The sequence below is a fragment of the Amphibalanus amphitrite genome, unplaced genomic scaffold (assembly GCF_019059575.1).
Source record: "Amphibalanus amphitrite isolate SeventyFive unplaced genomic scaffold, NRLGWU_Aamphi_draft 000839F_arrow, whole genome shotgun sequence".
Taxonomy (NCBI): domain Eukaryota; kingdom Metazoa; phylum Arthropoda; class Thecostraca; order Balanomorpha; family Balanidae; genus Amphibalanus; species Amphibalanus amphitrite.
Genome location: NW_024882333.1, coordinates 47,359 through 191,537, shown reverse-complemented (window position 1 = coordinate 191,537; position 144,179 = coordinate 47,359). Strand labels below are relative to the sequence as shown.

General features: G+C 49.2%; 3 protein-coding genes across 10 annotated transcripts; all 3 read left to right on the top strand.

Moving 5' to 3' along the window:
• Positions 1–11,372: 11,372 nt before the first annotated feature.
• Positions 11,373–25,974, top strand: LOC122366919. Of its 2 annotated transcripts, none has more exons than XM_043339584.1 (3): positions 11,373–11,753; positions 23,907–24,738; positions 25,387–25,974. In XM_043339584.1, the coding sequence occupies exons 2-3, from the start codon at positions 23,908–23,910 to the stop codon at positions 25,696–25,698; spliced, it is 1,143 nt and encodes a 380-aa protein (XP_043195519.1). In that variant the 5' UTR covers positions 11,373–11,753; position 23,907; the 3' UTR covers positions 25,699–25,974. The 2 variants fall into 2 exon arrangements, with proteins under 2 accessions (XP_043195519.1, XP_043195520.1); XM_043339585.1 differs by having other exon boundaries at positions 11,569–11,753; positions 21,988–24,738.
• LOC122366914 lies at positions 21,989–23,131 on the top strand. The gene has a single exon (XM_043339572.1). The coding sequence runs from the start codon at positions 21,989–21,991 to the stop codon at positions 23,129–23,131; it is 1,143 nt and encodes a 380-aa protein (XP_043195507.1).
• Positions 25,975–43,332: 17,358 nt separating the features above from the next.
• LOC122366917 (histone-lysine N-methyltransferase PRDM9-like) lies at positions 43,333–134,120 on the top strand. 7 transcript variants are annotated; one of them, XM_043339580.1, is made up of 11 exons: positions 43,333–43,354; positions 45,391–45,576; positions 45,934–46,082; positions 46,200–46,273; positions 46,496–46,579; positions 46,795–46,871; positions 47,876–47,969; positions 48,130–48,236; positions 48,490–48,632; positions 48,803–48,936; positions 116,568–118,398. In XM_043339580.1, the coding sequence occupies exons 2-11, from the start codon at positions 45,409–45,411 to the stop codon at positions 117,278–117,280; spliced, it is 1,743 nt and encodes a 580-aa protein (XP_043195515.1). In that variant the 5' UTR covers positions 43,333–43,354; positions 45,391–45,408; the 3' UTR covers positions 117,281–118,398. The 7 variants fall into 7 exon arrangements, with proteins under 7 accessions (XP_043195515.1, XP_043195518.1, XP_043195514.1 ...); XM_043339583.1 differs by lacking the exons at positions 43,333–43,354; positions 116,568–118,398 and adding exons at positions 43,453–43,624; positions 72,346–74,010; XM_043339579.1 differs by lacking the exon at positions 43,333–43,354 and adding an exon at positions 43,484–43,545 and having other exon boundaries at positions 116,568–118,406.
• Positions 134,121–144,179: the final 10,059 nt, after the last annotated feature.

Sequence of the window (144,179 nt, the reverse complement as noted above, 5' to 3'; positions counted from 1 at the left end):
CGTCACTGCAGGGCACGTCTGAGGAGTGGACAGAACGGTCCGCTCAGACACTGACAGGACACAGGGCACTGAGAGAGCGGACACTAACCGGGCACATATCGGACACAGGACACTGAGAGAACGGACACAGGTCGGGCACAAATCGGACATAGGACACCGACCGAGCACAAATCGGACACAAACCGAACACTGAACGAGCGGACACAGGCCGGACACAAATAGGACACAGATCGGACACAGGACACTGGCCAGACGTAGTGCGCTGAGAGAGCAGACAACGGCCGGACAGCGACCAAGCATGGACCGGACACTGACCGGACACAGGCCGGGCACAGATCGGACACACACCGGACCCAGAGCGGACACAGGCCGGACACATATCGGAAACGAACCGGATATACATAGGCGGAACAGGGGTCAAACCTATCTGATGTCGAACGAACTCGGACCACTCGGCACTCACTGATCGGATACCAAACGGACATAGCCAAATACCGACCTAACGAACACTGACAGAACATCGACCGAACACCGACCGAACATTGACCGCATAATGACTAAGCACTGATCGAAAACTGATCGAACGTTAACCGAAAACTGACCAAATACTGGCCGAAAGCTGACCGAACAATAAACGAACAATGACCGAGCACTGACAGAACACTGACCAAACGCTGATTAAAAACTGACCAAACACCGACCGAACGCTGACCAGACACACTCCGAACACTGACCGAACAGAGACCGAACACTGACCGAAAACTGACCGAACACCGTCTATCGACCCATACTGACCGAACACCGATCCCACATTGACCGAACGCTGACCGGACACTGACCGTAAACTGGCCGAATATTAATCGGATATCGAGCTAAACAATGAACAGTACGTGCTCAATCATTGTCTACATCGCTGACAGTAGCTACAGACGTCGCTATAGACGTCTACATCGCTATAGACGTCGCTGACCCGGAGGACAGATGCCAGTAACGATCTTCATAACAATCTGCATTATGTCCTGACTCACCCCTGGCGCCTGTTCCACCCTATCCAATTGTAAATCGCCGGGTCGTGTGTTTCCGCGGTGGAGCGGCGGCTAACAGCGAACCACAGGGGCCTCTGTCACTCGCGCCGGGCAGTGAGTGCAGCGGCTGGTGGGCGGCGGACGGCCGAGCACGGCGGCACAGCATCCCGCAGGCGTCAGGCGGCTGCTGCTGGGAGACTGTCAACACGCACCAGACGGTAGCACCATGGGACGGCCGCACTGGGACGCGACGCGAGGATAGCACTGCATGGGACGGCTGGGATCCGGCAGTTCCCTTCGCTCTGCACACTACAGTCTACATTTTACAGGATACATACGTGAGAGACGCGAAGCTAGTTGGGTGGAAAGCAAAAAATTGAGATTTATCTATAAAGGTTTTACAGAAATGGTCAATATCAAAATGTAGGCAAACACTATACGAGACCACTTTGAATTGATGTAGCATCATTAGCATGATGTACTTGGATTGCGTGATTCCGCAGCCCTTGCGATGCATCCCCGTGATGTCACGGTCTGCGTGCACCGCGGACTCTCCGGACTCTCCGGACTCTCGGACTCCCGGACCTGGCGGGCTTCCCCGGACACGGTACATTAACATCGCAGCGAGCTTCCACGTGACTTCCGGGCGTGTCTCAGCGGGCTGCCTCAGCTGAGTCAACCTATCTCCCCTTGAAGCGAAACTATTAGAGTCATGACAGAAAGACGGGGGGCGAGTACACCGCAACGAGTCATTCCCGAGCAAAGCTGCAGGCAAACGGGCCAAACGAAGTTGTGATGAACATTGAACACATGAAGACCCGCAGGAGCTCATGCTACGAGGCGCACTTTTTCATTCACTGTATAATTGCTTTTCTGTCAGTCATTGGCTGTATATAGTTGTTTTGTTTGTGAGCATTGCTCAGTACTCCGCTCTTAATCCGGATTGCATGAATCTTCCATTTTGCGAACCTCTGTTTGCTATTTGCACTGTTCCAGCTGACACATTCTTTATAGAAATTTATAGAAATTTGTCAAATTCGGTAGAAACTAGAAACATAGCAGTGCACCAAAATAATGACCCAAAATGCTGCTTTTCATCGTCAATTGACACACTCGGCTCTCCGCTACTCAAGCGTGTCTCCTACCGATCGCTCGGGTAGATAGAACGTCACACAATTCCCACCACTCTGGTCTTCTTCCTTAGTTGACAGCACGATTTGAGGCTAACAGCGCCAGGCATGTCTATGATGACACTGAGATATATGCATATGAAGGCAAAGCTAGATCGCGCCGAGTCATGTTCTCTTAGTTCCGAGCTGCGTTTCAGCGCCCATACAGTTTTTGGTTTCCAGGAAACGCCGGGAGAATCGGTTTGCCCGCCAGATGAACCATGCCGGCGGATTTGGAGGACAGTGTCGTAGTGATGTGATGAGTGCATTCTGGACCGTTTTAGGCGGATAAACGGACGTCAGTACCGCTGAGTGATATGCTGAGCCTAGCTTTGAGCCGGCGAGGTAGGGTGGATGGCCCTGGCGATGCTGCGAAGTGGGAATATGATGCTGGGTCTGATGAGAGTATACCGTGTTATTGTTCTCGTAACTCAGCGTAATACACGTGGTTTATTGCAGTTTTGAAACGCATTATTTTTGAAGGGGTAAGTGATAATGAAGTCATAACTTCGAAATAGATTCGGATAATACGTAGGTATTGGATATTAGCGTTTTTCGTAACGGTCTAAATTTAAGTTAGTTCTCACTTTTTAAGAAATAAAGTGTTATTAACACATCAAACAAGAAGGTATCTAAGTAATTTTTATAAAATTATTTCACATTACCTTATCCAAATTTATTTGCATGATAAAATTCGGGTATTGACACCTCCAGCCGAGAGAGCAGCCGCTCCCCGAAGCGCGTCGCAGCCAGTCACAGGTAGCGGTGGCCGTTTGAGCGGCCGCTCTGTCCTGCTGCATCCATTGGCTCTTGATCAGTCGGACATCAACTCCCAGTTTCTTCTTTACGCCGGCCAGATCCTGAACAGCGCAGAGCACTGCTATATACCCGCTGGACGTTCATTCTCTCACTCCCGCCCTTCTTATTCTTAAACCAAATTGGTCCGAAATCTCGTTCTCCTCCAGGTGTTCCCTGGGTTCACTGTCGACCACTTCTTGCCTTGTATATATGTTACGGCCCGTTTGAAAACCCGGTCCGTATTAATACTGCCCGGCCCGTATTAATACTGACCGGAGGTCTGGCCCGTATTAATACGGCCCCCGGTCAGCATTAATGCGGACTGCCTCGCGGTCGGCATTAATACGGGCCGAGCAGTATTAATACAGGCCACTTTTTTCCTCGCGGCCATATCAAGACTTGGGCCATATCAAAACTAGCCAACTACAGTCCTATTTCTGTTACGGACTAACTACAGTCCTGTAATTAGTCCTATTTCATGTCTTGGCAAATGCTCCGTAGGCCTGCAGTGACCCAAGGTCACCCCCTGAGGTGACCTTGGGTGAGGTGTTAGACCTGCTCATATTCTCCTAGAGCCCGCGCCCCGTAGGGGGGGCCGAAACGCCCGCCCCCTGTCCTTTTCGGTCGATATCTCCTAAACGGCTGGAGATATCGCCACCAAACTTTCAGGACCCCTCCGGGCATCAATTTTACACATTGTGACTAAAATTTTTTCCAGAGGCTATGATAGGTTGGCCACAAATGACGTCAGAATGACGTCATATTCTGTCATTTTTGACCGAAAAAAGACCTTCGCGAGAAGACCTGTCACGCCTACAACTTTGAAGATACAGAAAAATGATCAAGACATAAAAGGTGTAGAATTGACAGGGCTACAGGACTGCTATCTCGGATTTTTGAAATTTTTGAGTTTTGACCCCCAAAAATCAAAAAAGCATTTTTTGGATATATTAGCCAAAAAAATCCAAAATAAATTTGAGTTTCGAAAAAACCGGAATACATGTGATAGTACCTACCGTCTTCTATCTACATAGCAAATTTCAGATCGATACCTCGTTTTTTGGCCAAGTTATAGCGAAAAAACTGTTCAAAAATGATGACGTCAAATTTTCAAACTCAATTTTTGGCAATTCTAGACCACGTAGGGCAGAACAAAGACCACCATCGGACTCCCCGTGACGAGCTGCATCGAATCGATACCCATTTTATGCAAAAATATCAACTTTGAAATTTGACCTAATATGACCTGACCTTGACCTGACCTTCACCAAAACGTGACCTAGGCTGGCTCCAAAGGCTGCCTGACCCACATAATCGCATTTGTCATGTAAAATGGACCATAAAACATGCATCACACGACACTTCATAATGTGACCCCCGGTGACCTGACCTCGCTGTGACCTGACCTGGTATCAGTGACCTCAGATAGCAAATTATGTGTTTGAAGAACAATGTACCATCGATGGTTTTCAATAAATTACCAATTTACTCGATTTCACAACACATTTCTTGAAATGCCTGTGAACGGTGAAAATCTGACCTTTGACCTGACCTGTGACGTCATCGGTTTGACCTAGGTCAATGAAATTTGGTCACAAGGTAGTTCCCGGGTGGGGCTATCGAACGCCGTTTGAATTTTGAAAATCGGCCGGTAACTTTCCGAGATCTTAGGGGGGGGGGCCGAAACGGCCCCCCCCCCCCCTACGGGTGGTAGGGTCCGCCGGTAGCCCTACGGGGCGCGGGCTAGGCAACATCTAGATGAATACCGCTAGTTGTCTTTACGGAATCATGAAATGTCTTCGTTTGTTTTCTCTACATGATATTTTGAACTGTTTTGATCATGTATATTAACATCTATTTTATCGAGCACGCTTTGTTCTTCGCGAGCATTAGTTACAACTGCTTGTCCTATTCGCAGCCTTTCGATCTTGATTCGCTAGTCTCGGGGTACTAGTTCCGGAATTGTATGGAATGGTTGTGGATTCGAGGCGTGACTGGCGAATGTTCACATAGGGCGTTCAACTTTTATCAGTAAGCCACTAGAGATGTCAATCGGATACCAACTTTTTGGTATACCGATACCAAACCGATACCAACTTGGTATTTGGTATTTCAATCGTAATGTGTTTGGTATTTTGTTGGTATCATAAACCCTCACTAATGTATAAGAGGCTAAGAAATCGGTAAAAAGTTGGTATTTCCCTCATTTTACCAAGTTGGTTAGGTTTCGGTATTTTCCCGTAGTTTTGGTTAGTATTTGGTTTGGTATCGGTATTCCGATTTTCCGTAATTGACATCACTATAAGCCACCATCAATATGGGCATGCATTCATAGCTAATGTAATTGATTTTGAAGCAAACTGATATTTTTCACTAAAAGGTGGGCAGCATTAATACTGCCCACCTAAATCGGCCGCATTAATACCGACCGGCAAGGCGGCCCGCATTAATGCTGACCGGCCCGCATTAATACGGGCCGGACCTTCGGTCAGTATTAATACGGGCCGGGCAGCATTAATACAGGCCGGGTTTTAAAACGGGCCGTAACATATACAGGCTTGCGATGTTTCCCTTTTTGAAAACGTCTCAAGTGTCCACACCAGCCCAATGTAGCGTCGTTGGCGGATGGTGTTATGAATCCTTGGCGGCGCTTTTTATCTTTTAGAAGGATCTTTAAAGTTCCTGTCGGCTGCCACAAGATATTTCGCCTCGGATCATAAAAGTAGTATCTTGGCCATGACCTGACGCCTTTTTGTGCATGGCTGCATTATTGAAAGTGAGTGAAACTACTGAAACTACTATCAAACAAAACATTATCGCACTAACTTCAAACAGTTGACTTCAAACAGTTTTGGCTCGATATTACAATTCTAAGACATTTTAGAGTGAAAATGAAAGCGTCTGCTTTTTCGAAAATTCCAGCACTTCGCCTCGAAGTATGCATGCAGCGTCTTGGTATTACCTAGGTAAGTACGTATTCTTTGTATGGTTGCCTTTTTGAAGTTAGAGTAAAACTATCTTTTGTAGCAGCGAATGTTATAGCGTCACAGGGGAAGGGCTTTCAATTAGTGGAATAGTGTTCTCGATATTATCATTCCTAGGCATTTTAGAAGAAAAATAAGAGCTTCTGTTCTATCTGAGGATTGCTATCGGTTATTGTGAGGCTTCGGTTTTCTTTAATTGATGTACTTTTTAATGTACCTTTACTTTTAAGAGGATGGGTGATAATGAAATGATGCCTAGCCGAAAGAGATGTAAATCTCCGAAAGAGATGTCCACATAAGTACAAGGCATTAGCCACTTTTATCACATCATTTATTCAAAACGAATCAACGACTCAACAAACAGTTAGAAAAACCGTTTTTATAAACCATTTAGCATACATTTCTTTTAAAAATGACACTGGCCGTCTAAATAAGGTTTCATTCTTATTTTATCATAAACTTTGCAAGTCATCATGGCCAAATTCCAAGATTCTTGATTGCACCGCATGGCACCATAGTCCCATGGTCATTGCTGCATCTGGTCATTGCTCTGAACATGCAGGTTGCAGCCGTCCCTGATACTGACATTACTCATAGCTCGTTTGCATTTGGAAAGTGTTGTCCCTTTATTGTTTGTCTATTTAACCCGGCACCGCCTGGGCTATTTCCGTACCCACATCAGCCTGGGGGGGGGGGGGGTCGGATCCGACCCCCCCCCCTGTTATCTCGAGAACCAATGGTCGTATCGAGCCCCGCGAGGCGGCGTTCGAAAGGTCTCTACGAGACCTTCCCAAAGCACTCTTAAGATTTTAAGATTGAGGTCAACTTTCGGGTCAAGGTCAGGTCAAAGGTCAAATTCAGGGGTTTTGCATGATTAGGCTTACGGACCGCGGAATCGATAGCTGCTGCTCGAAACTCACCACAAATGACCTCAAAGACCTAGTGAAGGTACCATGAGCGTATAGGGGTCATACTAAGTACGGGTCAAGGTCAGGTCAGGTCACGAAAGGTCACGGTTTTCACTTTCTGCTACATGGGCGTGCGACACATGTTTTATGGCTTATTTTTCACGCCAAATCCGATGGTAATGGTTATATGTGACCCCAAGTCACTGTGCTGGTCATAAGTGTGCATTGAAAGCATAAAAAATCGTTTATACTAAACGAGGGCTGAGAAAAAAGGTCAATTTTTAAACTTTTTATTTTTGACATAAAAATGCACTTTTCTAGACGAGCTTTGTCCCAGGAATCTAGTGGTGCCATTTGTTTTCACATGCGATGTTCAGAAGTGCCTCTAATTCGCGAAAATGCTTATGACGTCACCATGCCCTATGCATGTTGGAGCTATTTTTTACAATTTGGGGGTCAAAAATCAAGATAGAAAGTTGAAATTTGGGACATCTAATGTTCTAATAGAGCTCTATAACATATATTCCGGTTTTTTGGAAATTCTCAAAATTTTGGATTTTATTAGCTGTTTTCCAAAAAATATAGTTTTTTGAATTTTTAGGGGTGAAAAACGCATTTTATGGAAAATCCGAGATAGCCATTTTAAAGAACTCGTTGAGCTGCGTCTTTTCATGTGCTTAATTTGCAATTTGCTTAAAACCTCGATTTTTGGCGATTTTTTAAACTTTTACCATTTTTTGACTGAAAACGCCATGTAGTTACATCACTAAAATCGATATATCTCAGAAATTTTTGAACATTTTTTCTTAAAAATTGCACAGGAGACGTCAAATTGATGGGGGAGAAGGTATGCGAAGTTTCAAGTTGATAGCGCAAGCGGTTCATGAGTTATTCAAGAAAAACGGAGGGGGGGGGGTCGGATCCGACCCCCCCCAGGCGGTCGCGGGTTAAATGCGACAAATGGCATGCAGTATCCAGTTACCTCGCTCAATGTGCAAGGTCAAGTGGCGCGGGGAAAAACCGATTTCTGGCGCCCCTTGGCCTTCGTATACACCAACATATTCAAGGTCTCCAAGTATTTGTCTCGTCAAGGTCTTGGAAATCCAAAGGCACATTCCAATAAGCGATGAGAATTCATGGGAAGCATTCTCAGATTTCATGGCATGGCGATGGCTGTAATTATTCAACCAGCTTTACATGAGATCGATGGCAAGGAATTTTCATATTGAAGATATAAAAGACGACAAAATTAGTTGAAAACTGCATAGAGATGATTTTCAGTTATTTAGTTCCGACCTCTTTGAGTTGCCTTTTGCGCACACAACACTCACACGCAGCACAGCACACGCCACGTGCCTATCCATCCCACCCCAATGACTGGGTAAAGGGCAGACTAGAGGTTGGATGTGCAGGAATGGCCGAGCCCGAACTAGCAGAGCGCCAGCGGTGCTTAAAGAGAGTGTGCGTGCGGTACCTTGGAGCCAACAGCGATCCGACGCAGAATGGTGTAACAGGAAAAGAATGGAACAAACCGGCCCAGTTATCTATGTCATCGGTGTAAAGTTAGGTAAGAAGAGACCACCCTTAGCGACACCACTCCAGTTTGGAATAGATGTGCAGCTAAAATCACTTTTGAATCAATGATGAAGTAATGAGTGAAAGGTGTTCACAATGATAGTTGAAGAAAAGTAGGAAAATCAATGGTTGAGTTATACCACAATGTCATATGCATGGCATATTTCACGTTTGAATGAAATATACATTGTTAAAAGCTTAATTTCCGTGATGGTGTTCGATTTATATTGATGAACCATGAATGTAATGTAAATTCTGTAGTCAATGACCACTTTAGCGCAACCCTCCCACATAGGTATGCAGCATACGCGAGTACCTATTCCCTGCAGTATGATCCAGACCGACCGATCAAATCAAAAGGAGGGGCCAGGGATGGCGGCACCAGCTACAGGACAGGTCGACACCACTGACCACTCCCATCGCTGATCACGGAAAAAAACGGGATCTAGGAGAATCACTCAGGGGCTCAGGGCAATATGTAACTGCAAAAGGAAGAGTTCATGAAGGCCCAGGATGAGTTAGCATGACATTGGGAGTGCGTATCTGTGCAAGTGCGTGGTCGCGAGCGCGACAGAGAGATGGAGATGAGCTATGCCGGTGTTTGACCACACGGGACAATAGAGGGAGGGCTTGGTGTGTGACTTTGACCTATCCCAACTCACAGGGGAGGCATACCAGGAAGGGGGTGAGAGGGCCGCCAGGACAGATCAAAGTACCGTTATCGGGGGCGTGACTGGGTGGTCACTTTCTCTGTCCGTTCGCCGGCAGCTGAATTAAGGGGTGTGGCTCGGCGGTCACCTGGGATGGGATTATCGCACCAATCAGCTGCGGTCGTCACGGAGGGCCGGGCGGACGACCAGCTGATCTGTCACCTGTCCTCTCCCACCCAACTGATGTGTCCTCCACTCAACTGACTTGTCCTCCAACCAGCCGACCTGTCCTCTACTCTCCCTAGCCCAGCTGACCTGTCCTCTACTCTCCCCAGCCCAGTCCAACTGATCTGTCATCCACTCAACTAACCTGTCCTCCGACCAGCTGACCTGTCATCCGCCCTCCATCTAACCGACCGTCTCTCCGTCCCAGTGGCCGTCCGCTACCCGTCCCCCACTTTCCGCCAAACTGATGTGTCCTCCGTCCAACTGGAATGTCCTCCATCCTCCGCCGCGTCCAACTGACCTGTCCTCTACTGCCCGCCCAACTGACCTGTCCTTTACTGTCCAAACTAAACTGTTCAGTGTCCATCCATCCCACTGACCTGTCCTCCGACCAACTGACCTGTTCTCCGCCCAACTGACTTGTCCTCCATCTTACTTACCTGACCTGTCCATCTAACTAACCTGTTTACTCTACATCAAATTGACCTGATCCTCCTCCCACCTGACCTTTGGTCCTCCTTACTGGCCCGTACTCTACTCTCCTCCCAACTGACCTATCCTCCGTCCAACTGACCCATCCATTCTGACCTGTCCTCCTCCCAACCGACCTGTCCTCCACCCAACTGACCTCCTCCGTTAAACTAACCCATCCACCTGACCTGTCCTCCAACCCACTGACTTGTCCTCCTCCCAACTGACTTGTCCTCCACCTGCAACTGACTTGTCCTCCACCCAAACGGCCATCCCTCTGTCCCGCTGACCGTCTACTTTCTCTTGCCAAACTGCTTTCCAATCCTCCTTCTTCTTCCAGTGTGGCTTAGTGTATGTCATGGCCGGTCACAAAAGGTCAAAGAGTTTTTGTTTTCATTTTGTCTGGACTAGACCCAATTAAGCTTCATCATAATTTTTCGGAAAGCAGGCTCAGACGGGTTTCAGTGAACGTTTCTAGGGTAATGGTTTCGTCATCCTTAATTATTAACGATATTTGATAATGTAAACTAAAATAGATTCTGGAAATAGTACAGTAGATAGGTATACCAATCATGTTTAGGTATTATTGAAAACGCTATATTTCATCGCGTTATATTTCATTACGAAATTGTCAAGCGTGTCGAGTGTCCAGCATAACTGATCTCGATGAAGCTGTAAATTGGCCTAAAAATGTCGTTCTTCCCAATCCCATAAGTTGATTCCGTTTGCTCACAGATTCAATGGCACAAGTTTTTTTTCATCCAGACTGCGACTAATAGTGACGACAATGTCTACCCATAGCTGTTTTTTATATTTAGTGTGACATTTCTCTCGTTATTGTAGTAGGAACTGGGAAGGTCACAAAAAAATCTGGCCTTAGGCCATAGCGACATATCACAACCAGCTGAAGTCGGTGCCCAATTCATGCGCAGCGCTCTTTTCGATTCAATTAATCGCAACGGCTCGTCAACAAAAACCGCTTCCTATAATAGGAATATAGGACTCGGCCTGCTAACTACAAACGATTCACGTGGTGGTATGTGCCAACGCGCCGGTCTCAGTATGGTTTGGTTGGTCTTATTTTAGGGAATATGGGCTGTCTTGATGGACATTATTTTAGACTGCTTATTTAGCATAAACTCACGCACCTGGGAGACTCGTTCCGCTTAGTGACCCACTGACAATAAATCAGATCAACCGAGAAATAGAAGCACGGAACGGCTTACCACCTACCACAGCTGCGTTCAGCAATTTAATCTTGAATGCGCCTATTGAGAGAGGCGGGCATCGCTATCACTTCCGCCACCTTTCGTCATCAATTTGCCATGCTGCTCTCCTCAACCTGTTCTGGCGCTTCTGAACGGCAATTGGCAACCTCTTTCCATCCTTCATCACCCGTAGGCATGTCCCGTCTCCGAGGTCTCCCTGCAGCCTTTACCGGCGGCACTGTGACCTAGCCAGTGACCCACCCCACGGCAGTGACCAGAGACCACCCTGACCTTTCCCTGCCGCACTTTGACCCAGTGTCATACACGGCGTTTGTGGCCTTGGCATTGACCCTCCCGACGCATGGTGGTAATCTATCCAGGACCCCTCCCCCAACGGTGGTGACCCGGCCAGTCAGTGACCCCGGCAGTCGAGCCGTGACCCGCCCGGCGGCGTTGACCCGGGCGGAGACGGATACCTCCTGTCCACTCGACGCCGCCAGTCGCGGCGAATCCCCTCCCCCCCCCCGCCCCTGGCCGGTGACCGGTACGCGTGCAGTGTGCTCCAGATGAGCCGGGCCGCCGGCCGCGCCGCGGGTCCCTGAAGGTCAGCAGCCGGCGGCGGGCCGAGCGGCGACGCCTCCTATAAGGGCGCCGGCCGCCGGGCCAGCAGCACACTCGGCAGTGGTTGTGGTCCGCGATCGGACCTCCGTGATCTCCTCCGTCACTTCACTCAGAATCAGGTGAGTCCCGCACCGGAATCCAGTGCTGGCAGTGTTCCAGGCAGAGTACCTACTCGGTCAGAGGTCACCAACTGCCGCCCGATCGTGCATGAGTGTCTGCTGAATCCAGCGAGTGTGTTCAACACGTGTTAAAAACTCTATAACACTCGTAACTTTTCTAAAGGTACCTCCTCAATTATTCCATAAAAATGTCATGAATTTTTTGTACAAAACGCGTGAATCGCTTTACTTAAAAATCGTTTTCAACCTTTCCCATTTTCATTTACCCCTCTGAAATACGCTTACGAACATTTAAATATCAATATTTTCCGTCTCCGAATATCTTCTTTGATAAGCAAGAACATATTTCAGCTAATATTATTTCGATGTATTGTACCGTGTACCGTTTTTAATTTACTTAACTGCGAAAAGGTTAAAAAAAACTATTTGAGCTTTGCAGACATTTGATGCAGAGCTGTTGTATTTATATCAGTCATTATCATAAAGCTCGCATAAATGCTATTTCAAAATGCAATAAATCTTATGGAAGTAGTGAAAAAGCGATTCATCCTATTCAGTTAGGGCATACCTATACTCGTATGGTCTACTCCGTCTAACTATAACTGCTTTGCAATGCATCCAATGCGCTGCATATTAGAATTGTCCTTGATTCACATTCAACAGGATAGAAAGGGAAAGCAATTTGAAAGTGAAACACATTCAAATGATGCACTAATGCAACACAAATTTGAAATGCGCAATGCAGTGCTCCCCATAAAGCTCCTTTAGCAAGTAAGGTAGGATATCCACTCTCATAATTTTGCGTATTTGCTCTATGTGAACTAAGATTCGGATAATGAAACTTTATTTTATTTTCATAACTATTCCAAAATACAGTACTTGCCCTCGAAAAGTATCGCAATAAAAAGCCATCAATCGAAGTGATACACTTTTGCAAAACGTACTGAAAATTATAATCCTTTCAAGATATTTATATAGTAACTGAATGAATTTCAAATCATTGCCGTTGCAGCTCAGTCTTCTTCCGCTTCAGCTTACATACATAATTCTAGTGTCTCAACAAAGTAATTGAATACCCCCTCCCCTTCGAGATGAGGTTCGCATTGCACACCGACCTTGGTAGGACCTGTGTGCAATATGCAGAGTGGCGATCCAAATCGTGCAACTCATGAGGCCTGCAACTGGTTTGCAATTCCAATACATCTGGGCAGGCGGTCCTCTGGCCGACAGCTCCTGTCGTCTAGACCCCCTCTGGTCCGTGGTGGGCCCCACGAGACCCCGCCGAGCCAAACCCGTCCACGATCTGACGCCACTCTGAGCCGGCTAGGCGGCGAGCGAACAACGTATAATGTTTTGCAGAAGTAGGCGGAAGAGAAAGTAAAAGTGGATTTTGCCTTACACGTATAGATACGCCCGTAACATTACTGCGTGGGAAGAACAGCTCCGCGAACACCACAGCTGCCATCGTCAGCTCTGTTTTTGTCAGAGTTGGGCAATGAAATATTGGTGTTGCAACTTATAGCATTAAAAATTTGAAAACGTGCATCACAAGCAGTTATGGTCTGCATTTACTCAAGAGACATATAAACTGTCACTGTTGAGCAATATAATGGCGTCATGCTTTGAGAACAGTGCCATCGCACAATATCTTCACATAGCGCTACCGTTAAATGGCAAGGGGTCCCCCGCCATAATTTCACGCTCCCAGCCATTAAACACCGTCAAATTGTCCCGTTTTCTGGTGTGAATCCGCCCGTATCTTCTCAACGAAGTCATACGTTCCGAGCGCTGGTCGTGAGCCATACACCATAACGTGCGCAGAGGAGCTGTGATGCAGGGCTTGTCGGTGGCAATTAACCTTTTCGTAACGGTCTCTCGGCCAATTACCCTGTCGTACTGACTTAAAAGTCACCGTCCAGCACAAGAAGAAGATCTATTCTGCTCTCCTCTACACCTTCCAGCCAACTAAACTCACAATCCCCCTCCTGGCACATCCACAGCTCGCAGACACACATCTCACATCATCACCAACCAATCGCGCTGTCATACGTCATATATCTCACATCATAACCAGCCAATCATGCTCCCATACGTCATGCCCGGCCCAGCTACTTGCAGGGTGTAACTCGGCCCTGCCGGCATCAGATGCCGGCGGCTATGACCAATGCTGGGTCACCGGTTCACAGCTCGACGCTGAAGCTGACTCACACTTATACGGCTCACATTCATCCTTGCGTCACGCTACATCACCCCCTGGTTCTGAAGAACCACATTACTCTACATGTTACATGTCATTCAATCAACGCATCAACTACATCCTCTGGCACACCATCGCCATATCTTTCCGGCTCTCTTCGAACACGCGTACCACGCCGCAGCGTCGCAGGCACGAACGTTTCACTCTCGTCTGCGGACACATCGGACCCGGTCGGTGGATCGGGGTCCGGGGACTGAGCGACGCTGGGCGGCCGCGTGTCCGACTCCGTCACATCACTCGGAGCTGGCGACACACACACGCCATCACACTCGCTGTCATCAGACCACTCCACCGTTGGCGCTCGCAGAGCCCCTGGCCTCGGACATTCAGGGACGGTCAACCGATGTCGGAGGTTTCGCACATGTCGTGGGACATTATCGACTTCGATTGTCTGGGCCGAAACGACGCCTGTCACAATACCCTCGTCTGACTTTACAAAACATCGGTCGCCCCGCCGCCGAACCCACACCTTGTCCCCTACCTGGTATACACCGGGTTTCTTCAGCGGCAGGGCGTCACCAGGCTCGTCTGAGGTTCTGCGGGGCGTCACGTCAACGTCTCGGCCAGGGTGTCGAAGCACCCCGTTGATTGGAGCTGTGGCCGGGTCACTGCCATCCTTCGGTGTCACGTTGTATCGATGGACTGCTTCAGCAACGGAGCAGGACTGCCGGGCCACCATCACTTTGATGGTACGATGATGGCGCTCGACGATGCCGTTCCCGCCGGGCTCGTAGGCAGCGCGGAACCGGATGGATACGTCCCAGCGAGCCGCGAACGCTAACATGACCCGGCCACGGAACTCTGTCGCATTGTCCGTGAGTATTTCCGCCGGGGCTCCACGCTCTAGAAACACGTTCTCCAGCTCACTCACAATCTCCAGAGCTCCTGCCCGGCGAAGCCGTCGCCATATGGCGTACCTCGACGGCCCGCAGTCCACCAGCGTCAGGTATGGGTGGCCGTGCACGTGGGTGACATCCATGGCCAGGCGATCCCACGTGCGTTCTGTTCCGAGTGACCCACCGGGCCAGCGCTCCGGCGCCGGGTCAATCGAGGCACACGTCTGGCATCGTCTGACCACGTCTCGCACAGCTGGTTTTGACACCCGCCTCACCCCCAGCTCACGTCGGGCGTACCACAACGTTCTCCTAACTCCTTGGTGACCGATGTTTTCGTGGATGGTGCGGATGTCACTCGCTGAGGCACTTGTGATGGCAGCGACAGCCACCGGTTGTGCTTTGGACGAATCAGTGGTTGGCTGGTCGGCAGTCTGCAGCCAGGCGTTGGGCACCCGCGTCACCTCATCAGCACGGTTGACCGCTGACGCGACCAGCTCGATAGTGACCTCCAGTTCGTACTCGATGACGAGCTGACGGAAAACAGCCACGCGCCGTCGGATAAGCATTTCGGACTGCGCCTTGGTTCGCAGCCTTGCCTTACCCGACAGCGCGTCACTCAGCCAGCGGTGCACCGTCACCGAGTCTGTCCGGAGCGTCAGGCGACGGAAGCCCCATGCTACCGCCAGGTTGACACCGTTGAGAGCGGCATCCAGTTCTGAGATATTGATGTGCACGTCCCTCTCCGATTCGGCACGCAGCCAGGACGCGTCCTCGATGATGGCGCCCGTGTCAGGGTCAGTGAGCACGACACCGCGGGCGATGGAGCTGGCGTCGGTCCACACCACGACGCTCGTCCCTGTCACACACCACTGGCCGCGTGCCGGGTCACATGCTCGAAACCGCCGTGACACCTCATCCACCTCACGTTGTAGTTCCTCGCTGACGATCGGAGTGTCCCAGTCCGGGCTGAGGCGGTTGGCAGTCCGCTTCATCCATGCAGCGGCCGGCCGCAGCCAGCCTGCGACCGGCACATGAGATGTCAGCTGGCCGGCCCACGCGAAGACAGATCGCCGCGTTAGCACGGGTGGAGCCTGCGTTGGTGACTCCCCGTCCCTACTCCACTGGAGTGCCGGCCCGTCGCTCTCGGCGACACGAAGGCCCAGCATACGTGCACCGGTCGCGACCCGCTCCGGCGGCTTGCATGTGAGCCCGAATCGAGCGAAGTGCTCGGCAACCTCATCAGCCGAGACCACCGCTTCGTTGACCAGCAGATCATCGGCGTAAGGCAGCACTGCCTCTGCCAACCCGGGGCTCTGTGCGAGCACCTTCCTGACCACAGCCTTCATGATCAGAGGCGCGATACTGAGCCCAAAGCCGACCCTGGTCAGGCAGTACCGCCGCCCTTGCACGATGACTGTCTGGTACGGCCACAGGGCCGGGTCCACACGAAGCTGAAGAAAAGCTTTCTTCAGATCCAGGACAGCGACCCGGCGTCCGTGACGTCGCCACCTTCGCAGCTCTTCCACGCAGACGTCAGCGTCGGCTGTGTGACGTGTCAGGTGTTGATTGAGTTCCCGATAATCTAACACCGGCCGCACCTTGTCCTTCGCTGCCTGAGTAACCGCCATCAACGGGATCAATCCCTGTGCGGGACCGTACATCGTCTCATCGTATTCGCGCAGCCAGCCCTCACTAATCCACAGCGCCAGCTCTGCATCGAATTTTTCACGCGCACAACTCGGCACACCGTACTGAGCTATCGAGTTTCCAAGCGGGGGCGGAGCCACGCCACCGGCCCATTTCCAACGGACTGTCCACACATCATCGAACACAGCCGTGAAGTCAGTCTCGTCAATCCTTAGCTTTAGCTCCGGCTCCGTGTCGACCGCTCGACACACCTCCCGCTCCGGCGGGACCTCACGCTGCACCACAGCAGCCGTGTCGACCGCACGACACACCTCCCGCTCCGGCGGGGCCTCACGCTGCACCACAGTAGCCGTGTCGACCGCTCGACACACCTCCCGCTCCGGCGGGACCTCACGCTGCACCACAGCAGCCGTGTCAACCGCTCGACACACCTCCCGCTCCGGCGGGGCCTCACGCTGCACCACAGCAGCCGTGTCGACCGCTCGACACACCTCCCGCTCCGGCGGGGCCTCACGCTGCACCACAGCAGCCGTGTCGACGCTCGCAACTGGGTTGTCGCTCCCGAAGCGAACGGATCCTCCACTTACACTCACGCCCTGCAGGGCGTCAATGCCGGTCATGCCCAGCAACACGTCTACGCCGAGCAACCGGGCCGGTACGACGACCGCCCGCACACTCACTGTCGCCCCGCGCACTCCAAGGCTGACCACAGCCCGCCCACAGCACAGCACCGGGCTGTCGTTGACAGCGACCAAGCTGGCGTCACTCCGCTCCCAGCAGGACACCATGCCCTTCCACACCACTGTCTCGCTGCACCCTGTGTCGACGAGTGCTCGGCACTTGCGCCCATTTACATTGATGTCGATGATGGGGGCTCTTGGGTCACTGCGGCAGCTGGCGACGGCGGAGCCCGTGGCGCTGATGTAGCGCCGTCGCCGTGCCCGTTTGGGCAGAGCCGGGCGATGTGGCCTACCTGGTTACAGGTCCAACACCGCAGTGGTGGACGGCGACCCGTCCCTCTGGCTCCCCGCTGCTGCTGTACATATGATGACGGCGGCTGGACGACAGCCACCGATGCAGTCGCTCTCTCCCTGGCCGCCATCGCCAACGTTGACCTAGCGACGGCGACGGCTCGCTCCAAGGAGAGAGTTTCATCTCCAGCACTGTTACGTACTGTTAGCCGCACCTCCGGCGGCAGACCTTGCAGGAAGTGCGTCGTCATCACTTCGTTGGACACTGAACCTATGAGGGATATCAGCCGCTTGACTGATCCCAGGTAGGCATCCACAGACTCGCCCGGTTGTAGACGTCGGTGATACAGCTCATACATAGCCGCGTCGGGTCCCAATGCAAATGCACGATGCAGTTTTTGGCGGACGATTGCAGCATCCCGCTGCTCGGTGGAGGAGAGGGTGGCCCACACCTCGTACGCCTGGTCCCTCAGGCGTGTGGGTATGACAGCGGCCAGTGACACACGACGCAGGGCACACAGCTGTGTCGCCTGCTCCAGCCATCTGACGACGTCACCGCTGCCGTCGAACTCCGGTATTGCCCGCAGATCGAATGCAGGCGCAGGAAACTCTGGTTCCATGGTATTGGTACCAGCTACCGGTGCACCACTGCCCTCTTCTACGTCATAATCACAACACTTAGTCGAGAAGGCCGAAATAGCTTGTCGTACTGACTTAAAAGTCACCGTCCAGCACAAGAAGAAGATCTATTCTGCTCTCCTCTACACCTTCCAGCCAACTAAACTCACAATCCCCCTCCTGGCACATCCACAGCTCGCAGACACACATCTCACATCATCACCAACCAATCGCGCTGTCATACGTCATATATCTCACATCATAACCAGCCAATCATGCTCCCATACGTCATGCCCGGCCCAGCTACTTGCAGGGTGTAACTCGGCCCTGCCGGCATCAGATGCCGGCGGCTATGACCAATGCTGGGTCACCGGTTCACAGCTCGACGCTGAAGCTGACTCACACTTATACGGCTCACATTCATCCTTGCGTCACGCTACATACCCTCAGAGCGGTGATCCAAATGTTTTGCCAAGCGCGAGATTGTCACTGCGGTTGCATAAATGCAGCTGTAAACCGTTTATTTTACCTCTGGCTTCACAAAATTTAAAAGGTCGCAAAATGACCTTCATGCTCGATACCAATTATGCCGTCCAATTTGACGCTCATGAGAAAGTTTTTGCTAACAAAAGCCTCAGTGACGCTGTTATTGCAGATTATTGTGAGGATATAAAAATGTTTGCAAAATTATTTCAATCGATATTAGAGAAGTTTGATTCCATTTTCTTTAAAGGAATACATTCAATAAATTTACTGGAACACTAATGCACCCAAACTTCCCCAAAAGTGCGACGATTGAGTAATTGAGTTTGACACCGCCGGTGGTTCATCTAATGACCTATTTCACATTTCCCGTATAACGACACCCGCCATTAAGCGCCACTGACCTGCGATTGGCATCTGAACTCATTAATTCGGGTGTGATTGCCCCAGACGGCGATAGCGATCGGTGTTTCTTCACGCGGTCACACCGGGCCGGGCCGCAGGTGGCGTCATCTAAACTATCTCAAACTCCGCGGAACAATGCCCTCACAAAGCACGCACCACTGCCGCGGGTGATGGCGGGCAGTCATGACAGCTATGGCTTGGTTCACGCAGTCATTGTAAACGGCGGCTACCAACCGGGCGGCCAACAGCTGGTCTTTTCTAAATTCGTGCGCAAAAAGGCCGTAAACTGTCCAGTTGGCAAACTGTGTTGCAGTGGGCTCGGGGGGAGGGCGGCGGCTCCCTGAGTTCATGGGCCACTCTGCGGAGCAGGCAGCCGTTCTCGGGACCGCCGCGGGCCGCGCCCTGCCGCGCTCCGGCCGATTTCGCGGACCTGTCTGCAACTGGAGCCTCTCCTCCCTCCCCTCCCCTCCCTCCGCGGAGCTGAGCGGCCGAGACGGTTGCCTCACTGGCGGTCACGTGACCGGTCAGCGGCCGCCGGGTCGCGTGCTCCGGAGGGGACAGGCCGGGCGGGGCGGGCTGACCATCAGCCGGTCTTCGGTCGTGTTACAACACATCTGCCATGGGGCGCGGTCGGCCTCGGCGTCATTTCGGACGCTCCGAGACGCGCCCGGCGGCCCCTCCCCTCTCTCCGGAGATCGCTCGGACGTCCCCCTCCCTCAGAGGGGGGCGGGGTGTCCCGGTGCTCCCCTCCTTGTGCCCCGATTTGGTCTGGCGGCCGGCCGAACCAGGCGCGGCTGGTGGGGAGCCGACGGCCGGAGAGTTACTCTCCTGTGAGTCATTGCAGTCGCCTCCGAGAGCATACTTGAACACCTGTTGACGCCGGTAGGAAACAAACCGGACGGATTACCTCACGGCTCGGTGGCATTTGGCTGATGTCTAAACAATGCTGGCTAAATTTATGTTTACAACATTCATGCCATAGCAGCGTATTACAGACATTTCAGGATTGCGTTTGCTCCGTCGCATCCGTCAAATAGTATTTCAGTACGTGTGAGCTTGTAGGCACATCAGTAAAAGTTGAGCCGCTTTCGGGAGAAACTGAAGCGACAAGCCTTTGGTGACAATTCCCATTGTCGGTGCGTTCATTGCGCCACCGACCGGTATGAGTCGTTCCGGCGGATTCCGCCGCATTCCACCGTCGGCCGTTCGACCATGCGTCACGGCCTGGCGCCGGGGCTGCCGCGATCGCCCGTCATATCGCCCGCAATCGCCCGTAATCGCCCCGATCGCCGCCAGACTGCCTTTCTGTGCCGATCTGCGGTAACCTCACGGCAGTGCAGAGGCGTGGGACGAGTGACCCCTGCCCCAAGGTCGGCCTCGGGGAGGTCTTTCCCTGCGGAGGGGAGACAGCCGGCCGGGCGGAGCCGCCGCCGCCGCCGCCCACATCTGTCCCCCCTCATCTCTCTGAGGGGGGATGACATCAGCCGGGCAGCTCCGGCAGCCCACACACCTGCTGTTAACGCGGTGCCGGCGCGGGGGCGCACTGACGAGCACCAAAGATTCCGTAAACAGGTTAAATGATTCAATCAAAATACATGCAAACATAACCTGTATACGGAAACTTGTCAATCAGAGATGCTCTAAAGCTCTTTTGATGCGACGTGCTTTGTCTTTTATTGGTTCACATCAAACCAGTTTGAGATGCGGGGAGTCCTGTTCTCGCTGCTCCCTGTTCCCTGAATGGTCACGGCTCGGCGGCTGACAGGTCTGGTCTCTGTTCCGGTGGTGCTGGGGCCGGTACTGCCTGGCGCCGGCCAGTCACGCGCCGGCCAGCCCCGTCATCAGCCGGCGGGGTAGTCCGGGAAGGAAGCGGAATGGGCGGTCGCCGCCCTCTCACGGCGCTCCTCCCTGCCGCGGCGGGGGCGGCGGCGGGGGCGGGGGCGGCGGTACGTGTCGTCGCTGAGTGATGAGCCAGATCGTGCCGACAAAGTGCCCCGATCTCCTTCAGAGCACCGTACAAGTCCGGCCAGGAGATCGCCCCGGTATGCTAATACCGTGCCCCCAGCCGACCTTGATACCCCAGCATTGGCGAATCCTTTTAGTGGAGCCATGCATAAGGCACGCGAGATAAGAGCTCCGATAGGTTTGGAGCCGAGGTCAGACGTCAACTGCCCCCTGCAACCTGAGACATTCTCCGAGCACTCAGAGATGGAGCTGCTCGCAACTGTGGGCTGGACTGCACGACCCTGTGAATCAAACCAGCAATGTGACCACACCTCTGACGGCCGTCCCCATCCCATGCCTGGCTGCCTAAATCGGTGACTGTGTGTGCCGTGCAGTAGCTGGAGTGTAACAGGTGCCCCGGTACCGTCGCACCCCTCTGGTGCTGCAGCACCGGCTGACAGGACAGGGGAGCCTCCCGACCTCGGCCGGCTGAGGGCACCTCCTGTCGACCTCCGTTCGCTCGCACTTTCATCGGCCGGCGGCGGCGGACTGCCCAGCCACCAGGGCGGGGTGGGCGCCGCCCTGCGGTGCCTGCCGGTCGCGCCCGATTGCGAGATGACCAACTGGAGCGGCCGCCGTACCCCCGGGCTGGAATACATTATCACCAGACGGGGAGTGATGTTCGTGCCGCGGTTGGGAGAGGATCAGACTGACAGCAATTATATCTGGATTTGAAATAGCAAAGCAATCTGAAATAATCATCATCACCAAACGAACCGACTGTAATTTATTTTGTAACACGAAAATATTGAAACACGAATGCCTCGCTTCAATTACGATGTAACGATTACACTTAACTGGCCGGTAGTTGCCCATAAGAGTTGCCTCGTTGCCAACTCATTTACGGCTGACGCCGTGGCGCGCCGCCCCAGTCAGTCCCGTAGTGTGTCGCGCGCTGTGTCCTGGGCCAGAGCACGAGCGGGGTGAGAGCACAGCGTTGGACTCGTCCGCTCGTCATCTGGCCCAGTCCAACGCCGCTGCCGCCGCTCACCCCGCTCTGGCTCTGGTTTCAGGATGGTGCGCAGCGCCCTGCTCGTGCTGCTGGCTGTGGCGGCCGCCTCGGCCCAGTATGATCTGCCCGGCGGCTACCTGCCGCCCCAGTGTCCGCCGGCGCCGGCTCCCGTCACTAAGACCGAGGTCCAGTACGTGACGCGCACCACGGTCAAGCCCGTGGTGCGCCCCGAAGTCCGCTACACCACCAAACAGGTGGTCTCGTCGCGGGTGGTGCCCTCTGAGATCGTGTCGACGGTCGTCACCCAGCAGCCCACCTACGTGTACCGCACTGCCGTCGTCACCAAAACCGAGCTGCGCTACAGCACGAGCGTCGTCCAGATCCCCGGACAGAAGCGCGTCGTTCAGAACACCCTCACCAAGCCGGTGAACAAGGAGGTGGTGACTGACGTCTACCGGACCGTGTACACGACCCTGGTGCAGCCGACCACCCTGGTCAAGACCAGCATCGTCACCAAGGTGAACGTGGAGAGCAAGTACGTGCCCAAGTACATGCAGGCGGTGACGACGGTGGTGGTGCCCGGACCGACCGTGTACCTCACCAAGACGAAGCAGGTGGTGCGCACCAGCGTGGACTCGCGCCAGCAGCCGGCCGTCTACCGCACCAAGTACGTGACGGCCTACACCAGCGTGTACCGCACCGTGCCCGTGCCGGGACCCACCGAGACCTACCTCCGCACCGTCTACCAGACAAAGCCGGTGGTGCGCACCGAGGTGCGCTACAGCACCCAGGTGCTCACCAAGACGGTGCAGCAGCGCGTGCCGGTCGAGGTGACGGTGACGAGCACTCAGTACACCACCCAGGTGGTGCCGCGGGTGATCTACAGTACCAAGTACGTGCCGCAGTACTACACCAAGACGCAGATTGTGGACGTGCCTCGTGTGGTGACCGTCACCAACATTCGCACAATCAGCAGCCGCGTGCCGGCCTACCCTGTTTACCGGACCAAGTACAGCACGGGCGTCCAGTACAGCACGGTGCCGGGCCAGGTGCGCCAGCAGGTTCAGTACAAAACCGTCACCGACTACACCACCATCTACAGCACGGCCACCCGCGTGGTGCCCCAGTACACCACCAAGACGGAGACCGTGAAGAAGCCGTGCGGCTACAGCTACCCCGAGCCCAGCAACCCTCTCCGCTTCTAGACGGCGATCCGGACGGCCAGTCGGCGGGCTGGCAGCAGAGGGGCCGACTGGTCGCTGAAGGACGCAGTCGTCCCCAGCGGCCGGCCGGAGCGGAGGGATATTTATTGGCGTACCAGTCTGAAATTTCCAGCCAACGCGATGCAGCGCTAACAGCAAACATCGGACCCCTGCTGGGGCGGCGACAGGCATCAACAACACGAGTGGATCCGGTTCTCATTATCGAGAAAATGCTTCATTTGATATGACAAACGCTCCAAATTTGTTATGCGTTTGTACTGTACATGAGTGAAATATATGGTCTGTCAAATATCTCCGTTGTTTTGCGTCACTTTCAGACTTTCATCCACTACACAATACACACCTAGGCAACTACAAAACTTTACAAGGTGAGTTACAATTCGTTTCTGTAATGTTACGAGCCTGTTGCGCTTAATAACTTCTTGGTTTGTATCTGGGAAACCCTTAGTTATCCTGAGTGTTCACTCTGTGTTTTTAATAACCTGATCTTCCCAGCCGACTCATTCCCTTTGATCAAGCAGGTCATGACTGTTTACCTTTCATCACTTTCCGACCGTTCCAGTCAAATATTCCAGTCAACTTGCCCTTCTAACCCTCTGTCCTGACCAGACCAGCCCTTCTGTCCTGACCAGACCAGCCCTTCTGTCCTGACCAGACCTGCCCTTCTAGCCTGACTTGTCTGTTCGAGTCGGTCGGTTCGCTGCCGTCCGCTGATGTCGCAGCTGTTGGCTGACGTCCTCCCCCGCCGGTGTTCCAGGATGACGCCCCTGCTGGTGCTCGCTCTCCTCTCGGTCGCCGCTGCCGCGCCGGACGGCTACAACTACGAGGCCCCCAAGTGCAAGATCGAGTACCCCACAACTGTGGTCGAGAAGCAGTACAAGACCAACTTGAAGACTGAGTACAGCACGCGCGTGGTGCCCGAGTACAAGACCAAGTACGTGACGCGTACCAAGGTGGTGCCGTCGTACGTGTACCGCACCGTGCTGCGTACAGAGTACGTTCCCAAGACGGTAGTGCAAAGCGCCACCAGCACCTACGTGCGCGACCAGGTCGTGACGAGCCAGGTGCAGCTGCCCGACCAGTACATCACCAACAACGTGTACAAGACGATCACGCGGTACGTGACGCGCACCCAGGTGCGCCAGGTGGTGAAGACCGCCTACCAGCCGACCACTATCTACCGCGAGGCGGTCAGCACGGCCTACGTGCGCTCCACGGTCGAGGTGCCGCGGTACGTCACCACCACCATCACGCAGCGCGTGCCGGGCCCGGCCAGCACCGCCTACCGGACCGACTACGTCACCAGCACGTACGTCAGCACCGTGGTGCTGCCGGCAGAGACCGTCTACGTGACCAAGACGCAGACCAAGGTGAACGAGATCGTCAAGACCCAGTACCTGCCGGCGGTGACGGTGACGGCCACCAAGACTGACGTGGTCTACCAGACCAAGGTGGTGACGGACGTGCGCCTCAGTTCCCGCTACACCACCGTGGCCGTGCCCGTCTACTACACCAACACCCGCGTCCAGCCGCTGGTGAAGACCAACTATGTCACCAGCAACAACGTCCAGTACACCACTGTCACACAGGTGAGCCGACTGAGGTCATGGGGTCGCGGAGGGTCACGGCTGTTCACTGGGGTCACGGCTGTTCACTGGGGTCACGGCTGTTCACTGGGGTCACGGGGAGCGTCATCGTCAAGTCACGGGGCTGTGCCGGTTGGCTTTCGGTTCGATGCGCCTGATGGCGCTCCTAAACTGGCCAGCTGTGTCTCTGACATCACCAAGGAGAGGCCTATAACGTAAACGGGAAGTTGTTTGGAATATTTCTGGGTTGGGGTGTCACTGCGGCGGTGTGTGGGCTGGCAGGGTGGGTGTAGGAGCTCAACAAAGGCCACCTCCCCTGATATGATCGACACGTAATGAAATCCGCCTCAGCGAAAAGGGAGAACCGTCATTGTGAAAACTAGCAGCGCGGTTAGCAGAGGAAGGGGACATCTGATAATCAGTCAGAGCCGTTTGTTTACTGTGAAAGCATAACAAAGCAGCATTGTGGTGACGGATGCACTAGGGAGTTAGATTCGTGTCACCTTTTTCCATGGCGACTGCCCCCTGTCACATTGCCACACACTTCCTGTGTGTATTTCGGCCTCGCTCTCTGACCATAGCTCAACTGAGAGCGATGTGCGCTGTGTTTCATGTGCCCCTGCCGTCGACTGACCACCGCCCCTTCCACAGGCCCAGACCAAGTACGAGCAGAGCACGCGCTACGTGCCGAAGACCCAGTACGAGGAGGCCACTCAGGTAGTGACGGTCAAGGACGCGCCCCGCACCGAGTACCGTACCGTGCCCGTGTACGTGACGAGCACCGTGCAGCTGCCGGATACCTACACCACCGTCTACCGGACCAAGACCGTGCAGCGGCCCGTGCAGAAGGTGGTCAGCGTCACCCGGCCAGAGTACCGCGAGACCACCGTCACCCAGACCGTGGAGGGCAAGTGCGGCTACAGCTACCCGGAGCCAACCGTTCAGCTCCAGTACGGCAAATGAGCGGCCGGCCGGCCGGCGCGGCGCGGCGGCGGCTCAATAACTTATTGACGGGGCCGGAGGACAGAGGGCGGAGGGCGCGGCAGAACAGTGTGAGGAGCGTCTCAGAGGACGGCTCGTGATGAGGACGGGTCCTCACGGAGCCGGGTCTCGGCCACAAACTCCAGTTGAGCGCAGTTATTCTTTACGGGCCACGCTTCGGTTTCTAAATTATCACAAACCGATGAAACAGCAGCGTGGAAATTGATTGATGAAACTGAAATACAATCTGACTGTGTACCTGTTGTGTTTTTACTTCTGAAATACCTTGACACATGAGAGAACTCACGAAGCGATGCGAATGATAGGTATCAGTGGAACGGTAAATCACTATCACCAACATTAAACGCATCCGCCACATTAATGGCATTCCAGGGAAGGGATGTTTCTAATTTATATGCCTTATATACCTAGGCTCAAATTTACCACCAAACTCATGTTCAATAACAACTGCATGTCCATCCGCGTCCGGTTGCTGATGAGAAGTATGAACCTAATACATAATGCATTGCATGGTCATTGGTCATTCTTTTAGCTAACGCACGTGGGCACCCAGAGACTTGGGAGGAAAAAGGGGCTGTTCAGTCATTTTTTCGTTAAGCACTTTGAATTAGGTGGGATGAGTGAAGGACAGAGATCAAAATAAACTTAGGTTCCTATTAGTGCGGACGATTGGTATTTATGTAAATGAATATAAAGCCTTTTCCAACGCAGGTACACAGTATGTTCCGTTGAAGCTAATGAACAGGGTCTTACCAGGACATTTTTCAGAGTTTGTTAAATCGTTAGAGCATTCGGTGTTTTGCACACCTTAGCCAGAAATCATATACCTACCGTTACGCTGAAATCGTTCATTCGGGAGTTTCAATCGGAACGAACGATCTGAACGATTGAATGTTCTAAGCCAATTTTCGTTCTGGGCGATTTGATACGGTCGATAACAATACGACATTAGGCAAAGATATTCAAATACATGTCGAAAGTTTAAACGATATGAACGATGTCTGATCTCACTGTGTGGAGGAGGTCTACTAAAAACTTGTCAATAGGTAGCTGTAGGCCATAGGTACCATTTCCCCCATTTTTTCTCAATAGCATGTGTAATTAAACATGTGTAATACCGCTACTACATTATACCTAACTATATAAAGGATAGATTTAGGTTGTAGGCGCAGTTGTAGGTACGATATCTCTCAGGCCCATAGACACCGGACTGATAGTGGGTCTGATCTCATGAAAGCCAATCAATTGGCTATGATAAGCTTAGGATTTCCATTTAACCCGGGCGGGCCCGGGGGTAATCCCAACCACTGCAGCCCGGGAGGGGGGCGTTCCCCCCTGTCTATCTCCGTAAATAAGGGAGCTACGGAAACAAACGCGATATCAAACGAAAGTTCCTTACGAAACGATTCTAAAGCATCTAAAATTTTTGACCTCAGGTCAATTTTCAAGGTCAGAGGTCAAGGTCAAAGGCACAAACCGGCATATGTGTAGTGATCTCAAAGTAAGCGTTCTTAAGGACGACAGGATGCATACAACCGGCAAAATTGGGTGTCAAACGAAACAAGAGAAGCTGAGAATTCCAAACATGTGCTTAAAATCAAAGATCAAGGTCAAGGTCATCCTCAAAATTGACCTCGAACTTATCACGTTTTCGTACATCTTGCGTGCTAACTTCCAAGATGTTTTGAAATGTGTTGAGGCTTATCAGGTCCCTATTTGTGGTTCATCTTACGATATAAGGCTGCTCAAAGATCAAGGTCACAGAAGAGTATCCTTGCTAGAGGCTATTTCACTGAGTCAAGTTAGTAATAATAAATAAGACAATTTTGCCATCCGGAGGCTTTAAATGAAGGATTAGAGGTAAATTAGTGCGAGATTCGTGATCAGCGGGTACGAATCCATCATAAACGAACTTTCATGTGTCAAGGTCAACCAAAGGTCATTCGAGGTCACGTGAGGTCAACATAAAACTTGACCTTTTCCAAACAAAATATATATCATTCGACGCGGCTTGACAAGGCAAATGCGATGGTACCACTGCCGTAGCTCTAGGGTCATTTTTGTCGAAGTTATTTGCGAAAAACTAAAACCACATTTCGGGGTCGTTGACCTGACCTCTGACCTCAGTTAACCAAAAATGTTTTTTCACTAGGTCAAACGCTACACAACCATGCTCGTAATTTGTCTTTATCTCTAAAACTCTATATTTAGCTGCTAATTGAAGTTCGCGTCTGTGACGCCGAAGTTTGCCGTGCAGGGGTCTAGACAAATCGACGCTGTGACGTCACCAAGGGGGCTAGGTCCAAATTTTTTACTTCAGAAGATTTCAAATTGATGGGGAAAAAAGGTACTGAATGTTTCGCTTTCCTATCCCTCAGCGTTCGGGAGCTATCGCAAATACTCGCCAGGTGGGGGGGGGGGAGCAAAAAACACCCCTCCCCCGGGCCCGCGAGGGTTAACCCTCGCCCATGTAGGGGGGGGGGGTTGGTGCAACCCCCCCCCCTGAGGTTTTTCGGAAATAGTGCAAAAACGGCGGCGCGCAGCGCCGCCAAATTTTGGGTACCTTATGGGGGAAACCTTGCGCATCTTTTGATAAAAAAAATTTGACCGGGTCATGTCAGGTCACGGAGTTATGACGTCACAAAGGGAACAGCCTCCGGCCGGATTTTCACAAACTGAGTGCCAACGCCCGAGGTTTCCTGCCGGTGGTACGGACATCGGTTGATGGATCGTGATGAAACTTCCCATGCATGTTGGGGCAAGTATTGGCTATCATATGGTATAAGAAACTTGACCAGGTCAGGTCAGGTCACGGAGCTATGACGTCACAAGAGGAACAGCGTCCGGTACTATTTTTGAAAAGCGCCCGAACCACTATTTTGCTAATTCTTGTCACCTCAATGGGAATATGCAGCAATATTAGCTGCTATAGGGAGCAAATGGACCTCCCAAATCCAAAAATACAATCAGATTTCAAAAATTTAAATTTTGATTTTTCGAATTTCTGCCGCCGACTGTGACCTTGCCGACTTCCGGCGCTCCCAACGCGCCATTTTTAGAGCTAGGGAAACGAAATACATACCAAACGATAGAGAATTGATCGAGAACACGATAGTGAAGGTTTCAAGTCGATATCTCCCACCGTTTTGCCGCAATCGCCGCGGAAAGTTGAAAAAAGTCTATTTTTCCGAAAATTTGACCTTTGACCGGTCAAAAGTAGGTCAAATGTTGACCTAGGACCAAAAAATATACCACCAATCGCGAGATCTCGGCGAGAGCAATCCGTTGGTCTTTTCCGCTAAGCTCTACGACGCTCCGTTTTCAAACGCCAAGGGGGGGGGTCGCACCCCCCCCCCCCCTGCATGGGCGAAGGTGGCAGATCGCCGTTTACGGGCGAGGGTTAAGGGACTGGCCCGTGGTCTGGAAGCTCCATAGGACTCGTTTAGGTCTTAGAAAGGCGACAAAGGCGACAAATTGTTGCCAGACTTAAGCGACGTCCTGCCACTTCAAGGAATATTTATAAGAATATATATTATATCTATATTTATAAGGAATATAGGTATTATAAGGAACAAAGAAGCAATTAAAGTCGATGTTTAAAAGAATATACTGGTATAAAAGTATTAGGTCGCATTTAGTTAGGCGTGCGATAGGGCAAGAAGCTGGACTGGCCTTGCGCTGCTTGCGCCGCTACATAACAAAACCACCAAGGGGGTTTTCCACCACCAGCCTGACCGAATATTGCCTTGGGTGTGACTCAATGGCACCACCGAACATTTTTGGGGTGATTGCTGTTCCGCCTGAGTGCAGCCATGCCGCCACCTTACTAACCGACATCAGATTTGTATGTGAGACTGGAGGGTAATGGCGGCAGTATGAAGTATCCCGCGATACCAGGTCAATAACACTGCCGCTGACCGGTCAGCCATTCGTGTCGAGTGGTAGGATACTGCAGCATGTGATTTATTGAACGGAGTCATTGGGGTATGTAGGTAAAGGAGATACTCCATGCATCGTACGGTAAGGCTGGTGCAGGGTCGTTCACTATTCCATGGCTCCCAGCACCGACTGAAAGGCACTGCACCGGAGAGTTGGGGTTCGCGACATATCTTGGCCAAGCTGTAAAGCGTCTTAAGTCGTAAGTGCAGTTATTAAGCTATATGCTTCTAAATCTAATGGCTGGCTCAATGGTGATACTTTCCTTGCTGCTTCCTGAATATCAGACGTGCCGGACTATCGTTTGGGGTTTATAAGAAGACAGCATGAAAGGACGTTGCGTACGATTTCGTACATAAGCTTGATTATAATTTCAAGCCTTATGGGATTTAGTACCAAAGGAAGACGAATAAATGTCATATCGGCATTGATGATGAAACATAGAGCAGATAAAATAAGTGTCATGCCGTCTATCCCTCCCCCCTTCCCTCCACCCGGCCAATGAATCCCGTCCCCGCCATCACGTCTATACATCCAGACCTGTTCGTCCGTTCTTCCGTTACTTCCGTTTCGTGCATCTGTTTTCCCATGAGGCAAGACATGACTCTCCAGCACGTACACATTTTTTTTTGCTGTCTGTGTGCTTACAAAGGTAAAATCCAGTCTGTTCGAATGGTGAATGGTACTGAAACGCAGCACCTAGAACATGGGCCTAAGGCAGTGCCGAAGATGCAGGCGTTCAGAGACACACTTCCACCGATGTGACATAGTTACTCCCATAGACACGACACGCAACCCACTGTCGATGCACCGGTGTGATCCTGACCTTCATTGTGCGCCACTGATGTGATGAAGATGATGCTGAGCCCAGCCATGTCGACTAAAACGTGTGTACGGTTATAACATACCCTGGGAAAGAATTCGGTTTACTATGAGACATCCGGTTTGTGGCGTTCCTGACCTTAAATACGCGTCAATAGTCATCTCGGAAAATACGGGATTAAGATGACGATTAAGAGCGAGCACAGGCATGTGCATGGGGATGGAATTAAGACGAGAGCGGTTCAGGCCTGTTTCTGGACAATCGCTCAATCAGTGGTGTGTGCGGTGTTCTGCCTGCGAGCCGGCACCAGTTTTACATAAAAAAAAATATATAAACGGACCCAGTCCTCATTTATTCAGATCGACGCACCCTCTGCGTGTTAGTGCTGACAAGACGGAAGAGGATAAGGTCGCGTCTGATAAAAGGTCATTATTCTCTGATAACACGTTAAATGAGGTATTTGACTTAATCAAAACTGTTTCGCTTTTTCGCAGTGTTTTAAAGTGTTTTCAACCTTTGTCTGTAAAGTAAAAAAAAATGCAAGACGAATTTCTTCTTTGACCTAAATACGCCATGCTATTCAGATCCTGCCCCTCTATTTAACTTAACAGGGTAATCTTGACATCCAGACGCTTGTATACCTAAGTAAGCGGAACTGTTTTAACGAGGCTCAACCAATAAACATGCGCCTATAGAAGGGACAGCATATAGGTAGATTAAACCAGCAGTGAAATGGGCCCTGTCCACGCCCTTCATCGCTGAAAGCTGAATTCAGAGGTCAAATTATAATACTGTCTTACTTAGCCTGACACTTCAATAAACCTTTTTAATTTATATCCGTCCCAATCTAGGTTAGCAGGTATGTACTACTAATCTTCATTAACGAATTTATTGTCCAGTATTTTTGTCGTTTAACCCGCGCCGTGCTGGAGGGGGGGGGGGGGGGGCGTTTTTACGCCCCCCACCCCCACCTCAGGTTTTCCGAAAATATCTCAAAACGGCGGCGCGTATTTAGTACATCTGTTCATTCATCATTTCCGTACATGTAAAAACTTCAGACCCGGGCCGTTCAAGGTCAGGTCACCAGGCCACGTCAAGTGACCTTACCTCAGAAAAAAATTCAAAGGCTCGCTATAGCTACACCGACTGAATGATTACTTTGAAACTTTCAGCGATTAATATGAGTACCTAACAGTATGTATAAAAATTATATCTCGGATTTTTGACATATGTGACCTAAGATCAGGTCAATTTCGCGAACTCTCCATACACTGTAAAAAGTTTAGCACCCATGTCAAAAACCAGCTCCCTGTACCGGCTTATTTTGAGCAGGCTAAATGGCTGCTTAACCCTCGCATGTGTAGGGGGGGGGGGTCGGATGGACCCCCCCATGGTTTTTCGCGAATAACTCGCGTAAAAAGCGGCCGATCGCGACGAAACTTTCAGTACCCTCGCATTGATCAATTTTACACCTACCCTGAAAATTTCATGACCCTGACCCAAATGACCTTTGACCTGTGACCTCTTTACCGAGACCATGTTTGGCCGGAATCGCGATTTCGCGTATGTCGGCTCGCACTAGCCGCGTGTTTGCAAGCTTTTCGTGGTTTCAAACGTTCAAACATGTGATTTGATGTTACTCCCGTGTGTGTCAAGGTCACCTGAAGGTCAGGTCAGGTCATTGACCTTTGGTGACCTCGGGTGACCTCGGGTCACTTTTTCGAGTTTTACATGTTTCTAGGCTAGTTTTTGGAGCTGAATTCGAATTTAGCAACCATTTGAACATTTACGAAGTAGTTTTGGTGACTTCGTAACATGTTACGAAGCTGTCAGAGGCGGTTGACACGTACTACGAATACCCGTCACGACGCCTACTGGTTGACCTGACCTGACCTGACCCGACCTGGTCTAAATGCTTCAAGACATCATCTGTGATCAAAACTAACACGATATTCGTGATCAGCACCCCGAAAAACCCCTTAGCAGCCACACTTTACGACTTTCTAACAGGTCCCGATTTTCCCGACTTTGGGTCATTGACCTGACCTGGAAGGTCAACCAATGACCTAGGACCTTAAAATTGGGTATCATCGGCTTCCTCTCGTCACGGGCAACACGCTCGTTTTTTCCGCGAAGCTCTAGCTAGATCAGGGGCCAAACGGCAAGGGGGGGTCCAACCGACCCCCCCCCCTACACATTAGAAGCTGGAAAACGCCGCACACATGCGAGGGTTAACCCGCGAGTTGCTGGGGGGGGGGGCGTTAAACGCCCCCACTTTTTTCGCCGGGCCATAGCATAAAAACGGCGCGCCGCAGGCGCGCCAAATTTTTGGTACCTGTAGGGAATTGATTGAAGTTTATTGTGACAAAGTTTCAAAACAATCGGTCCGAAAAATTTTGAGATATCGAGGTTTTAGTGACGTCATGAATTCTGAGTTTTCGACCAAAAACGGCATATGTTAAAAAAATCATACAAAATCACAGAACAGACATACAGACATGCAGTAAACGCCATTATACTGCCAATACCATGAACAATCAAATGGCTATCTTCGATTATTGATTATCGTTCCGCATTTTCCAAAATCTTGAACTGAATCTTGGCAATTTCTCGTGACTACTTCACGGCCATGATGCATGCATTTTTGAAAGTAAACTTTTTGAGCCAAACACGTACACATATGATAAAATGAATGTCACCATCGTGTTCTACGCCCCAAATTACCCATAAAACATGTGTCACGGGCTGCGAATATCAGTTTTGATTTTCGGGGATATGTGCCTGCCCGGTTGACCTGACCTTGACCCTGACCTATGCTTGACTGACCCCTACATGGAGCTGACACTCTTGTAGGCCTTATATGATGGATTGTGCACCGTTTTGACAGAGTTTATGACGAGAGGCGCCCATTGCGAAGTCCTGAACTCCATGCTACTGAAAGCCCGATTTCAGGTGTTGGACCTGACCTTGACCCGACCTGTGACCTCAAAATTTAACTTTAAAGTACTCACCTGAAACGTCTCGTCGCGTTCTTTCGTTTGCCGCCTCGTGCGTTTCGCTGCGCCTATTGGTTCTCGAGTTATCGGCTGGGGGCGTTTAACGCCCCCCCCCCCCCCAGCAAACGGTGAGTGGCGACCCCAGCAACTGCCGGGTTAAGTTTAGCACCCATTTCGAAAAGCAGCTCCCTGTACCGGCTTATTTTAAGCACCCTAAATGGTTGCACCCATATAGGGTGCTTGAAATAAGCCATTACAGGGAGCTTCTTTTGGACACGGGTGCTACATTTAGCCATTTAGCCTGCTTAAAATAAGCCGGTACACGTAGTTGGTTTTTGACATCGGTGCTAAGCCGATGTCACAGTGGAAGTCAATGGGAAATAAATTGAAATGCGCCTCTTTTGGACGAATATCGTTCAAGAGTCTCTCAAACATCGGTTCATACGTAAACATGACACACTGAACAAGAAAAATGCACCTGTGACGCCTCTGTATGCCCCTGAGGTCATCTCAGGTCATCAGCGGTCACCAGCAGTTTTTTGGCTATAACTTTTGATAGAGATGTGCTAGAGCGGTGCAAACACGTCAGATGTGTTCAGCTCGACGACACGGATCGACTGATATGCAACATGACCCTTTCCGGTCGACCTGAGGTCAAATTTTCAAAATGACCTTTCAAGGTAAACAAGTAATTTATTCGACGCGTCTCGACGAGAGGAACACCATGCTGCCAAAAGTAATAACGTGGCTCTCTTCAGTCAAAAGTTATTGCCGAAAAACATTTTCGTGAAAACGTCTATTTTTACAGTTTTTGGCATCTTGAGGCTAAACCGTTGACCTGAGGTCAAATCTGAGAACATTACCCAGAAATAATAAACCAAATTATTACAAATGCATTCAAATATATTCAAAAAGACACACACTGTGTGTCAAAAGACTGTGTGTCTTTTTGAATATATTTGAATGCATTTGTAATAATTTGGTTTATTATTTACATCATCATCCAACCTGTCATGGATACTCAACATTACCCAGAAAGGTCCGTAAAAGGGCTATCGAATGCGCTTTTCCCCGGCGCTGTAGCTCAATTGGTTCCCAAGTTAGCCGTTGGCAGTTTTCAAAATTATTGAAACGGACTAAATTTGACCTTTGATGGCCCCTGGTGACCTGACCTTAACAATAACCGAGATGTTTTTTCCTTACTTTTGATGTTCTTTCGATTGCCGCTTACCGCGTGTCGCTACGTAGACCAGGAGCCGAGTTAGACAGGGGACGTGAAAACGCCCCCCCCCCCAGCACTCGGTGTCAAGTTCAGGCCGCCAGCACGGCGCGGGTTAATCATATAATCAAAATTCTCCGTAATGATGTAGGTATACGTTGTTGTATTCCGTCTGAGTTTGCTTTGTAGTCTCTCATAATTGGTTGCTCTTATTCTGATGACAATGCAATACAGAAATACATTTATTCAGTTTCAGTATTATCCATTTTCCAGCATACCTATATAACACAAGCACATGACGTTTTTCATTCAAATTACATTATCAATCATGCCCTGAATAGAAATAGGTACAAGGTAGGTAGGTATGTACAATAGGGTGAATAGGTCAAAAACGCCCCCATTAAGCGCGAAACCTTCTGACACTCAACCCAACACAGATTACTCAAACCTTTGGGCACCATCATGTAGCTCATTCTTTTTACTACGCTTTGAGACCAAGAAAAGACACCTGCGTGTGGTATTTAACCCCCCAAAAAGGTTTTCGCATACCCTTACAAAAGGGCGTTTTGCCCCACACCCTGGGTAATACGCCCACACCCATGTGCAAAGCGCCCCCACCCCATCCAGCAACAGAAAATGATGAACATGGCAGAACTTGACGTCATTCTGACGTCATTTGTGGTCAACCTATCATAGCCTTTGGAATAAAATTTTGTTGCAATGTGTAAAATGGATGCCCGGAGGAGTCCTGAAAGTTTGGTGACGATATCTGCAGTCGTTTAGGATATATCAGCAAAAAAGGACGGGGAGAGGCCTTTTCGGCACCCACCTACAGGGCGCTACCATGCACTCTCACCACCGTGCAAAACGCCCCCCTTTCAGAAAACTGGGGGCGTCTTGCCCCATGCATCGAGTAGGCGTCTTTCCCCATCCACTCCATTTCCGGTCAACAAAATATTGACAAAAAACGCGCCACTAACGCCGTAGCATAATAAATTCAACAGAATGGCAATAAAACGCAGTTTTTAGTGATGTGCACAATAGCAAATTTTGTGATATAAAGAGGGCATCAAAATCTTAGGAATCTTCTGTAAAAACAACAAAAACAACACCCAAAACCAACATCAGCACCTACCCACGCTGCTCCTCAAGACGCAGAACCGGAAATAGAGACCTATGTAAGCAAGCAGCTGACTGTTCTGAAAGACAGGATAAAACACCTATCCGTCGATAAGAAATACGATTTTTTTATGGGAGGCGTTTAACCCAGGGGTGCGTTTTCCCCACAGTTACCCTACCTACCTTATCTAAAAAAAGAAAATCATCGTCTAATCTATTCATCGTCTGGAATTAAAGGGACCCTCCCACCTTCAAAAAAGTTTATGAATTGGCATGAAAGTGATGTCGCTCGGTTCAGAAAGAGCGAAAACGAATATCTACCAAATTTCACCGAAAAATATTCACCGGTTTTCAAGATATTAGACTTTTACTTTTGTTTATTTTTTGGGATCTCCGCTGTTTCTAGCGACTTTATTTTAGACGTGCGGCGTTTGCGGCAGATGTTGCGCGCAAATAGCATATACCACCGCGTGCTACAAAACGTTTTAGTCAAACATTTAAAAATCGTTAGATATTTGCGCTGACGTCACACATTCAGAGGGGTATTCCTAAGCATTAGCCCCTCTGAATCAAAATGCTGCAATTTTGAAATTCAATATTTCCGATTTAAGGCATTTCTCGATGCTGTGAGTGCCGAAACCGGTAATTGTGAGCCAGGGACCCCATTTTGGCTATCTCAACTCAAATCTAATGTTAAGGTGGGAGGGTCCCTTTAAGGTGCGAATTGCGATGGCAACTTTAATAAAACACTCTGCACAGTAAAATGGCTATTCGACCTCAGGTGATATTCAAGTGGTCCCAGTGGCGGCGGAAGGTATTCTAGGATAGGGGTGCAAACGATATTGAAGCGCCCCTTCCCGCTGGGCGCCCCTTACCATGCCGATTGCCGATGGCCGTCCCTGCACTGGAAAATCAGTTTCGCCCCTATACAGGCGCCCATAGAAGTTTGCAGAGTGCTATTCCTGGTCATAATCATCTCCCCAGTAAGGGCGTATTTTGCGTTTTTTTTTTTTTGTGCTATAAAAACCCCTAGTGCTATAGCACTAGGGGTGTAACCGCCCATACGGACAGTGCAATTTTACAGGCCCCAATCTCGGACCTCCCTTAACATTCATATGTTGTAAACGGCAAACCGCCCCCGATAAATGTTACACAAACTAATTTCCTCTCGCATATCGGCCATCAGGCGCCCCTTTTTGTCGCATGGAGCCTACAACGCTATAAGCCCTCATATGTTCGTGTTGGCGTTCGGAGGCTATCGCCTTCAAAGACGTCTCCATAAATGTTTCTTTTTCGTCCCACACACAGGCGCCCCTCTTTCGCATGCAGGCGCCCCTCTTCCGCATGGCGCGCTTCTCGAGTAGCTGCGCCCTCCTAGCCTTTATCGCCTGGCAAGATTATATTCGACAGGGTCGGCAGCATCTGCCTTTGTTTCAGATAAGGATGCCCTCCACTCTTCAGCATATCAAAAGATACTTTTCCCACGTCATTGCCACCCTCTTCGTGTCACAAGTGCCTTTATCAGTTGCGGTGTCGCCTCGCACTGCTCAGCTTTATGGCTGCCGCACCTCTTAACTTCCTGCCTCCTCTACAGATTTTCGAGGCGCCCCTTTCCATAGCTTTAGGGTGCAGCTGCCCCCCTTGCCCCCCTGCTTCCGCCGCCACTCTGTGGTCCTGATAGGCGGCTGGTAATATTTCATCAGTTGTATGAACCAACAACATCAGATGAATTTTCTTTCGATAAAAAGTGGATAAATCGTATGTAAAACAATCTAGATAGAATGACGTCAATTGGTGATGACTTTTGACCTTGAAGCGTCTTACCCTCAACATTCTCGCCGGGGAGATTGTCACTTTAAAGGCGTTTTTATGGGTGGGACTAAATGCTTACTTCGAAATCTAAGCTACGTTGCGGCATTGGCGGTTATGTGCGGCGTGTATGCCGCATGATTAGTAAGCGGCGACCACTAAATTAAAGACTCAAACGCTCCGACCGGTTCTCAATGAATAACACTGCATACCAAAAATGCCAACCGCTCTCGTCATAAGATATTTAGCTTTGAATAACTAGGCTATCTACATCATCATTTTGAACCAAATTAATACTTTCAACTTAACTCACTCATTCCTTCCTTTGTTGTCTCCAAACAGTCTTTCGATTGTCTGGAAATCGTATGCTAAATCCCGTACCTGTATGCGACTGGTGCATATAAAGGCCGATAAAAGAATTTGAATAGGCTCTGGCATGCGATTTCCTGGCTACCCAAAAAAGTCTGTTTCAGTCTTGCTATCAAAACATGACCTCGCCCGCACAGGGGGGGGGGGGTTGATGCACCCCCTAAGGGTTTTCGCGAATAACTCGCTTAAAAAGCGGCTGATCGCGACGAAACTTTCAGTACCCTCGTATTGATCAATTTAACACCCATCCTGAAAATTTCATGACCCTGACCCAAATGACCTTTGACCTGTGACCTACTTTTCGAGACCATGTTTGGCCGGAACCGCGATTCAGCGTATGTCGGCTCGCATTAGCAGCGCGTTTGCAGTCTTTTCGTGGTTTCAAGCGTTCAAACATGTGATATGATGTTGCCCCCATGCATTAGGGTGGGTGTCAAGGTCACCTGAAGGTCAGGTCAGGTCATTGACCTTTGGTGACCTCGGTTCACTTTTTCGAGTTTGACATGTTTCTAGGTCAGTTTTTTCGAGCTGAATTCGAATTAAGCAACCACATGAACGTTTACAAAGTAGTTTTGGTGCCTTCGTAACATGTTACGAGGCTGTAGAGGCGGTTGACACCTACTACAAATACCTGGCAGGACCTCTACTGGTTGACCTGACCTGACCTTACCCGACCTGGCCTAAATGAATGAAGACATCATCTGTGATCAAAACTAGCATGATATTCGTGATCACAGATCAGCACCCCGAAAAAAACCCATAGCAGCCACACTACGACGTTCTAACAGGTCCCAATTTTCCCGCCTTTTGGGTCATTGACCTGACCTGGAAGGTCAACCGATGACCTAGGACCTTAAAATTGGGTATCATCGGCTTTCTCTCGTCACGGGCAACACGCTCGTTTTTTCCGCGAACCTCTAGCTTGATCAGGAGCGAAACGGCAAGGGGTTATACCTTATACGTTCCCGGCTGAGTATTAATTTGGTTCAAAACAATGATGTAGATAAGTTAGGCCGGGGGGATCCAGGGCGTCGCAAGTCCATCTACGACACGTCGCAAGTTACGACACATATGCCGTCGCAAGTTGTGTCGTAGCGGAAAAGGAGGGATGTTGAGGAAAGAGGGGTTTGTCGGAGGATACGACAGAACGTAGCTGCGACGAGGCTTAAATACCCGCTTTACTCGAGAATTTAAAAGGCTACACGATCAGCTGATCCCGTAGTAAACGTCAGTAAGGTCGAAAACTCTATCACGCATAAAGGAACATTCGCCTTTCTGGTTTGCGAGCTTATGAGACAGCAAGGTCAAGCATGTTCTCTGATTCTGAAGCTTTGTATTAACTGGGTGACTTGTGGTTGCTAACGCTCACGTGATTTGCCATAAAATTTGGGATCGATCACAGGAGATTCGTGGCTATAGGGCATCGAGAATCGATGCTTTAGAAGAAATGAGTTCCGAGAGTTTGAGGTCAGAGAGAGGTAAGAAATTTGTAGATGGAGGTCACAATTGGAGGTTACAGAGGTCATCTGGGACACGTCAGGTCACAGAGGTCAACTTGGGGTCATCACAGAGCTCAATTGGAGACCACGGAGGTAATCTGAGACACGTCAGGTCACAGAGGGCAACTTGGGGGCATGTCAGGTCACAGAGGTCAACCTAGGGTCATCACAGAGCTCAATTGGAGGTCACGGAGGTCATCTGGGACACATCAAGTCACAGAGGTCAACTTGGGGTCATCACAGAGCTCAATTGAAGGTCATTGGGGCCATCTGGGACACGTCAGGTCACAGAGGTCAGCTTGGTGCCATCAGAGAGGTCACTTAGAGGTCACATAGGTCATATGGGACACGTCAGGTCACAGAGGTCAACTAAAGGTCATCAGAGAGCTCAATTGGAGGTCATCTGGGACACGTCAGGTCACAGAGGTCAGCTGGGAGTCATTAGAGAGCTCAATTGGAGGTCAAGGAGGTCATCTGGGACACGTCAGGTAACAGAGGTCAACTTGGGGTCATCACAGAGCTCTATTGGAGGTCATGAGGGTCATCTGGCACACGTCAGGTCACAGAGGTTAGCTTGGGGTCATCATAGAGGTCGCTTAGAGGTTACAGAGGTCATATGGGACACGCCAGGTCACAGAGGTCAAGTTGGGGTCATCACAGAGCTCAAATGGAGGTCATCTGGGACACGTCAGGTCACAGAGGTCAGCTTGGAGTCATCAGAGAGCTCAATTGGAGGTCACGGAGGTCATCTGAGACACGTCAGGCCACAAAGGTCATGTTGGGGTCATCACATAGCTCTATTGGAGGTCATGGGGGTCATCTGGGACACGTCAGGTCACAGAGGTCAGCTTGGAGTCATCAGAGAACTCAAAAGGATGTCACGGAGGTCATCTGGGACAGGTCAGGTCAAAAAGGTCAACTTGGGGTCATCACAGAGCTCATTGGAGGTCATCGGGGTCAGCTGGGACACGTCGTTTTTGGAATTGGGAGAATATTTTGGGGGCTGCCCCTTGCAACGTCCAAGACCGCCTTTCTGGATTCGCCAGTAGTTGCTGGAATGGTGTTAGGCTACTTCATATCCCCGAATACCCCAATAAATGTGAATATAACATATTATGCACCATTTTCAACACTCTCGCTGGCACGGATTGAGGCCTCATAGACGACCCGTCAGTTCAAGCTCTATAACTCGCGTTAGCGTCAACGGATTGCAACCAAATTTTCAGGATCTAAAGTTTAAACAATTTTACACCTACCATGTAAATTTCGTGACCATGACCCGAATGACCTGTGACCTGTGACCTCTTCCTCAAGGCAAGGTCAACTTGCGACACAACTTACGACTGCTATTTCAAATTCGTAAGTTGTGTCGCAAATCAGGCTATTTGCGATAGACTTTACTACTTAAGTAACGCTACTCATCGATTGATCCCTTCAAAAACGACTTACTACACAACTTGCGACACGTCGCAGCTGCGACGAGGCTTACGACGCTCTGGATCCCCCCAGCCTTAGTTATTTAACTCTAAATATCCTATGACGAGAGCGATGGACATTTTTGGTATGCAGTGTTATCCATTGAAAACAGGTCAAAGCTATTGAGCTTTTAATTTAGTGGTCGCCGCTTACTAATCATGCGGCATACGCGCCGCACATAGCCGCCAATGCCGCAACGCAGCTTAGATTTCGAAGTAAGCATTTACCCCGCGTTCGATGTCTCCCGGACGCATGGGCGGCGCCACCGGGGGGGACGGGGGGGACAGGTCCCCCGCTATCGAAAGTTAGGGGGGTACAGTACCCCCCTATCGGCGAGGCCCGTTCAATAGTTGATCATAACGCATTGTAGAGTTATCTGTCGCATTTAATGCATCGTTGGTTAATCAAGGCAGGTTCTGAATAAAAATTGCTGTTGGGATGTATTGCAGGGGGTCCTGGTCATCTGCAAAAGGTGTGGAGCTGTGATGCCTGTAGTTATAAGGTGATCGGTAGCGGGGATCGTGCCCCCCCCTTTTTGGGGCGCCAGGCACAGGGTTATTACCTCCCCACCCCACTGCCAGACCCCATTGCCGACAAAACCAAGTCTACTGAAATTCAATAGATTTCCGTTACTCTATGGATATTGTCCATTCCTAATATGTAAGTCAAATTCAAGCATGGCAGTTCTACCACAGGAACCATTTGAAATCTATGCCATTTAACCCCAGCACTTGGGGTCCGGGGAGAAGTGTTCGGATAGATTACAGGCAGGACCAAAAAGCACGCAGTAGCCCAAGACCTTATAATTGGGTAGCATCGGCTCCCTCTCGTCAAGGGGTTCGATAGCACTCTTTTTTTCTTCAAAACTAAGTTCGGTGGGCGGCCGAACGGCTGGGGGTCTAATCGAGCCCCCCCCCTCCCCTTCTTACGTCAGCGGCTGTGAAAATGCCATTACCAGCTGTTGAAACATGGCAGTTGCTTTTGCATGAGTGCACGAAAGGGTTTTAGGTACGTGATACGTGAAAGTTTCTACATGAAAATTGAGATACCTACACCAGCTTATCAAATTGTGCTCACTGTGGTGCGCTCGGTTTTACCTTGACTAGTCTTTGAATTCTGGGGTGAAACAGACCAGCCAAGAGACCTGTTCCATAAGGAGAGCCACTAATGCTAAAGAGATGAGGGATGAGGTTTCCAGAGACCTTCATTGCCTCCCAAAGGGGGTGCCCCGCCATTTGCCAATCCCTGCTGTAGTTGTTACGATTGGAGGGTGAATATGAGAACGATGCAGGTCGTGCCAGCTCGATCATGACGAACACAATGGTGCCGACATCACAGCTCTACTGCCATTTTTGACGAAGTTAATCAACAAGGACCGGAATCCAACCTGGGGCATTTCACCTGCAGAGGTCGTCGGACCTGAGACCCTTTCACTCATTTTTTTTCAACGGTGCATGCGCTCGTTTTTTCCGCGAAGCTCTTGGTAAGAAAATCCATCAGGAAGTGTGATCAAATAACGGCTGGTGACCTTCCATGACCTAGCATGACCTTTTGAGTGACCACCGATGACATGACCACTGACGGCTAGCCATTAGCTGCACCCTGCCCGTTGCATATGGATCAGGTGGTGATGTCATGATTCTGAAATTATATAGCAGTTTTGGCGCACTTGTCAGAGCAGAAGACATTCCCACTTTTCCTCCATGACTATTTGATGGTGAAGCCATAAAGCTGACCAGACGTAAGATCGAAAATTTGAAAGTACGAAACGTAAGAATAGTTGGCACTGCTACTCATACCTAAGCAATTCGCAGCTTGTAGGAAACCAGCTTTGAGTTGGCAAGACTGCAAATTTTGATTTAGACTTTAGAGGCAAGGATGCTTGAAAAGGTGATCGATCTTAGGTTTCCTAGGATAAGTTTGGAAACGGGATGCACCATTCGATGTGTTTTGGGCTTTGCCAAGTTTCGCGGCGTTACGTGCCTCGTTTTTTTTTTTTTTTGCATACACGATCAGTATCTACTTTTGGGATTTTCGGTCAGGCAAGGTCCCCGTCCCCCCCTATCGAAAACCCGTGGCGCCGCCCCTGCCCGGACGGCAAAGATTCTATGCCGTCCGGGCCCGAAATGGCGTTCGATGTCGCACGGACGGCAAAGATTCTACGTGACGTCACGTAGAATCTTCGTCGTCCGCGCAGAATCTTTTGAGCGTACTACGGTGGGCAGAGGGGCAATGATGGCGCGTATTTCAAAAGCGGCGCAGCAGCTGTTTGCAGAAGTTGTTGACATTTATGCGCGGTCTCTATGGAAACGTAAACTTGGGCCTTTTTCGAAACTGACGCACATTGTGTAAGTGGCGCACAAAATGGCCGGTCTCGTCGTCCGCCTGTGTGCTTTATCGAACGCAAAATAGAATATTCTGCGTAGAATGTTCTTCGTCCGAGGAGACATCGAACGCGGCCTTAGTCTCACCCGTTGATATTGGGTGGATACAATAACAGACAGTCATAGATACTAAAGATTCCTATATGGCCTTGGCCTTGAGGATCCAGCGTGCCTAGGGGTTGTTGTTATTTTGTAATTTTCAGAGAAGTCCACATTGAGGTAGATGTACATCAGTTTACACAATACAAAACCTTTAGGTATGTGTTACTCTAAAAAGAAAGATGTCTGCATTTGTGATTTCAAAACTGCAATGAAGAGCCATTAAATCAAAATATTTGACCAACCCTTGTTTGGTAGGTGTTGCATTATGGGTAGCTGTCACATCAATCTAGGAATGCTGGTAAATGTTCAGAAAAAGTCTGATTCACTTTTAAAACATAAATTTTGCATGTTCTTTCATAGGTAATTTCACATTCTGAATCTGAATATGATGCTTACATGTGCCGCAAATAAAAGAAAAGATAATCGAACCTGAGGGCTGTTCGGCTGCGCAGCCAAAATGAAATATGCTGCAGCACGCATGCGCAGTGAGGACTTCATCGCTCGTTAGTCCCGCCCACACCACTGCGTCACCGCTTGTGTTACGTCACCTATGCCTAGCACATTTCCTCTTTTTGCTCCCTCTAACTTGCAGAAATTCCCTTGCTGCCCAGTCTAGTTTATATGTCTGCCATATAAGCAAAATCCTATAGTCATATTTATAGATATATACAATATATCTGGAACCCCAGACTTCAGGTCCTGTGCTTGGCTGTGTGCTGCTGTTTCAAGGAGGCATCACACTAGGCTGCTAAGCATACCTATTTTGATGGAAGCTGTTGTTCAGTCATTCAGCCACTGCTGATGGGCAGTATGGTACAAGCTTTGTGATTAAGTGGTTTGTGCAGATTCTGCATGGGACAGTGCAATATACCCTGGGACAGTGCAGCCTGCAGGGAGTCACTGCCTGCCAGGCAGTGAGTGGTACTATGCTAAACTGAGCTGTGCCATGGTGCATTGTTGTCCAAGAGAATGATGTACATGGCAACATATTGGAGAGTAGTTGGTCCAATAATTGGTTGGTTATCGGTATTGGAGTGGCAACCAAGCTGGTGCAGCTTATTGACTCAATTGCCGTAATATGTAGTCTGGCTTCACTGTAAGAAAACCTGTGGGTCCTCTTAGTATGGGGTGTGCGAACCTGGGCATGTAACCCATTTTGTGGATGAGTGTTCATAGTTAGTCTCACTTGTGGCTGTGCATTTAACAATCACTGCCACAATGTCACTGTTGTGCTGCTGCCATTGTGCACTTTACAGTTCTGCAGTACAGTGTCTAAGAGTCTAGACATGTAGGGCTGGCATCTGGCCAGTGTGAATTTCCAACCTCTGGTTCAATTCAATTGGGCAAATTGGTCTTGTTATTAGAGTGCAAACATGGAGACCTCAAAAACTTGAATATTGTGGTTTGTAATATGGCCACCTGTATTAGCATGTTATCAAATTTCTATTCGATTTGGTTGGCTTTTATTTTCAGATGGCTGGTGTAGGGAAAATCCCAGCCACACTAGGGGATCCAACATAAAAGTGCTCATATTGGTCTGCGTCTTATCAGTTAAAATAAGGTCTTGAGTTTGTCATTGTACTTACTTAAAACAGTAGCATTCAAAACTAAGAGTACCCACAATTAGTTGTGTTGTGACAATATTTACTTGGTGCCTACATTCATGTTGACAAACCGTATCATTGATATTGATGAGAGATGTATTTGGGTCACCAATACCAAATGGAATTACTCAATTTTTGTTGATGACAGACAACTTAAGAAGTTTGCGATTTCTTGCTACCTACACACTCACCTTATCGTGATTCGGTATATGTAAAATCGACGTGAACTTACAAAGGACCATGTACCCTATCTCACTAGTGTATTGTATTGTATTGTATTGAACAATCATGAGTCTGAACGACCGCCGTTTACGCAGGCTGCGTCAACACCACCGATGGAACCAAAGTGGTCTCGGGAGGGCTCTGCTGACAGCGACGAAGAATGGGGTTTGAGGCGATCCCAGAGAGGGAGGGACTCCACTCCCATAGACAGTCACGGATCCGAGGGCGTCCTTGAGCCGGTTGTTAAAGAGGAGATAAAGATTGAAGTCCCTTCACCAGGGGTAAGTGTACAAACACATGGTGCTCATTTCTCATTGGTGTTTACTGTTTATATTGTTATTGCCAGGCTGATTGAAGGGAAATGCAAACGTAAAATGTGTTCAAATTTTAATGTCTGTGATGGAATGACGTATGTTACGATAAATCCTTGACGTATGAATGTATCCTTGCCATGAATGAGGAATGACGTATGTTATGTATCCTTGCCAGCCGGTGGCGCCGTCTATCTATTCACTATGTTTTTGTTCATTGACTCAAACTACACACCTTATTTGCCTATTTTTTCTGTATTGATTAATAAACCGCCGGCGGAAACCGGAAGAGAGATCAAATGTTGATGGTTTCTTTATTTGGTCTAGATTGAGCGGCCGTCGTCTCCCTGGGTGTCGGACGACGACCCTTTGTCGGACAAAGCTCTGCAGTCTCTGGCGAGGGAGCAGAAGCTGCGGAGTCGGTCGCCGTCACCGTCTGAAGACTTCATCGGGTTCACGGAGTTGGACCGGGACAAGTAAGGATGTGGCTAAGTGCTGTTGTTAAAAATCGAAATTCGAGTAGTTATTGGACATCGTAAACACAATATCCCGTCGATGAATTCTAAAATTGTTGTGTTGTTGTTTTCTTTCAGTGCCTGGTTCATCTCCAATGTAAAAAAGAATCTGTTACCGGACTGTTCGCCGGACAATCAAGACTCTACAGAAGGCAAGTTAACAGAAGTTTGAAATATGCAAGGGGTTGTACAATTTTATCTTGGAACCTTACTTTTGTACACCGTGAAGTGAAAATGTTAGTTTGTACTCATGCTATTGGATCGGGACTTACAAAGTGATTTTAGTGTTCTGACAGCAGGCGTTCTTTTGAATGCAATCCTCACCTAAATGCACCCCAGCCCGGTCATACATGACCTGTTACTGTTTTTTTCAGTGTTCGCTGAAGGGATGTTCATCAAGAGTCAACGTCTCGTCATAAACTACCGGGACGTGGATGGTCTCGATGATGGTAACATATGTGAGTGTCTCCCTCCTTTTTGTCCACTAGCTTTTGCTAATCAAACAACAAATGTACGTGATAGGAACTCATAAGATTACAGACAACTAAAACCCACCACAGATATGCTGTTTTCGTCTAACAGAAACGTAAGTTATAAAAGTGATCAAAAACCTTTCTCTATTGTCCCTCCATCAATTCGTCAAAAAGTAAGACTTTGCCCTTCTTTCCGACAGTTTGTGACGTGTGCTGCCGTGATTGGGACGGTGAATGTCGTGTCCATGGGCCGCTGAAGGTCATACCCGATACCAAGGTAAGGGATGCGTCGGTTTGGTATGCTCCACACATGTATATACGTACCTTTAGTCCGCCTTTTTTATTACACCGGTGGATGCTTACTACATTTCGATATTTATTGCGACTGATTAGGTGGTATGCCTACGAGCGAGCGAGCGCAGCGAGCGAGCGAGTTCATACTGAATTAAGGGAAAATCCTGAGCATGAGCGGCCGGCCGGCCGGCCGGCCGGCCGTGGAGACGCTCTTCATAAGCTAATATCTTAGGAACGGGACATCCGATTGACAAGCGGTCTTCTTTACTGAATGTCACCTGGACGTAAAAGTTCTGTGGTGTGATGGCCATTGGCCACCATGCGTTCTTGCCAACCACCGCACGTGGCGCGTGGTAAAGTTGGACATTTTTTAAGAACCCCAAAATTGCAACCTCAATAACGGCACAACGGTCGGGCCGATTGAATTGAAACTCGGTACACAGTTAGGTCTCCATCAGATAATTCATCTGCATGTGTTAAGGTTGGGGTGCTACAGCACGTGCGCACGTGCAGGGGGCGCTCCCAGATCTCGAGAACGGCTGGGCCGATTGCGCTCAAATTTGGTACACGGTTGGTGACCAGTTAGTTGGGTGCCGTGCAAAAGTCAGTTTGGACCCCGCTTGCACGTGCGCACGTGCAGAATGCCGCTTCCAGATCTCAGGAACGGCTGGGCCGATTGCGTTCAAATTTGGCACACCGCTAGCGACCGGTTAGAAGGGTGCTTTGCACAAGCCCGTTGGAAGTACCCTCTCGCCCTTGCGCACGTGCAGGGCTCACTATCTCGCTCGCTCGTTCTTCGCCCAATGGCGAAGAACGACTGGTCTAAGGAAAGACTTTTACTGGTCTAAGGAAAGACTACGCTCGCTTCGCTCGCTCCTTAACAAAACATTCCCGTCTGATTTAGGAATAGGTCTACGGTCAACTCAATTCGTGCATATTGTATCATCCTTGGTCGACATTGCGCCCCTTACATGCTGAATATTCCAGGCACGACCCGGTATCGGAGATGCCGAAAGGGACCTCAAGACGCTGCCGCCTTCTCTCAGCTCTGGTCAGTCGAGCAACCCGGCATCTGGCACTGGTAAGTTGACAAGGCGACAAACGGCGGTACGTAACAACCGCTGCTGGACATTTGCTGCTAACATTTGGTGTTGTGCTCGTATTGTGTAATTTCCTGTCCCATGTATCAGAATTCAGTACATCCATTTAGGTGAGGTAGACATGGATTTATTTGATTCCAGGAGTATTTGCGGAGGATGAGCTGCCGGTGCGCCAAAGACTCGGTCCTTACGATGGCATCTTGACCACGGAGCAGGGTCAGGCCCGAACCACTGGGTACAGCTGGCAGGTCAGTTTTGTCATTTATCTGTCGCATCTTCTTTGCCCTTATTGCAATTATATTTTGGTGGTTCATAGTTTGTATGATAATATAGATTTAGTCCCATTGCCCCTTTAATCACCATGGAGTTATTAATACGACGAAAGACTTAAAATATTGCAACAATGTTAGAGAAACATAAAAAGTTGACGATGTTCCCATAACAAACGCGTTATTTTCATTTCATTTCAAGAATTGATGAGTATTTTGTGTCGTACTTCAGATCAAGAAGGGTCAACGCGTGCATCACTCTGTGAATGCCGAGGACCCGAGCTGCAGCAACTGGCTCAGAAGGGTCAACTGTGCCCGCTCGGAGGAAGAACAAAACCTGGTGGCCTTCCAGTACCGGGGTCAGATATACTTCAGGTGCGTCTTAGAATCCACGGATCTGTCCCACCAGACTGCGTTCCGTATTTTGTGTGTGTGGTTTGCCTTGTGCTATCATGGACGCTGCTGAGCTATTAATGACCAATTATCTATTAACTGGAGATATACCATACATTCATCAATTCTGACACATTTATCGACCTATGCAGGACGTCAAAGCCCGTTCAGAGGGGCTCAGAGCTGCTGGTTTACTACGGAGACGACGCGGCCCGGGAGCTGACCGTCCACTCGGAGACGTCTGGGGAGTCTGTGACTTCCTCTCCGGCCGGACCGTCATCCTCAGGTCAGTGCACTGTTGGTAGTTCTGAGGGCTGTGGGGTCTATCGAAGGGACGCTGGTGATGACAATATACAGGGTGTCCGAAAATTATTTGCCCATCCATCAATTCCCTGCCATAATTAACCCGGCAGTTGCTGGGGTATTTCGCCACCCACCGTTTGCTGGGGGGGGGGCGTTAAACGCCCCCAGCCGATAACTCGAGAACCAATAGGCGCAGCGAAACGCACGAGGCGGCAAACGAAAGAACGCGACGAGACGCTTCAGATGAGCACTTTAAAGTTGAATTTTGAGGTCACAGGTCGGGTCAAGGTCAGGAGTTCAAACACCTGAAATCGGGCTTTCAGTAGCATGGACTTCAGGACTTCGCAATGGGCGCCTCTCGTCATAAACTCTGTCAAAACGGTGCACAATCCATCATATTAGGCCTACAAGAGTGTCAGATCCATGTAGGGGTCAGTCAAGCATAGGTCAGGGTCAAGGTCAGGTCAACCGGGCAGGCACATATCCCCGAAAATCAAAACTGATATTCGCAGCCTATGACACATGTTTTATGGGTAATTTGGGGCGTAGAACACGATGGTGGCATTCATTTTATCATATGTGTACGTATTTGGCTAAAAAAGTTCAATTTAAGAAATACATGTATCATGGTCGTGAAGTAGTCACGAGAAATTGCCAAGATTCAGTTCAAGATTTTGGAAAATGCGGAACGATAATCAATAATCGAAGATAGCCATTTGATTGTTCATGGTATTGGCAGTCTAATGGCGTTTACGGCATGTCTGTATGTCTATTCTGTGATTTTATATGATTTTTTGAACATATACCGTTTTTGGTCGAAAAATCAGAAATCATGACGTCATTAAAACCTCGACATCTCAAAAATTTTCCGACCGATTTTTTTGAAACTTTGTCACAATAAACTTTAATCAATTCCCTACAGGTACCCAAAAGCGCGCCGTTTTTATGCTATGGCCCGGCGAAAAAAGTGGGGGCGTTTAACGCCCCCCCCCCCAGCAACTCGCGGGTTAACCCTCGCCCGTATTGGTGTTTTTCCAGCCGCGAACGTATAAGGGGGGGGGGGGTCCGTTGGACCCCCCTTGCCGTTTCGCCCCTGATCGAGCTAGAGCTTCGCGGAAAAAAGGAGCGTGTTGCCCGTGACGAGAAGAAGCCGATGATACCCAATTTTAAGGTCCTAGGTCATTGGTTGACCTTGCAGGTCAGGTCAATGACCCCAAAGGCGGGAAAATCGGGACCTGTTAGAACGTCGTAAAGTGTGGCTGCTATGGGGTTTTTCGGGGTGCTGATCACGAATATCATGTTAGTTTTGATCACAGATGATGTCTTCATGTATTTATGCCAGGTCGGGTCAGGTCAGGTCAGGTCAACCAGTAAGGGTATTCGTAGTAGGTGGCAACCGCCTCTGACAGCTTCGTAACATGTTACGAAGGCACCAAAACTACTTCGTAAATGTTCATATGGTTTCTAAATTCGAATTCAGCTCCAAAAACTGGCCTAGAAACATGTAAAACTCGAAAAAGTGAACCGAGGTCATCAAAGGTCAATGACCTGACCTGACCTTCAGTTGACCTTGACACCCACCCTAATGCACGGGGGCAACATCATATCACATGTTTGAACGCTTGAAACCACGAAAAGACTGCAAACGCGCGGCTAATGCGAGCCGACATACGCCGAATCGCGATTCCAGCCAAACATGGTCTCGAAAAGTAGGTCACAGGTCAAAGGTCATTTGGGTCAGGGTCATGAAATTTTCAGGGTAGGTGTGAAATTGATGAACGCGAGGGTACTGAAAGTTTCGTCGCGATCGGCCGCTTTTTACGCGAGTTATTCGCGAAAAACCATGGGGGGGGGGTCCGTTCGACCCCCCCCCCCCCTATACGGGCGAGGGTTAATAAACAAATAGCCCCAGAGTCATGGTCTGTTTACCGATTTATCCCCTACCCTGTCCCACCCATTCCCTCATCCGCTTGGGCATTCCATAGATCAAGATGTCCAGAATATCCGTGCTGATGTTCAGCCATACCTTTCACAGGTTCCTCCATCCCGGCCCCGGGCAGAAATATATTTTCCTGCCCGGGGCCGGAATGATTCAATAAATCTCACAGAGTTTTTTTTTTTAGCCCAGGGTATATTGAGTGAAGGGTAGGACGAATTTTGGTAGGAATTTCTAGGATAACTACTAGAAAACCTACTATATGTGGTCGGGACTAGCAAAAGTTGGCCTCATTTCAGTTGGCCGCATCTCAGTGGCCCACTTGGGCATATCAGTGACCAATTTAGACCCAGCAGGGGGCTTTGAAGACCTATTAGGGCATTAGCGTCGCCACGGGGGGGCAAGCGGGGCAGCTTGCCCCCCCCCCCCCCCAACCTCGGACCGGGCACCCCCTGAGATCGATACAGATCCGATGAGATTTTGGAGTCGGGGAAAAATGGGGGTACCTTTCTGAGAATGCCTGTGAGGTCAGACTCTGTTGCAGCGTGCAGTTCAAACCAAAGTCAGAGTCGCAGTCGCCAAAATCTTCAAGACTCCGACTCCAGACTCGGAAATGTCAATGCCATGATTCATGCCATGTTCCTAGTTGGTTACGGAGCGAGCGAAGCGAGCGTAGTCTTTCCTTAGATTAACGGAAATTTCTGAGTATGAGCGGCCGGCCGGCCGGCCGGCCGTAGTCACGGTTTTGCGAGGCCTATATCTCAGCAACCACTTGACCGATTTACACGCGGTAATTTTTGTAGGGTAGCTTCATTCCTTCTACCAAGTATTGGACTATTCCCGATGCATGTGGGTGACCCCTTATGCACGTGCCACGTGCAAAACGAAGAGGTGTCACTTTTGTAATTGTTGCAATATCTCGGTAACTACTGGGCCGATTGCGCTGAAAGTTGGCATGTAGGTAGGCACCCACTAGGCAATTCATATCCATGTGCCAGAGTTGGGGTGCTGCTGCACGTGCGCACGTGCAGGGGTCGATTCCAGATCTCGAGAACGGCTGAACCGATTGCGCTCAAATTTGGTACACGGTTACGGAGCAGTTAGTAGGGTGCCGTGCACAAGTCAGTTGGGATCCATTTTACACGTGCGCACGTGCAGGGTGCCGCTTCCAGATCTCGAGAACGGCTGGGCCGATTGTGCTCAAATTTGGCCCATCGCTAGAGACCGGCTAGTAGGGTGCCGTGCACAAGTCAGTTGGAGATACCCCCTCGCAATTTCGCACGTGCAAGGTCCACCCTCTCGCTCGCTCTGTTAGTCGCCCCAAAAGGCGTTATACTGGTTCTTTATCAGTGGCGGCGGAAGGTATTCTAGGATAGGAGTGCAAACGATATTGAAGCGCCCCTTCCCGCTGGGCGCCCCTTACCATTGCCGGGCGCCCCAGGAGAATGAATGTTACACATCAACTCAACACCAATATGCCTCCCAGTGAAATGAATTATGAATGTCGCCTTTCGAGTTTCGACGCCGGTAGGCGCCCCAGACACCAGTGGATTCCTACTGCCGCCTTAAAACACCGATAGGCACCTCAGTGAAGCGAATGCCGGCCTATACCACCGATCAGCGCCCCGGATGAATAAATACCACCCGTCAACGCCGATAGGCGCCTCAGTGAAATTAATGCCGCCCCCATCTCCGATAGGCGCCCCAGGTGATACATGTCGCCCATCAACACTAACGGGCGCCCCATTGAAATGAATACCGCCCTTCAACACTGGCAGACGCCCCAGTGGAATGAATGCAGCCCCACAATGCCGATGGCCGTCCCTGCACTGGAAAATCAGTTTCGCCCCTATACAGGCGCCCATAGAAGTTTGCAGAGTGCTATTCCTGGTCATAATCATCTCCCCAGTAAAAAAAAACGCAAAATACGCCCTAGCACTAGGGGTGTAACCGCCCATACGGACAGTGCAATTTTACAGGCCCCAATCTCGGACCTCCCTTAACATTCATATGTTGTAAACGGCAAACCGCCCCCAATAAATGTTACACAAACTAATTTCCTCTCGCATATCGGCCATCAGGCGCCCCTTTTTGTCGCATGGAGCCTGCAACGCTATAAGCTCTCATATGTTCGTGTTGGCGTTCGGAGGCTATCGCCTTCAAAGACGTCTCCACAAATGTTTCTTTTTCGTCCCACACACAGGCGCCCCTCTTTCGCATGCAGGCGCCCCTCTTCCGCATGGCGCGCTTCTCGAGTGGCTGCGCCCTCCTAGCCTTTATCGCCTGGCAAGATTATATTCGACAGGGTCGGCAGCATCTGCCTTTGTTTCAGATATGCCCTCCACTCTTCAGCATATCAAAAGATACTTTTCCCACGTCATTGCCACCCTCTTCGTGTCACAAGTGCCTTTATCAGTTGCGGTGTCGCACTGCTCAGCTTTATGGCTGCCGCACCTCTTAACTTCCTGCCTTCTCTACAGATTTTCGAGGCGCCCCTTTCCATAGCTTTAGGGTGCAGCTGCCCCCCTTGCCCCCCTGCTTCCGCCGCCACTGTTCTTTATTACATTTTGTAGCTGATTTTAATAAATTTTGGAGTGCTGACACCTAATTTTCGTTCAAAGCGTGACACGAAATCTTCGGGGCCTTTCTCAACTCTCGTCAAATGTCTGCGACAGGCACAAGTACCGTTCAAGTGCCGCAGGGCTCATGAGCCTGCTTTTCACACAGGCTCCTAAGGAGCTCCACTGAGCTCTAAGAAGCTTTCGGAGGGCCCAAACCGGCCTCTGAGAGTCCCACTGGTGTCCATGTTCTCTAGAGGGCCCATACAGGGATCTTTGAGGACATTATACATACGTAGACCTCTGAAGGGCCACACGAATCTCTGAGGATGCCTTCGAAAATTTCTGAAAACCTCAACTGGCAAAAGTTCAGCCGAGCTTTTGAGGCGACAGACTTTACTAACCCCAACCCGGCATCTGAGGGGTCACAACTCACGTGTCCCTCTGAGAGCCGCAACACATGTTTCTTATGTCCCTACCAAAGTAGGGTCCTTAAGGATTCGACACAGACCCCGACGGTTCACACTGTTATTCGAGGGCTCCAGGCTCACCCTGGGCCTAGTCTCTTAGCGCCCGCCGCCCACACTGGCTTCTGAAAGCTCGTGTGCCCTAAAGGGCTTTCCGGGCCCACCTAAGGCTCGGAAAGCCCTAAAGCACCACATACACGTAAATATTTGGGGTGACCCACGCCGATCTCCGGGATCCTAAGCAGGCTTCTGAGAGTCCACACTGACCCTGAGTGGCCTGAAATGGCCTGGAAGTCGCAATCCTATCTCCAAGGGATCCCTTGCCGCCATGCCGTGCGTAACTTTTGGTTCCGTTAAATATTTTTGGTCGCGTTTGCAGCGCTTCCCTTGACTCGAAAAACCAGAAACGTTTTGTTCACACTCGAGTGAACAAAACACTTCTTCTCACTGCAGCAAGGATGAATGATGTACTTCCGATTCACACTTCCGACATTCTCTCTCAGTCTCCGCCGAATGCCCAATTCTTAGCTACAATCGGCGGCTGGGATAAGCCCTATGCATTTCACGTAAAACCTCGCCATGCATGCGTGAATGGAGGTTTTAGCGAGGTGATCCGATTCAAATGGAGCGTTTTTCACCTTCTCTTGGGTAATGATGATGAGCGACGAGAGTCTGCACAGGGGCCCTCTGCAGTACGTCGGCAATCGCAGCCACTGTAATTCTAACGGTCGTTTTTGTCCAGAAATTTCAAAATTTTGATTTTTTTTTGTAAAAAAATACATGCTATAGATAGAAGGAAAACTTTGTCACCATCGGATTCCTCGCACCATTGCGCGTCGAATGATATGTAAAACGAGTGAGTAACGGCTGGGGAAAGGCAAGATTTAACACAAAACTTGATTTTGCCCCCCCAACCGAAAATGTCTGGCGACGCCTATGTATTAGGGGCTGGTGATGGCTCATCAGGGGCCAGCGTTAGTCCATCGGGGCACGGCATATGCCCATCAGAGGTAATTACGGACCCACGCTGAACACTGATTGCCCTTCAACGGCCCCTAATGGATCTACATTGACCCATGTTCCATGATGTGTCATGTATGCCCCTATGATAGGCCTACTCAGACCCCGGATGGACGTTCCCGGCCTCTGATGACCCTATACTGAATCCTGGTGGGGCTCTTAGAGTCTCCAATAACCTTTCGTCAACCCATTATTACCAGACGCTGGCATTAGGGGCCCCACATTAGCCGCAGGGCAGTCCGTGTCATGACAGTGTTATGTTTTGGTTCGTTTCGAGTGAAAGAGCACACAATCAATGAAAAACGCGATTTATTTACTGCGATCCGTTCAGGCCGAAAGAGTGTCCAAAAAGATAACAAGTATGGCGAGCGCCGCGCCTAGTCGCCCGCGCCAGTCTCGCCGCTCGGCGCGCACCGTCAGCTGGCCGCGGCAGAGGCGCTCACAGGCACGGAGCCGGGGCGGCCAGCGGTGGCGGCGGCAGGGGCGCGCGCAGGCGCGGCCAGCAGCCGTGCGGGGGCTGGACCATAATACAACACCTCCCCCCCAAGACGATCACATCGTCTTCACTCCAAGGCGCCACAGCGGACCCTCCGGGGTCCGGGCGCACAAGGCCACCGCAGCGCAGTGCAGACGGCGGCGCCTGCGCTCTCTTCCGCGGCGTACCGGGCGCTTCTTGCAGCGGACGCGCCCGCCGTCGCACGGGGAGGTCCGCGGCAGGCGTCGCTCCGGTGTCGGTGGCGGCCACGGGTCGCGGTCAGCGGCGGCTCTGGTCACCCCTAGACTCGGGTCCACGAGCGGCGGCAGACGCGCGTCGCACTCCGTATCCCGCTCAGCGAGCATAGCTGCGACGGCAGCTGCGTGAAGCGGGTCCTCAGCGTCCTCCCACACCTCGTCATCGACGGTCGGACCGAGCAGGTCATCCACCACCTCGACCGAGTGGAGGGTGGTGTCACCGAGGTTCGTGTCACCGCGCCGGTCGGACTTGTCACCGGCGGACACGCATCCCTGCGGCGTACGGAGGAGCGCGGCGGCGTGAGCCGCTACCATTTGTTCGGGCGGGTCTCCGTCCCCACTCCGTACTGGCAGGCCTCCCGCCAGCGGCGGCGAGGCTCCGTATGCGTCAGCCAGCTCGGTAGGCTGCGCCGCATGACTACAGCCGGCTTGGCCGGTGCCCGCCGGCGGCGGCGACTCGGCGGTGCTGGCGGCTGGGCCTCCATCCGTGCTTCGAGTTGGCATGCCTCCCGCCGGCGGCGGCGAGGCTCCGTAGACGTCAGTAGTCTTACTCAGCTCGGCGGGCTGTGCCGCACAACAGTCGGCTTGGCTGGTGTCCCCCGGCAGCGGCGACACGGCGTAGCCGGCGGCTGTACCTCCGTCCCTGGTCCGCGTGGGTAGGCCTCCCGCCGGCGGCGGCGAGGCTCCGTAGGCGGCAGCCGGCCTGGTAGACTGCGCTGCGGTGCACCCAATCTGGCCAGTGTTCGCCGGCGGCGGTGACACGGCGGGGCCGGCAGCTGCACCTCGGCCCGTGCTCAGCGTTTGTAGGCCTCCCGCCGGCGGCGGCGAGGCTCCGTAAGCTACAGCCGCTGCATCCGGGCCTGCAGGCTGCACCGCAGTGGCCCCGGGTTGGCCCGTGTCCGCCGGCTGCGGCAACACGGCGTCACCAGCGGCTTCGTTTCCATGGCTGGTCCGCGTGGGAAGGCTTCCCGTCGGCGACGGCGAAGCTCCGTGGGCGCCAGCCGGCTCGGTGGGCTGCGCCGCGGTACATTCAGCTCGGTCCGTGTCCGCCTGCGGCGGTGACACGCCGGGGGCTGCCTCCATAGTCTGTGCTGGCCAGCCTCCCGCCGGCGGCGGGCAGGCTCCACGCGCGCCAGCCGGCTCGGTGGGCTGCGCCGCGGTACGGCCGGCTCCTCGGCCCGTGTCTGCCGGCGGCACCGACGCGGCGGCGCCGGTGGCAACCGATTGGCCTCCCGCCGGCGGCGGCGAGGCTCCGTACACTCCGTCCGTGCTGCACGTTGGAATGCCTCCCGCCGGCGGCGGCGAGGCTCCGTAGGCGCCCGTAGCTCCGTCCGGCTCTGTGGGCTGCTCCGCAGCACATCCGATTCGGCCCGTGTCCGCCGGCGGCGGTAACACGGCGTTGTCCGGGGCTTCATTGCTGTCCGTTGTCTGCGTTGGCCAGCCCCCCGCCGGCGGCGGCGAGGCTCCGTGGACGTCAGCAGCGTCACTCAGCTCCGTGGGCTGCAGCGCAGTGTGCCCGGCTGGGCCCGTGTCCGCCGGCGGCGGTGACACGGCGGTGCCGGCGGCTACCGCTACTAGCGCCACCCCCGGAGAGTCGCGTACTGTTGTCACTGCAGATGGCACCACCGCTGTGGTGCTGGCCCTCTGGTGGCACACCACCTCAAAATGTCCTGGTTCGCCACACGCACGACAGATGGCGCCAGCGGCGCGACACGTGTCTCCGCCGGCGTGCTGGCGACGACCACAGGTAGGGCAACGCTCAAGAAACTGACGATTGGTGGCGGCGGCGGCATGGGCGACACTCGGCCGACTGCGGTCCCTCTTGTAGGCCGACAGGTGGGCCACGAAATGTCCCTTGGTGCCGCAGAGGTCTTGGCACGTGACATGGGCACTCCACGTTTCCCCCACTGTCACGGCGTGTCTGAGCGTCGACTCAGAGTCCTCCAGACTGCTCACCGCTCCTGTCTCACTGTCGCGCACACTGCACTCGACACGGGCTTTGCACGTCGAGGCCGACTTCAGGTGCGGGGCCGGGGTCGCCGACGCCGGCAGGCAGACAGTCCGGCGGGCGGCGGCAGCTGGTCCAACGGATCCATCAGCGCCTCGCTCAGCCCCCGACTCTGACACTCCGGCCGTCGTGCCCGTTCCGGTCCCCGCGGAGGGCTCTCTGTACAGCAGCCTCTCCAAACGCTCCAGGCGCTTGTCGGCCTCGGCGGCTCTCTCCGCCTGCCTCTCCAGCAGCGCCGTCAGTTCCTGAATCAAAATTTTCTTCATCGCGCTGTAAGCTGCTCAGTCACGTAATTACAAAACCGTCCGCGCCATGTTATGTTTTGGTTCGTTTCGAGTGAAAGAGCACACAATCAATGAAAAACGCGATTTATTTACTGCGATCCGTTCAGGCCGAAAGAGTGTCCAAAAAGATAACAAGTATGGCGAGCGCCGCGCCTAGTCGCCCGCGCCAGTCTCGCCGCTCGGCGCGCACCGTCAGCTGGCCGCGGCAGAGGCGCTCACAGGCACGGAGCCGGGGCGGCCAGCGGTGGCGGCGGCAGGGGCGCGCGCAGGCGCGGCCAGCAGCCGTGCGGGGGCTGGACCATAATACAACAGACAGCATGTCTTTTCGGCCGATATTACATCGGTAATATTAATTAAAAATCATGATTTTATGGTGCCATATAGCTAACAGTCATAAGAAATATATTTCAACTCGAAAACAGCTCGAAACAGCATATAATCTTAAAGAAACCCCTCCGAAATCCAAAAGCCTATTTGGATCCATAGAGAATAGCTGCGGTCCCCCGCAATTTCGTCACGAGCACCGGGCCAATCAGCGTCGAGTACTGCCGAGCGCTGGTGGATTTTGCGCTAACGTGTAAGTACTGCTCGCGGAACAAGAATTCGTCGACAATCCTCCACAAACGTCTGTCACCACTTTTCGTAATGCTAAACAGCCGGAGCGTACCCCCCTGGCTAAGTATCATAAAGCAAAATGATGCTGCTAAAATCAAACCATTTTTATGGGGCTGTGTTGGACGTGATTGCGTTTTCATGAATGTGAGGTCTGCTGCCAAAATGCTGCCATTTTTTTGCCATGGTTTCTTTCAGGATGTGTTCTCTCAACTTTTTTTTTTAAAACACTGGCATTATATCAACTCACCTCTGAGCTTATTTGGTTGAGGAATTCCGATAAATCCAAAACCATATCAACTCACCACCCCCCAGAGGGTGAGTTGATATAAACTTTAGCTTAAAAAGGGGCTAAATATATACTTTTTTAATCATTTTTGCTGATTGCCTTCCCAAGGCATGCAAATGTGCCATGAAACTGGCCATGAAACTTGCTGAGAAAGGCATGCATGTGGTGCAGTGCCTTCTTAACACATAACTTTTTTTCAAAGTCCTTTTTTTCTTCTGATTTTGAAACTAAGGAAAAGCCCCCACCCTACAGCAAAGACGGTGGATATTCATGGAACAACATGCACTGGGAAAGAAACTACCATCAATTTACTGTTGATCCCAGGTAGTTTTGGGTTTCACCACAGATAACAGTAGTACTACTGTTATCTGTGGTTTCACCTATAACAACGCTTTTTTTATAATCTTAACCCGCGCCCCGTAGGGCTACCGGCGGACCCTACCACCCGTAGGGGGGGGGGGCCGTTTCGGCCCCCCCCTAAGATCTCGGAAAGTTACCGGCCGATTTTCAAAATTCAAACGGCGTTCGATAGCCCCACCCGGGAACTACCTTGTGACCAAATTTCATTGACCTAGGTCAAACCGATGACGTCACAGGTCAGGTCAAAGGTCAGATTTTCACCGTTCACAGGCAGTTCAAGAAATGTGCTGTGAAAGCGAGTAAATCGGTAATTTATTGAAAACCATCGATGGTACATTGTTCGTCAAACACATACTTTGCTATCTGAGGTCACTGATACCAGGTCAGGTCACAGCGAGGTCAGGTCACCGGGGGTCACAATATGAATGTGTCGTGTGATACATGTTTTATGGTCCATTTTACATGACAAATGCGATTATGTGGGTTAGGCAGCCTTTGGGGCCAGCCTAGGTCACGTTTTTGTGAAGGTCAGGTCAAGGTCAGGTCAAATTAGGTCAAATTTCAAAGTTGATATTTTTGCATAAAATGGGTATCGATTCGATGCAGCTCGTCACGGGGAGTCTAATGGTGGTCTTCGTTTTGCTCTACGAGTTCTAAAATTGCCAAAAATTGAGTTTGAAAATTTGACGTCATCATTTTTGAACAGTTTTTTCGCTATAACTTGGCCAAAAAACGAGGTATCGATCTGAAATTTGGTATGTAGATAGAAGACGGTAGGCACTATCACATATAATCCGGTTTTTTCGAAAATCAAAAAACTTTTTGGATTTTTTGGCGAATATATCCAAAAAAATGCTTTTTTGATTTTTGGGGGTCAAAACTCAAAAATTTCAAAATTCGAGATAGCAGTTTTGTAGCCCTGTCAATTCTACACCTTTTATATCTTGATCATTTTTCTGTATCTTCAAAGCTGTAGTCCTGACAGGTCTTCTCGCGAAGGTCTTTTTTCGGTCAAAAATGACAGAACATGACGTCACTCTGACGTCATTTGTGGCCAACCTATCATAGCCTCTGGAAAAATTTTTGGTCACAATGTGTAAAATTGATGCCCGGAGGGGTCCTGAAAGTTTGGTGGCGATATCTCCAGCCGTTTAGGAGATATCGACCGAAAAGGACAGGGGGGGGCCGTTTCGGCCCCCCCCCCCTACGGGGCGCGGGTTAAGAAAAGTGACAGGTGGTGAGTTGATATGCCATCAAGTGGTGAGTTGATATGCATTATAAGGGCTGATACCAGGCTGGTATGCATGCAAATTAGCATGAAATATGGGTCTGCAGGTAAGACAAAGTCAATTAGACCAACACTTCTCCTTTTCTCTCCCCACATCACCCCATCAGCCCCCAAAAGCTTTAGTTTTTCTGAATGCTTGAGACGAGGCCTGTTAGTATCACTGATGTTAGTTGTCGGACTTTCGTCCCCGTCTTGAGTTGAGATGTTAGTTTCACAACGTTTCAGCCAGTAACTTCTCCGGCCGTAGTCATATCTGCCTCGATAGTGGAGTGGTTAGAACCGTGGACCATCACCGGGGAAACACGAGTTCGATTCCCGCTGACTACTGGAGCTTTCGACCGGTATGACGCGTACGGCGCAACGCCACCAACATCCAGGTCCTTCTGAGGGTCAAAGAACACCTGACGACGGCCAGGGAGTAACTGGCTGAAAGGTTGTGAAACTAACATCTCAACTCAAGACGGGACGAAGGTCCGACAACTAACATCAGTGACCCCAGAGTTTTTTTTTCTGTGGACATACCTAACATGCAAAAGGCACAGCACAACTCCCTGCCAAGTCTCAAGATGGCTCCCTACAAGCTACAAAGGAACAATATAGAACACCTATATACATATAGATTAAAAAAAATGTTTTAATCATCCGTAGTTTCGAAAATGACAGAACTGTCGTTTCTGTATGGCTAACAGCGCGGGAATTCTGATCTCGTGAAACTGATTAGTTTTCCTGCTTGGCAGTTTTTTTTTAATTTTCGAACTACTCCGCCACCCATTATTAGGTGACCAGAGTGCCCCCACCCTCAGCCCAGCGACTCACAGCACCTTACGTTAACACCAGACAAAAATAAAAAAGGATAAGTCGCGGCACTCCCAGCTAGGAAAATTGAAAAAAAAGAACAAAGTAAGCAAAAGAAGTGCGGGAACCGGTTAATAAATAAAGAGAGCCAAAGTAGTCATTGCTGAAAGCAGCGGATGACTGTTCTACTACATCTAAGAAAGAAGTCATTCATACATGCATACATAGTTGGTTAGTAGAGTGCATTCAGACTTTCACTCCTAGAAGAAAAAGCAGCAAATGGCAGTCCAGTGGGGAAACATTTCTGGTCAATTCGAGCGCAGGTCAACAGCCAGACTTTCTAGGGCCCACCAGCTAAGCAGGGCTTGTTGCTGATGGACCCCTTCAAGTCCGGCGTTTCATTTGAGTGGGGATGTATCTCCTGTGTCAATAATCACAAAGGTAGGTTACATTATCAACACATCATTGTCAGCCTAGCCCAATAATAAATGCACCAATATGTCCATTTATTATTGGGCCACTTGTCGAGATGCTAAGCACTTTGTATGAAAACACCTACTAGGTAAGCGTGTGTATTACGTTATTTAGGTATGCATTACTATTTATTATCATGTTCTTGTTATTTTTCTTGTTGTAAGATTTAACCCGCGCACCGACGGGGGGGCGGATATCCGCCCCCCTGAGGTTTTTCGCGAATAGCGGGAAAACCGCGGCGCGTAGCGCCGCGAAATTTGGTATGACTATTCCCTCATCAATTTTACTCATGGTGTGCAAGTTTGAACCTCCTACCTTCCAAGGTCAGGTCACCAGGTCACTTTGAATGACCCAACCTCAAGTCACTTTTTTGCAACTTTGTCACCGTGCCAGAGCTACAGTAGATGTCGGAGGCCTTTGAAAGTCGCAGGATGTTATTAGGTCATTAGTAGCTACAATTTGTATATCTCGGAATTTTGATATCGGTGACCTAAGGTCAGGTCAATTTCGCGACCTCCCCATTATAAGTCAATGGGGGAAAAATCAACTCCCTGTTTTTACCACTAAAACAGGTCGGAATGGCCCCATATACCATACATGACTTCATAAACGATCAACCTTCACTACCTTGAGGTCTGTTTTGCTGTTGGGCAGCTGTGAGGTCATGTGACGTCATCAAAGGTCACCAAAGGTTTTTGGCCAATAACTCCGTACAGGAACAAGATACAGACGCGTGGATGGTCTCATTGTGTTCAGCTCGTCAAGACGCATCGGAATGATATACATGATGACCTCGAGGTCACGTGACCTGAGGTCAACATTTGACCTTGACCTTTCGAGGCTAACATATATATCATTCGATGCGGATTGACGAGAGGATTACGATGATGCCCTTAGTTTGTTCCTATCTTGACTAATTCGAAAGTTATTCGAGAAAAACTCTCTCCATATCTAGCGCCGCCATTTTGACTTTTCGACCCCTGTGACGTCATCTTTGACCTGACCTGAAAATGACCTTAGTAAAAATTGTAGATCTTGACCGTGCGTATCCGATGCCGTTTACCGCTTGTCGCTATCTTGCTTCGTTCTCGAGATTTCAGGGGGGCGGTCATCCGCCCCCCCTGCGAAGTTGGCGCAGACCCCCGTCGGTGCGCGGGTTAACATATTTTCATATTTATTTGTAGGTATATTTACGAGGATACTTAGTACCCAGGATTACTTAACTAATACTTTTGCTAATACTTCACTTAAACTTTTGATAACTACTTTTGCTTAGTACTCACTAAGTAAGATATTCTTTACATATTTTTTGAAAGTGTTTTTTGATTGAGGTACTTCTTCTAATAGAAGATCTTTAGCTATTAAGTCATTCCAGAGTTTGGGTCCGATGCAAGGAAATGAGTAGAGCCTGTAATTTTTTGTTGAAAAAAAAAACATGTTGAAAATGATGGATATTTCTTGTCTGATGGATAGGGTCAGTTGAAAGATGAAGTAATCGTCTTACAGAGACTTGTAATTCCTGCATTATGTACTTATGCATGATAAGCATTATTTGAAGTTTGGCTACGTCTTTAATTTTAAGAATACTATATTTTTTAAATATTGGGGTAGCACTTCGTGGTGGGAAAATACCTTCAATTAGTCTCATGAACCTTTTTTGCAGAATCACCAGCCTTTGAAGATGGTTTTCATAGTTGGAACCCCAAATGAAACAGCAGTAGTTGATGTAAGGAAATATCAAAGAATAATATAATTGAATGAGTTGCTGTTTTGGGATAAAGCGTCTAGCTCTTGCAATCATTCCAATGTTTCTGCTGATAATTTTACATATGCTACTGATATGAGATGCGAATTTAAGGTCAGAGTCAATAAGGATTCCTAAATATTTCACTGTTTTCATTTCAACTACTGCTGTGGTTCTATGTAAATGTTTAACTTTTCAGCAGTTCTCCGTTTTGAATATACTTGGAGAAATGTTTTTGATGGGTTCACTGTGAGGTAATTTGCTTCTAGCCATTCAGATATTTTTGACAGGGCTGCATTTGTTATTTCTTGAAGTGTTTCTCTGTTTTTATGTTTGAAAAATATTGCAGTATCATCTGCATACAACATAATTTGCCCTTCAATTGGAAGATTTGCAATGTCATTTAAGTATAGAATGAAGAGGAGTGGTCCAAGAATTGACCCCTGCGGCACTCCTATTTTTATTTCTCGTTCAGTTGACTTGACCCCTTCTATCTGTACCACTTGAAATCTGTTTGTTAAGTATGATTTGATTGTTTTTAGAATATTTCCTTGAAAACCCATTTTGTTTAACTTGTCAAGTAGTATTTGGTGTTCTACAGTGTCAAATGATTTTGAAAGGTCAAGAAAGACACCTGCTATAATGTTATTAGTTTCCAGTGCTTCAGTTATGTAGTCTTGAATGAGCATGACTGGCATGTAGGTAGAGTTATTTTTCCTGAATCCAAATTGATTGAGAGAATGTGTCTGCTTGTTGCAAAGTCTGTCAGTTGGTAGTGGATAACCTTCTCTAATATTTTTGAAATTATTGGCAAAATGCTTATTGGTCTGTAGTTAGATAAGCTATTATGATCTCCACTTTTGAATATTGGCTTCACAGATGCTATTTTTAAGGGATCTGGGAAGGTTCCTGTTGAGAGGCATAGGTTGAAGAAATAAGTAAGCTTTGAAAGGATAGGTTTGTAAGAATGTTTCAAGTTGCCAACCGAGAATGAGTGACAAAATGAAATGGAACAAACAATATAAAGAAATTGGTGTTTTAACCCTCGCCCGTATTCGTGTTTTGCCAGCGTCTAACGTATAGGGGGGGGGGGGGTCCGTTGGAATCCCATCGTCGTTTGGCCCCTGATGGAGCTAGAGCTTCGCGTAAAAAACGAGCGTGTTGCGCGAGACGCGAGGAAGCCGATGATAACCAACTTTAAGGTCCTAGGTCATTGGTTAACCTTCCAGGTCATGTCAATTACCCAGAAGTCGGGAAAATAGGGGGTTATTTGAAGTTCGTAAAGCGAGGTTGTTATAATTATTTTTGGTGGGTTGCTGATCACAAATGTCATGCTAGTTTTGATCACAGATGTCTTCGTACATTTAGGCCAGGTCAGGTCAGGTCAACCAGTAGCCAGTAGGTGTCCTGTCGTCTATCTATAGGGAGTGTCAAGTGTCAACTACCACTGACGGTGTCGTAACATGTTAAGAAGGCACTAAAACTACTTCGTAAATGATCAAATGCATGCTAAATTCGAAATCGGCCCGAAAAACTACCCTAGAAACAAGTAAAACTCCAAAAAGTGAGCCGAGGTCACCAAAGGTCAGTGACCTGACCTGACCTTCAGGTGACCTTGACAGTTGACACCCACAATACTGCATGGGACCAGCATCATTTCACATGTTTGGACGTTACAGTCACAAAAAGACTTGGAAATGCGCGGATAATGTGAGCCGACATACGCCAAATCGCGATTCCGGCCAAGCATGGTCTCGAGAATCAGGTCACAAGTCAAAAGCCATTTGGGTCAGGGTCATGAAATTTTTAGAACATGTGTAAAATTGATAAACTCGAGAGGTACTGAAAGTTTCGTCGCGATCGGCCGCTTTTTGCACGAGTTATGTGCGAAAAGCCGACGTGGTCCGTTCAACCGCCTATAGGTAAGTGCGAGGGTTAATTTTGGCTTCTGATGCCGAATTTTGTTTTATGTCGCTTATTTCACCTGATAGAATACAGTCCAAATTAGATTTGCTTCACTTCACTTCTTTAATATTTTGTTGACTACCAGTCAACAAAAGCTCAGAAGTATATGTATTCTTTCATTTCAATCCATTATCTCTGTCAGAGGCATATCAACCTTGACCCGCAACTGACAATGTGTTTTAATTACAAGAAAATACACTTGTAATTCCAAAATATATTGCCAGTTTTGATACCGTTGGCTTGAGGACACGTGACTAGCCAAGTTCAGAATGTTCTAAATAAAACTAAGTATCATAAAGCAAAAAATGATGCTGCTAAAGTCAAACCATTTTGATTGGGCCCATGATTGCGTTTTCATGAATGTGAGGTCTGCTGCCAAACTACTACCATTTTTCTGATGGTTTCTTTCAGGATGTGTTCTCTCATCCTTTTTTTTAAACACTGGCATTTTATCAACTCACCCCTGAGCTTCTTTAGCCGATAAATTTTGATAAATCCAAAACCATATCAACTCACCACCCCCCAGGGGGTGAGTTGATATGAGCTTTGGCGTTTTAAAAAAGGGGCTTAATATATACATTTTTTATTCATTTTTGCTGATTGCCTCCCCGAGGCATGTGCCAGAATTCCGTAAATGAATGTGGTTTTTAAAGAAATCTAGAAAAGCCTCAAAATCCATATCAACTCACCCCGGTTTACGGTATATGAACAATCAATTTTCAGCAAAAGCCTTCATTCTTCACCTCAAAATAAAATGCGAAACAATGCTACAGTAAAGACCATTCACCCAATAAGTATAGGCAGACTGCTCTCCTAACAAGGGCTTAAGATAAACGAATATGATCGCCAAATAGTCGCCGAGTCGCCGCCGACATGTCGCTGCGTGCGCCAACTTGTTGCCAAAGTATCGCCGACTATTCGCCTCATATTCGTCATTCATTCGCGATGCTCGACGAATCATGGATCAGCTTCGACCCGCGCACGATTGTGACACTGCCGAATTTTGGCCACGACCCTGTCGCCGAATCATGTCGTGTAGGAAATCGGCGAACAGTTCACCGACAGAGACGAACAGTTCACAGACAGAGGCCCGATTTGCAGAAAACGGGTACGGAAAATGGAAAACGAGCTACGAACTTTTTTGCAGAATCTGCGAGATTGCGTGATATGAGACATTTGTTGGAGCACTTGGTGGCGCACCGTATGAATCCAAGTGACGTAATTAATAATTGTTTCTTTAATCTTAATGTGTTTTTGATGTTTTATTAACAAAACAAGCTATTTATGGATAAAATAATTTTAATATAGAAAATCGCAAATTTAGGCATTTGTTACGAAACCATCCATTAGTTGTTATTAACCCTCGCCCGCACATGGGGGGGGGGGGGTGGTTGCCACCCTCCAGGCAGTTTTATCAAATATCACTGATACACCTCGAAGGAGGTCTACAGCGGGCATCCGGAAAGAGCTGGGCTGGACCTCACTATAGACAGACGTCGGGCCCACAAAGTGCAACTCTATCACACAAGATAGCGTTAGATGATCGTGTTCCGGACTTTATAAAAGACATCATACCCAAAACGAGAAACCTAGAGATAGAGAGAAATCTGCGATGCACACAGTCCACTCAACGCACCATCCCAGCAGTCCGCTCAGCTTCCTACGCGAGATCTATCATCCCAGCAACAACAAGAATCTGGAACGAACTACCCAACGACTTACGAGCCGAACACGGCCAAAAAATATTCAAAAAGAGCCTGTATGCATATGCCGGTATAAACATGTCACCTAGCTCCTACCCTAGCACAGGTTCCAAAATTGGAAACCGGCTTCACACCCGACTTAGGCTTAATTCATCAGATCTTAATGGCCACAGATTCAAACTGGGGAAAAGTGATTCAGCCAAGTGCAGATGTGGTGCTGCTACAGAAAACAACGAGCATTTCCTCCTTATCTGTCCACTCTTTCGCACTGAACGAGAAGTGTGGTAACCACGTGTGTCGCCGGCCGGCACGGGAGTTCCCGGCGCAGACCGATTCGCGCGCCGACTTGTGACGTCGCTACCCCGCCCCGGCGCTGGGGGGCGGCCCAGGACGTGTCTGTTCGTGAACTTTGTCCCATCACGATGCGACCGCGTGCCTGCGGCCTGCGCTGCCGCAGTGCGTCGGCCAGTGACCAATCCGCGCTCCGATCGGCAGCCACGTGGTGTCCGAGTGCTTCTGCGCATGTCTGGGCCCGGCCCGCTGCGTCGGGCCGCGCGCTCCCAGGGACTTCTGGCCCAAGGCCGTATAAGAGAGGTAGAATCATCCCGCGATTTCCAATGGACCGGTCGCTAAGCATTAGCGTGACGTCACTGGTGGAGACCGGGCGGCGCCCGGCTCCAAGCTGTACGTCTGGTACATTTGGCACCGTATAGTTGTTATTACTGAACGTAATGACAACTAATGACTCTTAATAACTTTTTTACTCAACTAAAGCTGATTTCCTTGCCGGTACATTGCCGACCCGAGCCCCAGGGTTGACAATCATGGGATATGGGTCGGATGGGCGACCTCGCGACGGGAGAAGGAACAATTGCAATTGTTGTGCCCGCACCGCCGATTGCATTCTCTATCTGCATCGGGGGGGGGGGAGCAGGGGGCACGTGCCCCCATCGGATCAGGGGGCCTCTCGGGCCCGAGGGGCCTTGCGACGCCAATTGGCGGCTGAGGGTCTACGCTGGCATCTTTCGACTCAGAAGGGCCCCACAGGGCTCTGAAGAACACCTTATGTGCTCCGAAGAGCCACACTTCTATCCATAAGAGCCCCACACCGGCTTTTTAGTGTCCCTTGTCGGACTTTGAGGGCCCCTTGCCGGCTTCTCAGGGCCTATTGGCGACCTCTGAGGGCTACTTGCCGGCCTCTGAGGGCCCTTACCGGCCTATCAGGGACCAGCAGCTCTAAGGGTTCCACAAACGCCTGCGATGACCCCCTAAACCAATGGTTGAAGGCCCCCACAACGGCGCCTGCGAGGGCCCTCACCGGCGGCTGTGAAGGCCTCACACCGGTGCCTAGCTGAGGGCCCCACACTGCCACCTCTGAGTGCGACCGGCACCCTTGAATGAGGTCCCGAAACCAGTGCTTCTTATCGGCGGCTCTGGGGGCTCAACGCCGGAGCCTCTGACGGCCTCAGACGGGACCTGCGCATCGGACGGCCACTCACCGGTGACTTTTGAAGGCCCCACACCGACGACTCTGAGGGCCCCACTGGCGTTTGAATGTATCTTGCTGGTCTCTAAGGACTCCACAGGGCTCCCGAAGGCACCGCAGACCTCTTGAGAGCCCCTGTCAGCCTGTAAAGGGTTCGAGCCAGCAGCTCTAAGGGTCCCGCACCCGACTGTGACAACCCCACACTGCAGTGTCTCTGAGGGCCAACAACGGCAACTGTGAGGACCCTCACCGGCGCCTCTAAGGGCCCACAGTGGCAACTCTGGGGACCCCGCACCAATGCATCTGAGAGCCTCACACCGGTACCTGTGAGGGCCCACACCAGTGCCTCCAAAGGCTTCATAACCGGCGGCCCTGAGGGCTCTACACAGGTGATTTTGAGGGGCCTACCGAAGGCATCACACAATCCCTTAGTCTCGCTGAGCTTCTATCCCAATCCCATACCGGCTTCTATCCCAATTCCGGCTCAACTAATTAGCAGTCCCCCCCCCCCCCCATGGGTCAGCAGCGCCGCGCCGGTGCCGGGGGCCAGCGCCATCGGGGCGGCAGTCGGCCACGCGCACTCAATGGTTACTGGTTAGCGCTTAGCACCGACGGCTAGCGCACGTCCGGTGTGTTATCGGCCGTGAGCCGCTCCAAAACGGCTGCAGTAACTAGTCGATATAGGTAGTAAGCAGATGCAGAGATGCAGGTGGATTGATGACCGGCAAGCTTTTGTGTTTTACGAGAGTGAAGGGTCGAAGTCGGCTGCTAAGTGGTGAGCGGATTTTATCAGATGCCGGTTCACCATGACCTTTGTCCGGGTCCTGGTACCCTGACGCACTCTTGGAGAGCCGAATCACAGCAAAAATCCACCCACGACTGTATCTATACGGCTTACGCTTTTCTGAAAACGTCTGCGTTTGGCGTTCTACGGGCCCGGCCGGCCGGCCGGCCGCACCGGCCCCGATTGGCGGTCCTCCAGTGACGTCACCGGTAGTGTTAAGCTGATTGGCGAATAATACATGGGAAGAACCGGGACGACATCCCCCTGTTCTGGCCGAGCTCTTGGCCCGAGCAGGCGCGTCACGTCTGGCTCCGCGATTTGGCCCGTTCTGTCCGGGATTTATAACCTAGATTAGGCAGGGCATATTTGGCAAACTTGGATTTCATTCTCGTCTCTTCGTCGCTCCATTGTCTGATTCGCTGTTTTGGTTTTTGACTTCGTTTTGGTAATTTAAATCAGGGCTGCGGAGTCGATGGATTTTCGGCGACTCCGACTCCGACTCCGACTCCGGCTTTCAAAAACCAGCTCCGACTCCGACTCCGACTCCGGGCAGAATTGTCGACTCCGACCGACTCCAACTCCCGACTCCGACTCCGCAGACCTAGCAGGGCTGCGGAGTCGACAGATTTTCGGTGACTCCGACTCCGACTCCGGCTCGGGTTTCTAAAATCGACTCCGACTCCGACTCCGACTCCGGTCACAACTGTCGACTCCGACCGACTCCGACTCCGACTCCGACTCCGACTCCGCAGCCCTGATTTAAATATAACAACCCGCTCCTTAAATTAATTCTTTTACTTGGGGCCGTTTGGATCGAACTGATTGAATTTTTGGAACACGCACCAGGTTGATATTCTCCATTTCTGATTAACGTAAAAATCCAGTCACTGATATGTGGTGAACTGCCCCACAGCACCACAGAAGAATTGTTCGAAAGGTTAACTGAAATTCTCAGTGAGAACTTTCAAAACATTTCTCGGAAAATAGAAAATAGAAACACTGCTCAATGGACCTTCGCGAATTACGAGGGTTACCCTTCATGACACCGCCATGGCCGTCCAGAGCTATATACTCAAAACGCGGAGATTTGCCTGCTAGAACTAGGAGCAGCACTTCCATTTCGGAATACAGAGCAATGGCGCGAGTAGGGGCGGGGACAGGCGCTCCGGCCAAGGCAGGGTCGACTTTGCAATGTAAATAGTGTCATTTTGATTAAGATCTGTAGTGATTAGTAGTGTTCGATTAGAAGTGTCATTGTCTGCTTACTACGTGTTTCGAGCGGCGTCTCGTCTTAAGCGCCATAGCGCTTCTACGCCAATCGTGATGTTTCGACAAGTGCGAATATGGATGCTCAAATAAGTCATCTCATCTCTCACCAGTTCGCACCAGTTCTCACCATTTCGTATGGGAGGGCGGTAGATGTTCAGAATGTCTAGTGGTTTTTCTGCGGGGGTGCGCACTCCGCAGACTTCTGTTGAGTCGTCTGCTGGGGTTGTCCTGCGTTCAGTGATCGGGGTGAACTGTAGTCCCGCTCTCAGATACAGGGCGACGTCTCCACCTTTGACGCCGGCCGCAGTCATTCCTCTGCAGCGCCTGGTGATGATTGGGGACTGGAACCCGGCGACCCTCATCGGCGCCTTGCCGAACTGGCATTCTTGGACGTCCATCTTGTTCGTGTGGAGCCAGCTCTGGAGCTCCGCCAGCTTCGTCCTGAGCCCCTCAGCGCTCCAACACATGATGTGTAGGCGGCTGCGCGCATCACGATTGCGATGGTTTCGTCTGTTCTTCTGGCTCCGCCGAGTGGCGCGGGCGCCCGCTCCTCGGACTGCACCCCCTCCTCCGGCGCCAGGGAGGGGGGGGGGGGCGCCGTGTTTGCGCTACTCATTTGGCGGGCCGGGGTGCGCAGCTGAGCGCAGCCCGGTCCGCTATGAGGATGTGCGCCTCCCCGGAACGATACATAGTTGAGTTGATAGTTGCGAGACGACGACGTGGGGGCGGCCGCTCCCAGGTGCCCTTCGGAGAGGGCACTGCTTGGAACCCGTTTGGTTCCGGATCCGCTTGTCCCACGGGTCAGGCAGGCCACCAGCTCCCCCCCCCCCCACCACCACCACTTCAAGGCGGGTTCCACCAGAGGGCATGTGCTCAGCTCGACGATACGGATCGACTGATATGCAACATGACCTTTTCCGGCTATGCCATGACCTTGACCTGAGGTCAAATTTGCAACATGACCTTTCAAGGTCAATGTATAGAATATTCGACGCGTCTTGACGAGAGGAACACGATGCTGGCAAAATGATATCGTGGCTCTCTTGAGTCAAAAGTTATCACCGATCAACATATTTCGTGAAAATTGCTACATGTGAGTTTTTGTCTGAGTAAAATGCTCTTACATGTCTGAGTAAAATGCTCTTACATGTCTGAGTAAAATGCTCTTACATGTCTGAGTAAAATGCTTAGAGTTTTTACCCTCTGGAGGCTAAACCGTTGACATGAGGTCAAATCTGAGAACAATACTCAGAGAGGTCTGTAAAAGGGCTATCGAATGCGCTTTTCCGCGGCGCTGTAGCTCTTATTGGTTTCCGAGTTAGCCGTTGGCAGTTTCCAAAATTATTGAAATTGACTAAATTTGATCTTTGATGACCTCTGGCGACCTGACCTTTGACCTGACCTAAAAATGACCGAAGTGTTTCCGTCATTATTTTTAACGCTCTTTCGATTGCCGCTTACCGCGTGTCGCTACTTGGCCCAGGAACCGAGTTAGAGACGGGGGGGGGGGGTGTTCAGACACCCCCTGGCCCGGCGGAGAAGTCCCGGAGCACTACTGGCCCGGCGCGGGTTAATAACTCATACAATTGTACAATTAGTCTGTAAATGTGTTTCGCAGGTATCGGAGGTGCACTTCACTGTCCCCACTGCCACTTGAGATGTTTGGGACAACAACGTCTGGACAGACACGTGAAGAGATGTGTCGATCACGTCGGCAGGAACGACAGATTCAAGTGCGAGTGGTGTCAGTACTCGACCAACAAAGTCACCGATATGAAACGCCACCGTAGGACTCACACGGGAGAGCGGCCGTACTGCTGCTCCATCTGCCAGGCTCGGTTTGCTCAACGGTCAACCCTCACCACACACATGTTGACCCACACGGGGGAGCGGCCGTACGGCTGCTCACTCTGCCAAGCCCGATTCGCTGTTCGGGCAAGCCTCACTAAACACATACAGGGTGTCCCATAAGTTCGTTCTCACCTAAATTTTACGTTTTTAGGCTCTCTTGCATAAAGGCACGCTGAAATTGGTTCGTTACTGAGCTTACGTGGTTGCCATGGCTGGTAGAAATATGCTCCACAGTAACTAATTTCTGTAGACAAAGTAGTTTTTGCTAGAGAGCCCGTTTCCTACACAGACGGCTAACGCCGCAACATAGAGGTCTCCAATACGGGTACGTCTCGGTATTTAGTCAGCGCGTGACCATTCGCGACAATTGAGGGTGATTGAGGCCTACCAATCTGTAGACAATGTCCATCGCTAACTGGACGCACAGTCAGCAAGTGACACCGATGATTTGTCGGGAGTCAATCATTGTAAGTTTATCCTCTTTTTTTTGCCAGCTCTCAGGAGTGAGCCATGTGGCCAAAACTGTGTGGCGCCAAAGTGGCCATCAAAAAGGTCAAAGGGTTAGAAAGTTGGTAAGCAGACTTTTCAGGATGGATTACCAGCTGTCTAAGAGTGTTCTCTCGGGGTACATAACTCAAGGTGACTTAAGCTTTGCTTACCGGAGGGCTCAAAACAGTCAAAAACGTCTTAAAATGGCCAAACATGAGTTTCGTTACGCCTGAGGCTAAAAAACCAAAGGGCTGAGGACATCAACCAGGTCATCTGGACTAACTAGTCCACGTTCGAGATGAAACACCCGTCCAAACCCGAAAACAACCACATAAGGGCGAAGGAGGAGGCCTCCGTTTCGTCCTATGCGAAAGGCCAAGGTCACGGTATTGTGGGGTTATAGGCATCCAGACGCTGACCAGGTTACGATTGGTGTCCCAGAAACAGCTTTGTGAAGCATAATGCTTTTCCAAGAACATCTAGGAGGAGTTTCAACCCTCAAGCTGAACTCGAACCGCGAGTATGAATACATCTATAGAGGAGAAAATGGCATCCGAGAGGTCGTAGGCCCATCTTCAGGCAAGACAGTGCATTAGTGCACAGGCCAAGCAAAGCTTAAAAGCGGTGCAAGGAGACTGTGACAGGCGTTTGTGGCAAGACCACATGCCAGGCACCTCATCGGATCAAAATTTTATAAAAATTTGTTGGTTATGTAGAATATTAGGCTCGTCGAAGCGTAGCGCTGTTCCAGCTTCGAGGAGCTCACGGCGCATGTCAAGTCAGTCTGGGTTAACTTTAAGCCTGCTATGCAGCCAAACATGCCGGTTGGCATGCCGCAGCATGTGTTCATGTGTTTGCCTATTAAATGGGGAGCACATTGAGGGGTCACAAATATATCAAAACGCAATGTACTCTGTTTCACATGCAAATATAATGTGAGAACGAACTTATGGGACACCCTGTACGCAACCACACTGGGGAGCGGCCTTATGGCTGTTCCATCTGCATGGCACGGTTCGCTGAGCGGGGAAAACTCACCAGACACATGCGGACCCACACTGGGGAATGGCCTTATGGCTGCTCCATCTGCACGGCACGGTTCTCTCAACGGGCAAACCTCACCAGACACATGCGGACCCACACTGGGGAGCGGCCTTACGGCTGCTCCCTCTGCACGGCACGGTTTGCTGAACGGGCAAAACTCATCAGACACATGCGTACCCACACGGGGGAGCGGCCATACTGCTGCTCCATCTGCACGGCAAGTTTCGCTCGACATGGAAACCTCACTATGCACATGCGGACCCACACTGGGGAGCGGCCCTATGGCTGCTCCCTCTGCCAGGCACGGTTCACTCAACGTGCACACTTCACCAAACACCTGCGTAGCCACACGGGGGAGCGGCCGTACGGCTGCTCACACTGCCAAGCCCGATTCGCTTTTCGGGCAAGCCTCACTATGCACCTACGCACCCACACTGGGCAGCGGCCATACGGCTGTTCCATCTGCCAGGCTCGGTTTGCTCAACGGTCAACCCTCACCACACACATGTTGACCCACACGGGGGAGCGCCCGTACGGCTGCTCACACTGCCAAGCCCGATTCGCTGTTCGTGCAAGCCTCACTAAACACATACGCACCCACACTGGGGAGCGGCCTTATGGCTGTTCCATCTGCCAGGCACGGTTCACTCAACGTGCACACTTCACCAAACACCTGCGTAGCCATAAGGGGCAGCGGCGCAGCAATTCTCAATAACAGATCATCTTTAACCCGCGCACCGACGGGGGTCTGCGCCAACTTAGTACCGACGGGGGGGGGGGGCGGATGACCGCCCCCCCCCTGAGATCTCGAGAACGAAGCAAGATAGCGACAAGCGGTAAACGGCATCGGATACGCACGGTCAAGATCTACAATTTTTACTAAGGTCATTTTCAGGTCAGGTCAAAGATGACGTCACAGGGGTCGAAAAAGTCAAAATGGCGGCGCTAAATATGGAGAGAGTTTTTCTCGAATAACTTTCGAATTAGTCAAGATAGGAACAAACTAAGGGCATCATCGTGATCCTCTCGTCCATCCGCATCGAATGATATATATGTTGACCTCGAAAGGTCAAGGTCAAAGGTTGACCTCAGGTCACGTGACCTCGAGGTCATCATGTATATCATTCGATGCGTCTTGACGAGCTGAACACAATGAGACCATCCACGCGTCTGTATCTTGTTCCTGTACGGAGTTATTGGCCAAAAACCTTTGGTGACCTTTGATGACGTCACATGACCTCACAGCTGCCCAACAGCAAAACAGACCTCAAGGTAGTGAAGGTTGATCGTATATGAAGTCATGTATGGTATATGGGGCCATTCCGACCCGTTTTAGTGGTAAAAACAGGGAGTTGATTTTTCCCCCATTGACTTATAATGGGGAGGTCGCGAAATTGACCTGACCTTAGGTCACCGATATCAAAATTCCGAGATATACAAATTGTAGCTACTAATGACCTAATAACATCCTGCGACTTTCAAAGGCCTCCGACATCTACTGTAGCTCTGGCACGGTGACAAAGTTGCAAAAAAGTGACTTGAGGTTGGGTCATTCAAAGTGACCTGGTGACCTGACCTTGAAAGGTAGGAGGTTCAAACTTGCACACCATGTGTAAAATTGATAAGGGAATAGTCATACCAAATTTCGCGGCGCTACGCGCCGCGGTTTTCCCGCTATTCGCGAAAAACCTCAGGGGGGGGGGGGCGGATATCCGCCCCCCCCGTCGGTGCGCGGGTTAACTATTAAAGTGACCATCCCACCTTAACATTAGTTTTGAGTTGAGATAGCGAAATTGGTGGCCATGGCCTGAAAATACCGGTTTGGGCACTCAAAACATCGAAAAATGCTTTAATTCGGAGATATGGAATTTCAAACTTGCAGTTTTCGGATTCTAAGGGGCTAATGCATTTCTATGCCCCCTTAGAATTTGTGACGTCAGCGGAGATCTAACGATTTTTAAATCTTTTGCTAAAACGTTTGGCAGCACGTGGTGGTATATGCTGCTTCGCGCAACAAATGCCGCACTCTTAACCCGCGCGGGGCTGGGGTCTCCAGCCGAACGCGCGGGGCTGGGGGGGGGGTAAATTTTACCCCCCAGTTATCTCCCGAACTAATGGTCCGATTTGGAAAATTCAAACGCCAATCGAAAGCTCTCATCACGAACTACTAAAAATATGTACTTAATTTAAAGTTTGAGGTCAAGGTCAAGGTCAGGTCAAGGGTACAAATTGCAAGTTTCTACAGTATCGGCCTTGCACCGTAGTTGCCGAAGAATGGAGTCATGGACTGAGACTGATCGCCCAAAACGTGTTCTTAGGCTACCAAGACAATATTCGTTGCATACAATATCATTCAGAGGTCAAGGTCAAGGTCAGGTCAGGTCAGGTCACCAAAAAACAAAATATAGAAAAGGGCATGTGCGACACATGTTTTATGGGTCATTTTACTCATAGAATTCAATAGGCACACTAAATAAGTGATATGGACCACCTCTGGATGAATTTAAGGTCGAGGTCAGGTCAAGGTCAGGTCAAGTGAGGTCAAATTTTGAAGTTGGTTGTTAAGGCCTAAAAAGGTGTCTATCTGATGCAGTCTTTCACGGCGAATCGAATGGTGCTATTTTTGTTTCCGTACGAGGTCTAGAACTTCCAAAAAAGTCATTTTTTTAACAAATTTGTGTGTCGTGACGTCATAAAATTTTGAATAACTCTCACATTTTTGAACCGATTCTTCTAAAATTTGGTATGTAGGTGCACATAGACCACTTCTCTGACATATATTCCGGTTTTTTCGATAGACTCAAAATTTTGGATTTTATAATGATTTTCCCAAAAAAGTCAGTTTTTTGAAAAAATTTAGGCCAAAATCCAAAATTTTCAAAAAACCGAGATAGCCATTTTATAGACAAAGTAAAATTACGTATAACCTTTTTTGTTTGTTACGTCTTGATTCCTTTAAAAATGAAGATGTTAGCGGCGTTTGAACTTTTGCCGTTTTTGAGGCGAAAATGACGAACATGACGTCACTAAAACGTCAATTTCTCAAAAATTTTCCGACGGATTTCGCTCAAAATTTCAGGGAACGTGTCAAATTGATGTAAGAAAAGGTACTGAAAGTTTGGCGGCGCTGCGCGCCGCCGTTTTTGAGATATCGCAAAAATTCTCGAGGGGGGGGGGGTAAATTTACCCCCTCCCCCAGCCCCGCGCGGGTTAAATAAAGTCGCTAGGAACAGCGGAGATCCCAAAAAGTAAACAAAAGTTAAAAGTCTAATATCTTGAAAACCGGTGAATATTTTTTGATGAAATTTGATAGATAATCGTTTTTGCTCTTTCTGAACCGAGCGACATCACTTTCATGCCAATTCATTAACTTTTTTGAAGGTGGGAGGGTCCCTTTAAACATGTCTGCTCTTAGAGGCGGGGATGGCTCCACCCTTTCGCTTTATCTTGGTGCGTTTTAAGCAGCAGTGGCGAATTAATGGGCTCGCCATTACACATGCACAGCTGTTGATTTGCACGGCGTTATAAATAGGGGAGACCCGTGAGGTATTGGGCCCTGGGAGGTATGGGCCATCGCAGTTTTGAAGAAGTGCTGCGTGTTTTTTGCACATTTGACCGCGTAAGCTGGTAGCAGCTATTTCGTTATATACAACCCACGTGATTTCCAAAATCTTCCTCGGTCTTCTTTGGCAATGAGCGGTGATAATGGTCATTTCACGATGGAACCGTGCAAATTATATTAGCGGGAAGTTGCGCCCTAGTCACCTCCCACCTCCGCCAGCGCCAGGTCGTGCCTCAACACGGAACAGGCCGTGCCACCTAGGTGCGCCGGGGAGAACTACAGGTCGCATAGTGCCACCAGTTGTCGCGCACACACGACAGGCGCAGATAAATAGATTTTAGATCGTGGGTGATATATTGTAACAGCGTTGATTTCTACCATGCATGTATTTTAGCAACTCACAGCGTGGGTGCAGGCACTGGAACCACAACGGCTACCACAACTGCACGTAAGTATGTCCGACATACGACTTATGTTTGGACTCAAGGCAACGCTGCCCAAGCGGCCTTTTCCGTTAGGACGCCGAGCGACGGAGTGCGCGCAGCATTTTTTGTTTTTGTTTTTGTTTACCGGTTGAAACCCGCGGAGAGTAGAGTGATAGCTTTAGCGGCGGCTACCGCCACCATGGGTCGACCAAGAAGGAACACCGGTGAGTTGCCAGCTATCCGGCCCGTTAGTTACGCGCGGGCCCTTCGCACGAGGCAATCATGGCGCGCCCCTCTAACCGGCGGTCTAATTTTCGTCAGCCAATTAGTCTGCCAATCAGAATCAGAATCGGTTTATTCGAAAAAGTCCGCCAAGTTGCTTGAATACTGGCAGTTGGCACTTTTGTTCTGTTACTACCCTTCGCCCCATACTAATGTGGCCGCCCGTCTCAGATACTCAGTTGGCCCTCCGGGCGGTCACATACACCAGCTTGTAGCTTGGCCCTGAACTATGCCCTGCCCACTGGCATGTCATGCCACGCCAGCGCCACCTTCACAATCTTGCTCGGTTACATGCACCAGTGTCATCGGTTCGCACTAAACAATGCATGCGTTTTGCCCTTTTCGAATAAAATACGGCACATACAGAAAATTCGTGATAAATTTGAACCAGGCTCGTTTTATTATGTCAGACCATCGCTAACATAAAGTTTAAAGTGACCATCCCACCTTAACATAAGTTTAGAGTTGAGATAGCCAAAATGGGGTCCCTGGCTTGCACTTACCGATTTGAGCACTCACAAGATCGAGAAATGCCTCAAATCGGAAATATCTTATTTCAAAAATGCAGCACTTGGACTCAGAGGGGCTAATGCTTTAGAAATTAGAATGCCCCCTCTGAATGTGTGACGTCAGCGCAGATCTAACGATTTAAAATCTTTTACTAAAACGTTTGGTAGCACGCGGTGGTATATCCTGCTTTGCGCGCAACAGGTGCCGCACTTTCAAATCAAGTCGCTAGGAACAGCGGAGATCCCAAAAAGTAAACAAAAGTAAAAGTCTTGACATCATGATATCTTGAAAACCGGTGAATGTTTTTCGATGAAATTTGGTATATACATATTCGTTCTTGCTTTCGCAGAATCGAGACACATCACTTCTATGCCAATTCATTAACCTTTTTGAAGGTGGGAGGGTCCCTTTAAAGCATGCAACTTAAGAATGGATAGACAATTTGAAGCTTTCTTGCAAGATTATGAGCTGAGATGCTACGCGCATTCTGGTGTCCTAGCCGGAAGGTTCGGGCCACCCACCCCCGGTGATCCTAAATCAATAAAATGATGCTTTCATTAAATGTCCTCTTTAATTGATTTTATTATTGTCGCGCAAGGTCGAAAATTTAACTACAAATTGCATTCAAGCTGAAAAATATTATTTGCCTTCTTTCATGGAACATGCTTGAGTTTACCACCAGTATAGCGCCTTTTGGGGCGACTGACGGAGCGAGCGAGGAGTTGAGTCTTGCACGTGCGAAATTTCGAGGGGGTACCTCCAACTGACTTGTGCACGGCACCCTACTGACCGGTTTCTAGCGATGTGCCAAATTTGAGCACAATCGGCCCAGCCGTTCTCGAGATCTGGGAGCGGCACCCTGCACGTGCGCACGTGCAAAATGGGTCCCAACTGACTTGTGCACGGCAGCCTACTAACTGGTCTCTAACCGTGTACCAAATTTGAGCGCCATCGGTCCAGCCGTTCTCGAGATCTGGAAACGACCCCTGCACGTGCGCACGTGCAGCAGCACCCCAACTCTGGCACATGGATATGCAGTGCCTAGTGGGTGCCTACCTACATGCCAACTTTCAGCGCAATCGGTCAAGTAGTTACCGAGATACCGTGATGTGCTGAGCGCCGACCAGCTCAATGAGTATTTTGCCGGTGTCGGCGCTCGTGTGGCAGCTGAGGCCGCGCGGGCCGCGCAGGGGACCGAGACCCCCGCTGCCGGCCCGCGGCCTCCCAGGGTATGTGCGAGCGCCTTCGCCCCTCAATGCATAACGCTGCCAGACCTGATTCTGACCATCAGCCGGCTGAGTGCGTCGAGGGCTGTTGGGGTTGATGGCATTCCGATCGCTGCGATCAGAAGCTGTCTCCCTGCAGTCGGTCCGCCCATCTTTCACCTAATCAACTCATCCATATCCACCCTTACCTTCTCTGACGCATGGAAAGTTGCCATCGTCACACCAATCCACAAATCCGGTGACCCCAACCAGCCTGGCAACTACCGCCCCATATCCATCCTCCCATCTCTCTCCAAAATCCTTGAAAAGGTTGTGTGCTCTCAGCTCACCTCCTACCTCATCACTAACCACATCCTCTCCCCATCCCAGTATGCCTACCGCCCATCCCACTCCACTGAAGATGCCATACTCGACATTGTCGAATGGGCGGCTCGCAGGGTCGACGGTGGTGACGTCGCCGCGGTGACGTCAGTCGACCTGAGCAAGGCATTCGACAGTGTCGACCACTCGATGCTTCTGAACAAGCTCGAGTGGTATGGCATATCATCCCGCTGGTTCAGCAGCTACCTCTCTGGCCGTTCCCAACGATTCCAGGACAAAAAGTCAAAAGACAAAATGTCAAAAGACAAAAAGTCAAATGCAAAAAGTCAAAATGGATAAAAGTCAAATGGAAAAAAGTCAAATGGATAAAAGTCAAAACGGATAAAAGTCAAAAGACAAAAAGTCAAATGGCAAAAAGTCAAAACGTCCAAAAGTAAAAAATGCAAAAAGTCAAATGGCAAAAAGTCAAAATGGCGAAAAGTCATAAACGCAAAAAGTCAAAAGCAAAAAGTCAAATGGCGAGAAGTCAAAATGGCAAAAAGTCAAAAACGCAAAAAGTCAAAAGCAAAAAGTCAAATGGCAAAAAGTCAAAAACGAAAAAAGTCAAAAGCAAAAAAGTCAAATTGCAAAAAGTCAAAATGGCGAAAAGTCAAAAACGCAAAAAGTCAAAAGCAAAAAGTCAAATGGCAAAAAGTCAAAAAACGCGAAAAGTCAAAAGACAAAAAGTGAAAAAACGGCAAAAAAGTCAAAATGATAAAAATCAAATGGAAAAAGTCAAATAAGAAAAAGTCAAAAGTAAAAAGTCATATAGGTATCTAAAAAACCATAAGACACCGCTCGCTCGTAATTAACCCTATGGCGTTGCATGGAAAGAAATGAGTTCAAAGTGCCTCGAGCCCGGCTCCAACATTGAGAAAGCTCCAGCGCCAGTGCTCCCACATGTAATAATAACCTGTGAATCATTTTCATTTTATTACTTAATGGATTCGTTCATTAACCCGCGCGGGGCTGGGGGGGGGGTAAATTTTACCCCCCTCGCGAATATTTGCAATATCTCAAAAACGGCGGCGCGCAGCGCCGCCAAACTTTCAGTACCTTTTCTTACATCAATTTGACACGTTCCCTGAAAATTTGAGCGAAATCCGTCGGAAAATTTTTGAGAAATTGACGTTTTAGTGACGTCATGTTCGTCATTTTCGCCTCAAAAACGGCAAAAGTTCAAACGCCGCTAACATCTTCATTTTTGAAGGAATCAAGACGTAACAAAAAAGGATATACGTAATTTTACTTTGTCTATCAAATGGTTTTCTCGGTTTTTTGAAAATTTTGGATTTTGGCCCAAATTGTTTTCAAAAAACTGACTTTTTTGGGAAAATAACTATGAAATCCAAAATTTTGAGTGTATCGAAAAAACCGGAATATATATCAGAGAAGTGGTCTATGTGCACCTACATACCAAGTTTTAGAAGAATCGGTTCAAAAATGTGGGAGTTATTCAAAATTGTATGACGTCACGACACACAATTTTTTTGAAAAATGACTTTTTTGGAAGTTCTAGACCTCGTACGGAAACAAAAATAGCACCATTCGATTCGCCGTGAAAAACTGCATCAGATAGACACCTTTTTAGGCCTTAACAACCAACTTCAAAATTTGACCTCACTTGACCTGACCTTGACCTGACCTCGACCTGAAATTCAGCCAGAGGTGGTCCATATCACTTATTGAGTGTGCCTATTGAATTCTATGAGTAAAATGACCCATAAAACATGTGTCGCACATGCCCTTTTCTATATTTTGTTTTTGGTGACCTGACCTGACCTGACCTTGACCTTGACCTCTGAATGATATTGTATGCAACGAATATTGTCTTGGTAGCCTAAGAACACGTTTTGGGCGATCAGTCTCAGTCCATGACTCCATTCTTCGGCAACTACGGTGCAAGGCCGATACTGTAGGAACTTGCAATTTGTACCCTTGACCTGACCTTGACCTTGACCTCAAACTTAAAATTAAGTACATGTTTTTAGTTGTTCGTGATGAGATTTTTCGATTGCCGTTTGAATTTTCCAAATCGGACCATTAGTTCGGGAGATAACAGGGGGGGGGGTAAAATTTACCCCCCCCCCCAGCCCCGCGCGTTCGGCTGGAGACCCCAGCCCCGCGCGGGTTAAAATATGTTCATTTCTTTTAACCAAATTTCTATAAACCCAGCGCGTTGGATGCTGGACCAGTCAGCGATGACCGTACAGAGACCAGAGAGCGTGAGTTGACGGAGGGGACCGCGTCCAGTCTATCGGGCACGTTTAAACTTTCAGATAAAACTTTGCCATAGCACTGGAATTACACAATGGGGCAGTGGTGACCCGGGAACGTTTGAAAAGTTGATGGGGTAGGTTGAAAGTTGAGGGGACAAAAATTGCAACTCAAAATTTTGAAATTATCTCGTCTTTTGTATTTTTACTTTAAGTCCATTGACGTCATTTAAGCGTTAATCACATGGTATTTTTTTATTTTGAGGTTTTGGCTTTTCACCAGGGCCTCCTCTCAGGGGCGACACTTTCCAAAAATTATTGGTAGGGCTCTAATGTAAATTTTTGCCAATTCAAAGCGATTCTTTCCACGCAACGCCATAGGCATAATGTTAAATTTCCAAAATTATTGGCAGGGCTCGGGCCCTACCATGCCTATACAAAACGACACCTGTCGTTGCGAACGACAGCTCCCTGCCGGAATAAGCGCGAGGATTTGCATTCTCGTGATTTGTGTATTTTTGTCGAAGCAAGTAAAAAGGGAGAATTTCGGGTGGTGGATTCGGAACTTTGAATAGAATCATGTAGAATCTAGCATATGAGTAGTTATTTGCAAGTAAAGACAATATAAGACATGAGATAAAATGAATTTGGCTTTTTTAATGTTTGAATCATAACATTTTGGTCCTCCGGGCCGGATCAGGCCAGTAAAGTAAACTTGATTATCACTAACGTAACGTAACATGTCGTCCAAATCACAAACCAGTTTGAAAACGAGAAGTGTAGCAGGGTCGGGCACATCGACTCAGAGTTCTGTGCGTAGAAGAGCACAGGTTTCACAAGTGAAGGCCGCTCAAGCCCAACGGGCTATGGAAGATGTGGAGCGGGCTGCTGCGGCCCGACAGGCCGCGTCGGCAGCAGCGGCAGCAGCGGCGGCAGCAGCAGCCGCTGCGGAAGAAGCCCAAATCCAGGCAACATTAGAGCAAGCACGAGCAAATGCACGTCAAGCTGCTGACGCAGCTGAGGTGGATGCCATAGAGTTGCAGCTCGTGGAGGATGACGATGCAATTTCTCAAGGGACAAGAGAGGATGTGGAGGACTTCCGGGACGGCAATGGCACCGGGAGCGGTCTTGTGGCTCCAGCTGTAGAGGAGCGGGAACCTGCCGGCGGTGACTCGCCGCGCAGGGAGCCTGCTGCGAGGCTCCGACGAGTCTCCGAAGACCCACAGAATCGCACCCGGAGCTGGATAACGGCCCTTCCCGGCGGACGGGTCGAACACCGAGAAACAACAGCAGCACTCCCTAGGATATCTCTGGAGAAATTTGACGGCTCTCCGCTAGACTGGCCTAGATGGAGTGGTCTTTTTAAGGCACTGGTACACGACAACGGTACTCTGACCGATACGGAGCGTCTAACGCACTTGCAGTCTTGCCTCACTGGAGAGGCAAGAGAGGCAGTGAGGGGGCTGCTGTGCGATGGTGCACTCTATGAAGAGGCGCTCCGAGAGCTAGAACAACAATTTGGAGACCCAGCAGCGGTAGTGCAGCAGACTCTGGGGAGTGTACTGCAATCCCCTCCCGTGAGACCCAATGACCTTGCGGGGCTCACTCAGCTCTCCCGTTCGCTTCACGCGGCTGTTTGCACCCTGACCACCTACCGCTTCGACGCTGATCTCGCGGCCACGACCAACCTGCGCCAAGTGGTAGCAAAACTGCCAATGAATCTGGCGTGGCAGTGGGGACAAGCAGAACTGGAACTTGGTCACAGCGTGTCGACCCTGTCAGATCTGGATGAGTGGTTGCGAGGAGTAGTGCTCGCGGGTCGGCGCGCCCTCCCAGAGCTGGGCGCCGCGCGCTACTACCGGAGACCCAGTCAAGGAAGGGAGACGGGAGGATCAGCACGGACGACTCGACGCCCCCCGGCAGTGAGCAGCGGTGAGCTTCAGCGAACTACGCTGGCTACTCAGGACGCAGCCACACCTGCAGCAGTGTGCGTTATCTGCCAGAGAGGGGCACATCGACTGGACGAGTGTGAACAGTTTCGAGCCATGACGGCGGACGAGAGATTTCAGGTGGTTCGTGCCAGCAAGCGCTGTTTCAGATGCCTCGGCGAGGGTCACTGGGCTCACCAATGTCGCAAGAAGTCGCTGTGCGGGAAGGATGGCTGCCGCGGGCGGCATCACAGTCTGCTCCATTCACCGGCATCGGCGGTGAGCGAGCTGGAAGAAGTGGACGTGGAAGACCCGCGCAGGGTGCTCGCTACCAATTCAGCGCCTGTGAGCAGCCGCGTGTCAACACTGCTTCAGGTCGTGCCGGTACGGGTGCATGGAGATGATGGCGCGTATGTTGACACATGCGCTCTCTTGGACTCCGGCGCCGACACCTCTCTCTGCACAGAAGACGTGCTGCGGCGATTGGGGATTACCGGTGAGCCAGAAGAGCTGCGTCTCAACAATGTGGAAGAAACTGGCGAGAAACGGATGTCTGTTCGGACCACACTCACGGTTTCACCAGTTGCTGCGGCTGACGGAGAAGAGCGCCTGACGGTGCCAGAAGTTTTTTCCGTCAAGAAACTCAACTTGCGTCCGCAGAGGATCGACTGGAGGGAAAAGCACAACTGGAAGCATCTGGCAGGGATCTCAATCCCGGACACAAATGGCCGGCCCGTGGAGCTGTTGCTCGGTGCGAATGTGTTGGAGGCCATGCTGCAGAAGGAGGTGCGTGTCGGCCCTCCAGGCCAGCCGACGGCCATAAGAACGCACCTTGGCTGGTGTTTGACGGGAAATGTGCAGCAGCTGCTACCGGTCGGTGCTCGAGAGGTTCTCCACATTCGGACCGAGCGTTCAGATCGGGACTCGCTGTCAGAGATGATGGAAGACTGGTGGTCAACTGAAGCATACGGGACTAGATTTGACTTCAAGGCTCCCCGTTCGGCCGATGATCTGGAGGCTGAACGGATACTGGAAGGAACGACCCGTTGGAGAGGTGACCGTTATGAGACCGGGCTGCTGTGGCGCTCTGACGGTATCATCTTGCCAGATAACTATGGAATGGCACTGCGTCGGCTAGAGAACACAGAGAGAGGACTGAAGAGAGCGCCAGAAAAGGCTGACGCCTATCAGAAGGTCATGCAGGAGTACATAGAAAAGGGCTACGCGCGGAAACTGTCTGAAGAGGAGCGGCGTCAGTCTCACGATCGATGCTGGCATCTCCCTCACCATGCCGTCACGAGCCAGAACAAACCAGGGAAGATCAGAGTCGTCTTCGATGCCGCGGCTAAGTACGGTGGCACCTCTCTGAACGAAAACCTGCTCACAGGGCCAGACTACCTGCTAACCATCCCAGGGGTACTCATGAGATTCCGACAGGAACCAGTGGCCTTGAATGCAGATATCGAGAAGATGTTCCTACAAGTGGCAGTGAGGGCAGAGGACCAGCCGGCGCTGAGGTTCCTCTGGCGAGGTCTGGAGGTGCACCGACCCCCAGACATTTATCAGATGGATCGGGTGATTTTTGGTGCGCGCTCGTCTCCAGCCTCAGCCAGCTATGTGCTGAACAAGACAGCAGAGGAGAAGTGTTCTGAATCAGCGGCAGGCCTAGCCGCAGCGGCCACCGTCCGAGGCAACTTCTACATGGATGATCTGGCGACGTCAGAGAAGGACATCTGGGCAGCGAAGGAAATGGTTTCTGAAGTATCAGCGCTGGTCTCTAAAGGCGGATTCTGCCTCCGGAAGTGGCTGAGTAACAGCAGAGAGGTGCTGGCCGGGATCCCGACGGACGACCGGGTGTCAAGTGCGACTGACTTGCGAGGGCCGCTGCCGACGGAGAAGGTGCTGGGCGTCATGTGGGACGCAGAGCGAGACAAGCTGTCTGTAAGCCAGCCGCCAATAGTTACTGAAGATGCAGAGACAAAACGCTCAGTTTTACGTGTGGTGGCTTCGATCTATGATCCCATTGGCCTGCTCTCTCCATTCACGCTGCTGGCGAAGCTGCTCCTTCAAGACCTCTGGTCTGTTCAGCGTGACTGGGACGAGCAGCTCGACGCAGATGAATATCGGCGATGGACTGCATGGCTCACCGAACTGTCACGAGTCTCAGCGGTCACGGTGCCAAGATGGTACGGAAGACTAGAAGAAAGACCACGTCAGACACAGCTCCACGTGTTCGGTGATGCCTCGGAAAGGGCATTTGGTGCGGTAGCATTCCTTCGAACAGTGTACCCAGATGGAATGGTGCATTGCTCCTTGGTTATGAGCAGATGCCGGGTCGCCCCCCTGAAGAAACTCTCCATTGTGAGACTGGAGACACAGGCGGCTGTCATGGCTGTACGGCTGGCCTGCTGTGTGAGACAAGAGCTCACACTGGACATCCACGAGACAATTTACTGGAGCGATAGCCGAGTCGTGCTTGGCTACATTTTCAACACCAGCCGGCGATTCCACACATTTATTGCGAATCGTGTCGCAGAGATCCGGAGTGTTTCCGAACCGTCCCAGTGGCGATTCGTACCCGGAGACGAAAACCCAGCCGATGACTGCACTCGTGGACTGGTGGCATCCGAGATGACTGAAGACTGCCGCTGGATCCATGGGCCCGACTTCCTATGGCAGCCTGAGAAGATGTGGCCGGAGGATCCTCTACCACGGTCAGTCGCAGAAGAAGATCCTGAGGTGAAGACGGTTCTGAGCGTGAGTTATGGGAGCGAGACAACGTCTGAAGTGTTACCGGACCCCAGCCGCTTCTCTAGTTGGAACCGATACCGACGCACGGTGGGTTGGATGCTACGATTCTGCAAGAATCTGGCGGCCGCACGCACGACTGGTAGGCGCGGCTCCGGCCCCCTGTCGACACCTGAGCTCCGAGAAGCAGATGCCGCTATCATTCGCCTGCTGCAACGCAAGGAATTTGGTCGGGAGTTGGCTGCGCTGAGAAGAGGAGCTCCCATAGACAGCAGCAGTAGCCTACTGCCTCTGTCTCCGCAGCTGGGTCAAGATGGCCTGCTACGTGTCGGAGGCCGCCTGGACCGTGCTCCGCTATCAGAGACGGCGTGCCATCCACTCATCTTACCAAGAGAAGCCGGTGTGACGTCACTGCTGATCGCAGCCACTCACGAGCGGCTGATGCACGCCGGGACAGATCACGTCCTGAACGAGCTCCGTCAGCAATACTGGATCCCGAGGGCAAGACAAACAGTGAAGAAGGTCGTGCGCGCCTGCGTAGTCTGTCGCCGTCGACGGGCCAAGCCATGCCAGCCGCTCATGGCTGATCTCCCGGACTCGAGATTTGACACCCGTCGCAGTTTCAGCTCAGTTGGGATTGACTTCTTCGGGCCTCTGGTCACCAGGTCGGGTCGGCGCAGCATGCAGCAGAAGAGATACTGTCTGCTGATAACATGTCTAACTACCCGAGCCGTCCATCTCGAAGTAGCAGAGTCTCTATCTACGGACAGCTTCCTCATGGCACTTCGGAGGTTCATCGCGAGGAGAGGCAAGCCTGAAGTGATCTACAGCGACAACGGCACGAATCTGCGAGCTGGCGAGAGAGAGCTCCGCCGGCTGATCCACGAGTGGAACCAACAAGACATCAGCGACCAACTGTCTCAGGCTGACATCATCTGGCGCTTCAATCCGCCGGGGGCAGCGGACATGGGCGGCATCTGGGAGAGGATGATAGGAACGGTGAAGAGGGCACTCCGCACCGTTCTCGGAAGGCTGATTGTCACTGACGAAGTCCTACACACTGTCATCACGGAGGCTGAAGCCGTGGTGAACAGCCGACCGCTGACCTACGTGTCCTCTGAGGATGATGGCCTGGAGGCGCTCACACCCAACCACCTGCTGCTGGGATACCGGACCGTCTGTCTTCCACCGGGTGTCTTCAGCGACAGAGACACGTCCAGCCGGCGGCTCTGGCGTCAGACACAGGCGCTGGCGGATCAGTTCTGGGCCCGCTGGTTGAGAGAGTATGTACCCAGTCTGATCTGCCGCCAGAAGTGGACTCGTGAGACAAGAAATCTGGCCCGTGGAGACCTGGTCCTACTGGTGGAGGAGAACATGCCACGCGGTCGGTGGCCACTCGGTCGCGTGGTGGAGGTGATGCCAGGTCCGGACGGTCGTGTGCGCTCTGCCCGCGTGCGGGTTCACGGCGGTGAAGTGCACCGCCCGGTGCGACGGATCTGTGTGCTGGAGGAGGACACTGTCTGAGGGAGCTGCCACCTCGTTCCTCGTGTCGTCAGCCCTTGGGAGGGGGAGGATGTCGTTGCGAACGACAGCTCCCTGCCGGAATAAGCGCGAGGATTTGCATTCTCGTGATTTGTGTATTTTTGTCGAAGCAAGTAAAAAGGGAGAATTTCGGGTGGTGGATTCGGAACTTTGAATAGAATCATGTAGAATCTAGCATATGAGTAGTTATTTGCAAGTAAAGACAATATAAGACATGAGATAAAATGAATTTGGCTTTTTTAATGTTTGAATCATAACAACACCCATGCCTCCTCTAACATATTAACTGCGGGAGCTGCAGCCCCCGCAGTCATCCTCCAAACTGGTCACTGAGGGGTACCTTAGTCATTTTTTAGTCTTAGACGGTTTTGGTAGGGGTTACCTTAGTCATTGCCCGTGATCGGGCCCCCAGTCAAAACTGCTTAGAGGAGGCACTGCTTTTCACTCGCTCCCATGGGGGAGGGGCTGCCGCCGCCCGGTGCTCCGCGCACCACGGACGCCACGCGAGCGCTGCTGGCGCGGCGGCGCGCACTGCTCGGCCCGCGCGCCGAGTATACGGTGGTGAACCGGCAGTGTCGAGCGGCCATCAGACGTGGCCACGCGGCATACTATGCTGACCAGCTGCGTGAGGCAGGACCGGCGAGGATGTGGACAGTGCTGCGGCCGGTGATCGGGGCGGGGAAGAGTGCCACTGCTGCTGCGCCAGCGTGCACGCCGGAAGCGCTCAACGCGTATTATGTGAGCGTGGGCCCCACCACCGCAACCAGCGTCCCTGCCCCGCTGCTGCGGACCCCGGTACCTGTCAGAATCCCTCGCGTACTCACATGTTCCTTACAACTTCAGTGGGTAGGGTACGTTGCGCTGTATAATATTTTTCAAAAGATGAAAAGATCGATGCTTCGACTTTTATCCTTTTGACTTTTTATTTCAGACTTTTACTTCGACTTTTCTATTTTATACTTTTTCATTTTTTGACTTTTTGTCTTTTGACTTTTTTCCATTTGACTTTTTTGTCTTTTGACTTTTACACGTTTTGACTTTTGTCTTTTGACTTTTTTCCGTTTTGACTTTTATCCTTTTGACTTTTTGCATTTTTGACTTTTTGTCTTTTGACTTTTTTCCGTTTTGACTTTTATCCTTTTGACTTTTTGCATTTTTGACTTTTTGTCTTTTGACTTTTACACGTTTTGACTTTTTGCTTTTGACTTTTTGCATTTTTGACTTTTTGTTATTTGACTTTTTGCGTTTTTGACTTTTGCACATTTTGACTTTTAGCTTTTGACTTTTTGTCTTTTGACTTTTATCCGTTTTGACTTTTATCTTTTTGACTTTTATCCCGTTTGACTTTTTGCATTTGACTTTTTGTCTTTTGACTATTTGTCTTTTGACTCTATTCCTTTTGACTTTTTGTCCGGTTACCGTTCCCAACTCATCCGCTCCTCAACGGCCCTCCCACTCTCCCACGGTGTTCCCCAGGGGTCCATCGTGGGTCCCATCCTCTTCCTCATCTTCGTCAACGACCTTACCTGCTTCCTCCCCCATGGCCGACTCATATCCTACGCGGATGACACCCAAATCCTGGACTCAGCACCCTCCAATCCCACTGGCATCCAAGTGCTGAAGTCCCGGGCCGAGGAGAACATTCAGCAACTTCAACGCTGGTTTAGCTTAAACAGTTTAAAAATGAATGGAGAGAAGACCTGCTTCACTCTTCTTGGCACTCAAAATTCAGTTGATAAAGTCAAAAACTTCACCCTTTACCCGCGCCGGGCCGGGGGGGGGGGTGTTTGAACACCCCCCCCCCCTGCGGTTTTTCGCAGATATCTCAAAAACGGCGGCGCGGAGCGCCGCCGTTTTTGGCACACCTGTTCGTACATCTTCTCCACACATGTTGTGAAAATTTCAGACCCAGGTCGCCTTAGGTCAGGTCACCAGGTCATGCCGAGTGACCTCACCTCAGAAAAAATAAGAATGCTCGTCATAGCTACTTAGATTGATCGATTGCCTTGAAACTTTCAGCGATTGATTAGAGCAACAGTATCTATAAAATGTATATCTCGGAATTTTGATATCGGTGACCTAAGGTCAGGTCAATTTTGCGGCCTCTCCATTATAAGTCAATGGGAGAAAATTGAAAAGTGTCTGTTTTGCACGAACGCCATTCTAGACACTCTCAAACATCAAGATGTATGTAAAATTGACACACTGAACCAGAAAGTGGCAACTGTGACCCCTCGTTATGTCCCCGAGGTCATCTCAGGTCACGAACAGAATCTAACAGTTTTTCGCTAATAACTTCTGATAGAGGCGTCCTAGAGCGCTGAAAACGCCTCAGATGTGTTCGGCTCGACGTTGCGGATCGACTGATATGCAACATGACCTTTTCCGGTCAGGTCATGACCTTGACCTGAGGTCAAATTTTCAAGTTGACCTTTCAAGGTCAACTTATAGTTCATTCGACTCGTCTCGACGAGAGGAACACGATGCTGGCAAAAGTAATGTCATGGCTCTTTTGAGTCAAAAGTTATCGCCGAAAAACCGATTTTCGTAAAAACGGCTATTTTTGGAGTTTTTGTCCTCTGGAGGCTAAACCGTTGACCTGAGGTCAAATCTGAGAACATTATTCAGAAAGGCCTGTAAAAGGGCTATCGAATGCGCTTTTCCGCGACGCTGTAGCTCCATCGGTTCCCGAGATAGCCGTTGGCAGTTTCCAAAATGTTGAAAAAGTCAACATTTTACCTTTGGTGACCTCTGGTGACCTGACCTTTGACCTGACCTAAAAAAATGACTGAAGTGTTTTCGTCCTTATTTTGGACGTTCTTTCGATTGCCGCTTACCGCGTGTCGCTACATGGCCCAGGAGCCGAGTTAGAAGGGGGGGGGGGTGTTCAGACCCCCCCCCCCCCCCGGCCCGGCGCGGAATCTCAGAGCACCGGCCCGGCGCGGGTTAACGTAGATGATGCAACTATTCGGCCAACAAAACACATCAAGGTGCTGGGTGTTCTCCTCGACCAAACCCTGAGCTGGGAGCCACATATATCCTCTATCGTTCGGCGGTCAAATGGAATCCTTATATCACTGTTCAAAATTCGCCATCACCTCTCCCCTGACATCCTTAAAATCCTCGTCCAAACCCACGTTTTCCCCCACCTCCAGTACTGCTCGTCAGTCTGGGGTGGTGCCTCCAAATCCCGCCTGCACCGGCTGCAGAGGATCATCCATCTCGCTGTACGGCTCGTCTCTGGTCTCCGCAAATTCGACCACATCACCCCCGCCCTCGGCGCGCTCGGCTGGCCCGGCATTGGTGAGGTCATCGCACGCCGTGACGCGGTGAACGTGCAGCGCGCCTTGTACGCCGCCGGCGCCCCCGACTCGCTGCGGTCGATGTTTCGCCCGCGTGCCGCCGTCTCCGATAGAGTCACGCGGGCCACGGCTGCGGGCGCAGCTGTGCTCGACCTGCCGCGGGTTCGGCTGGCGGCGACCAGGCGGCTGTTTTCGTATAGAGCCGCCGCTGCATGGCACGGCCTGCCGCCGGAGGTGAAGGCGACTGGTTCCAGGAGACAGCTGGTGCAGCACTTTAGATAGTGACTGACAAGTGACATGACTGATTTTAGATATTTTATGCAATAATGCATGCTTTTGCGGGTGTTGCTTTATATTGACGTGTATATTGTATGTATGTATAGTGTGTGTGTGGGTGTGTGTATCATGTATTGACTGGGCCGTAATAGCCACTTGTGGACAAGCCCTAAATAAACGAAACGAAACGAATATTGCAACAATTACAAAACTGACACCTCTTCGTTTTGCACTTGGCACGTGTATAAGGGGTCACCCACATGCATCGGGAATAGTCCAATACTTGGTAGAAGGAATGAAGCTACCCTACAAAAATTACCGCGTGTAAATCAGTCAAGTGGTTGCTGAGATATAAGCTTCGCAAAGGCGTCCGGATGGCCGGACGGCCGGCCGCTCATACTCAGAAATTTCCGTTAATCTACATAAGGAAAGACTCCGGTCGCTTCGCTCGCGCTGTAAAAATACATATGTCCCCAAGTGACCTCCATGAAGTAAGCTGTTGGCCGCTTATGCGGTACCTGGGCTCTAAGCAGGGTTGTGCTCGACTCAAAAAAATTTGCCGACTCGACTCATCATTCAACTTCAGAATGCCCTGACTCACCTCTGACTCAAACAAGGAGCTGATTTTTTCCCTTGACTCGACTCATGACTCAAGCGGCTCAATGAAAATATAAGTTGACTCATACTTGACTCAAATTTTTTGTTGAGTCAAGTGTGTTGACTCAAAATTGACTCAGATAAAAAAGTTGTTGAGCGGGGGGGGGGGGGTGAAAAAATCCAGCAGCGGGGCCAGGCCTAAGTTGTTAAGCGGGGGGAGAATGAGAAACTTATACTATATATTGTTTCTAGAAAGTTGAGTCAGCTGACTCATGTTCCTAAATGTTTTTGACTCAACTCAATGTCAAAAGTTATTTTACTGACTCAACTCTGACTCAGCTTAACACCTTAATATTTTTGTCCGACTCAACTCTGACTCAACTCAACAGCTCAACATTTTATCCGACTCGACTCAAATCTGACTCATTTGAGTCAGAGTTGAGTCAAATTTCTGACTCGACTCATGAGTCAAGCACAACCCTGGCTCTAAGAGAGCTCAAGATAGATCCCAGCTACGAGCATTGTTCTAAATGTCGAGAAAAGAATATGAAACATAGCACGGGCCCATACCTCCCGGGCCATGGCCCATACTTCACTCAATATACCCTGGCCCATACCTCCCGGTGTATTTTTATGGATCGAAAAAGCGCATGATTTATTAAAAGTTATCTCGAGACAAAAAAGTTGATCCCAGGTGCCTAATATCAGGCACACTTTACAGGCGAAAGACAATTGCACGTACACAGAGTGAAAAACCAAGTCTAGCCACTGCCCACTGGTGGAAAATTGCCTTTTCACAAAACCTGCCCATACCTCTCGGGTCTCCTCTACTTTTCCTTTGTTGGTCCGATAAATCTCCTTTTATGTCGATAAGCTCATGGCTGTCCTGTGTTGGTATCGTTACATGATATTCATTTGCGGGGTGGGTGTTCTTGTATGACGGGGGGGGGGGGGGGGAAATAGCCCCCCCCCTCAGGTTGCGTTATAAACAGACCCCACCAGGGCGCGGGTTTATCTCCGAAAATACTGGACGAATCTGCAAAATTCAACCGGCGTTCAAAAGCCCTGTCAAATTTGATGAGGGAAATCCAATTTCATTGACCTCGGGGTCACCGATGACGTCACAGGTCAGGTCAAAGATAAAATGTTTTGCAGGTCACGGGTCTTCTAGGGAATGCGCTTTATATACTGATGAAACGACTGATGACCCGCGAGTGGTCACGGCCGCTCGTGACCCCAACGCCCCTGGTGACGGCTGCCGCAACTATGGTCATTTGCGGCTAACCTATCATAGCCTTTGAATTTTTTTTTGTCAAAATGTGTAAAATTGATGCCCTGCAGGGTATTGAAAGTTTCGTGACGCTCGGCGCAGCGGTTCTGGAGAGACGAAAAGTCTGGAGGGGGCCAAAAAATAGCCCCCCCCCCCCCACTAGGGCACGGGTTAACCTTAACTGGCTCTGTATGAAATATAATCCAATTTTCGAATCAACTCAGTAATAATGTCCTCTACTGGCTAAACATTGGATTGTTAGGTGGTGGACATTTTGGTATAAAATTTACCCTCTTGCACCATGCCTACATTTTACAGTAAAAATCTATTTGCATTTGTATCTGTATTTGACAGTCAAAGGGACCCTCCCACCAGTAGCGGCGGAACACCTTCATTTAAAGGGGGGCACTGCCGACTTTTGGTCCCATTCTTTCCATGCAACGCCCATAGGGCTAATGTTAAAATGCCAAAATCAAAGGGGGGCACGGTCCCCCGGTGCCCTCCCCGTTCCGCCGCCTATGCCTCCCACCTTCAAAAAGGTTAATGAAGTGGCATAAAAGTGATATCGCTCGGCTCAGAAAGAGCAAAAACAAATGTCTACCAAATTCCACCGAAAAATAGGTATTCACTGATTTTCAAGATATTACGCTTCAACTTTTGTTTACTTTTTGTGACCTTCGCTGTTCCTGTGACATCATTTGGAAGGAATAGTTTGGTATCTTATAAAAGTGCGGCACTTGCTGATGCTGATGATGTTGCGCGCAAATAGCATATACCACCGTCCACCACTGCCTCACAAAGATGTTAGTGTAAGGTTTTAAAATCGCTAGATCTGCACTGACGTCACAGATTCAGAGGGGGTATTCAAATGCATTAGCCGCTCTGAATGCAAAGTGCTGCAACTTCGAATTGAAGCCTTTCTCGATGCTGTGAGTGCCCAAACCGGTAAGTGCAAGCCAGGGACCCCTATTTGGCTATCTCAACTCAAAACTAATGTTAAGGTGCGAATTGCGATGGCCACTTTAATAAAACACTCTGCACAGTAAAATGGCTATTCGACCTCAGGTGATATTCAAGTGGTCCTGATAGGCGGCTGGTAATATTTCATCAGTTTTATGAACCAACAACATCAGATGAATTTTCTTTCGATAAAAAGTGGATAAATCGTATGTAAAACAATCTAGATAGTATGACGTCAATTGGTGATGACCTTTGACCTTGAACCTATAAAGTCAAGCATTTTTTAATACACGGATGTGCTGCACACCAACAGGGAATTGCGCATACCAAGTTTTAGCCCAATCGTGCTGACAAGGAGGCAGGAGCACGAAATTAGCCGGGATTCGTCAAATAGCCTCAAGGCAAATTTCGTATATGGCGCATAACTTTGTATAAGGGTTTATTTCCTTTTTAAACAACGATTTTCCCCAAAACAATTGCGCCACTTGTTGTCGATGCTATGACACATCCTATGCTAAATTCTCGTCAGCATCCGATGTACAGAACATGGTCAAATATATAACTGCAATGAAAACCGTAAGCCTCATGCTAATAATTATATTCAAAATAGGGCCAAGAAAATAAACTGTTTCGTGCATAGCACATCGTCAGGTCTGAAGTAAACAATCATTTCATAGTTTTTTAAACGTCACAAAAAGCCTGCTCAGTGAATAGATCTTCCTCTTAGTTGCGGAATGATACATACATACATACATACATACATACATACATATGTACATACATATGTAAACCCGTGTTTACTGAAGGTGAATCGACATAATCAAAAGTGAAGAACATTATATTGTATTTATCTTTAGGTTACATTTTAACAGAGCCAGGAGCGCAACCTCACTCCTTGAGCTCTCGATCCAGACTCCCCGCCCACAGTCAGCCGAACACCTGCCGTGATCAGCTGAATGGGCGAAAACATAGTGCACCATGCGATGCTCCGATCGCGGCATCCGCTATGTAAAACATTTTACTAATTGGTCAGTAAAGCCGCTAAGCATGAACAAAAGTGTTTACCATTCTAATAATATGCTGTACATAATAAAACATTTAATTGCATTATCTAGGACAGCTTCGAGTTCATACCTGAAGCAACAATTGATTAGCAGACGATCACGCGCAAAACCGTTGAATTAAATTCCTGTCCAGACATCATATGGTCACCGGGCTCCTCTCGGCGGTGAAACAGTTAAACTTTAATCGGCGCAAAGCTTGCCGATTACACTTCTCCCTCCTTTGAATGAAAGGCGTGCACTTACATCTTGAAACACTCATTGACACATGCGGCATCATCAGCACGCGCCATGCGACACCATAACACCGTGGTCGCTAGATGATGCCTAGCAGCATCCAGCTAACTTTGACTGGCAGTTAGCAGCAACGTAAAACACAAACACGTCATCTCGCACAGCATCGCTGACTTATCAACTAGCTAGCTGAACAGGTATGGCTAACCGCCAATGATGGCAATGGATACCCTGGGTCCCATCCCAAACACAGGCTAACCAGACCATGCTATTTACATCCCATGCCATGATGCTCTGAACAGGCTGCTAGAGGGCTCCTACTCAAGCTGAGTTTAATGACATTGACATGTCAATCAGAAACGTTCCCAGGGATTGACCGAATCTAGCTCGACGCGCACACTCTCTTTCCATAAAGAGTTAAACAAATCTGTCGCACTCCGGCGCCAGGAGCCAACCGATTGTCTGCTGAGCTAGTTAAAAGGAAAATCAGGGCGACTGATTTTACGTTAATTTGAGCGCACCTCTTACCTCTTGCCTTTTGAAGCATTCATGTTAATCAGGCTACCTGCAAGCCTGGGACAAAGCGATCAGGCGGTCGAGTCCGTCGCTCGGACCGTCTGGCTGGCACCGGCGGCGGTACCTCAGACCGCGGGGGTACCGGCGGACACTCGGGTGTCGGCACCGCCATCTGGTCTGTGCCGGACGATTGCTCCTCAATCGCTGGCTCCTTACCTTGCACAGCTATGCCGATGATGGGCAAAGTGCAAATGATGGGCTCCTTAAGTGCCCAGGCTGTGATACCAGCCGGGCCATCCGCTGACCCACTGTCCACGGAGACCGACTCTATCTCTGCTGGCGGCGTGGTCTGAGCGCGTGTCACCGGTGACGCAGCATCAGCACCAGCCCCATCCTGACTCTCAGTGACCTCTGGCTCAGGTGGGGTAACTATCGGCTCAGTTCGCGGCTTTAAACGATTATGGTGAACCAGTAATGTTTTCCTGGAGCCCGTGACCTTGATACGATAGTTCAAGTCCCCTACCTTTGCTACAATCACCGCAGCCTTCCACGGTCTCACAAACTTGTAATATTGTCCCTTAGGAGCCACAGCTTTGTGCAAAAATACCAAATCTCCCTCTTTGTATTCAAACTCATTCATTCGTTTTTCGTAGAACCGTTTGTTTTTCCCATGTGAAGTGTCACATACCTGTAGCGCATGCTTGTGTGCAATTCTCAAAGACTCGCGTAGCTTATCTACATATTCTGTGACGGTCTGAGATTTGCTCGCGACTGGAACCTGGAGCTCAGCCTCCACAGGCAGGCGCGGCTCTTTACCGAACATGAGAAAATACGGACTGTAGCCCAGCGCACTGTGCTCGAGCGATCTGTACCCCAGCATCAACAATGGGAGGTGCTCGTCCCACTGATCATGATTGGCGTCGAGATACTTCGAAAGCATGTCGAGCAGAGTCCTCATCATCCTCTCGACCTTACCGTCACCCTCTGGATGATAGGCACTTATCTTTGTTTTCTCGATGCCGAAAAGACGACACATCTCGGCAATCACCTGACCCGTGAAGTTGGCGGCACAATCCGAATGGAGCTTCCTCGGGCACCCGTACCTGGAAAAGAATTCGCTTACCAAAGTGGTCGCTACTGTGGTGTCCGTCATATCCTTCAGCGGAAACACCTCACACCAGCGAGTGAAGTGATCGATCACCACCAGCAAATGCTTATGACCACTCGGCGTCACTGGCAGGCTAGTCAGAAAATCGATCGCTACCGTCTCGAACGGCTCGGAAGCATGCAATTCACCCAGCGCGGCTCTCGGTCTCGGCACCGGCTGACTTCTGGATGAACACCGCTCACAGCGCTTGCAGAACTCTTTGACGTCTGACAACATCCCTACCCAGAAGAAGCGTCGGGTCACTGCTGCGTGTAGCCTGTCCGGTCCGGGGTGCCCGGCGGTCGGGCCGCTGTGCAGTGACGTCAGCACACCGGTCACGAGAGATCGCGGAATCACCAGCTGCAGCTGAAACTCATCTCTCGCCCTCCTGCGGTACTTTCGGTACAGGACACCGTCAAGAAGGGTCAGTCTGGACCACTGCCTCAGCAGGGGACGCAAGGACCTGTCGACACTGCGGCGATGTGGACGCTGTCCCGAGGAAAGATGCTTCACGATCTCTGAAATTGTTTCGTCCTTACCTTGCTCGTCTTTCATGAAACTGATGGACCACAGACTCGCATTGATCTGATGGCACCGCGCTTCCTCAGTCTGCACTCTGCACACCTGCGTCAGCTGTGCTCTCGGGGCGCCTGCTCAGACCATCAGCTGCTGTATTAGTGGCCCCCGGGCGATAAGAAATGTCAAACTGATAATTGCCCAAAACTTCAAACCACCTGGCTAGCATGCCGGTGGGGTTCTTAAAATTCAATAGCCATTGCAGGCTACTGTGATCAGTACGTAATTGAAATCTCGCTCCCTGAAGATAGTGGTTAAAATGTTGCACAAAATGAACACACGCTAATAGCTCACGCTTCGTAGTAGAATAATTCCTTTGAGACTTTGACAGCGTCTGGCTGCCGTACGCGACCGGACGCTCGACACCATTCTGAACCTGCAGCAAAACGGCTCCCATACACTCACCACTGGCGTCCGTCTCCAAAATAAATGGACCTGCCTCTGAATCAAAACGCGGAAACGCAAGCACTGGTGACTCGCATAACCCGCGCCCCACTGGGGGGGGGGGGCTATGTATAGCCCCCCTCCCGTTTTTCTGCAATAACTTCCAAACCGCTTGACGTAATGACGCCAAACTTTCAGTACCTTTGGCTGCATCAATTTGACACCTTGTGTTAAAATTTGAACTTCGTACCTACCATAGGTCGGCCGGAAATGACGTCAGAGTGACGTCATGTTCGGCCGATTTCGACGCAAAACATTGAACCACGGCAATCGCTCCCAAGAGCTCAGTTTTTAAGCTAGATCCAATTTCTTTGCATTAGAGGACTCAGAATAGACTGCGCTATCAAACTGCTATCTCGGATTTTCGAATTTTTAAAAAATTCGGAAATTTTATATAATAAAACTCAAAATTTATATTTTTACATTTTTTTTCAAATTTTTTTGACTTTTCGAAAAAACCGGAATATATGTGATAGAACGCATTATTATGACTACCTCTAGCAAGTTTTAGCTAAATATCTTCAAAAATGGCCAAGTTATACGCATTATTGCAAAAAATTAACAATTATTAATTTTTCAAATCAATTTTTCAGCATGAATTTGACATCGTACGCCAATATAAATAGCACCATCGTGCTCCTGAGCTCAAACTGCATCCAATAGACACCTTTTGTGTTGAAAAATTTTAACTTCAAAATTTGACCTTTTTTGACCTGAAAGTGACCTGACCTGAGCTAAATTTGACTCAAAATGACCTCGAATGACACAGACGACATCAAATTCGAAATCTCTGACCTAAATGGACCATAAAACATGTGTCACGTGACAGACGGGTGATATAATATTTTCGTGACCTGTGATGACCTGACCTTGACCTGAAAATCAAAGTACAAGTTTGGTACCCTCAGAGTATCTAGAGCATCTGTTCACGAGTGTGTGAACCAAAAATGAGCCTGATCTGACTTGTAAGACGGCGGCCAGAGCCCAAAACGTGAAGAAGCCAAAATGCTAATAATTTTTACTTTGACCTGACCTGTGACGTCATCGGTGACCTCGAGGTCAATGAAATTAGGTTTCGCTCGACAGTTTTTCCGGGGCTATCAGACGCCGTTTGAATTTTGACGATCGGCCCAGTAGTTTCGGAGTTAGGAGGGGGGCTATGAATAGCCCCCCCCCCCCAGTAGGGCGTGTTATACGCAGACCCCAGTGGGGCGCGGGATAAGGCCCTTTTCAATGAATCAAAAGCAATTTGAGCGCTGTCCGACCATTCAAACTTTTGATCCTTAATCGTGAGGCGGAACAGCGGCGCTGCAATATCCGCAAAGTTTTTAATGTACCTTCTGAAGTACGAAGCTAGTCCAAGAAAACTGGACATCTCCTTGGCTGATCTAGGCACAGGCCAGTCACGCACCTCCTCTACCTTGACAGGATCGGCCTTGACACCCTCCCCTGACACTTCATGTCCCAGATAGGTGACCTTTTTCCGGAAAAACTGACACTTTTTTCAAGTTCAAAGTCAACCCTGCATCCATGACACGACTCAAAACACAATCCAGTGACTCCAGAACCAGAGCTGGGCGCGTTCCTCGATTTTCGGTAGTGCGTTAGCGTTCCTGCGTTCCTCCGGCCGCAGTTAGTGCGTTCCTGGAATAGCGTTCCTCTTTTTTTTTCGCTCGGTGCGTTAGCGTTCCTGCGTCCCAAACTATTCACCGTATTGTATTCTGGCTCTACCAAGCAGCAAATCATACCAAAATCAGTGCAACGCAACACTGCATAGCGGACAAAGTAGGCAAATCGCGCCAGTCCAACACTACAGGCGTGTTCTTCACAACCGAAGTCGTGGACAAAGAAATACCGCCGAACCACGCGGCGCGGGCCCAACCAAACACGGGGCGAATCGATCACAGAATACCCAGAATGGCGACGCGGGGCCGAAAAGCAACTCGACATCTCTTTTCCGAATCGAACAGGTAGGGGAGAGTGGGGTAATTTGGCCGCTTTTTTAGAAAACGATATAACTTAAAATTGACGACACATTTCTGCATTTTCTCAACGCTGGCAGGTGTCGCATTCATTTTACTTTACTGGACAGTGAACTTGAAATGATAGAGTAATTACTGATATTGAAATTGTGACGTTTTACAAAGGTCTGCAAGGCGGCCAAATTGCCCCACTAGCAGGGTTATTTGGCCTGGGATGTGGGGCAATTTGGCCGGTGTTAGTTTGCGGTCGGGATTTTCTGTTATATTGCGAGTCAGCTTCAGATTCAGCAATGACGTGTGTCCTATGACACATTTGCCGCATTTTGAGGTTGGCTCAGGGGTCACAGGAGTCAAAATAGCCAAATTAGCGGCTCTAGATGCGATCACAGCTTTTTACGAATAACTTTTGAAGTAATCAAGCTAGGCCAAAACTTCGAGTACCATCGTAATTCTCTCGTCAGTCCGCATCGAAAGATATATGTGTTGACCTTGAGAAGTCAAGGTCAAAGGTTGACCTCAGGTCACGTTGCATCAGGTCGCTTGACCTCAAGGTCACGTGATTTCAAGGTCATCATGCATATCATTCAATGCGCCTTGGCGAGCTGAACAGAATGAGACCATTTGTGCGGCTGTACAATTTTTATGTAAGGATTTATTAGCAAAAAACGTTTGGTAACCTTTGATGACGTCACATGCTCTTACAGTTGACCAATCGGAAGTAAGGCATCAAAGAAGTCAAAGTTGGTCATGATTCATGTCATTTATGGTACAATTGACCATGAAAACTCGGCCGTCCCAGCATAGTGACCATGAGCGCACCGGCCAAGTTGCCCCGCTAGTCCCGGCCAAATTACCCCATATTGCCATTCTGAAAATTTTTGTCTATAAAGTCATCACGGCTTTACGGAATTAGATAGAATTGCTCTTGGAACCGCTGAACACCCCCAAGAATGGCGCTATAATGTCTGAATTCGTTTTTAGCCCAAATACTACATGTTATACAACTTTGTAAACAGAAGTAAAAGTTACCATTTTCTATTGAAATTAACGTTTTATTAATTTTGAATAAAACCACGAGGGGCAAAGTTTTGACATTTGTCCTCCAGTTATTTCTACCCATGACAAATGAATAGAGACTAGAGTTATTTCACTCACTTTTATTAGACATCGTACAGGTGGGGGCGGCCAATTTACACCACCGGCCAAATTACCCCACTCCCCCCTATCTGAAATACGTTTTACCAATATCATCCGTAGGGTTTTCAACAAAAATACGACCTGCTTAAAAACAATAGTTAAGTTGAAAGATGTATCTAAGTAAAAGTTATCATAATTCATATTTACTTTACACATTTAATGCCTGAAACCGAATCGAATAGTGAACATCACCACTAAATCTAAACAAGCCTTCCTCGATTCGACCGACGAGTGGCGCCTCTACCGGCAAGCACACGTACTCGAGATTCAAACATTTGACACAGAGGTCATTGGCAGCAATATGATTTTTCGGGTGGTTCCGCAAGAACGCAGGAACGCTTCAAAATTTCGGGTGGTGCGTTCCTCTTACTTGCGTTCCTTTGAAAAACTTTGCGTTCCTGCGTTCTTGCGTTCCTAAAAAGGGCGGTGCGTGCGTACGGAAGAACGCAGGAACGCACTAAAGGAACGCACTTGCCCAGCTCTGTCCAGAACACTCTGAAAGGTTGACCCGTGCACAATGATGTCATCAAAGTAACTCACACCTTTTTCCGGCGCAATATCCCCTAACACTATGTTCAGCAGACGAGCACAGCTCGCTGGCGCTCCTGCGAGACCAAAACAAACCCGTGTGTACTGCAGACACGAGAAAGGTGTCACGATCGTTGCCTTTTCTCTGTCCTCCGGTGCATTTGACATCTGATGGTAAGCAGAGTTCATATCCAGGGTGCAAAATAACGACGATCCCGACAGCGCGTCTAGCGTATCATCTATTCTTGCTGTCGGATAAGCGGGGACTCGAGACACTGAGTTCAATCGGCGTAAATCGGCTACTATCCTCGCCGACCCGTCCTTCTTACGAACTACGCAAATTGGCGACGCCCACGTGCCCTCTGACTCTTCCAAGATCCCCTGTCTGACTAACTCGTCTAACTGAGCCTTCACCTCCTCTTTGAGGTGCGGCGGAATTCTACGTGAGGCCTGTCTGATCGGAGGGCTGTCACCCGTATCGATACGGTGCTCCACCAGAGTGGTGTGGCCCACGTGACCATCGAACATTGACTCGTACTTTTTAAGGACGCGAAAAAGGGCAGCTCTCTGTGATGACGTAATATCTACTCCCTCCAAGTTCACTAATTCTTCCAAGTTCACAGAATCTTTAAGCTCAGACTCTTTTACTTTAGGCTCCTCTGAAAATCCTACCTCTAACTGAGCCAGCTCAGCGTGCTTGGGTACAGTAGGTCTATTAAAAAAGTCCCCAGCACCAGTGGGCGCTGCCTTCGCTGAGCCGAACCCCCGTCTGCCCGTCCCATATCGCGCCGGGCTCAGGTCAGGTAGGGTCAGCGGGACCGCTCGGTCCGGCCCGCGGGCGGTGGACGGGCGGACGGTAACGCTTTCCGCCAGCCAGCTGAAGAATCCAACAAACGGGACGGCCACCGCTCAGCGCAGCGAAACCGGTGTTAAAGAATGGCAGTAGATGTTCATGGCCACAATGATTATGAGATAGTCATTGTTAGCCCGTGCCCCACAGGAATGCCTAGACTCTCACGCCCTGTTGGAGGGGAAATGGGGATTGAGCATCATTCTCATAACACAGCTTTGGGCATTTAAGTGGTATTCGAAGTAGCATCAAAAGTAGCAAAAAGAAGAAGAAAAAATACTTCAGCCAATTTTAGATCGGGTCAGAGCAAAAGATCATGTCACCAGAGGTCATCGATGGTAAAATTTTGCTTGGACAGGGTGCGTTGCGCGCACCGGTGCATTGGGTTTCCAATTTCCATGGAAACATCAATTTAGACTCGGAAGCTCGTAACGCTATCGTGGAGCCGAATTCATATCAACCGCCGCTACAATGCATGGCAGCGCAGCGCAGCATGCTGCAGCGCGGGACCGTGAAACACCGCCCAGGGCTATCCATGTGTCAGGGCAACCCAACCCACGTGATGGGCTCGGCTCCAGCGGAGCATGAGGCCCAGGACTCCCGCCCAGGCCCCCTGTCTCCCCTTAATTCCTGTCATCCTTCCCACTCTGAAATCGACCGAAAGAGCCTAACCTAACACAACAAGCAGCTCGTTTACCGCTATGTCTGAATAATATTGTCAGATTTAATTAAGGTCAGCGGCTTAGCACGTAAATAACAGCAACTGCCACCATCGGTATTATGAGAAAACCAATTGCTTTTCCACAAACACTAAAAGTTTTAAAATAAACTTGCATTACCAGCCTCGTGTTCCTCTTATCAAAACGCTTCGAATGAATCAAAAGTTGATCTTTAAAGGTCATTTGAAGAATTTGGCCTATATTCAAAGACATGACCTGACCAGAAATGGTCATGATGCATAGCAGGATATTAGATCCGTATCGTGAAACTTAACAGACACTTTAGATGATTTCATAACATAGGCATGTCTATCAAAAATATTTATTACATGGCTCATGTGTAAGCTGGGTGTGTGATTATGCTTACGAGTATGTTGAACGCAACTGCTAATGTTCTGTTGGCCACAATTTCTGTATTTAATTTATCCTCCCGGATTTCATATTTTTATTAATGACACCTTGACGATGTCGGGAAAAAACGCTTAGGAGATTTAACAGCCTGAGACACATTACATATAAGGAAGGGTCAAGGGTGCTAGATTCCTTCCGTCTTCGCTATCCTCAGGAAAAACTAATCCGCATCGCCCCTAGTCTTCATGCTTCCCTCTCTGGACTGGAGGTCACCCCACCAGCCAACCTGTAGTTGATGTCGGTTCCAGGACACATAATCCTCTTCGGGTGACCGTTGGGGAGACGGCTGGACCGCCCCAACAGGGCAATCGTCCCACGGGAACAGTCACGCTTCCGCAGATCACTGTCGCTGGCTCGCACAACCAAATTACTACACAAGAGCATAGTTATGTCACAGCTCTGCAAGGGCATTCTCAGACCGAAAAAGATGGCTCCCAACAAAACAAACAATTTTCTCATTCAGTATTGTATCTCATCAGGTATGTACCACATGTTTGCAGACTGTTTATTATGCGTTCCGTCCAAAAAAAGTGCAGTTCGACTTTCTCCCATTGACTTTAGCGATCTCAAAATTGACCCGACCTTTCTGTCAGCAATGTCAAACTTGCAAAGTAAACGTTTCAAATACATAAACTGTTGCCCATTGAAATCTCTCAAGGTTCTAAGGCGATCGGTTAGTCGATGTTATTTTTTTAAGATTATTAAGATTAAGATTATTAAGATTAAGATTAAGATTATTAAGATTAAGATTATTTTTTTAAGATTATTAGTTTTCGAAGGAATCGGCGACTTCGACTCGACTTCACGATCTCTTCACGCCTCACGTTTTTGTTTTTACTTTTTTTCTGTTTTAGGGCCCTGGTGATATCCTTTTCGGTATCCTTGCACAGGCTGTTGATGTGCGCAGCGCCTGTGGCAGCAGCAGCACTCACAGTCCTGTTAACAATTGCTCAACTACCCTTATCCTTTCCGTCACATTCCATAGTAATTTGTCTCATATCCTTCATAATCACCTCGGCAGAATAGCCACAGCACCTACTTGTGGAGTCGTTGTATGTCTAAATAAATAAATAAATAAATAAAATAAATAAATAGATGTATTTAGATATGATGAGCACAGGAACTTTCCTTGAGGTAAGGTCACTTGACGTGACCTGGTGTTATGACCTTGAATTGAAAGACCTGGGCGGGAAAAAATGGGTCATTTGAAATCTTAAAATGTTAGATTTTAAGAATAATTGCAAACACTATCCCGGCCAAATAGTGAGTGAGAAGGGAGCAATTCCCCAACCCCATGTTTAGCTCCTATAACCCGCGCACCGACGGGGGGGGGCGGATATCCGCCCCCCTGAGGTTTTTCGCGAATAGCGGGAAAACCGCGGCGCTACGAAATTTAGTATGACTATAACCTCATCAATTTTACACATGGTGTGCAAGTTTGAACCTCCTACCTTTTAAGGTCAGGTCACCAGGTCACTTTGAATGACCCAACCTCAAGTCACTTTTTTGCAACTTTGTCACCGTGCCAGAGCTACAGTAGATGTCGGAGGCCTTTGAAAGTCGCAGGATATTATTAGGTCATTAGTAGCTACAATTTGTTTATCTCGGAATTTTGATATCGGTGACCTAAGGTCAGGTCAATTTCGCGACCTCCCCATTATAAGTCAATGGGGGAAAAATCAACTCCCTGTTTTCACCACTAAAACGAGTCGGAATGGCCCCATATACCATACATGACTTCATATACGATCAACCTTCACTACCTTGAGGTCTGTTTTGCTGTTGGGCAGCTGCGAGGCCATATGTTTCATTGATCATGCTTTATTTCTCGTGTATCTTTTGTTCCTTAATAAACGTTTTGTGTGTGTGTGTGTGTGTGTGACGTCATCAAAGGTCACCAAAGGTTTTTGGCCAATAACTCCGTACAGGAACAAGATACAGACGCGTGGATGGTCTCATTGTGTTCAGCTCGTCAAGACGCATCGAATGATATACATGATGACCTCGAGGTCACGTGACCTGAGGTCAACCTTTGACCTTGACCTTTCGAGGTCAACATATATATCATTCGATGCGGATTGACGAGAGGATCACGATGATGCCCTTAGTTTGTTCCTATCTTGACTAATTCGAAAGTTATTCGAGAAAAAACTCTCTCCATATCTAGCGCCGCCATTTTGACTTTTTCGACCCCTGTGACGTCATCTTTGACCTGACCTGAAAATGACCTTAGTAAAAATTGTAGATCTTGGCCGTGCGTATCCGATGCCGTTTACCGCTTGTCGCTATCTTGCTTCGTTCTCGAGATCTCAGGGGGGGCGGTCATCCGCCCCCCCCCCGTCGGTGCGAAGTTGGCGCAGACCCCCGTCGGTGCGCGGGATAATTGAGCTAACTGCTAGAGCCTCGCGGAAAAAACGAGCGCCTGCGTCGTTACGTGACGCAGCGACTGTTACCCCATTTTAAAAGTTCAGTGACCTCTTAGGGTAGGTCAAGGGCCCCAAGGCATTGGATCGGTTTTTGGTGAATAATTTCGCAAAAATGGTCGCATTATCGTAATTTCGATACAATCGTGTTTTCTGTTCTCAGACGCGTCGATTTATATGCTTTTTTGCTTAGGTGAAGCAATTTAGGATGTTTAGGTCAATGTCATGTTAGGGCAACACAGGTCACGAAGCTGTTGAAAGGAGGACATGTTGCATAACATTTGATTTGGCAAGTCTTGCAGAGTCCAAGGCCGTATATTAGGCAGAGTCCATTGACGGCAGTCCCGACTGGCTAGCTCATTTTGATCGGGAGTTATTGGCGAAGCACTCCTATTGACGAGCACTCCGTCACGCAAGGTGAACAATACAACAGTGAAGCATTAAACCTTGCCAAGAATGCATGAAGTCACGATTTCATGTGCTTGAGGTATAGTTTTAGGTCATTTCCGACGCCAAATTAACAGTTTCCATATTTTCCCATTACCTATGCTTATATGACACTAAGTGCATTACGGATTTGCATCATTTTATAACCGACAACCGTGCATTCTGCAGAGGTTTACTTAACCCGCGCCCTGCTGGGGGTCCTGGATTTCCACGCCCTGCTGGGGGGTGTTTGAACACCCCCCCTTGTAACTCGGCTCCTGGGCCACGTAGCGATACGCGGAAGGTGGCGTTCGAAAGAGCGTAAAAAATAATGACGAAATCACTTCGGTCAATTTTTTGGTCAGGTCAAAGGTCAGGTCACCAGAGGTCATTGAAGGCAAAATTTCGCCGATTTCCAGGTCGAATGTCGAAAATTTCCAAGAAGCCAACGCATAACTCGGGAACCAATAGAGCTACAGCGCCGCGGAAAAGCGCATTCGATAGCCCTATTAACGCCCTTTCTGAGTAATTCTCTCAGATTTGACCTAACGTCAACGGTTTTGCCTGCAGGGGGCAAAAACTGCAAAAATAGCCGATTTTTTCGAAAACAGTTTTTCTGCAATAACTTTTGACCCAAGCCTTGTACGAGCTTACTTTTACCGGCATCGTGTTCCTCTCGTCAAGACGCATCGAATGAACTATGACTTGACCTTGAAAGGTCAACTTGAAAATTTGACCTCAGGTCAAGGTCATGACCTGACCGGAAAGGGTCATGTTGCATATCAGTCGATCCGTATCGTCGAGCTGAACACATCTAAGGCGTTTTCATCGCTCTAGCATGCCTCTATCAAAAGTTATTTGCGAAAAACTGTTAGATACCATTCGTGACCTAAGATGACCTCAGGGCATAAACAAGGGTCACGGACACCATTTTCAAGTTCAGTGTGTCTAAACCACTTGTAATTCGGTGTTTGGGAGTGTTTATAATGTCTTTCATCCAAAAGAGGCGCATTTCAATTTTCTCCCATTGACTTATAATGGGGAGGTCGCAAAATTGACCTGACCTTAGGTCATCGATATCAAAATTCTGAGATATACATTTTGTACATGCTATTGCTCTTAGCAATCGCTGAAAGTTTCAAAGCGATCGGTCACTCGGTGTAGCTATGACAGACATTGAAAGTTTTTATGAGGTGAGGTCACTTCAAGTGACCTGGTGACCTGACCTTGAATGACCTTGGTCTGAAATTGTCACAACATGTGTAGAATTGATGTATGGTAAGGTGTACCAAAAACGGCGGCGCTCCGCGCCGCCGTTTTTGAGATATTCGCGAAAAACCACAAGGGGGGGTGTTCAAACACCCCCCCCCCCCAGCAGGGCGCGGGTTAAGACGTCATAGTTAAGTGACCTGACATGAAAACGTGGTTGATTTCAAATGATCCGGCTTGAATCAAATGTAAGGCATATGACATGTCAGCCTTCTATTATCAGTGTGCTTTGAGCTACCGCAAAAATGAATACATGGTGGCGGCATCCACCCCTTCTTCTCGGCCAGTGAGGGTTAGACCTCGCTTCGAATTATTGCAGGTAATGATGCAACCGAAAACAAAGCATTTATCTGTGTCTAGAACGGCCGCTGACTTGTTGGACAAGATCCCCAATCTTAATTTGCTAGATGGGAATAAAATACTCGGCATAATGATATGATACATTATACCCCTCGATTTGCCCTCGCGCTAAGTCAATTCTAATCATCACTGTCGCTTTTTTATCCGAGATGATGTCGCCGCTAAACGGGTTGTTTTGTTTGCTTGCTTGCGTTGAATGGTCATTACGGATTATTGAAGGATTATGATAATATAATGGGAATGGGGCAAGGGAGGATATGCACTGCAGTGCAGGTGTTTAATTTAGATCACAAAGGCATCATTTCCGGCATCGTGCAGAGTCACTATCTTCCCCTCCTCTGCACTGCGGCATCTCTGCGCCCCACACACGGCGTCCTCACTACACGGCCGGCCGCCGCCGACTGACCCACTCGCCGGGCGCCGCGACCTGACCTGTGTCACTGCCGCGGCCTGCGCAATAGAGTCGGGGCTGGAATCCGGGGGTTCGGCCGGCCGGCCGCCTCTGGAGCGGGGGACTTTTTTAGTAGACCTACTGTACAGTAACAAAACGATCAGAGTTGTTTCGCAATACTAATGGAACGCTCGTGCCAGACACTTCCACTATGCTTCTCACAACCTCTAATCCCGGTTTATCCCAAGACGGTTCAATCAGAGCAGAACCCCTGTAGTCACAATTGTGAGAAAACCCACGAACCACCGTCTCACTACCGGTTGGAACAGTAATATCCTTGCCCAGAACTACGGTTCCTACAGTCACTGCCTCCGCTGAAACAGATCGAACTGTATCCGACGGCACAAAGCTCAGGCATCTCCGCTGCAGATCTATTACACAGGGTTGCACGTGCTGAAGGAAATCAATGCCAAACAGGCAGGGCACATCAATCACATCTGACACATAAAAGGGAACAGTCTTTTGTACGCGACCTATCTGAACGGAAAGGACAGTTCTCCCTAGGAGAGGCAACTGTTCCTGCGCGGCCGTCCGCGCCCGTGTCGCTGTCATACTCAAAGTGGCGTTCGGTAAAGCATCAAACACTGCCTTATTGATAATGCTAATCGTCGAGCCCGTATCCAACAAACAGTTACACTCAACCCCACAGATCCTAGCCGGGAAGGTCATATCTGGGTTGAGCTGTACGCTGTCACCAGCATCACTTACTGTTCGGGAGGTGCCGCGGGACCCGGCCTCGGGCTTTGACCTGGGCCCCGGTCGGCGTTTCCCGACGGAGCTTGGCACACGGCTGCCAGGTGTCCCTTCTTACCACACGAGTGGCAGGTGCTATCACGAAAACGGCATCGGGACCGCACGTGATCAGCACCACCACAGGCCCAGCAGGCGCGCGCCGGCGCCTCGTTTGACCGGGACGGCTGCGACCCGCGGCGCCGTCCGGTCCGCTCGGGGCGTCCGGGGCCGTCCAGACGCCGCTCGAGCTGCTCGATGCGATCGAGTATCAGGCGCAACATCGGCGCCTGCACCTCTACCTGACGCACTGACGCGCTTCGCAGCACCTCAGCGCTGCGGATATTGCTCACCTTTTGCACGGCGGCCGGGAAATCAGTAATTCCCGCCATCACAATCTCTGAGCGATATTTCTCGGGGACGGCTGACAGAAAGTAGTTAAAAAGCAGACCATCGGTCGGCTGATCTGGGAAGGAGCGCCTAACCAGAGACTTAAACCGCACAAGGAATTCGTCCAGAGACTCGGCGGGGTCATACTTTAACTCGGTCAGACGAATGTGCGCGTCGATTGTGGTCCCCACTGTGATCGTTTCCCGCAAACCATTGAAAACGCTGTACAGGGATCCCTTCTGACTCGAGCTCAGAGCATCATAAGCATCCCGTGCAATGCCTTCTAGGGTCAGTGGCAGAAAAGAAAGCTGCTGTCCCTCATCCCAGCCCTGAAGCCGACCAAACGTTTGAAAGTCTTCACGGAAACGGGACAATGAGCCCTTCCCACCGAAACGGGGTGCCGATACAATAAAAGAACTCATTTTAAATTCCTGCTTAGGTACCACATTAACTGGTTAGCCAAACCTGACCTAGCTTTACAGTGAACTCTAATATCGTTTCCATTGCGTATTCACTTTGATTTTTCGCACATTGCTCTGACACCACTACTGAATTGTTCATTGTCAACACTCGAATCACAGTTCACCGACCCCGAAATCCCAGTTCCCCAGGCACAGTACCGTGAGTGCAGTGACGGCCAGTCCTCTCCATCCGGCGCCTTGCCTGCTGCTCCTCGAATCAGCTGACGCGGTCCAGTGCAGCGCCAACGGGCCGCGGAGCTGGGCAGAGCTCCGAGCCGAGTCGCGGTGGCGAAACGGCCGGCTGGTGCCGATCACCAGCAGCGAGGAGGTCGGACGCCAATCGCTATGGCGGTGCCGACTCGTCACTCGCTCACCACTCGCGCACCAAATCACTGAACACTGCACACTGAGCTCGCAGGCCGCAGCAGCGCGACGGCTGGGCCGAGATCACCAAAGGCCACTGCGCACTGATCGCTGTCTCTCAGCCTCCTCACGGACGTCACCTCCATCACAGCTGAGACTACAGAGTGCAGGTAGCCGGTACCACGAAGATTGAAGAAGCAGGGAAACAGCGCGGTCCAGGACTAGGCTCCTCTTGCTTCGATAGCCCTGGGCTGGTCGATCTCCATGACGGCTCGTAACTGGTCCATCTTGCGATAAACTTGATGAATAAATGTGTTGCAACAACGGCGCTCAGTCGACACTTGCAAAGCCAAGTGGACCGAGGATCAGTCGACCGTAGCACAGCTCAAGAAGCGGAGCTCAGTGCTAGCGGGAACAGACGGCACTGCTGGACAGTCGCCGTGCAGCGGCCAACATGCCGCAGTCTTCAGTCGGGACAAAAGGCGAAGTCGGCCGACCTTACCGGCTAACTGACAACTCGTCAGAGTGTTGCAGAGCCGGAAAACCAACAGCAGACATCTTGCACTGGCGATAGCTTCTCCGAAGAGTTCAAACAGTCAGTTGAATTCTTGAATTCTTCATCTTGAGGCCGCGAAAGCCGAGGACGTCGGTTCGGGCTCCAAACTTCATTTCGACTAAGTCGATCCCACCGCTGCCACCAAATATAAACCCGTGTTTACTGAAGGTGTATCGACATAATCAAAAGTGAAGAACATTATATTGTATTTATCTTTAGGTTACATTTTAACAGAGCCAGGAGCGCAACCTCACTCCTTGAGCTCTCGATCCAGACTCCCCGCCCACAGTCAGCCGAACACCTGCCGTGATCAGCTGAATGGGCGAAAACATAGTGCACCATGAGATGCTCCGATCGCGGCATCCGCTATATAAAACAAAACATTTTACTAATTGTTCAGTAAAGCCTCTAAGCATGAACAAGAGTGTTTACCATTCTAATAATATGTTGTACATAATAAAACATTTAATTGCATTATCTAGGACAGCTTCGAGTTCATACCTGAAGCAACAATTGATTAGCAGACGCATGGGTGTAGAAACGTTTTCAAAGTTGGTGTGGAGTTTACAGCCATTCTCGAAAACTACCCCCATTTTTTGCCAACTCCAAAATCTCATGGGATCTGCATCAATCTCAGGGGGTACTCGGTCGGAGGTTGGGGGAGGCAAACTGCCCGCTTGCCCTCCCCCCCCCCCCCCGTGGCGACGCTAATGGTGTTGAAAGCCTTCACTGGCTATAAGAGCTTAGAGGAGGTTTGAGCAACCACTGGAACAGACCCTATCATGCTCAAGCTCGGGTGGAAACGCCAATCAGCTCGTTTATCGCCTTGCCAATCAGCTCATAGACCCGGGAACAGGGGGGGGGGAGCGAGGGCGATTGCCCCCAACTTAAGAGCCGAGGGGGTGACGTCTCCCAACATTCATGCAGCGAGGAAGGATCTTTCCTCTTTTTGATGATGACTACACCGAACAGTAGGTAAGCAGAAAACTGAAGTGGTCGAACTTCGACTCGAAGAGAGGGTCCGTCATTGGAACAAAGCGTAAATACCGCTTAGTTTTCGGCCCTAAGAAGACCCTTTCATCTTGCTCTATCTCTGAACTCATTCATAGTTTCTTCGCAACCGGCAAAACGCCAGAAAAAAGTGTAATATGCGTACAGGGCATGCATATCTTGGCTCCCTGTCCTTTGAGGTCCTGAGGACGATAGCGGAAATTCTGTGACGATAAACCAAGAGAGGTGGTCGAGGATCCTCCAGTTTTTTTTTTCTTATGGTATTTTCTAATGGTTCTTCCGCTCGCCGCAGCGCAGCTGTGCCGACACCATCAAACAGCAGTGGTTTCACCAGGATGGAGACCATGCTTGCACCGTCCTGAAGATCATGCATTGTCTCAGAGAGTGGATGTGAAAAGTTTTCCTTGTATATTATATCAAAATTTGGACCGAATTTGGAATGGGAAGGGCTAAAATTAGTCTGGGCTAAATCAGTCCGGGCCCAAAGCCACCCACTCAACCATTCGGACAAAATTTTCTAAACAAAATAGGCTAACTTTTATTTCATACCAAAACGGCACATTCGGAAACCGTGAATGCTGGTCTTGTGTCTACCACCAGCAGATTCGCGAATATCAATCCCCTGCTAGATTGACGAGTATGCACGTTTCTGCAATGTTTATAGACAACAATATCTTCTAAATAAAAATTATTCACTTTTTAAATGTAATATATCACAAAAAGGCAAGTAAATAAAGTCAAAATGAAGCCACTGCCAGCTTTTACAAAAAAAAAAAAAACAAATGCATGAACGTCTTTTCCTGATGAAGGAAAACTTTTCTATGGCGGGAACAACAAATTAGGTATCATTGCGCTATTGCAACGATTATGGCGCAGGCCACTTATGCACATGTGCTACAGCCGTCAAACCAACAATACATCATTCTTATTAAAAAAAAAAAAAAATCGTAGAGCCAAAGCACATAGAGAAGGTAATTGTGCCCTGCTGAATGTGAGGTTTGTTCAAAAATTGCTAACTTATTCCCCACATCTCGTCGAATACTGCTGTTTTTCAGGCTGGGGATGACACCAGAGCGGGTAAAAACCAGCATCTTGAGGCATAATTCTTTTACAAATAAAAACCAGGGCAGTTGGACAATGATAAAGGCTTGATTAATGATAATCATTTTCATCATGCATATTGTGTAACTGTGATATATCTAGTGGGTGCATGCTTAAATTAAATGCTTCATACAGTTATTGCTTACTGCTGATAAGAAATGACATGCTTTTTGGATATTTTTCTTAAACTTAGAATGTGAAATATTTTTTGTGTAAACTTGCAGATTTTGGGGTGCTTCTGCCAGTGAGAGGTGCATTTTTTGGCTCAGGGGATGCTCGAGCATTCCCATACCCCCCCCCCCCCTCCCCCAATTATCAGCCTTTGTGGACTATGAAGAACCCATACTGATTTCTTTTGGCCTTGAATCATATTTTGCTGTTGTTGTTTTTTTTTTTACTCAGAAGTGCATGAGAAGTGTCACCACTTAAAGTTGGTGTGGAAAATCCACACCAACTTTCAAGTTGGTGTGCCAACTTTCAAGTTGGTGTGGAGCTCTCCATACCAACCACATACGAAGTTACGCCCATGAGCAGACGATCACGCGCAAAACCGTTGAATTAAATTCCTGTCCAGACATCATATGGTCACCGGGCTCCTCTCGGCGGTGAAACAGTTAAAGGGACCCTCCCACCTTCAAAAAAGTTAATGAATTGGCATGAAAGTGATGTCCCTTGGTTCAGAAAGAGCGAAAACGAATATCTACCAAATTTCACCGAAAAATATTCACTGGTTTTCAAGATATTAGGCTTTTACTTTTGTTTACTTTTTGGGATCTCCCCTGTTACTAGCGACTTTATTTGGAAGCAATAATTTGGCAGCCTTAAAGTGCGGCAGACGTTGCGCGCAAAGCAGCGTATACCACCACGTGTTAACGATGGTTTTAGTCTAAGATTTAAAAATCGTTAGATCTCCGCTGACGTCACAAATTCTAAGGGGGCATTCCAATGCATTAGCCCCTTAGAATCCGAAAACTGCAAGTTTGAAATTCCATATCTTCGAATTAAAGCATTTTTCGATGTTGTGAGTGCCCAAACCGGTATTTGCAGGCCATGGCCATCAATTTGGCTATCTCAACTCAAAACTAATGTTAAGGTGGGAGTGTCCCTTTAAACTTTAATCGGCGCAAAGCTTGCCGATTACACATACATACATATGTATGTATGTATGTACCATTCCGCAACTAGGAGGAAGATCTATTCACTGAGGAGGCTTTTTGTGACGTTTAAAAAACTATGAAATGATTGTTTACTTCAGACCTGACGATGTGCTATGCACGAACAGTTGTCTTATTTTCTTGGCCCTATTTTGAATGTAATTATTAGCATGAGGCTTACGGCTTTCATTGCAGTTATATATGTAATCATGAGCCTCAAAACCGCGCTTTCTTTAATCATTGATCATGGTCAAATTTAAAAATACTCAGTTTGACCTGGTCAGGTCAAAGGTCATTGAAAGGTCATCGACAAATACAAAATCATGTATAAAACCTGGATCAATTGCCTCTCTAATGGCGCTTATCGCAGCTTCCCCGCACTCTTAATTACAGAGCATTGGGCATTTCAAGCCTGCAATGTCGGCAAAAACCGTTGACCCTTCATGACCTACAAGTTTGACCTTAGAGGTCACCCAGGTCTAAAACTTGGTGGATGTATTTTTTATATGTGCTAAGAGCGTACCGAATTTCATTAAAATCGAACGGGGGCCAGGTACATTCGTGATCGATTTGACTGGAACGACCCGCCTACAACCCCATGTATATAGGAAGTTCGCATGTGGTCCCACCTGGCACCTGTCGTTAACGATCTTATCGCCTGGAATCCCTCAGGTTGACGTATTTACTGACCCAATGCGAACGTTGAAGAGGAAATCAGCAAAATTTACGTCAACCTTGAGCGGCTTCACATAATAGCCTGTGTAACGAAGCATTCATTGTTCGATATCTGTATATTCATGTTATTGTGTTTACATGTACTGACGTCACATGTAATTGGGTCGGCTGTCGGTGATTAATAAATCATACAATCAGTCTGTAAATGTGTTTCGCAGGTATCGGAGGCGCCCTTCACTGTCCCCACTGCAACTTGAGATGTATGGGACAACAAGGCTTGGACAGACAGGCGAAGAGATGTGTCGATCACGTCGGCAGAAACGGCAGCTTCAAGTGCGAGTGGTGTCAGTACTCGACCAACAAAGTCGCCAATACTAAACACCACCGTAGAAATCATGCTGGACAGCGGCCGTACGGCTGCTCCATCTGCCAGGCACGGTTTGCTGAACGGTCAAACCTCGCCAGACACATGCGGACCCACACGGTGGAGCGGTCGTACGGCTGCTCCATCTGCCAGGCTCGATTTGCTCGACCGTCAGCCCTCATCACACACATGCGGACCCACACGGGGGAGCGGCCGTATGGCTGTTCCATCTGTCAGGCGCGGTTCACTGTTCGGTCAAACCTCACTAAACACATGCGAACCCACACGGGGGTGCGGCCTTATGGCTGCTCACACTGCCAAGCCCGATTCACTGTTCGGACAAGCCTCGCTATACACATGCGGACCCACACTGGGGAGCGGCCATACGGCTGTTCCATCTGCATGGCACGGTTCGCTGAGCGGGGAAAACTCACCAGACACATGCGGACCCACACGGGGGAGCGGCCGTATGGCTGTTCCATCTGCCAGGCACGGTTCACTCGACGTACACACCTCACCAAACACCTGCGGAGCCATAAGGTGGAGCGGCGCAGCAATTTTCAATAACAGATCATCTTTAACCCGCGCAGTGCGCACCGACGGGGGGCGGTTATCCAAAGTCAAAGTCAAAGTCAAAGTCAAAGTAATTTATTAAAGACACGTCCACGATGTGGTTATTATAGTGTCCAGTCAATGGAACATAATACAGCATTAAAATTGACACCCACCGCTCAGGTACACATATATGCATTTTATCATGACACGTAAGCTGCGAATAGCTGAGGATGAATGCGATGAAGGGTAAAAAGTTGAGTTTAGAGTGCTGCGCAAATAAAGTTAACAGCGTGGAAATATATAAAAGTGATTCACTGACGAGGGGCACGCGACAAAGGTCTGGTAAAGGCAGCGCGGCTAGGCGCTTGTCTTGTCTGTGAATCCAATTTGTTCCATGCACTGGCAGCCCGGTAACAAAAACTGTGCTGAGACCGAGCGAGGCGTCGCTTTGGCAGCTCTAGAAGTCCCGCCGTTACCGCTCGCGTCATCCGCTCGGACACACTCCCTCGAGGGACAAACATTGCACGGAGCGACTCGGGACAGACCGTGGAGTTAAGCGCTCTGTACACGTGCATACAGTCATGATCCCTCACCCAGTCGTGCACTCTGCCCCATCCTAGTGATTCAAGGGCTGGTGCGATGTGCTCGTGGCGTCGTACACCAGTGACCAATCTCGCTGCGAAATTTATACATTTCTGGATACGGTGCATGTGGACCTTGGCAGCTCCTCCCCAAACGGATAGGCAGTATTGGATGTGGGGAAATATGTGATGCTGGACGAGGAGTTTCAGGATGTCTCTGGAAAGAAAGTGACGGATTTTGTGTAGGGATGCTGTGATGTGATTGCATCTCTGCACAACCATGGAAATGTGGGATTCCCATGAGAGGCACTGGTCGAGAACAACGCCCAGAACTGTAACGGTCGGACTGGGGGTGATTTTTGAGCCAGAGAAGTCGATATGGAAGTTGGCTGTCTTTTTTATGGAATCTCTGGTACCAAGCAAGATGAAGTGAGTTTTGTCAGCATTCATTTTGAAACTGTTCGCAGAGAACCAATTTTTAAGCTCGTTCAGGGAAACCTCGACCCGTGCCTTCAGAGCAGATAATCCGGTTATCCGCCCCCCCCCCCTTAGGTTTTTCGCGAATAGCGGGAAAACTGCGGAGCTACGTGCAGCGAAAATTGATATGACTATTCATTCATCAATTTTACACATGGTGTGCAAGTTTGATCCTCCTAACTTTTTAGGTCAGGTCACCAGGTCACTTTGAATAACCCAACCTCAAGTCACTTTTTTGCAACTTTGTCACCGTGTCAGAGCTACAGTAGATGACGGATCCTTTGAAAGTCGGAGGATGTTATTAGGTCATTGCTAGCTACAATTTGTATATCTCGGAGTTTTGATATTGATGACCTAATGTCAGGTCAATTTCTCGGCCTCCCCATTTATAAGTCAATGGGGGGAAAATCAACTCCCTGTTTTTCCACTCAAACGCGTCGGAATGGCCCCATATACCATACATGACTTCATATAAGATCAACCTTCACTACCTTGAGGCCTGTTTTACTGTTGGCCAGCTGTAAGGTCATGTGACGTCATCAGAGGTCACCAGCGGTTTTTTGCCAATAACTCCTTACAGGAACGAGATACAGCCGCGCGGATGGTCTCATTGTGTTTAGCTCGTCAAGGCGCATCGAATGACATACATGATGACTTCGAGGTCACGTGACCTGAGGTCAACCTTTGACCGTGACATTTCGAGTTCATCATATATATGATTCGATGCGGATTGACGAGAGGATCACGATGATGCTATGCCCTTAGTTTGTTCCCAGCTTGACTAATGCGAACGTTATTCGAGAAAAACTATCCATATCTAGCGCCGCCATTTTGACTTGTTTTACCCCTGTGACGTCATCTTTGACCTGACCTGAAAATGATCTAGGTAAAAATTGTAGACCTTGTCCATGCGTACCCCCATGCCGTTTACCGCTTGTCGCTATCTTGCTTCGTTCTCTAGATATCCGGGGGGTTGGTCATCCGCCCTCCCCCCCCCCGTCGGTTCTAAGTTGGCGCAGACCCCCGTCGGTGTGCAGGTTAACTATTATACATGTCTACTCTTAGGGGAGGGGATGGCTACAGTTACACCCTTTCGCTTTATCTTGGTGCGTTTTAAGCAGCAGTGGCGAATAAATGCACTGGCGGATCCAGGGGGGGGGGCACGGGGGCCATGGCCCCCCCCCCCAAAGGCCTTAAGTGGCCTGTTTGGCCCCCCCCCCAAAACGCCAGAAAAATTGCTAAGAAAATATACCTTGATGGAGGTTTTTAGCCACTTGGTGAAGTAAAGCTTTCCACAGCATAATATGGAAGCAATATAGTAGCAGTGAGGGTCAGTCAAAAGTTGCGCGAGCGGAGTCGACCTTAAAAAAAAGACTGTTGTTGGCACGTGTTTATGGCGCGGCAGCTGGTAGTTGGCGGTGTTTCGCGTGGTGTGGCATCACTGGCGGATCTGGGGGGGGAGGGGGGGGGCACGGGAGCCTGAGGTGCCCCTGACAGGCCCGTGGTGCCCTTGCTAGGCCTGTGGTGCCCCTGGACCCTGGCAGGCCTGTGGTAAAGTCCACAGCAGAAGTAATGTGGGGTTTCAGTCATGGGTATGTTCTGCTTCTGAAGCTTAGGAACGATTAGCCAGACTACAATGAAACTTTGAATGTAGCTTATATGTATCGTCACCCTTGCAGCTGCAACTTTAGCTATTGACATCTTCTTTTCAATCACTTCGCATTAAACAATCGCCAGTCAAAGCCAACCGTTGAGTTTGGTAAAACCCTACATTACTTTAGCGGTGGGCTGTACCTCTGGCGGGCCTAGGGTGCCCCTGCTAGGCTGCTGATGCCCCTGGGACCTGACAGGACTGTGGTGCCCCTGACAAGCCTAAAGTGCCCCCAACAGGCCCGTGATGCCCCCGACAGGCCCAAGGTGCCCCTGCGTGATGCCGTGATGCCTGCGAGGCCGGTGGTGCCCCCTGCGAGGCCGGTGGGGCCCCTGACAGGCCCATGGTGCCCCTGCTAGACCGGTGGTGCCCCTGGCAGGCCTGTGGTGCCCCTGCTAGGCCGCTGGTGCCCCTGGGCCCTGACAGGACTGTGGTGCCCCTGACAGGCCCAAGGTGCCCCTGCAAGGCCGGTGGTGCCCCTGTAAGGCCTGTGGTACCCCTGCTAGGCCTCTGGTGTCCCTGACAGGCCCATGGTGCCCCTGCGAGGCCGGCGGCGCCCCTGGCAGGTCTCTGGTGTCCCTGACAGACCTGGGGTGCCCCTGGCAAGCCTGTGGGGCCCCTCACAGGCCCGTGGTGCCCTTGCTAGGCCTGTGGTGCCCCTGGCGGGCTGGTGGTGCCCCTACTAGGCCAGTGGTGCCCCTGACAGGCCTGTGGTGCCCCCGGGCACCAAGGGGGTCATGACCCATGTGGCCCCCCTTGGATCTGCCACTGATGCATAATATATTGATTTGTAAAGGCGTTATGGCTTATGCAATATGCAATTGCAGGCACTTGGTATCCCTCACTTATCCCTCATTGGGGCTCTGGCGGGCTCCTGAGGGCCCACGTCTATCTCCGGGAGCCCATATAGACAGGCTCCTTTGGGTCCTTTCAGTACACTATAGCATAAGAGGTCTCCATGCGAGTCCTATACATACATCTGAGGGCGCACCCTGATGTCTGAGGTACCCAACTGCAGCTCCAATGGTCTCTTCTTACACTGGCGGATCCAGGGAGGGGGCATTTAGGGCCATGCCCCCTTCCCAGAGGCCTAAAGTGGCCCGTTTTCCCCCTCCCCCAAACGATAATGAAACATAGTTCAATCAGGGCGTGGCCCAGGAGCCGAGTTAGACAGGGCTGTTTTACCACCTCCGGCCCGCAAAGGAACCCAAGCACTGACTCGAAGCGGGTTAAAGAGACCCTCCCACCTTCAAAAAAGTTAATGAATTGGCATGAAAGTGATGTCGCTAGGTTCAGAAAGGGCGAAAACGAATATCTACCAAATTTTATCGAAAAATATTCACCGGTTTTCAAGAGATTAGACTTTTATTTTTGTTTACTTTTGGGATATCCGCTGCTGTTCCTAGCGACTGTATTTGAAATTGAAAGTGCGGCATTTGTTGCGCGCAAAGCAGCCTATACCACCGCATGCTACCAAACGTTTTAGTAAAATATTAAAAAAATCATTAGATCTCCGCTGACGTCACACATTCAGAGGGGTATCCAAAAGCATTAGCCCCTCTGAATCAAAATGCTGCAATTTTGAAATTCAATATTTCCGATTTAAGGCATTTCTCGATGTTGTGAGTGCGTGCCGAAACCGGTAATTGTGAGCCAGGGACCCCATTTTGGCTATCTCAGCTCAAATCTAATGTTAAGGTGGGAGGGTCCCTTTAACTGGTCGATAAAAACAATGGTAAGTGTTTACAAAGTAATATAAAGGCATGGGTCGGGTGGGCTACCATTTATATATTTTTCTTTTTAGTTAAAAAAAATTCATAGTGTCAGGGCTGTGACGAAAAATAAGTGGCCTAAATCCGATGAGAAAACAGGATTTGGGGGTACCCTAGGTTTGGCTCCTGCATGAGTTGGCCCCCCCCCCCCCCAAAACGCAAGCCTGGATCCGCCAGTGAATAAATGTGCTCGCCATTGCACATGTAGGTACAGCTGTTGATTTGCACGGCGTTATATGTAAATAGGGGAGACCCGGGAGGTATGGGCCATCGCAGTTTTGAAGAAGTGCTGCGTATTTTTACATATTTGACCGCGTAAGGTAGCAGCTATTTCGTTATACAACCCACGTGATTTCCAAAATCTTCTTCAGTCTCCTTTTGCAATGAGGGGTGATAATGCGTTTTTGCCCTTTTCGAATAAAAAACGGTACATACAGAAAATTCCTGGTAACTTTGAAACCAGGCTCGTTTTAGCATATCAGACTATCGCTAACATAAAGTTCAAAGCATGCAACTTAACCCGCGACCGCCTGGGGGGGGGGTCGGATCCGACCCCCCCCCCCTCCGTTTTTCTTGAATAACTCATGAACCGATTACGCTATCAACTTGAAACTTGGCATACCTTCTCACCCATCAATTTGACGTCTTTTGTGCAATTTTTAAGAATTTTTGTTCACAAAATGATTGAGATATATCGATTTTAGTGATGTAACTACACGGCGTTTTCAGTCAAAAAGTGGTAAATTTAAAAAAAAAAATTGCCAAAAATCGAGGTTTAAAGGAAGACTGCCACCTTCAGAAAGTTTTCTCAGATCGGCCTATGATTTATTCCCTGGATAAAACAAAATTTTAGAATTCACCTGACAAAGTATCATCACGTGAATCGCGAAAAAATTATCGATTATCATACAATTATCAATCGGTTAATGTCTAGCGACAATGTTTACACATCACTAGACTTCAAGGTCATAAGATTATTACATTTTATTTGAAAAAGTAAGGTATTTTATGATTTACTAATATATGATTTCATAAGAAATTGGCCATGTTTAATTTATTTTGCATTTAACTTCGTAAAACATTTAAAAATCATGGCTCATTTGGAATGGGTCTGGCCCATGTTAAACCCCATTTCCCACACTTTTTTGGAAAAAATGAACTACTGAATATATAAGTTTAACTTTTATTTTGACACTCCAAAATTCTTCTCTGATCTCGAAACAATCAAAGTTTTGACATATATTTGCCAAAAGATAAGAAAATTCATGTTTCAAAGTTATCGATAAACAGTGGGGCGTTTTACCTCATGTGTTGTTCGGACTACCCACTTCCTAATGTTCGGTAGCTGGCGAACGGCATGTTTCTATGCATTTATATGTACTTTTCTCAGCAACTGGATGGCAAAGGAAGTATTTTGTTAACATTTGCATTGCAATAATTTATTATTTGGCCTTCTGAGGCAGGTGAAAAAACTGCTCACACAATAGTGTCGTAGCTGAACACCTGATAGGATGGAAGGTGCTAACTTCAGTGCCGTGCCTCCCAAGGTCTAACGGACCTCTCATAGGTATAAGATTTAGTCAACTAGCATGTTTAATCTTTAATCTAGAGTATGGGGCTTCTTGCCCCAGGCCGTGGGGCGTTTTGCCCTGGGGTTGGGGCAAAACGCCCTATTTGCAGTTGCTTCACAAATCACTTCCTAGCTGGGAGTCCGATCATAAGTGAATGAATTTGAGGGGTGGAATTTAAAGTAAAATGTCCAAAGAACGCATTGAACACAAATTTCGCCTTCCAGGTGATGTGGGACAAAAGTTATGTAGCAAAATAAATTATCTGGGGCGTCTTGCCCCAGGCTACCCTAGAGATGTCGGTTTTCTTGGACTAAAAAAATGGCATCAAACTGAACTTTGGTCTCCGATTTCTCGCAAACGGGTTCGAATTTCGGAAAGCCGACTTCAGTCTGGGACATAGGTGGCTCAGCTCTAGTGAAAACCGTTTTGTGAAAAAAAGGTGGCAGTCTACCTTTAAAGCAAATTACCCGACATCTTACGCAGAATTGAGTGGAGAACAAGATGAAATCCTGAAAAATCCTCAGATACAAGGAACTAATACGTTAAACCCTTATAAGTCAAAGGGGAAATATGAAAATTGCTATTTTGGCGCCGAGAATGATCTGAAACTATCTCAAGCATATAGAATCATGATTTCATGCACTCCTTGCAAGGTTCTATGCTTCATATTTGCATTGTTGCCCTTGCACGACGTCATTTGTGACATCACAAGGGTCACAATTTTTCTTCAATAACTCCCGATCAAATTGAGCTAGCGAGTGGGGAAAGCCACCAATGCACTCAGGAAAACTTGCCGAATCGAATGATATGCGACATGACCTCTTTCGACCAACTTCGTGACCTGTGGGTGCTGACCTGACCTTGACCTGAGGTCAACACCCTAAGTTGACCTGACCCGAACAAAAGTATATCACTCGATGCGCCTGAGCTAGCTGAACACGATGATGCCAAAATCGCGGCTCTACGGCCATTTTTGGCAAAGTTATTTACCAAAAACCGAACCCGTGCCTTAGATCACTTGACCTGACCTCAGAGGTCACCAGTTGGCCTGAGACCTTTAAAGCGGGTTTCTACAAGTCACTCTGCATTATACTTTGCCGCATACGACCACTTTACCGCTTAATTCTAGTTTAATTAGCGGCGCATTAGCGAGGTGGGTTCAATCAACCCCCTCGGCCGGGGCAAATGTAGGTCCGGCGAGTGAATTTGAGGAATTCTGAAGATACGATCGTGTTCCCCACTCAATTCTGCGTAAGATGCCGGGCTCCGTATCAACGTAACTTGATCGTAACGGATACGGCGGCCGCAAACGTAAATCGAGGTCCCGAATTCCCTATTCCTCAACACAGGCGGCAGCCGGTTCCTGGTCTGCGCAATATGGCCGCCACCGTTAGACACTACGGCCAATAGGGTTGAAGCGGCAGTGCTCCCCTGTGCACCTACTACGAATACCCGGCAGGACCCCTACTGGTTGACCTAATCTACCAACCATCGCCAAAATAACCGAACGTGTCGTTTATGAACAGCTTTTTACGTACTTTACAACCCATCACCTTTTCTCCTCTAGTCAACACGGTTTTAGATTGAACCACTCGACCGACACAGCGTTACTCACTGTAACTGACAGAGTGTTTGAGGCCATGGACCGGAAAGAGATCACCCTTCTGTGCCTTTTAGATCTATCAAAGTGCTTTGATGTTGTACCTCATGATGGACTTCTGAGAAAATTGGAGCTGTACAATGTAGACACTCGCTGGTTTAAGAGCTACCTGGCGGACCACTACCAGCAAGTAGTAGCTAGGAGCCAGCGAGGCTCATGTGATCTGTCGTCGCCTCTGCCGAACCCGATCGGAACTTTCCAGGGGTCAGCGCTCGGTCCGCTGTTGTACAGCATCTACGCCAACGACTTGCCGCTGTATGCTGATGACGCGTGCATAGTGCAGTACGCGGACGACACTCAGGTTCTCGTGAGTGGCAGGCCCGGAGACATTGGTGCCCTTGTTAGCTCCATGGAACGTAATATTTCGCAACTTGCTTACTGGTTTGGCAAAAATGGCATGAAAATCAACGCTAAAAAAAAACACAGCTCATAGCTCTCGGCACTCGACAAAATCTTCGACAGGTACCAACCATTTCTATCAAATTCATGGGCACGACTGTCTCCGGTTCTCTCATGGTGCGGAACCTGGGTGTCGTATTCGACCAATTTATGACTTTTACCGCGCACATTGACGATGTGGTTCGACGCTGCAGCCTGCACAGGCATTTTAATCGGTTTGAGTCACTGCCGTCATAGTTTACCTTCTGCGACGCTCACAAGTCTAGTCCAATCTCTAGTCGTATCACTTATTCGCTACTGTCTTAGTGTCTACGGAACCTGTAAAGGCCTGGCTACACTATGCGTTTTCTGCGTGCGTTTTTGCAAGTTTGCGTGTTTTGCGTAATATCGTTCTAGGAAAAAAGTTATAAACAATATAATTTTTACTTTGGTTATATACAAAAGCTAATATAACTCTTATGTAACTAAAATTTAAGGTGAAAAACATCACAAAAACGTAATATCGTTCTTTTTTCTAGAACGATATCACGCAAAACACGCAAACACGCAAAAAACGCACGAAGAAAACGCATAGTGTAGCCAGGCCTTAACACCACACAAACTGGTCGGCTACAGAAAGTGTTGAATTTCGCAGCACGCGTCATCTCCGGGCGTCGAAAATTTGATCATGTGAGTGACGTCCTTCATGAACTGCAGTGGCTTTCGGCGCGCAATTTACATGTTTTTCACACGCTGACATTGTTAAAGCGCATTCTGTCTACCTCTCAGCCCGAGACGTTATCCGCCAGCCTCACGCTTCGACGACATGTTCATCAGCGCGACACGCGACAGAACCAGCTGCTGAATGTGCCTACCATTAGATCAGAATCCGGTAGGAGACGCTTTTTATACTCAGCCGTGACCGCTTTTAATGACTTACCACAAACGATTCGCGACCTAGGCCTGAGCCCATTTAAAAGAGAGCTGCGGAGGTATTTGCTCCAGCAACAGACCGATGCCGGCTAGTGACGACCCGCTCGCGGGAAGTGTGATTGGGTGTGCGTTTGTGAGAATGAATTCGTGTACGATGTGTGTGACCAACTATCCTTATTTTTTAATTGTGACCCTGATCCTAGAATAGCCACGCTTGTGTGGAATGGGTCTATGATGTGAAATAAATAATAAATAAATAAATAATCTGACCTGACCTGACCTGGCCTAAATGCATGAAGACATCATCTGTGATCAAAACTAACATGATATTCGTGATCAGCACCCCGAAAACCCCATAGCAGCCACACTACGACATTCTAACAGGTCCCGATTTTCCCGACTTTTGGGTCATTGACCTGACCTGGAAGGTCAACCAATGACCTAGGACCTTAAAATTGGGTATCTTCGGCTTCCTCTCGTCACGGGCAACACGCTCGTTTTTTTCTGCGAAGCTCTAGCTCGATCAGGGGCGAAACGGAAGGGGGGTCCAACGGAAACCCCCCCCCCCCCCGCTTATACGTTCGTGGCTGGAAAAAAACACCAATACGGGCGAGGGTTAACGCTAGTTTGAGAGGCATTGTAACAAATAGTAAGAAAATTAACCTCACTCTCATTCTTCCTAAAAGTAAATTCCGGATTCGAAATAAAGCATGCGAAATAAACATGAAAAACGAACCAGTCCGAAGAGCATCAGCCTCTCTGTGTCCCGCCACTCAGCAATAACCCTCTCCAAGCTTCATGACCCTCCCTTTCGTGGATAATGAACTCTGCCGTCAGACAGAAGGCGTCATCAGGAGTAGTCACCTGAACATAAGGGTAGCGTGGAAGGGAGGTCCCAGCTTGAAGAAAAAGCTGGTTAGGTCAGCCTGCCTTCCTCCACCGTGTCCGGGGGCAGGTAGGCGCACTGTGGGGACTTTGTCCCTCCTGGCACGACTTTACTCCTGCGGCGGTACGCCACAGTCAGCTGACCGCCGCGGCGCCGGGCAGCGCGGCGGAGCACTGGGAGCCACGCGACATCTGCTTTGATGTCTCGTAGTAGCTGTTTGGGCGAAATTGGGCAAAAGATAAGAGTTGATTCCAATGCAGAATTTATGGGAGAATATTTTGATATGTGTTTCCACACGTACAGCCCTCTACAAACTGCGTGGTATCCAGGTATTCTTTTTTGGACAAAGCGGATAATAACTCAAAAGCTATGTTATCAGTCGGTCGGATCTCATTGCATATAGATGCGCCATGCTCCACTCCTTCGATTGGTTCTATTAATGAACAAAGTATAGTGTAGCAACAAAATGCAAAAGTTTATTTTGGGGGCATATGTAGACTTTTGTGTGTTGTTGCCAAATTAGATGGAAAATGCATGCCAAAATAAGCCCAATCTAAGGTGCGGAGTCTCGCGCGTCTTGCTGTTACGATTTCCGAGTGACCGTGAGCATAGTATTCGCGTTATTCTCGGTTTTGTTGAAAAAGAATTCCTACCACGCAGTTTGCAGAGGGCTGTACCTACCACCACGTATCAAACTTTGTAAGGCTATGATTTGCCGAGTCAAATCTCCGAGACAAGTGGCATATTAACCTTTTTTCGTATTTCATTCAAAAATCATACCTTTAGATTATTTTTCTAACTTTTCATGCATATTCTCATATTCCTCATTGAATACATATTATAAAAACATGTCGCAACATACCTAGAATTGGTGTTTGATTAAACAAGTGAGCATGCGTTTCGTTGTCATGTAATTTTTCGCTATCCTAGGAGCACGGTGCTAGTCAGCGCAACCCTTCACTTTGTGACGTATTTTGCTGTGTAAGTCATCATTTTTAAAGCGATTTAAGGTCGGATTCGGATACACTGGTGACTGGACAATTCTGCGTAGAAAGGATACCTATAAAGAAAGTGGAAATCAAAATACTCGTATTTGTCACTTATGTCGTGCTAGGATCGCAAAAGTCCCCACGGTGAGGCGGTGCAATGGGTGTGAGGCAGGCCTAAAGGGCAAATGTCACCCAAAAATGTCATCTATCGAATGGACTGTAAGCTGTGCGACGAAAACGCATCATTTTACATCGGAGAAACTCGCCAGTCTGTCAGGCTGAGGTAGGTACTTACAACGAGCACATCAGGGATGCTAGAAACAGAAAAGAACACATTCCCTTTGGCTTCCATTAAACCAAACATACAGATATTCAGTTGGACAGCGACAACATCTCGATCAAAATTTTGCATGTCTCCAAAGACGGTCCAGACAGAAATATTTGGACATCAATATAGGTATATTCGTGATCTGAAACCTACCCTTAACACACAAACCTCATCGTGGTCTTTGATACGGCGTGGTACCTGAGCCTGACAGACTGATCGACATCGATCAACTATATGCTAGGTGTATGCATTTGTATGTTGTATGTGTGTGTTTTTTCGCTTTGTGTTTGTGTGATGAATGTATTTAAAGGGACTATCCCACCTTTAACATGGGGTTTGAGTTGAGATAGCCAAGTTTGCGGCGAGGCTCAGAAACCACTATCTATCTAGGTTGCAACCCCCGCGGCCTCTTGGTGTTGACGAAATTCGTTCCCTTCATTTGAAAATGGGCCTTGTACAAGGCCCTATCTTCAACATGGAGCGACCGTTAGTGTGACGTCACCTCGTTTAGTCATTCTGATTTAAATGGGTTTGTTCGTTGAAAAATCGCTTAAAACTTGGTCTGAACTTTGTTGTGGTGCCTACAGAGTAAAAAGAATCAGCTTTATGACAGTAATGTGGCCTGGGGAAGGAGGTAATTTTGGGCTGTGACGTCACATATTTGAATGTTTGTGTTTGGAATATGGGAAGCCTAAGATGTTTAATGAAAAATAAATGCCAGAACCGTGTTCCTGGTCATCCAATCTATAAAGTCGGGCACAATTTAACTGGTTTTAACAACATTTTAGAAGGTGGGATAGTCCCTTTAAGATGTTTTAATTCACAATATCTGGGCCACATATGTGTTCAAAAGAATATGTTCAAAAGAATGATGCACGATACGATACGTTTATTTGATGTTAATTTATGTTAATTTATACGATGTTTATTTGATACGATGTCGATCTACATGCATGTGTATAACGAAATGTTCTTGAAAGGATTGCCGCCAACTGTTATATAATATGTAAGATGTACTGGATGAAATAACTGTAGACAAAACTATCAGTCCAAATACATTTTTTCAAATGTTTGCAAATAAAACTCCAGAGCTGATGATGGCGCAACGCCGAAAGCAAGATACCTTTAAGAAACAGGTAGGTCCGATGTTTTGAGTAAAGCCCAGTAAAGCCCTGGTGACGTCACTGACATTTCTTATATGGAGAATTTCGCCCATAAGGAAAATATTTTACATACGAAAATTTGTATTTCATTAGGAAAAAATACATTCTATCAATTTCATCATGAAACTTATATAATTTAATTAAAAAACTTGAAATCCTTTGAGTGCTTGTCCCAACCCCTGCTATACCTTTGGTCACGTGACTTCCATGATAAACTTTGCGTTTTGCAATGTTATGACTTAAACAGAAGCAATAAATGTTACAAGCGTATTATTTATGATGTTTTAGGCAGCAATCGTGTAATAACATCCTTGAATTATATACATTCTGCTTAAAAGAGGTCACGTGATGTTACCAGATAGTGCTCGGACAGCATTTTCTTAAACTTCGATTTTGAGTACTTTTTACCTTCATTGAGTCCTAATAACGGACGTTTTTAGTTATAAAATGAAGCAATGAATCTATTGAGGGCAAAATTTAATCATTTTTGCACTTTCAAGCCGGGCTATCCTGGCATGAACTTCGGCCGGTTTGTGTGTGAAGCCTATGGTGAAGGGAAAACTTCACGCCCGGCTGACGTCACAGACCTCGGCTACCAAATCGTGTCCGGTGGGGATCGGCCGAAAGCTTCTCAAAAGGCTGTTTTTTCGAATCCGGAATTTACTTTTAGGAAGAATGAGAGTGAATTTAATTTTCTTACTAAAATGTTGCTTTCATTGAATGTTCTCTTTAATGAATTTTGTTATTGTCGTGCAAGGTCGAAAATTTAAAGTGACCATCCCACCTTAACATTAGTTTTGAGTTGAGATAGCCAAATTCGTGGCCATGGCCTGCAAATACCGGTTTGGGCACTCACAACATCGAAAAATGCTTTAATTCGGAGATATGGAATTTCAAACTTGCAGTTTTCAGATTCTAAGGGGCTAATGCATCGGAACGCCCCTTTAGAATTTGTGACGTCAGCGGAGATCTAACGATTTTAAATGTTTTATTAAAACGTTTGGTAGCACGCGGCGGTAAATGCTGTTTTGCGCGCAACAAGTGCCGCACTTTCAAATAAAGTCGTATAGGAACAGCGGAGATCCCAAAAAGTAAATAAAAGTAAAAGCCTAATATCTTGAAAACCATTGAATATTTTTCGGTGAAATTTGGTAGATTAGGTATTCATTTTTGATCTTACCAAACCAAGGGACGTCACTTTTATCCCAATTCATTAACTTTTTTGAAGGTGGGAGGTTCCCTTTAACTACAAATTGCATTCGAACTGAAAAATATTATTTGCCATATATCCTGGAACATGATTGAGTTTACCAAAATAGTACATATGTCCCCAAGTGACCTCCATGAAGTAAGTTGTTGGCCGCTTATGCGGTACCTGGGCTCTAAGAGAGCTCAAGATAGATCCCAGCTACGAACATTGTTCTAAATGTCGAGAAAAGAATATGAAACATACATGGCACCGGCCCATACCTCCCCCGTACCTTCCGGTGTATTTTTATGGATCGAAAAAGCGCATGATTTATTAAAAGTTATCTCGAGACCCAGGTGATCCAGGTGACCCAGGTTGATCCCAGGTGCTTAATATCAGGGTCACTTTACAGGCGAAAGGCAATTGCACGTACACAGAGTGAAAAACCAGGTCCAGGTGAAAAATTGCCTTTTCACAAAGCCGGTCCATACCACCCGGGTCTCCTATACTTTTCCTTTGTTGGTCCGATACGTCTCCTTTTATGTCGATAAGCTCATGGCTGTCCTGTGTTGGTATCGTTACATGATATTCATTTGCGGGTTGGGTGTTCTTGTTAACCCGCGCCCTGGTGGAGTCTGTTAATAACGTGACCTGGGGGGGGGGGGGTATTTCCCCTCCCCCTCGTATCTCCGGAACTACTGGACGGATCCGCAAAATTCAAACGGCGTTCGAAAGTCCTGTCAAATTTGATGAGGGAAGTCCAATGGGCTGCCATTCAAGGAACTCGTCGGATCATTTTAGTACATACTTGTGAAGAGATACAAAAGCCGATTTGGGACCATCATGAGAGTCCAATACGGTCAGGTGCTCGCCATATCGGTCTCTTGGCCCATACGCCGACTTTTTGGGCGGCATCTGACTCTGAGAGCCCTCACGACGGTATGTGTGGGTCCAATTATTGGCTCCGATGCCCCTCACGACACTCTTTGAGAGCTCCCACGCTGACCCCACGGGCCGCGCTGGCATTTGAGGTCCCCACGATGGTCTTGAGGGCCCTCAAGTCTCATGAAGACCTAATAAGGGCCCCACAACGCTCTCCGAACGTCACCACGGAGGCTTGTTTGGCCGCGCTGGACTATGATGGCCCTCACGATGACCTCTGAAGCCCCTCACGTCGACTTTTTAGGGCCCTTATGATGGCGTTTAAAGGGACCCTCCCACCTTAACATTAGATTTGAGTTGAGATAGCCAAAATGGGGTCCCTGGCTCACAATTACCGGTTTCGGCACTCACAACATCGATAAATGCCTTAAATCGGAAATATTGAATTTCAAAATTGCAGCATTTTGATTCAGAGGGGCTAATGCTTAGGAATACCCCTCTGAATGTGTGACGTCAGCGCAGATATCTAACGATTTTTAAATGTTTGACTAAAACGTTTTGTAGCACGCGTTGGTATATGCTATTTGCGCGCAACATCTGCCGCAAACGCCGCACTTCTAAAATAAAGTCGCTAGAAACAGCGGAGATCCCAAAAAAAGTAAACAAAAGTAAAAGTCTAATATCTTGAAAACCGGTGAATTTTTTTCGGTGAAATTTGGTAGATATTCGTTTTCGCTCTTTCTGAACCGAGCGACATCACTTTCATGCCAATTCATAAACTTTTTTGAAGGTGGGAGGGTCCCTTTAAGTGTCTACCGCAGTCTCGAATGGAACTTATTCGTTCAGGCAATTCACGTGTCCATTTTTGTCACTTATTGTGCGGAGGGGCATCTTACCCAACTTCAGGGGGCGTCTTTCCCACCCTCTGGGGTAAGATGCCCCCTTTCACTACTTCAGGAAAATGATCAATAGCAAAAAAAGTTATATTTCAAGCACAAAAGTGTGGTATTTTGTGGAGAAAAATGATGTCGGCTTTCATTAAAACTCCAAGTTTTTGCTTTCCGATTGTCATTTTCGAATAATTTATGACATTACAAACCCCTGGGCATCTTTCCCTATTCTCCCCTACCAAATTTTATCCAAATCGAAGGGGGTCAGGTACATTAGTGATTGATTTGACTGGAACGACCCAACTACAACCCCATGTATATTGGAAGTTCGCATGTGGTCCCACCTGGCACCTGTCGTTAAAGATCTTATCGCCTGGAATCCCTCAGGTTGACGTATTTACTGACCCAATGCGAACGTTGAAGGGGGAATCAGCAAAATTTACGTCAACCTTGAGCGTCTTCACATAATAGCCTGTGTAACGAAGCATTCATTGATCGATAACTGTATATTCATGTTATTGTGTTTACATGTACTGACGTCACCTGTAATTGGATCGGCTGTCGGTGATTAATAAATCATACAATCAGTGTGTAAATGTGTTTCGCAGGTATCGGAGGCGCCCTTTACTGTCCCCACTGCCACTTGAGATGTATGGAACAACAAAGTTTGGACAGACAGGCGAAGAGATGTGTCGATCACGTCGGCAGGAATGGCAGCTTCAAGTGCGAGTGGTGTCAGTACTCGACCAACATAGTCGCCAATATGAAACGCCACCGTATGAATCATACGGGAGAGCGGCCGTACGGCTGCTCCATCTGCCAAGCACGGTTTGCTCAACGGTCAAACCTCGCCAGACACATGCGGACCCACACGGGGGAACGGCCGTACAGCTGCTCCATCTGCCAGGCACGATTTGCTCAACCGTCAGCCCTCATCATACACATGCGGACCCACACTGGGGAGCGGCCATACGGCTGTTCCATCTGCATGGCACGGTTCGCTGAGCGGGGAAAACTCACCAGACACATGCGGACCCACACGGGAGAGCGGCCTTATGGCTGTTCCATCTGCCAGGCACGGTTCACTCAACGTGCACACTTCACCAAACACCTGCGTAGCCATAAGGGGCAGCGGCGCAGCAATTCTCAATAACAGCTCATCTTTAACCAGGGGTGTGGAGCCGGAGCGGGAGCTGGAGCCGGAGCCGGAGCCGTGAAACAATATAGCCCGGAGCCGAAGTCGGAACCAGAGCCGTCAAAGACTCCGGTTCAATTTTTTTTAAGAGGAAAAATAATTGACTTTGTTTGGTTTGACAGTACAAGGCAGTCATGGGCTATCACGCGAAAAAAAGCTGCCTAGAAAGATGCCTATGTGCTATACATAACATTTCGCCAGGTGCTTATATAGTTATACCCTGTTCGGTGATTGTATGTGCTGTTGAGAAAATAACCTTGTTTTGCAAATACAAGCAACGTGAACCATTCCAATCGCCTTTTTTCTTCCACCCGTATTAAATTGATTGCATACTGCATAGGGGAGTGGGTTATACTAAGTCGAAGCCAGAGCCGGAGCCGGGGCCGCCGGGACATTTCACCCGTAGCCGGAGCCGATTTTTTTTTTTCTCCGGAGCCGGAGCCGTCTGAAATTTTCACGGCTCCGCATCCCTGTTTTTAACCATTACATATACTCATATTGGCGGGAATGGTGACCCCCTTCCGCTTTATTTTGTTGTTTTCTAAGCAGCAGTCAAGGATTATGGGACACGCCATTACACATGCACATCTACTGATTTGCACGGCGTCATAAATACTTTTCCTTTGTTTATCCGAAGGTTACCTGTTCATGGCTCACCTGTGTTGGTATTGTACCTACATGATTCTTATTTGCGCCATCTTCTTTTTATCTGGTGTCTGCATAAGATTTGCCTACTCCATTTTTTTTTTTTTAATCAACTCGGCAAAAATGCCCGCTACTAGCTCAACATTGGATGGGTGGGTGCTGGACATTTTTGCATAATATTGACCCTCTTGCGCTCGATTTATGCTACACATTGTATAGCATACATTTATTGGCATTTGTATTTGTATTTGACAGTTAGGTAAAACACTCAGCACAGTAAAGTGACTATTCCGAGTGCCGCGTCACGATTAAAAGGGGAAAATAGGCTAAGGTGCACTCATAAATCACACCACTCAGCAGACAATCTAAATCACACATTCATCCTTAAAAACGCAGACACAATTCGGAAACGGCGCGTTTAAAACTAAGAAGATTTCTAAATTAATGGGGCAGGCGGTTGTTCAAATTGGCTATGCTGTAGAGCAGGTGTCGCCTCACTGCCTCGGTCCTTAGTCCTCACGCGCATGGAAGAGACAGATCAGTTGCCGGGGTTACATGAGCAAGTAAATGCGTTTCAGGAACGGATTTTCCTATTCGCTCACCATTGTAGTCCGTTTGTAATGCGTATTAACTCTGCTCATGTAACCCCGAGCAGTGTCCCGCCGGGTTGAGCTTGAGCGAAGGGAAGAGTTGGCCAGGATTTGGGAGGACATAGTATCCGGCTCTTCGGTGCATCGTATTATGTTTAGGAAGTTGAGAGTGGATTTCGTACAACCATAGACCTCTGTACCTATTACAGAGGTCTATGGTACAACTGTATCTATACCATACAATATACCAGTAAAACGCCTTTTGGGCGAGGAACGAGCGAGCGAGATAGTGAGCCCTGCACGTGCGGAAGGGCGAGAGGGTACTTCCAACGGGCTTGCGCAAAGCACCCTTCTAATCGGTCGCTAGCAGTATACCAAATTTGAACGCAATCGGCCCAGCCGTTCCTGAGATCTGGAAGCGGCATTCTGCACGTGCGCACGTGTAAACGGGGTCCAAACTGACTCTTGCACGGCACCCTACTAACTGGTCCCCAACCGTGTACCAAATTTGAGCGCAATCGGCCCAGCCGTTCTCGAGATCTGGAAGCGCCCCCTGCACGTGCGCACGTGCAGTAGCACCCTAACCGCAACACATGGGAATGCATTGCCTGGTGGGTGTCTACCTGTATGCCAAGTTTCAGCGAAATCGCCCCAGTAATTACCGAGTTATTGAAATGGGAACAAATTTGACACCTCTTATTGTTGTATTTTGCACGTGCACTGGGGGTGACCCACATGCATCGAGAGTATCCTATTTTTGGTAGAAGGGATGCTGCTACCCTACAAAAATTACCGCAAGTCAATCGCCCAAGCGGCTGCTGAGATATGAGCCTGTCAAAATCACTAATTTTACAAAACAGCTTGAACACCCTTGACTTTTCACGTGGCACGTGCCACGACGGTCACTGAGATGTATCAAAAGTAGTCTATTACGGGGTAGAAGGGATGGGGCTACCCAGCAAAAAAGACCGCAGGCCAATCGGTCCAGCGGTTGCTGAGATATAAGCCTCTCAAAAGCGTTACAGGCCGGGCCGGGCCGGGCCGGGCCGGGCCGCTCATACTGAGATTTTTCCGTTATATTGAAAAGACTCGCTTCGCTCGCTCGTAACAATATAGGTACACCTATATGCAGATTACTTCTTAAAAAGCTGAAACTCTGCTTGAGGCTCATGATTAATAAAATTGATATAAGAATAACCAGTAACCTCATAATATAAATCAGAAATAGGAGCCAAAAAGTTATATTTAAAAATATCGAATATTTCGCTCCCGGAGCTTCGTCAGCGATAATTACAGAAAAACATATACGTTTTAAACAAAAAAAATTGTTTTTATTTGTTAAAAACGTATATGTTTTTCTGTAATTATCGCTGACGAAGCTCCGGGAGCGAAATATTCGATATTTTTAAACATACCTAACTTTTTGGCTCCTATTTCTGATTTATATTATGAGGTTACTGGTTATTCTTAATTCTTATATCAATTATATGCAGATTATATGGGTAGGCACTGAAGTGAGCAATTCAACTTGCGGTATTCGATAAATGTGCGTAGATTTGGTTACGGGTGTGCACAGTTGATGCTAATAGTGTGCCCATTGCACGGGACCTCGTTGCGGTCACCGAACTGTCAGAGCTCTAGAGTCTGGACATCATTGGAGTCATACCGACTGACTCTTTCTGTGTTATACCTTATAGCTGTTATTTCTGGTGACTGCAGACAACCAGTGTTGAGAATATACAGCGTGTCCCAGAATTGACCGAACACTGATCCTATCAGCGGATAAGATAAGGCAAAAATAATTGCACCTTTTTCTTTTTATCGTCCGATATAGCCAATAAGGGTAGCTTCGAAATGGCCGCTAGCTACAACATTAGCCGACAATTATAGCTAAATGCCAGACGATGCTGGCTTCAGTTGTTTTACGGGTCTCCCGAAACTGGTTCTAAGACGGTTTTCATTGTCTTCTGGCCGGTGGATACTATAAATATTTTCTATTAACTTTGCATCCAAACTGTTCCCAGGCCATAAGGCATTCTCTCCCCAAACCAAAAATTCTGCCTACACCACTGTTGCGCTGTTTTTGACATCTGGCGTACCTTTGGCTTCCAACAGCTTTGGTTTCCAGAACAAACCCGTTTATGGCTATTCAGTTCACGACAACCAGTTTTTGTAATGCTTGAAATGAAAATTACCGCAGTAGCAATCTGTGTTAACGGTCGTCTTTGGGGCATCACGTGAAGCTGAAGCAGTGGCGGCGGAATAGGGGGTGCAGGGGGTGCAGCTGCACCCCCATCGAAAAACATGGGGGTGCAAACATATCTTTTTGCACCCCCAAAATCTGTACAAGGGGCCCGTCGCACCATCCAATACATTTTCTCCCGAAAACCAGTGATCGGGAAACGAACACTGATGTGGAATCATCCGGGATGTCCAATTATGGTCAGGAGCGTCCAATGCTAGTCTTTGGGGCCCCCACACCGGCTAGAAGTGTCCCGAGCCGCGTTTGGTGCTCCATGCGGCATCTGAGGGCCCGCACGACGGCCTCAGAGGGCCCTTTTATGACGATATCTGAGGGCTCCCACGACGACCTCTGTCCCCTGAGGCCCTACAACGGCCACTAAGGGCCCTCATGACGACCGCTGAGGGTCCCACAGATACTCCAGGGCCTCAAGGAGACTCCAGGGGCCACACTGGCCTCTGAGGGCCCCTATGACGGCCTCTGAGGGCCCTTACAATGATCTCTGAGGGCTCTCATGACGACCTATGTCCCTTGGGGCCCTATAACGACCACTAAGGGCCCTCATGACGACCGCTGAGGGTCCCACAGGACTCCAGGGGCCCCGCTGGCCTCTACGACGGTCTCTGAGGACCCTCGTGACGGCCCTAGACCCAACTCAAGTCTGAGGGCCCATTTTGCTTCAGACAGCCCAGCGACGGCCTTTGGGGGCCCCAACACAACCAGGCTGCAGGGGCTATGCTGGCATCTGAGGGCCCTGCAACGGTCTATTGAGGGCCCTAACGATGGCCTCTAGCGGTCTTACCAAGGCCTCTGAGAGCCCTGCAAAGGTATCTGAGGGCCCATGAAGGCTTCCGAAGGCTTCTAAGGGCCATCACAACAACTTCTGAGGACCCCAGGACGGTCCCTGAGGGGCTGAAGGCCCTGACGACGACCTTCCTGGGCCCTCATGATGGTCTCTAAGACCCAACGCAAGCTCCAAAGGCCCACGCTGGCGTCTGAGGGCCCCACGACGGCCTCTGAGCGTCTCGACGCAGGCAGGCTCCAGGGGCCATGCTGACCTCTGAGGGCCCTCTTGACGGCTTCTAGGGCCTAACGAAGGCTTCAAGGGCCAACGCTGGCCTCTGAAGAACCCTACGACAGCCTCGGAGGGTCTCAACTCTCAACTCAACGCAGGCAGGTGCCAGGAGACATGCTGGCCTCTGAGGGTCCCGCAGAGTTCAGATTCAGAGGACCCAACGACCTTTGTGGACCTTACGAAGTACGAAGGTCTCCGAGAGCTCACGCAGGCTCCTGGAATTCCACGATGGAAAAAAAAACGATTCTCAGGCCCCATTTCGGCTTGTTGAGGCACTTTATCTGCTCTTGGTGCCCCGTTGCCGGCCTCTGAGAGACTGAGAGTCTCAATGTCGGAACTTATTGGGCCATGGGCCCTACACCGGCTTTTATGGCCCCTACATCGACTCTTGGGACTCATGACCCATGAAATGTGGATCTAGGTAAGCGGCTTCTAAGAATCCCCATGCTAGTTCTGGTAGCCGCCAGCCGAATATTTGGACTCACACGCGAGCTCCTGGGACCCCTTGCATACCCCAGGGGTCTACCTGCCTCTAAGACCCCACACATGCTTTTTGGGCTCAAACGCTTGCCCCTGAAGGCCCCACTGAGACCCCTTTCCTCTATTCAGTCCTCCATACCGGCTCTTTAGGATAAACATCGGCTCCTGTGGCCTCCATCCCGGCTTTGGAGGGCCTCCATACAGGCTTTTTGGGGGTCCGATGCTGGTTTCTGACAGCCCCCAAAAGACTTTCGAGCCTATACTGCCTTCTGAAACCTTTCAGCAACTTTCAAGGGACCGACCCTGATCGGAGGGCTCATTCAGTCTGGGAAGTCATGTAAGTCTGAAGCCTGTCTAGGCTGTCCCGTAGCTCAGTTGGTAGAGCATTGGACTCCCGGTAGTGAGAGCCCGGGTTCGAGACTCTCCGGCGCTCGATATTTGAGACTCCTGACGGGGATTGTCTGCGGTTGGTGGGAGCAGCCGCAGCCAGTTGAAGTCAGTTGAGTGGGACAGGCCGTGTCCGGCTTTGAAGGGCACGTTAAACTTTGGCATCTAATTTCTCCCGTTACCCGGAATTGCGCGATCGGACGGTAGGGGTCGGGGTCTACGCAACAAGCTCTGCTTAGCGTGGGCTTCGGCTCTGTCAATCCATCCATTCAAACATTCGAGCTAAATTTATAAAAAAGTCTGGAGGAGTCTCTATGTGGTCGGTTTCCAAGGGGCTTCTAAACACGGTCTTCTTGGAACGGTCTCGTAAGGCCCTCAATGGTCCACTGCGGATCCAGAAAAGTGGTTTGAGACGCTGCGGGTGGTGACTAGTCTAAAATATTAGCCGATAAAAAACTAGCTGCATTCGCTTCTTTATGCTTTCATTATTTGAGATAGGTAGGTGCACTGCAATTTCAAACCTTTTACAGAACTTGTGTGTATGGGGATAGTTTTCCAAAATCTTCGTTTTTCATAAATCAATAATAATCACTCAAAAAAAAAAAAATGAAGGGGGCCCACAACTTCCAGAGGGGCCCCTTGAGAAAACTTTGCACCCCCATCCAGAATTACCTTCCGCCGCCACTGAGCTGAAGGGGCGCACCGTGGCTCAAATTGTCTCACACGAGTTTCGACGAGTGCCTGGCCGTCTCGGCTGTTGGGGCGTTGTTACCATCTGACGTCCACACACGACTTTTTTGTCGCTTCAAAGGGCCGAATACCTTCGTAAGACCACAAAGTGTGTTTCCATTGACTTGTTATTGCATATGTTATGATTTATAGCTGCTTTGTAGCGATTATTTCCGTAAGCTTTGGCATATTTTTCAGATGAGGGGCCCCAAATTTCAAAATTTTGTCAAAGATAGTGGTCAAAAGTAGACTGATGTTTCGTAGCTAACCCTGATCTGTCGTTTAGCTTGTTTTTGGGTAGATGCGTGGCGTTTGTTGTCCATGACATGGCAACCACCCGCTTGACGACTGGTGCATGCTCCTTTTTGGTCGCGCCCAGGCTTGTCGATCAGGTTATCTCTTGCTCTCTTTGGCTTCGCTCGCTGATATAACTGCGGTTTGCTCATCCCTGCCTGCTTGCAAATGAGCTACTGGAGCTCTCCAGCAAGAGCAATGCCGAAAGTCCGTTTACGAACTTCAGAATTGCACTTTATTCACCATGATTGCCTTTTGTTTACTGAGGCTGAAAATGAAAAGGGATGACTCTGGATAATAACTGACTCGAGTCGTGACCGGTCACCAAAAACACACAGTCTCCAAGCTCGATAGCTAAGGTATGTCTTTTGTCTTATAAAAGTATAATGCTCGTATCTAATTAGAATCGAGCGCAATCGTACTTTTAGCCAGGAAATAAATGTTCGGTCAATTCTGGGACACCCTGTACAATGTTTTCACGGAAACTGATGATGGTGACGAATCATGGTGATCAGATGTCACGTGACCAATGCATGCTATAAAATTTCCGTCATCTAGGTACTAAGGATTTCAGACCCTCGGGAACAGTCCTTTTCGGCTATTTCCTTGTGTAGTGTATATGTTTGATTGTAAAGTGACCATCCCACCTTCACCCGCGCGGGGCTGGGGGGGGGGGGGTAAATTTCCCCCCCCCTCGCGAATTTTTGCAATATCTCAAAAACGGCGGCGCGCAGCGCCGCCAAACTTTCAGTGCCTTTTCTTACAGCAATTTGACACGTTCCCTGAAAATTTGAGCGAAATCCTTCGGAAACTTTTTTGAAAAAAGGCCTTTTAGTAACGTCATGTTCGCCATTTTCGCCTCAAAAACGGCAAAATTTCAAACGCCGCTAACATCTTCATTTTTAAGGGAATCAAGACGTAACAAAAAATGTTATACGTGATTCTACTTCGTCTCTCAAATGGCCATCTCGATTTTTGAAAATTTTTGATTTTGGCCAAAAGAATTTTTTTCTCAAAAAACTGACTTTTTTGGGAAAATAATAAAATCCAAAATTTTGCGTGTATCGAAAAAAACCGGAATACATGTCAGAGAAGTGGTCCATGTGCACCTACATACTAATTTTCAGAAGAATCGGTTCATAAATGTGGGAGTTATTCAACAATTTATGACGTCACGACTAACAATTTTTTTGAAAAATGATTTTTTTGGAAGTTCTAGACCTCGTACGGAAACAAAAATAGCACCATTCGATTCGCCGTGAAAAACTGCATCAGATAGACACCTTTTTAAGCCTTAACAACCAACTTCAAAATTTGACTCCACTTGACCTGACCTTGACCTGACCTCGACCTGAAATTCATCCAGATGTGGTCCATATCACCTATTGAGTGTGCCTATTAAATTCTATGAAAAAATGACCCATAAAGCATGTGTCGCACATGCCCTTTTCTATATTTTGTTTTTGGTGACCCGACCTGACCTGACCTGACCTTGACCTTGACCTCTGAATGATATTGTATGCAAGGAATATTGTCTTGGTAGCCTAAGAACACGTTTTGGGCAATCAGTCTCAGTCCATGACTCCATTCTTCGGCAACTACGGTGCAAGGCCGATACTGAGGAACTTGCAATTTGTACCCTTGACCTGACCTTGACCTTGACCTCAAACTTTAAATTAAGTAAATGTTTTTAGTTGTTCGTGATGAGATCTTTCGATTGGCGTTTGAATTTTCCAAATCGGACCATTAGTTCGGGAGATAACAGGGGGGGGGGGTAAAATTCCCCCCCCCCCAGCCCCGCGCGTTCGGCTGGAGACCCCAGCCCCGCGCGGATTAACATTAGTTTTGAGTTCAGATAGCCAAATTAGAGTCCGTGTCTTGCAACTACCGGTCTGGGCACTCACAACATTGAGATTACTTGTGATCGTTAACGCTCGCGTGATTTGTCATGAAATTTGGGATCGATCACAGGAGATTCGTGACTATAGGGCATCTACACCTTTTGTCAGTTAAATTCGGTGTGAACCCGTCCATTTTATAACTAACGAAATGTGTGTAGACATACCGCAATATTATGTGCACGAATCGCATACTCGAGGGCAGCGCTTTTCGAGGAGCGCTGTGGCCCGAAGGTTTGGACTTTGAATTGTGAAAAACGCCCGCCCGCCGGAAAACGCAAACACCGCAAAACGCGCAAAACGCACGCCCGAAACGCCAACGCAAACGTCGCAAAAAATAAACAAACGCCCGCCCGCCGCAAACCGCAAATAAAAAACGCAAAAACGCCGCAAAACAATAAAACCGCCCGCCAACCGCAAACAAATTTAACACCGCAAACGACGCAAAAAAAGAAGAAAACCGCCCGCATCTCCCGCCCGCCCGCCCGCCCGCCGCCAAAGACAAACACCGCAAAAAACACAAAACGCCCGCCCGCCGCAAAACGTAAACACCGCAAAACGTGTAAAACGCACGCCCGAAAAGCCAACGCAAACGGCAAAAAATCACCCGACCGCCGCAAACCACACAGAAAAAAACGCCGAAACGCCGAAAAAAATAAAACCGCCCGCACCGCACCGACGCTAACTGCTAACCGAAAACGACTAAGTCGCCCGCCAGCCGCCAAACGCAAACACCGCAAATAAGCGCCCGGCCGCAGCAAGATAATAATTTATCAGCGGCTGGCATACCGCTAGGCTGGTCGTTTTCACAAATCAAAAAGATATCTGCAAAAATCTCCTAGATGAAAGCGCCCGATTAAAAAACGGATGGCACGTGCGTGTTCCTCGCCCCCAACTTCCTTCAGGTCAATCGTCATTTGGGTCATCTAACGCATTGACGTATCTGCAAAAATCTCCTAGATGAAAGCGCCCGAGTAAAAAACGGATGGCACGTGCGTGTTCCTCGCCCCCAACTTCCTTCAGGTCAATCGTCATTTGGGTCATCTAACGCATTGACGACCGGCTGGGTGGAATGAACATTGCGCCAAGAAACGTAAGTATATTGTCAAAAAGAATCCCCAGAGTGGTGGATCCCAAAAGTTTGAAACTACCACTTTGGCCCACTGGACGACACCTTAAACAGTTGCCGACCGGATGACACCCATTGTTTGGTCACCCACCAGTGGCGGCGGAAGCAGGGGGGCAAGGGGGGCAGCTGCACCCTAAAGCTATGGAAAGGGGCGCCTCGAAAATCTGTAGAGGATGCAGGAAGTTAAGAGGTGCGGCAGCCATAAAGCTGAGCAGTGCGACACCGCAACTGATAAAGGCACTTGTGACGTGACACGAAGAGGGTGGCAATGACGTGGGAAAAGTATCTTTTGATATGCTGAAGAGTGGAGGGCATCCTTATCTGAAACAAAGGCAGATGCTGCCGACCCTGTCGAATATAATCTTGCCAGGCGATAAAGGCTAGGAGGGCGCAGCCACTCGAGAAGCGCGCCATGCGAAAGAGGGGCGCCTGCATGCGAAAGAGGGGCGCCTGTGTGTGGGACGAAAAAGAAACATTTATGGAGACGTCTTTGAAGGCGATAGCCTCCGAACGCCAACACGAACATATGAGGGCTTATAGCGTTGCAGGCTCCATGCGACAAAAAGGGGCGCCTGATGGCCGATATGCGAGAGGAAATTAGTTTGTGTAACATTTATCGGGGGCGGTTTGCCGTTTACAACATATGAATGTTAAGGGAGGTCCGAGATTGGGGCCTGTAAAATTACACTGTCCGTATGGGCGGTTACACCCCTAGTGCTAGGGCGTATTTTGCGTTTTTTTTTACTGGGGAGATGATTATGACCAGGAATAGCACTCTGCAAACTTCTATGGGCGCCTGTATAGGGGCGAAACTGATTTTCCAGTGCAGGGACGGCCATCGGCATGGTAAGGGGCGCCCAGCGGGAAGGGGCGCTTCAATATCGTTTGCACCCCTAT

What these genes read in the sequence shown, in the direction of transcription:
- LOC122366914 (XM_043339572.1), top strand. Translation starts at nt 21,989, where the DNA reads ATGGTGCGCAGCGCCCTGCTCGTGCTGCTGGCTGTGGCGGCCGCCTCG.
- LOC122366919 (XM_043339585.1), top strand. Translation starts at nt 23,863, where the DNA reads ATGTCGCAGCTGTTGGCTGACGTCCTCCCCCGCCGGTGTTCCAGGATG. An exon ending in AGTACACCACTGTCACACAG is followed by an intron (nt 24,739 to 25,386) that starts GTGAGCCGACTG and finishes CCCCTTCCACAG; the next exon opens with GCCCAGACCAAGTACGAGCA.
- LOC122366917 (XM_043339579.1), top strand. Translation starts at nt 45,409, where the DNA reads ATGGAACCAAAGTGGTCTCGGGAGGGCTCTGCTGACAGCGACGAAGAA. An exon ending in CAATCAAGACTCTACAGAAG is followed by an intron (nt 46,274 to 46,495) that starts GCAAGTTAACAG and finishes TGTTTTTTTCAG; the next exon opens with TGTTCGCTGAAGGGATGTTC. An exon ending in CAACCCGGCATCTGGCACTG is followed by an intron (nt 47,970 to 48,129) that starts GTAAGTTGACAA and finishes ATTTGATTCCAG; the next exon opens with GAGTATTTGCGGAGGATGAG.